At 35.3% G+C, this 144,179-nt stretch overlaps 3 protein-coding genes across 6 annotated transcripts; 1 reads left to right on the forward strand and 2 right to left on the reverse strand.

Moving 5' to 3' along the window:
* Positions 1-41,814: 41,814 nt before the first annotated feature.
* On the forward strand, positions 41,815-43,479 carry LOC110645218 (3-ketoacyl-CoA synthase 15-like). Its single transcript, XM_021798290.2, has 3 exons — positions 41,815-42,207; positions 42,270-42,854; positions 42,928-43,479. The coding sequence occupies exons 1-3, from the start codon at positions 41,815-41,817 to the stop codon at positions 43,477-43,479; spliced, it is 1,530 nt and encodes a 509-aa protein (XP_021653982.2).
* A 65-nt stretch (positions 43,480-43,544) lies between these two features.
* Positions 43,545-48,071, reverse strand: LOC110645203 (glucan endo-1,3-beta-glucosidase 6). 2 transcript variants are annotated; one of them, XM_021798280.2, is made up of 3 exons: positions 46,982-48,071; positions 43,823-44,964; positions 43,545-43,680 (listed from the first exon to the last, which is right to left on the reverse strand). In XM_021798280.2, the coding sequence occupies exons 1-2, from the start codon at positions 47,311-47,313 to the stop codon at positions 43,848-43,850; spliced, it is 1,449 nt and encodes a 482-aa protein (XP_021653972.1). In that variant the 5' UTR covers positions 47,314-48,071; the 3' UTR covers positions 43,545-43,680; positions 43,823-43,847. The 2 variants fall into 2 exon arrangements, with proteins under 2 accessions (XP_021653972.1, XP_021653964.1); XM_021798272.2 differs by lacking the exon at positions 43,545-43,680 and having other exon boundaries at positions 43,721-44,964; positions 46,982-48,070.
* Positions 48,072-62,396: 14,325 nt separating this feature from the next.
* Positions 62,397-92,625, reverse strand: LOC110645189 (uncharacterized). 3 transcript variants are annotated; one of them, XM_058138703.1, is made up of 25 exons: positions 92,466-92,625; positions 91,994-92,117; positions 91,845-91,907; positions 90,720-90,821; positions 90,425-90,593; positions 90,154-90,252; positions 89,280-89,429; positions 84,171-84,210; positions 83,858-83,915; positions 83,667-83,749; positions 82,364-82,462; positions 82,122-82,240; positions 81,912-82,030; positions 80,459-80,529; positions 76,573-76,678; positions 76,224-76,363; positions 75,262-75,420; positions 75,079-75,182; positions 70,699-70,874; positions 67,129-67,318; positions 66,554-66,653; positions 65,543-65,711; positions 64,813-64,895; positions 64,643-64,719; positions 62,397-62,853 (listed from the first exon to the last, which is right to left on the reverse strand). In XM_058138703.1, exons 1-25 carry the CDS (start codon positions 92,523-92,525, stop codon positions 62,682-62,684), a joined length of 2,832 nt encoding a protein of 943 aa, XP_057994686.1. In that variant the 5' UTR covers positions 92,526-92,625; the 3' UTR covers positions 62,397-62,681. The 3 variants fall into 3 exon arrangements, with proteins under 3 accessions (XP_057994686.1, XP_057994685.1, XP_057994687.1); XM_058138702.1 differs by having other exon boundaries at positions 75,262-75,423; XM_058138704.1 differs by lacking the exon at positions 91,994-92,117 and having other exon boundaries at positions 75,262-75,423; positions 91,845-91,931; positions 92,466-92,580.
* Between the last annotated feature and the right edge of the window lie 51,554 nt (positions 92,626-144,179).

Consider the following 144,179-nt stretch of genomic DNA (forward strand, 5'->3'; position numbering starts at 1 on the left):
CTGCACTAGAACAGGATGTGCCAAATGAGGTGTCGGCACAAGATGAGGTACCTACCCCAAGGAGGCGAGGCAGGATACCTAGAGCTGCTCAAGTAGAAGAGCAGCAGCCACTAGTTCAGGAATAATCTTTTATGCCCCATGGTCCTCTGGATCCAATGGCAGCTACCTTAGCCAATTTGCAGAGGACCATCGATATGATGGCACCATATATGGTCCACCCTCCACAACAGTAGCAGTCCACCATATTGAGAGCAGAACCTTACAAACAAATAATTAATTTCAAGAAGTTGGTGCCTGGTATCTATGATGTAACTGATGATGCCTGCCAATTTTTAGACTCGTGTAGATAGGCAGATGGAACTACAATTAACTGATAGGAGGTTAATTGAATGCATGCAACATGAATTGGGACCCGTGCCTAGACAGTAGATGACTGATTATGTGCTTCCTCGCATTGAAGGACTATCTTAGGCTCAGTTTGTGGAACTGTTCATCAATAGATTTGTACTAGAAAGCTTTAGAGACCAAAAGTAGTGGCCCTTTGAGGCCTTAAGGCAGAATGGCAGATCCATAGATGAGTATAAATTAGAATTTTTGGAACTGAGTAAGTATGCCCCTACAGCCGTGGCTATAGAGAGCATGAAGGTAAAAATGTTCTTAAAGGGGCTAGATATAAAGTATGCAAACCTGGTCATGTTGTCTTATTAGTCTTTTGATGTAGTGGTGGATAGAGCTAGACAAATTGAAATTAGTTACATAGGAGATGAAGTATAACAAAGAAAAATAGAGCTAAAGGGTCGTCTGGTATGCCACATATGAGCAGCATGGGTGGCAGCTAGAGTCACCACAGTGGAAAGGCCAGGGCAATAAGAAGGCAGGTCTAAAACATAAAGCTAGAGGATTCAGGTTGGGGTATGGCTCCAGTAGTGGTCAGAGTTCAAGATACAGCAGCTCAGGTTCTGGTTCGAGGTCTTTTTTCGCTCCATGCACACAATGTGGCAGAAGTCACTCAGGGCCTTATTTGGTAAGCTCTAGTGGATGCTTCAAATGTGGCCAATAGGGTCACTTTGTCAGGAAATGTCTCATGTTCAGCGAACGGATGATGGGTTCCCAAGGTTCTGTGGATAACATGCCTCATCAGATGCATCTTGGCACATCCAACAAGGCAAGCAGTTAGTACAGTGGGCAACAAGGCCGTGGACAAGGAGGACGTGGATTTGGATGAAGATCAGGAGGCAGGAGTCAGTATCAGGGTTTCACAGTTCAAGGTAGAGGACAAGCTTAGGTTTTCACCCTAACACACCAAGATGCCCATGCTTCAAATGCAGTTGTGGCAGGTATTCTTTCAGTCTATTCTTTTGAGGCATAAGTTTTAATAGATCCAGGTGCTACACACTCGTTTGTTTCCCCTGTATTTGCCCTGAGGTTGGGTACAAATCCTACAGCATTAGAGTGTCCTTGTCTGTAGCTACCCCTCTTAGTGATAATATTGACGTAGACATGGTTTTTTTGGGTAGCCCTGTGATTGTAGATGGGAAGATCCTCCCAACAGATTTGGTTCCTCTACCAGTGATGGACTTTGATGAAATCCTAGGGATGGATTAGTTGTCAACTCATTATGCCACCCTAGATTGCAGAAATAAAAAGGTGTATTTCCACATACCGGGAGTAGAAGAGTTCAGTTTTGATGGTAATAGAAGTGTGGCTTTGTACATTCTTGTGTTAGTCATTAGTGCTAAGAAGATGTTGAGGCACTGATGCTAAGGTTATTTAGCACTAGTAAAGGACACATCTGCTGAAGGTATAAGCATGGAAGATGTTACTGTTATCTGAGAGTTCTTGGATTTTTTTCCTGAGGAGCTTCTAGGGTTGCTCCTAGAAAGGTAAATAGAATTCTGCATAGATATATGAACCCCATTTCTATGCCACCTTACGGGATGGCATCAACAGAATTGAAAGAGCTAAAGGAGCAGCTACAGGAGCTTTTAGACAAGGGTTTCATATGTCCAAGCACCTCACCTTGGGGTGCTCTTGTTCTGTTTGTGAGGAAGAAGGATGGATCCCTAAGATTGTGCATCGATTACAGGCAGTTGAATAAGGTGACCATTAAGAATAAATATCCACTTCCTCGGATTGATAACCTATTTAACTAGCTACAAGGAGCGAGGTATTTCTCTAAAATAGACCTTATATCAGGTTATCATCAATTGAGAAACCGGAATGAGGATGTGCCAAAGACAGCGTTCAAGATAAGATATGGTCATTATGAGTTCTTGATGATGTCTTTTGGACTCACTAATGCACCAGCAGCCTTCATGGACTTGATGAACACAGGCAGTTACTGGACTGATTTGTCATTATTGTCGACACCATATTTTGGCCGATTCCCGAAATCAATAAACTTTGAAGCCGATCCCCAACGCATAGTCTCCCTTTGCCAGTCACCCACATTTCCGATCTCTCCTCAAAAGGAATCTAATCAATACTAAGTCCCCATATCATTTAAAGCCTTACCGATCTCTCAAACCAATTGTCAAGTCCCCTGATCAGTCAATTATATTTTCGATCTTTCTTGTCAAACGAGATTGAACCAACATTAGGCCTTCGTGCCACCAGTCTTATTGCCGATCTCTCATTTAAAAGTTTGGGAATAATAAAGCTAAGGTTTCGATCCGTTTTAATGATGATCCCGATCTTAAGTGTTCAAGTCAAATTTCCAATTTTAATCAAGTCCAGTTTAGCGTTGGTTCTCAGCCGATCTCATGCTTATTGTGTTTTCTGACCTATTACACTTAGATTAATAATCACTTTTAGTTGTTGTTTTAATATGCTCAGGCAATCAAGTGCTTATGCAATTTAGAGACTTTCCGATCACATCCAATCATTGAACAAAAGGGGAACTTTCATTTCATTTCAAGTTTATACAAGTCATTCGGCTGGAGGATCACCCCTAGCCTGATCTACATTTTGTTCGCTTCCTCTCTCACCCTCAGCCTCCTCCTTACTATCCTCACCTTCGTCCTGGGGAGCCAGATCTACCATCCAAGAGAAGTCCTCCTCGGGATATCGCTTCCTGAGCTCGGCTAAGAGATCCCTATGAGCGTTCACATAAGCGCCGGCCTCCCTTGTCACCGCCTCTTCTTCTTTTGCTTTGAGCTCCTCAGTGAGGTGAGCAACTTCACCGGCTCAGAGCGCCCGAACTTCTTCAAGGACATGAGCTCGCTCGGCCAAAACTTGAGCTTGCTCGGCCAGCTTATCCTCGTAGAACTTCATTCGCCCCTCAATTTCAGATATGTAGTCCTGAGCGGATGAAAGTTGGGATCGGAGGGAAGCCACTTCGTGACCCATCTTCTCCACCTCCTTACTCAGACGGTGAGCCTTCTCCCGGACTATGTGCTGGTTCACCAAACTCTCCACATTCAGGCTCATTGTCCGGGTCAGGATGTCATCAGATTGTTTGGGGATAACCTATCCCGATCCTCTTGAAGGCAGATCGAGGCCCCCAAGACCTTGGCCAAGCCTGAATTTTCCCAAACAGTCCGGTTCTTCTCCAGCGAGTGGATCAGAACTTGAGCGCCGTGGGAAAGGGTCCTCACAGGAGGTTAGGAAGGGCCCCCTTCCGCACTCGAAGCAACTGGAGGAGGTGGAGGCGGCTCTTCTTGGCGAGGAGGAGACCGGACCACTTCTATGTCAGGGATCGGCTATCCCGAGGGTTGAGACGAGCCTCCTTGTATTTCCCCAGCATCATGCCTGGGCGTCTGAAGCAGCTCGGAACGCTTCATCTCCCGCACTTTCCGGGAGACCTCCCTCTTCCGCTTTCGGCTCTCCTTGGAAGCCTCACCGCTCGTCATACCTGCACAAAGAAAAGGTCAGTGAGATCGCTAAGGCCCAAAGATCAGAGATATAGAAAATACCGAGGCCGAGGTCAGAGAGCTGAAGCCCGCGATCTTCGCCAGTGATCAACTCCATTGTCCAGTATGCAGTTCGGCTGTCACTGCATCCAAACAAGAGAACTTCTCTCTGGCTGCCTGATCTTTCAGTTCCATCGCCATCAGGCCTTCTTCCCTATTCAGGGTGATGCGCTTCAGAAGTAAGGGGCCCTGGTGCAGCTAGCTACGAGGGAAACCCTCAAAGCCGTTCGGAATTTTGCTCCTCAGAATGAAGAAGCGATTCTTCCAATTCTTCAGGGAGGAAGGCAGATCGGTAAAAAGCCCACAATGTGGCTTCGCCTGAAAGAACCAATACTCGTCGTCCTTTCGACGAGTTAGCTTATGTAGTTCGGCGAACACCTTAGCTGTAGGACGGAGTCCTTTGGCTTGGCAAAGGCCTCTGAAGGATACTAGGATCCGCCATGAGTTCGGGTGAACTTGGGCTATGCACACTTGGTAAAATTTTAGAACCTCCTTGAAGAAGTCATCGAGGGGGAACTGCAGCCCGGCCTTTAATTGCTCTTCGTATACCATGATCATGTCGTTCTCCTCGAAGAAGTGATCGGCACAAAGATCGCCATGACACTTAATCAGCTCGTATGAATCAGGCTGGATGTTGTATTCCTAGCTGAACGACTGCAGGTCGGTTTCTTAAAGGATTGATGGCAGCTCGTCCATGGGAAGATTTTCTTTCCCTGAAGAATGTACATGCCTTGATGGTGCTGCTTGCCCCCGAGCTGGAGCAGAGACCCTAGGAGGTTCAGGTCGCACGCTTGGTCCGACCACCTCCACTTCATCAGACGACCACGAGATATGAACGGAAGGGGGGCTTGCCGCTCTCTGACTCTCAGCGCTGCTCATTTTCAAAGGAAATAGAGAATTTAAACTTAAAGGAGGATCAAAACCCTTACCGAAGCTTGATCGGTGTTGGAAGAACTTGAAAAATTGAGAGAATTTTGGAATCGCTCGCGGGATGCTGAAAATGACATAAGAGAGCAACTGGCTGACCCATCCCCTATTTATATCCATCTGAGCATTTAATGCTCACAGTGTTCCAGGCGGTGCATCGGTTAGCGGGATTCGCCAGCTTTTTCTGACACGTCTCACGAATATTCTAGAAATTCCATAATAAAAGAAATCAGCTAGTTACAGATCGGTGAATTAAGGCGGATCGGTTAAGGGTTGTTCAGTTAGGAACCGGATCGGATAAACACATCAGAGATCGGAAAATAGTCAACGCAATAATAATAAAAATGATAGTTGTCAAAATAAAATTTTATTTTCGAAAAGGTCGGATTACATCATTTGGGCGATCTCTAAAGATCAGATTACATTAAAAGTCGAATTACATCATTTGGGCGATCTCTAGAGATCGGATTACATTGAAGGTTTGATTACATCGTAGGGGCGATCTCTTGAGATCGGCAGTACATCCCATCTAATAAAGACCTATGTCAAAGCCTAGTCTCGTGGCTGAATTAAAAGATGTGAACAGATGTACAGCTCAGATGGGGGGATTATGACTCTCATGAAGATGAGAGAGGTCGTCATCAATGTAATCGCTCGGAACCGAGCCATTTTCGGGACACCCAATGTGGTGAGAAGCCAAATGAACTTCAAGGGGTAGTCACCAATGTTAAGGGGAATATTAGCAGTCTTCTCGCCCGAAATCAGTTCGCCGATTATATCGGTCGAACGATTCGAGATCGATACGATCGAAGTCCTCGATCCAGGTAGGAAAATTAGTCCGGTTCTCTCACTATCATCAAATGAGGTAATTTCCCGATCACCGAGATTGTAAATTTTCAGTCGGGGAATAAAAAGAACAATCGAAAAAAGATCAAAAGCCACTATCATGGCCGGGACTATTGCCGGAGCAGTTAAAACAGGAAATGTGAGAAGGAAGAGGAGAAAATCAAATGCGGAGGGCTTTCCCGTTGAAGGTATATATATAGGGAAAATCTGAGCATTTATTGCGAGCAGAAAACGAAGCAGATGCCTCGGAAATCGAAGGAGAAGATCGGAGTTGGAGAGGTCGGAAGAGGGGAGCCCGGCATGAGAGATTGGAAAATGATCGTGTCAGAAAGATCGGAAGGGAGGGGAGGTCGAAAAACAAAGGGAATAAGATAACTTCCGCTAACTGTCGTCATAATCAGAGCCGAGGTAGTTAAAGCGTTGCAGACGAAATCTCCACCGCACGCCCCAAAATCGCCCGCATTACTGACATATACCAGAGTATGTCATGGCAGTACAATACATCCCAATCTCCACCGTTGATCTTACTTGTAAGCACGAGCCTGGAGCCCTTGGATCAAAGAAGAAGATGACAAGACCAGCGCCTTTCACTCCCAGCCCTCGGATCGCCCTTGACAAGGAAATTTTGGACCGTTAGATTAGAAGAGAGAAAGGACAAATATTCTGAAAGGGATCTCAGCCGTTCGTTCTGATTCTCTTTAATTTTCGAGCCTCAGATCATGTCCTTTAAAATCCTAACCTTCCATCTCCCTCAAAATAAATCCTGACCCTTCACGGGGAGCACTCAGTTCCTATAAATACCTGCATGAAAACTGTTCAAGGAGGACGAAGAAAAAGTGGTGACTGTAGCGGAAGGACTCTGAAACTTAATTCAGTTCGTTACTCTGCTATTTTTAAGCTTTCATAAGAAAAACTTCAGAAACCAGTTTTCTGAAGTATTTTCTTGCAAAGGGATTTTTGAATACTGAAACTCTCCATTTTCAGTTCGTTCATTATCCTGTGACACTCTCACTTTCAGTTCTTTGTTATCTTTGTTTCCACTCCCGTTGCCCAAGCTCAACTTCATTCAAACTCGGTTATTATTTTAACCTGACTGCATTTTAGAGAAGAACCCTTCATTTCAAGGCGAACCTTAGCCCTCAGGCTATCAGCCCGCAGTCCTATTATGTTTTGTGATTCCGTAGTTAGTTCCATAGATTCGGCTCCCTACAGGTGAGTGCTCATATCGCTACTTTATCAAGTGCTCGTTCTTATTTTACGTATTTCCTTTGTTTTTTTTATGTTTGTAATTTTCACCAAGTTTATATTGCGTTAAAAAATGCGAAGAAGGTTATTCTCGAGTTTACTTCTTTGTTAATCAGTCCATTCTTTTTGTTAATCTTTGTTACTTCTAAATGCAAGTGTTCTAGTCCCGAATAGCGTATAAGTAGTTGGATAAAATGTAGGTAACTGTATCTTAAGAGTTTCTTTAAAATAATAAAAGGTCTAAATAATAAGTCAAGAAAATAGTAAAGTTGAATCACTAGACTAACACAGAAGACAATTGGGTAAGATGTCATAAGGCAGAATAAAACCAAATCTCAGATAAGCAAATGGAACAGATCAGGTATCGCCTGTCAAAAGGTGCTGGTAAGACAACCACATAGGAGGTCGGTAAAATTCAGTCTGGTATCTCCTGTCTAGTCACGAGGTACCAATGAGTTAAAAGAAGCCTTATTTAGATCCCCGGCATCTTTGAATGCCAGAACCCTTAGCCTTAGGCTTTCACGATATGTAAGATTTCAAGAGGTCGAAAAAGTCCTTACTCGACTCCCATTCAAGTAAAAGAGATCGGAGGAGAGTTCTTATCCGATTCTCAAGCCTAAAAATTTTAAAAGAGATCGGAGGAGAGTTCTTATCCGATTCTCAACCAAAATTTTAACAGTTATTTAAAAGAGATCGGAGGAGAGTTCTTATCTGATTTTCAACCAAAATTTTAACAAATATTTAAAACAGATCGGAGGAGAGTTCTTATCCGATTCTCAACCAAAATTTTAACAGTTATTTAAAAGAGATTGAAGGAGAGTTCTTATCCGATTCTCAACTAAAATTTTAACAAATATTTAAAAGAGATCGGAGGAGAGTTCTTATCCGATTCTCAACCAAAACTATAACAGTTATTTAAAAGAGATCGGAGAAGAGTTCTTATCCGATTCTCAATCCAAAATTTTAACAAATATTTAAAAGAGATCGGAGGAGAGTTCTTATCCGATTCTCAATCCAAAATTTTAACAAATATTTAAAAGAGATCGGAGGAGAGTTCTTATCCGATTCTCAATCTAAAATTTTAACAAATATTTAAAAAAGATCGGAGGAGAGTTCTTATCCAATTCTCAATCCAAAATTTTAATAAATATTTAAAAGAGATCAGATGAGAGTTCTTATCCGATCTCCAATCGTAATTTTAATCTAAAAAGAGATCGGAGGAGAGTTCTTATCTGATTCTCAAATCAAATTCTAACAAATATGCAAAATAACCCCTTAAACAAAACTGATACGCAACAGTAACTCACTAAGGGTTGTCTCATTTACTTATGTATCTGGGTAATCCGAATTAGTAAAAAATAAAATATTCCTTTTTATCAAAAGGATTAACATTTCTATTCGAACTCCTCTAACTATCGATTCTAATTTATAGAGAACGTAAGGTTAAATCTGCTCACCCTTATTGAGGGACGAGGTGGGGTGCCTAACACCTTTCCTACCCGTTTATGGACCCCGAACCTAGAATCTCTCTATTCGAAGTGGTTTTATTTTAATTTGCATTTCACAAATGGTTTTCTTTAATTTCCCTCAAAATTAAAGTGGCGACTCCTCATTCTTTCCCACTTCGGTGAGGGTTTGTCCAGGCGACCGCAAATCACCTTGAGACAGCTTAGCGACTCCACTGGGGACGAATTGTTGATTTTCCTTCAACCCCGGCCCAGAGGTCCAAAAGCAGATTTAATTTTATGTTCCTATAAACTAGAATTATATTTAGATAGGTTCAATTTACGAAATTCGAAAACCATAGTCTATTGATGTTTGTTATTTTCGCTAACCGCTCTGTTTATTTTTGTTTTATACCCTACAGCATTCTTCGTCTAAAAAGGAAAAATAAAAAACTCCCCCTATATTGGGAAGAGGTAAAGGTGTCCCTTCGCACACTGAACACTCACATAATGTCCTCACACACTTCAGCCCTATACTCGGGCTTCCTTACCCTTTTAGGAAAGTAGGAGGGAGTCATGTAGCGGTACCCGTGGGTTTTACCCCATCAGTATCCGTGAAGGCTTCTGCTCAAATTGAAACTCGCTCTATTCACTGTGATACCCGTGGAACTTTCCCGACAGTATCATGGGGGATAGAATGGGGCTCTACTGTTTACAGTAGGGGCAATTTGGGAACCTGTGGCTTTTAGAAGATTAGACCTTAAGTTAAATTATCATGATAGCTGGAAGCCGTAGCAAGCTACCTTATAAGATAGAACTATCCAATTAGGTAGCACCTAGCCGGTACTAGGAATCTCCTTATTTTAGGACAAAAGGGGCATACTTACTCTTACCCTATTCTGCTTGTGTTTTATTTAGTTTTTATTTTTGAGGGTAATCTTGAATCATACTGTTAAGAAAACCTACACACTTTCCTACTTTGATAAATGTGTAGGTGGTACTCTGCCAACAGTATAATTCAAGGTTACCTGAATTTATCCTGCTAACAAGTTTTTCCTGCAGGCATCACCAAAATAAGGGCTGTAAAAGGATAAGCATCATTTTTTACATGGCATCCTCGAGTCAGTCGGTAGAAGTTCTTAAATCAGAACAGAATGCTAAACCATGGCCCGAACCGCCTCATAGTTCAGTGCCCCTACAAAGTGATACTAGCTCATTACCTCTATTGGACCTGAGCAAAATTGAGGTCAGAATGAACAGTCTCGAGGGTCTGGCCAATGGTTGGAAGTCATTTCCCGATCAGGTCAAAGCACAATTTGAGAAGAGATATGGGAGGATTGCAACCTTGATACGAGTCAAAGTTCAAGTCCCAGCATTAAAGGCCATGCTGTCAGTTTGGAATCCTAAGTATGGGGTGTTCTCTTTCAACGATATCGATACTGCTCCCACTATGGAAGAATATCAGGCATTGCTAGAAATTCCTTATGCAGCACAGAATCGGATTTACTTACACCTCGAGCATAGGCAGACCTGGAAACGATTCGCACATATGCTGGGGATTCCACCAGAAGAAGCAAAGGCTAGGGAAACTGTGAAAGGGAACACGCATGGATGGTATTGGACTTATCTCAAGAAGTGGTTGGATCAATGCATCCAAAATGAGTAGTGGGATCAAGCTTCATTGATGCTCGCTTTAGCAATCTACGGCCTGATCTTGTTCCCTGGGCCTTCCGGAATCATAACCTGCGGTGTTGTGGAAATGTTCTGGGTAGTAGAGAAACAGAAGGTCAATCCAGTACCGGCAATTCTTACCGATACTTTCTTAACCCTTACTTACTACAAACAATAAGGCAAGGGATCCATTAAATGCTGTTCTCAATTGTTGCACCTCTGGATCATCAGTCATATGTGTCCTGTGGAGACGAAGGGATTAACTTGGTACCTTGACCAGCCTCTCATCAAGAAGATGACCAGATTAGTAATCGGCCCAAAGGATGAGCCGCAGTGGCAAGAACGGATTTTGAGCTTCAACAGCCATGACTACTGTTGGAGGAAATTGTGGACGTCGGGTCAATCCATTTTGGTCAGCACGGGGCGCAATCAATCAGTATCCCTAATTGGAGTGACTGGGTACACAAGTTACACTCCAGCATTAGTAATGAGGCAGTTCGGCTCAACCTAGTCCGGAATCAACATTGAAGAATACCACCGAGGTCATTTCTACCATGAGCTCAAGGAGGAGGAAGGATTGAAAATAGCTCGCAGATCCTGGGAAAACATCACTATGATGGAAAGGTCGCCTAAAGGTCCAATTGCCACGGGCGATTATCTTAAATGGAGCGCTAGCAGGGATCAAGGACACTTAACTGCAGATTCGACCAAATTCGAAGGCAGCAACCCTCGTCAAAACGTCCTTTCAAAAGAAGCTAGTGATCATTTGGCCGATTCCCTACAAAAGGCAAACACCGAAAACTCAAAACTGCAAGAACAAATAAAACAGTTGGAGGACCAATAGCAGATCCTCAAAAGAAAAGTAAGAAGGCTCAGGGAAGAGGTAAGGACCAAAAAGATGGGGTCCGAAGAGCAAGAGACACGATGGGAAAAGGAAAAAAGCTCTCTCCAAGCTGTAATAAAAGAAGTAGAAGTACAGAATAGCAAGCTTCAGGAGAAAATGAAATACCAGGAGATACTCATGGAATAGTATAAGCAAGAAAGCAAAAAGAATAAGCTTGAACTGAAGGAACAGGCACTGCTTATCAACGATATTCTGAAGGAATGTGCTAAAGAAAGAAAGGAAAAAGAAAGACAAGCCGCTCTCTATCAAGAGCTGAAAGAGAATGTTGACTAGCTGGAGAGAATGATAGCACGGGGGAAGCAAGAACTCCTACCTGAATCTGAGTATGCCCTGAAAATGTTCGACCCCGCCAGACAAGAAGAAAGGCTCTATGAATATCTCAGGAAATGTCATTACATTATAAAGAACCTCCTTGAGCCTAGGCCAATGTAAAAGAATGTTGTACATGAATTATTCAGTTAATGGAATAACTTTTGGGCCATTGTTTAACAAGTTGTGAATGAATAGTATAACTCCCGTAGGAACCCCCTCGCTAGGGTTATGCGAAAAATTGGATATGCCATATGGACAGGTATCATAGATGCGCATTCAATCCAGTCATTCACAGTCAGACTATCGAACGATGCCATGATAAAATTGATGCAATCATTCTTCCACAGATTTTATTTTGGCTCCAAAATGCCACTGTATCCTTTGTCCGAACCAGGACCTTTAATTTTTTTTACGAAATCCAAAATTCATTAAAACTTTTTTACTCCCTACAGAAAATCAACATTGCTTCAAACAAAGCAAGCCTGACCAGACACGCAGTTCAACCTAAATGAGTGTACTTAACAAGATCACGAACAAAGAAGATAATGGAAGACCAGGAACAAGTCCAGAACCTACAAGGACAGATTTCCGAATTGAAAGACCAAGTCTCGGAGCTCATGAGACTAATGAGGGAAATGTTCCATAATAAGCCTGCTTCAGACCCTAACTTACCACTACCTCCCCCACCTCTTACAACGGTTGATTCTCACCATGTTTCAACCTCTTTCATCTTCCAGCCATCGATCCCGGATCCGATAATCACTGTTAATCTGGTCCCACTGAATAATGAACCACCTTTCTCCTATTATCCAGCTGTCTCGAATGTCGAACCATACCCTTCAGTCCTGATCCCTCCAATTCACCCCGCCCCTCATTTCCCAACTGGGGGAGTATCTCTTGCAGTGGGAGGAGAAAATAAAACGAGAGAAAATGAGAAGCTATCCGCTCTAGAAGAGAGATTGAGAGCTATAGAGGGGCTGAACATGTATGGTTCAGTCGATGTGGCGTCACTTAGATTGGTTCCTGATGTGGTGGTGCCGCCCAAGTTCAAAATCCCGGACTTCGACAAGTACACCGGGAACTCAGACCCCCACATTCACCTGGCCACCTACATTGCTAAAATGTTCGCCCTAACAGAAGACGACAGACTTCTAGTTCACTTCTTCCATGAGAGCCTTTCCGGGGCAGCCCTGAGATGGTGCATTCAGTTGGACAGGAGCAAACTGTACTCCTGGAAAGATTTGGCAGATGCTTTCTTGAAGCAGTATAAATTTAACTGCGATGTGGCCCCCACAAGGAGAGACCTCAAAAACCTAGTACAGAGAGACAGGGAAAGCTTCAAGGAATATGCCCAAAGATAGAGGGAGAAGGCTGCAGAAGTTTATCCTCTAGTGACTGACAATGAACTATGCTCCTTGTTCATTGAGACGTTGAAGGCTCTTTATTTCAATCTGATGATTGGAAATACCGCCAACAGCTTCTTGGATATTATCCAAGCTGGTGAGAGGATAAAAGCTAATTTAAGAATGGGACGATTGCAGGAGTTGATTGAGAATCCTGCGAAAAAAACTATCGGTTTTGGCAAAAAGAAGGAGGGTGATGTGCATTCCATCACCCGGCAGAACAATCACTCCCCACTTCCTCAAAGCAACTACCGGCCATATCATTTCCCTCATGGCCAAAGCATTGCAAACATTCCACCCCCTTTCCCAAATTATCCTCACCCACGCCTACAGTATCCACCAGCTACAAATTACCAGCCCAAACCTCCTCCACAACCCGCTCAACCCAGACCACCCCAAAATAACCCGAGACCACCAAGAAATCCTAATCCACCTCTACCCCTCCCACTCAGTGAAATATACCGATACCTTGTTGGTATAAACCAAATAGTCCCAATTCCCCTTGACCCAATCCAGCCGCCATACCCCAGGTGGTATGATGCCACTGCCAGGTGTGAGTATCATGGAGGGGCACAAAGGCATTCAACCGATAACTGCGGGGCACTCAGGGGAAGGGTGCACGCCCTAATCAGGAATGGGTGGTTGAAGATTGAAGGGAATGGTTCTCTCCCCAATGTTACCTCAAACCCATTGCCCAATCATGGTGCGGGCAATAGTGCAAATATGATAGAATTGGAAGGAGAAGGGTCGACCTTAGAGGTGGATCAACTAATTCCTCACTTTGGGGAGATTTTCACCATGGCAGTAAGGGAAGGTTACCTCCACCCTCAAATAACAGAACCTGAATATAGGACGGGATGCCCCTATCATGGTAAGGCAGCTAACCACGAGCTACAAGATTATGAGGAGTTTAAGCAAGAGGTTCAGAACTTACTGTCCCTCAAAGTTCTGAGATGCCAGGCAAAGTCAAAGATGGAGGGCAGAGTAAATACAGCCCAACTCGGCCAAAACACCTCTACCTCTAACCACAGAATCACTTTCTCACCCCCAGTATCATCCCCACTAGTAACAATCATCCGAACCCCGCCTCAGCTCCCTGTCACAAACACCCATGCCATACCTTGGAATTATAACTTCCAAGTTTTCACTCAAGGAGTGTCAAGCAGTACATCTGCTCCTAATCTTGCTTCACCTTCAGCACCTCTAAAACCGTGCTTCACTCCTCATGAGCATTTCAAAATGACTTATGCCGGACCTACCAGCAGTACTACTCCCCAAGCTAATCCTTAGCCCGTCGCTGCCACAAAATCCTCCCCACCTGAGTAAGAAGTCGAGTTTATAACTCGAAGTGGGAGATGTTATGGGAATGAAGAGAAAGAAAAGAAGAAAGGGAAAGTAAAAATGGGAGAGTCACAGAAGAGTACAGAAGAGGAGGCTGAGAAAACGGAGGAAGTAGAACCTATCGAACCAAGAGAGGAAGAGGAGCAGCTGCTTCAAATAATAAAGCAAAGTGAGTATGATGTGGTAGAATAGTTGAGAAAGACACCTGCTCGAATTTCACTGTTGTCGCTAATTCTGAGCTCTGAGGTGCACCGTCAAGCCTTGCAGAAAATTCTGGATCAGGCCTTTGTGAACCCCGACATCACATCGGGGCAGTTCGAGAAGATAGTGGGATAAATCTAGGCGTCCAGTTTTGTCACTTTCTCAGAGGAAGAGATAGACCCTGCAGGCTTAACGCACACTAAAGCTCTGCATGTGACGGTGAAATGTAAAGGTTGTATAATGGCCAAGGTCCTTATTGATAATGGATCCGCGCTCAATGTACTGCCTAATGCCACTTTGGCTAGGCTACCGGTTGACCATTCCAATATACGTCAGAGTGCTATGGTGGTAAGAGCCTTTGACGGTACAAGAAGAGAAGTGCTGGGAGACATTGACTTGCCCCTCCAAATTAGCGCATGCACCTTCAACGTCACATTCCAAGTGATGAACATTGAACCTGCCTACACTATGTTGCTGGGGAGGCCTTGGATCCATTCAGCGAATGCTGTTCCTTCGACTTTGCACCAGAAGATAAAGTACATTATAGACGGCAAAATCATCACTGTGAGAGGGGAAGAAGCCTTATTGGTCACTAAGCCACAATCACTTCCTTATGTGGAAGCTGTTGAGGAGTCGTTGGAAAGCTCCTTCCAGGCCCTCGAATTACAAGAAACCATCTCAAGAAATGAAGGGGCTATGGCTATGGTAGCCAAGGTGATGTTGAGGAATGGGTATGAAGAGGGCAAAGGGTTAGGCGCCGCATTGCAAGGGATTGTCGAACCTATACCGGCTATCCAGAAGGTAAGCCGTTATGGTTTGGGTTATGAGGAGGACACCCTCATGGATGGGCGATTCTGGATAAGAAATAGACTTCGGGATCAAAGATTTGATCAGAAAACCAGGAAAATAAAGGTGGTCCCGAGAATCACGGAGGTCTTCACTAAACCGGTCATTGAAAATCCAGCTGATATTGAAGAATCACCCGATGAACCATCCATCATGTCATCCATCTTGATTCCTTGTATGAGGCTCTAGTCTCGCCGATAGCTGAAGGGCAAGAACTGGACAACTGGACAGCAGAGGACATCCCTGTACTTAATTTCGAGTAAAGTACTTTTGGTTATCCACACTTGATCATTTTGTCCATGGTGACAAGTGTAATATTGTAAATGGACCCTTTTCTTATGTCATAAATGTTAATGAATTAATAGCGCATTTTATATCCAATTCTTTTTTTCCTTTCCTTTTGAATTCCATCCTTATAATATATTCCATTTTCGTTCATTCAGGACCATTCATCAATTAACACCTAATAATTCAATAGACTCAGAAATTCCTCTGGTTAATTTTGAAATCCCCATAACTGCCATTACTTCAAGTGATTCTGAGGTGGAACTCACAGAAGAAAGAGATGAACCTTCCCTAGTGCCTTGTGGGGACGAAACGCACACCGTAAACTTAAACATAAAAGAAGTGAAAAGGGAACTTAAGGTTGTGGAGAGTGAAGAATTAGAAGATATGATCAGTTTGCTCAAGGAATTCCTAGACGTATTTTCTTGGAGCTATGATGATATGATTGGTTTGGACCCTCATATAGTGACACATAAAATTCCCCTAGTTCTGGGGACAATCCCGGTAAAGCAAAAATTAAGAAGAATTAATCCTGACACATTGCTCAAAGTTAGGGATAAGGTCAAGAAACAGTATGATGCTGGGTTTCTGGAAGTAGTTAAATATCCCCAATGGATAGCTAACGTTGTCCAAGTAATGAAGAAGGATGGGAGAGTCAGGGTGTGCGTTGATTACAGGGATCTTAATAAAGCAAGCTTGAAAGATGATTTCCCTCTCCCTCACATTGATGCGTTAGTAGACAATGTTGCGGGATTGGGCAGTGTTCGTGTATCGATGGGGCATTGGGATACAATCAAATCCCAATGGATGAGGAAGACAAGGAGAAAACTGCCTTTATCACTCAATGGGGGCTATTTTATTATCGGGTCATGCCTTTCGGGTTAAAGAATGTTGGCGCCACCTACCAACACGCTATGGTCACATTATTCCACGATATGATGCATAAAGAAGTGGAGGTGTACGTGGATGATATGATCATCAAGTCCAGGGGAGAAGAGAGCCATGTGCAGGTGATGAGGAAAGTATTCGAGAGACTCAGAAAATATCAGTTGAAACTAAACCCTGCCAAATGCATATTCGGAGCTAGATCTGGGAAATTGTTGGGATTCATAGTGAGCGAGAAGGGAATAGAAGTTGATCCGGACAAAGTTCAAGCCATTCAAGAGATGCCATCCCCAAAAACAGAAAGGGAGGTGCGCAGTTTCTTGGGGAAGTTAAACTACATATCAAGGTTTATTTCCAATCTCACCGCTAAAGCTGAGCCTATTTTTAGATTACTTCGAAAGAACAACACCACTCAATGGGATTCAGTTTGTCAAGAGGCTTTCGAGAAAATCAAGCAGTACCTGTCCAACCCACCAGTATTGGTTCCGCCGGTGGCAGGAAGGCCGCTAATTCTATATATTGCAGTCCAACAAAGCTTAATGGGATGTGTTTTGGGGCAACATGATGATACCTGCCGAAAGGAGAGGGCTATTTATTACCTGAGCAAAAAGTTCAATGATTGTGAGTCAAGGTACTCTTTCCTAGAGAAAACTTGCTGTGCGTTAGCCTGGATAGCAAATCGCCTCAAACACTACATGTTGAATCACAAGACATGGCTCATTTCCAGGATGGATCCTATTAAGTATGTATTTAAAAGCCCATTCGTGCCAGGAAGGATAGCCAAATGGCAGGTCATACTCTCCCAGTATGACATTGTCTATATGAACCAGAAAGCAGTGAAAGGTAGCGTGATCGCTGACCTCTTAGCAGAAAACCCTATCCAGGATTATGAAGCTCTGGATTTTGAGTTCCCCGATGAGCATATTAATGAAGTAGACTGCGGAGAAGAAGAGCCAGTTGATGTATGGGAAATGTATTTCGACGGAGCTGTTAATTTGTCTGGTAGTGGAATCAGAGCTGTATTGGTATCCCCGGATGGAAAATACTTCCCGATAGCTATCAAGTTGAGATTTGACTACACCAACAACATCGCAGAATACGAAGCTTGTGTGATGGGTTTACAGGCTGCCATTGAAATGAAAGTCAAGAAGTTGGAATTATATGAAGACTCAGCCCTGATCATTTATCAAGTCAAGGGAGAATGGCAAACTAAGGATCCGAAACTAATACCATATCAGAAGTACTTACTGGAGCTGATTAAGAAGTTCGAGGAAATCTCTTTCACTCACCTTAGTCGAAACAAGAATCAATTTGCAGATGCCTTAGCCACCCTGGCTATTATGGCTCAAATAGAAGAAGGGCAGACGACTCAGGTATTAAAGATTAAAGCAAGGAGTGAGCCGGCATACTGCTTCATGATCGAAGAAGAACCTGATGGTAAACCTTGGTATCATGACATCTTGCTTTACATCAGAACCAGAGAATTCCCTTCAGGGGCAAGCAAAAATGAAAAGAGGATGATTCAGAGATTAGCATTGGGATACTTCCCCAGTGGAGAAACTCTATACAAAAGGAGCTCCAACGGCGAATTGTTGAGATGTGTGGATGCAAAAGAGGCGAAGAGAATCCTTTTCGAGACTCATGAGGGAAACTGTGCAACCCATGCCAATGGGCATATGATGGCTAAGCAAATCATGGGAGGGGATATTTTTGGACTACCATGGAAAAGGATTGCGTCGAGTATTTCCGAAAGTGCCATAAGTGTCAAATCTACGCAGATCCGATAAATGTTCCGCCTCACCAATAGTTCAACCTCATTTCACCATGGCCTTTCGCAATGTGGGGCATCGATGTGATTGGTCCCATCAACCCTAAAGCGTCCAATGGGTATAGATTTATCCTGGTGGCTATCGATTATTTTTCTAAATGGGTCGAAGCGACATCATATGCTCACATTACACAGAACACATTTCTCAAATTCCTCAGAAATAATATCATCTGCCGGCACGGCCTCCCTAATAAAATCATCACTGACAACACCAAGAATTTGAATGGTCCAAAGATTCAGAAATTATGTGATTAATACAAAATCTGACATCTCAATTCCTCACCATACCGTCCCCAGATGAATGGAGCAGTGGAAGCTGCAAACAAAAATCTCAAGAGAATAATCCAAAAAATGACAGTCACCTATAAGGATTGGCATGATATGCTTCCCTACGCCCTTCACGCATACCGGACTTCTGTAAGGACATCAACTGGGGCAACCCTATACTCACTGGTTTACGGGATGGAAGCTATACTACCTATTGAGGTAGAAATTCCTTCTCCAAGAATTCTGAAAAAATCAGGGATTGATGAGTCGGAATGGATCCAGTCAAAGTTGGACCAATTAAATCTGCTAGATGAAAAGAGGCTAGCGGCGGCATGTTAAGGGCAATTATACCAAAGAAGAATGGCCAGGGCATTTAACAAAGGTATTCGCCCACGTGAATTTCAATCAGGGGATCTAGTCCTGAAGAAAGTGCTTCCGGATTAAAATGATCCCCGGGGTAAATGGTCACCAACCTACGAGGGACCCTATGTGGTTAAAAAAGCATTTTCTGGTGGGGCATTGATCTTAACCCACATGGACGGCGAAGAATTTCCAAGACCTGTGAATGCCGACACCATCAAAAGATACTACGCCTAAAAAAAAAAAAAAAAGATGGGGCAGGGGTGAAAACCCGAAAGGGCACTCCTAGCAAAATGTGCGAAAGAAGGCGAAAACCCTGGAAGGGCGCTTTCTGCAAAATGAGTGAGAGATGAAAACCCGAAAGGGCGTCCTGAAAGAGCGAGCTAAAAAAACAAAAAAAAAATTCTAGGGGTGAAAACCCGGAAGGGCATCCCAAGAACCAAAAGGGAGAAATAAGGAAGGGGACATGAAACCAAGGATGGAAATAAACCGTCATGGCATGAGGCTCCAGAGTACTTGAAATAATGGCAGTTAAGAGATTTCAAAGCTAACTACAAGGAATGTGTGAGATCTATCCTTGTACCCTTTTTTTTTTTAAACTGTACCTTTGTTTCTTAAAACCATAACAAAGTCGTACTTTCTTCACGTTTGTCTCTTTGCTTTTATTGTTCCCGTATACTCACTCTTTAATATTGTCCTTCTTCAATCTATTTTCTCTGCGCTATTAATCAGTTAAGATTTTGCCATAAGATTAGGATTTGAAAATTGATAACCTCACGTACTATGCTATGAGATTTGCAGGAAATGGCCTAAAAAAAAAAAAAAAAACTAGAGGTGAAAACCTGGAAGGGCGCTTCTAGTCAAGTGGGCAAAAGGAAAGTGAAAACCCGCAAGAGCGCTTTTCGTAAAATAAGAAGAAAGTCAAGAACAGAAAAGGGGCATCCGAAGAAATAAGATCGTAGGTCAAGTCTTGTAACTCATCTTCCATTAATCATTGGCCTTCGGGATCCTGTTAAGTACACTTCATCGTGGAAGAACTTCTCGTGTCGAAATTAGACTTGCTTTGTAAGTTGATTTTAATTTTCCTGCATTTTAAATTTCCTGTTAATCAACCTCTGATTCATTGATCCAAGTTGATTTTAATTTTCCTGCATTTAAATTTCCTGTTAATCAACCTCTGGTTCCTTGATCCAAGTTGATTTAAATTTTCCTGCATTTTAAATTTCTTGTTAATCAACCTCTGGTTCCTTGATCTAAGTTGATTTTAACTTTCCTGCATTTAAATTTCCTGTTAATCAACCTCTGGCTCCTTGATCCAAGTTGATTTTAATTTTCCTGCATTTTAAATTTCCTGTTAATCAACCTCTGGTTCCTTGATCCAAGTTGATTTTAATTTTCCTGCATTTTAAATTTCTTGTTAATCAACCTCTGGTTCCTTGATCCAAGTTGATTTTAATTTTCCTGCATTTAAATTTCCTGTTAATCAACCTCTGGTTCCTTGATCCAAGTTGATTTTAATTTTCTTGCATTTTAAATTTCCTGTTAATCAACCTCTGGTTCCTTGATCCAAGTTGATTTTAATTTTCCTGCATTTTAAATTTCTTGTTAATCAACCTCTGGTTCCTTGATCTAAGTTGATTTTAATTTTCCTACATTTAAATTTCCTATTAATTAACCTCTGGTTCCTTGATCCAAGTTGATTTTAATTTTCCTGCATTTAAATTTCTTGTTAATCAACCTCTGGTTCCTTGATCTAAGTTGATTTTAATTTTCCTGCATTTAAATTTCCTGTTAATCAACCTCTGGTTCCTTGATCTAAGTTGATTTTTAATTTTCCTGCATTTTAAATTTCCTGTTAATCAACCTCTGGTTCCTCGATCTAAGTTGATTTTAATTTTTCGGCATTTAAATTTCATGTTAATCAACCTCTGGTTCTTCGATCTAAGTTGATTTTAATTTTCCTGCATTTAAATTTCTTGTTAATCAACCTCTGATTCCTTGATCTAAGTTGATTTTAATTTTCCTGCATTTAAATTTCCTATTAATCAACCTCTGGTTCCTTGATCTAAGTTGATTTTTAATTTTCCTGTATTTAAATTTCCTGTTAATCAACCTCTGGTTCCTTGATCTAAGTTGATTTTTAATTTTCCTGCATTTTAAATTTCTTGTCAATCAACATCTAGTTCCTTGATCTAAGTTGATTTTAATTTTCCTGCATTTTAAATTTCCTGTCAATCAACCTCTGGTTCCTTGATCTAAGTTGATTTTAATTTTCCTACATTTTAAATTTCTTGTTAATCAACCTCTGGTTCCTTGATTTAAGTTGATTTTAATTTTTCTGCATTTTAAATTTCTTGTTAATCAACCTCTGGTTCCTTGATCCAAGTTGATTTTAATTTTCCTGCAATTAAATTTCCTGTTAATCAACCTCTGGTTCCTTGATCCAAGTTGATTTTAATTTTCCTGCATTTAAATTTCCTGTTAATCAAACTCTGGTTCCTTGATCCAAGTTGATTTTAATTTTCATGCATTTTAAACTTCTTGTTAATCAACCTCTGGTTCCCTGATCTAAGATGATTTTAATTTTCGTGCATTTTAAAATTTCCTTGACCCAAGTTGACTTTGATTTTTCAGCATTTAAATTCCTGTTACCGACCTCAACATTTCAATGCCCAATCATCCAAAATATGGGTCTGAATCTTTACATAATCCCTACACGGAAAATTCCTTCCAGTAGGAATTATGTAAAGAGGGGCAGCTGTCGACACCATATTTTGGCCGATCCCCGAAATCAATAAACTTTGAACCCGATCCCCAACACATAGTCTCCCTTTGCCAGTCACCCACATTTCCGATCTCTCCTTAAAAGGAATCTAATCAATACTAAGTCCCCATATCATTTAAAGCCTTACCGATCTCTCAAACCAATTGTCAAGTCCCCTGATCAGTCAATTATATTTTTGATCTTTCTTGTCAAACGAGATTGAACCAACATTAGGCCTTCGTGCCACCAGTCTTATTGCCGATCTCTCATTTAAAAGTTTGGGAATAATAAAGTTAAGGTTTCGATCCGTTTTAATGATGATCCCGATCTTAAGTGTTCAAGTCAAATTTCCAATTTTAATCAAGTCCCATTTAGCGTTGGTTCTCAGCCGATCTCATGCTTATTGTGTTTTCCGACCTCTTACACTTAGATTAATAATCACTTTTAGTTGTTGTTTTAATATGCTCAGGCAATCAAGTGCTTATGCAATTTAGAGACTTTCCGATCACATCCAATCATTGAACAAAAGGGGAACTTTCATTTCATTTCAAGTTTATACAAGTCATTCGTCTGGAGGATCACCCCCAGCCTGATCTACATTTTGTTCACTTCCTCTCTCGCCCTCAGCCTCCTCCTCACTATCCTCACCTTCGTCCTGGGGAGCCAGATCTACCATCCAAGAGAAGTCCTCCTCAGGATATCGCTTCCTGAGCTCGGCTAAGAGATCCCTATGAGCGTTCACATAAGCGCCGGCCTCCCTTGTCACCGCCTCTTCTTCTTTTGCTTTGAGCTCCTCAGTGAGGTGAGCAACTTCACTGGCTCGGAGCGCCTGAACTTCTTCAAGGACATGAGCTCGCTCAGCCAGAACTTGAGCTTGCTCGGCCAACTTATCCTCGTAGAACTTCATTCGCCCCTCAATTTCAGATATGTAGTTCTGAGCGGATGAAAGTTGAGATCGGAGGGAAGCCACTTCGTGACCCATCTTCTCCACCTCCTTACTCAGACGGTGAGCCTTCTCTCGGACTATGTGCTGGTTCACCAAACTCTCTACGTTCAGGCTCATTGTCCGGGTCAGGATGTCATCAAGATTGTTCGGGGATAACCTATCCCGATCCTCATGAAGGCAGATCGAGGCCCCCAAGACCTTGGCCAAGCCCGGATTTTCCCGAATAGTCCAGTTCTTCTCCAGCGAGTGGATCAGAACTTGAGCGCCGCGGGAAAGGGTCCTCACAGGAGGTTGGGAAGGGCCCCCTTCCGCACTCGAAGCAACTGGAGGAGGTGGAGGCAGCTCTTCTTGGCGAGGAGGAGACCGGACCACTTCTATGTCGGGGATTGGCTGTCCCGAGAGTTGAGACGAGCCTCCTTGTATTTCCCCAGCATCATGCCTGGGCGTCTGAAGCAGCTCAGAATGCTTCATCTCCCGCACTTTCCGGGAGACCTCCCTCTTCCGCTTTCAGCTCTCCTTGGAAGCCTCACCGCTCGTCATACCTGCACAAAGAAAAGGTCAGTGAGATAGCTAAGGCCCAAAGATCAGAGATATAGAAAATACCGAGGTCGAGGTCAGAGAGCTGAAGCCCGCGATCTTCGCCAGTGATCAACTCCATTGTCCAGTGATGCAGTTCGGCTGTCACTGCATCCAAACAAGAGAACTTCTCTCTGGCCGCCTGATCTTTCAGCTCCATCACCATTAGGCCTTCTTCCCTATTCAGGGTGATGCGCTTTGGAAGTAAGGGGCCCTGGTGCAGCCAGCTGCGAGGGAAACCCTCAAAGCCATTCAGAATTTTGCTCCTCAGAATGAAGAAGCGATTCTTCCAATTCTTCAGGGAGGAGGGCAGATCGGTAAAAAGCCCACAATGTGGCTTCGCCTGAAAGAACCAATACTCATCGTCCTTTCGACGAGTTAGCCTATATATTTCGGCGAACACCTTAGCTATAGGACAGAGTCCTTTGGCTCGGTAAAGGCCTCTGAAGGCTACTAGGATCCGCCATGAGTTCGGATGAACTTGGGCTATGCACACTTGGTGAAATTTTAGAACCTCCCTGAAGAAGTCATCGAGGGGAAACCGCAGCCCGGCCTTTAATTGCTCTTCGTATACCATGATCATGTTGTTCTCCTCGAAGAAGTGATCGGCATGAAGATCGCCGTGACACTTAATCAGCTCGTATGAATCAGGCCGGATGTTGTATTCCTGGCTGAACGACTGTAGGTCGGTTTCTTGAAGGATTGATGGCAGCTCGTCCATGGGAAGATTTTCTCTCCCTGAAGAATGTACATGCCTTGATGGTGCTGCTTGCCCCCGAGCTGGAATAGAGACCCTAGGAGGTTCAGGTCGCACGCTTGGTCCGACCACCTCCACTTCATCAGACGACCACGAGATCTGAACGGAAGGGGGGCTTGCTGCTCTCTGACCCTCGGCGCCGCTCATTTTCAAAGGAAATAGAGAATTTAAACTAAAAGGAGGATCAAAACCCTTATCGGAGCTTGATCGGTGTCGGAAGAACTTGAAAAATCGAGAGAATTTTGGAATCGCTCGCGGGATGCTGAAAATGACATAAGAGAGCAACTGGCTGACCCATCCCCTATTTATACCCGTCTGAGCATTTAATGCTCACAGTGTTTCAGGCGGTGCATCGGTTAGCGGGATTCGCCAGCTTTTTCTAACACGTCTCACGAATATTCCAGAAATTCCATAATAAAAGAGATTGGCTAGTTACAGATCGGTGAATTAAGGGGGATCGGTTAAGGGTTGTTCAGTTAGGAACCGGATCAGATAAACACATCAGAGATCGAAAAACAGTCAACGCAATAATAATAAAAATGATAGTTTTCAAAATAAAATTTTATTTATGAAAAGGTCGGATTACATCATTTCGGCGATCTCTTAAGATCGAATTACATTAAAAGTCGAATTACATCATTTGGGCGATCTCTAGAGATCGGATTACATGGAAGGTTTGATTACATCGTAGGGGCGATCTCTGGAGATCGGCAGTACATCTCATCTAATAAAGACCTATGTCAAAGCCTAGTCTCGTGGCTGAATCAAAAGATGTGGACAGATGTACAGCTCAGATGGGGGGATTATGACTCTCATGAAGATGAGAGAGGTCGTCATCAATGTCATCGCTCGGAACCGAGCCGCTGTCGGGACACCCAATGTGGTGAGAAGCCAAATGAACTTCAAGGGGCAGTCACCAATGTTAAGGGGAATATTAGCAGTCTTCTCGCCCGAAATCAGATCGCCGATTATATCGGTCGAACAATTTGAGATCGACACGATCGAAGTCCTCGATCCAGGTCAGCAAATTAGTCCGGTTCTCTCACTATCATCAAATGAGGTAATTTCCCGATCACCGGGATCGTAATTTTTCAGTCGGGGAATAAAAAGAACAATCGAAAAAAGATCAAAAGCCACTATCACGGCCGGGACTATTGCCGGAGCAGTTAGAACAGGAAATGTGAGAAGGAAGAGGAGAAAATCAAATGCTGAGGGCTTTCTCGTTGAAGGTATATATATAGGGAAAATCTGAGCATTTATTGCGAGTAGAAAATGAAGCAGATGCCTCGAAAATCGAAGGAATAAATGCTTTGACTGAACCAGACCAGATGAAGGAGAAGATCGAAGTTGGAGAGATCGGAAGAGGGGAGCCCGACATGAGAGATCGGAAAAGGATCGTGTCAGAAAGATCAGAAGGGAGGGGAGGTCGGAAAACAAAGGGAATAAGAAAACTTCCGCTAACTGTCGTCATAATCAGAGCCGAGGTAGTTAAAGCATTGCGATTTAAATCTCCACCGCACGCCTGAATCGCCAGACATCGACATGTACCAGAGTATGTCATGGCAGTACAGTCCCAATCTCCACCGTTGATCTTACTTGTAAGGACGAGCCTGGAGCCCTTGGATCAAAGAAGAAGACGACAAGATCAGCGCCTTTCACTCCCAGCCCTCGGATCGCCCTTGACAAGGAAATTTTGGGCCGTCAGATTAGAAGAGAGAAAGGACAAATATTCTGAAAGGGATCTCAGCCGTTCATTCTGATTCTCTTTAATTCCCGAGCCTCAGATCATGTCCTTTAAAATCCTAACCTTCCATCTCCCTCAAAATAAATCCTGACCCTTCACGGGAAGCACCCGGTTCCTATAAATACCTGCATGAAAACTGTTCAAGGAGGATGAAGAAAAAGGTGGTGACTATAGCGAAAGGACTCTGAAACTTAATTCAGTTCGTTACTCTGCTATTTTTAAGCTTTCATAAGAAAAACTTCAGAAACCAGTTTTCTGAAGTATTTCTTGCAAAGGGATTTTTAAATACTGAAACTCTCCATTTTCAGTTCGTTCATTATCCTGTGACACTCTCACTTTCAGTTCTTTGTTATCTTTGTTTCCACTCCCGTTGCCCAAGCTCAACTTCATTCAAACTCGGTTATTATTTTGACTTGACTGCATTTTAGAGAAGCACCCTTCATTTCAAGGCGAACCTTAGCCCTCAGGCTATCAGCCCGCAGTCCTATTATGTTTTGTGATTCCATAGTTAGTTCAATAGATTCAGCTCCCTACAGGTGAGTGCTCATATCGCTGCTTTATCAAGTGCTCGTTCTTATTTTATGTATTTCCTTTGTTTTTTTTATGTTTGTAATTTTCACCAAGTTTATATTGCGTTAAAAAACGCGAAGAAGGTTATTCTCGAGTTTACTTCTTTGTTAATCAGTCCATTCTTTTTGTTAATCTTTGTTACTTCTAAATGCAAGTGTTCTAGTCCCGTGTAGCGTATAAGTAGTTGGATAAAATGTAGGTAACTGTATCTTAAGAGTTTCTTTAAAATAATAGAAGGTCTGAATAATAAGTCAAGAAAATAGTAAAGTTGAATCACTAGACTAACACAGAAGACGATTGGGTAAGATGTCATAAGGCGGAATAAAACCAAATCTCAGATAAGCAAATGGAACAGATCGGGTATCGCCTGTCAAAAGGTGCTGGTAAGGCGACCACATAGGAGGTCGGTAAAATTCAGTCTGGTATCCCCTGTCTAGTCACGAGGTACCAATGAGTTAAAAGAAGCCTTATTCAGATCCCCGGCATCTTTGAATGCCAGAACCCTTAGCCTTAGGCTTTCACGATATGTAAGATTTCAAGAGGTCGGAAAAGTCCTTACCCGACTCCCATTCAAGTAAAAGAGATCGGAGGAGAGTTCTTATCCGATTCTCAAGCCTAAAAATTTTAAAAGAGATCGGAGGAGAGTTCTTATCCGATTTTCAACCAAAATTTTAACAAATATTTAAAAGAGATCGGAGGAGAGTACTTATCCGATTCTCAACCAAAATTTTAACAGTTATTTAAAAGAGATCGGAGGAGAGTTCTTATCCAATTCTCAACCAAAATTTTAACAGTTATTTAAAAGAGATCGGAGGAGAGTTCTTATCTGATTCTCAACCCAAAATTTTAACAAATATTTAAAAGAGATCGGAGGAGAGTTCTTATCCGATTCTCAATCCAAAATTTTAACAAATATTTAAAAGAGATCGGAGGAGAGTTCTTATCCGATTCTCAATCTAAAATTTTAACAAATATTTAAAAGAGATCGGAGGAGAGTTCTTATCCGATTCTCAATCCAAAATTTTAATAAATATTTAAAAGAGATCGGAGGAGAGTTCTTATCCGATCTCCAATCGTAATTTTAATCTAAAAAGAGATCGGAGGAGAGTTCTTATCCGATTCTCAAGTCAAATTCTAACAAATATGCAAAATAACCCCTTAAACAAAACTGATACGCAACAGTAACTCACTAAGGGTTATCTCATTTACTTATGTATCTGGGTAATCCGAATTAGTGAAAAATCAAATATTCCTTTTTATCAAAAGGATTAACATTTCCATTCGAACCCCTCTAACTATCGATTCTAATTTATAGAGAACGTAAGGTTAAATCTGCTCACCCTCATTGAGGGACGAGGTGGGGTGCCTAACACCTTCCCCACCCGTTTACGGACCCCGAACCTAGAATCTCTGTACTCGAAGTGGTTTTGTTTTAATTTGCATTTCACAAATGGTTTTCTTTAATTTCCCTCAAAATTAAAGTGGCGACTCCTCATTCTTTCCCACTTTGGTGAGGGTTCGTCCATGCGACCGCAAATCACCTTGCGACAATTATATTAATAGATGACATTTTGGTATATTCACAGACCGAGGAAGAACACGTGTGGCACTTAAGGATGGTGTTACAGACTTTGAGGGAGCACCAGCTATATGTAAAATTTTCAAAATGCAAATTTTAGCTGGAAAGCATCTCATTCTTGGGACATGTGGTTTCTAGTGAAGGTATTCAAGTGGATGCCAAGAAAGTTAAGGCATTAACTGATTGGCTTAGGCCTATAACAGTCAATGAAGTGCGGAGTTTTCTAGGTCTGGCAGGTTATTCCAGACGTTTTGTGTAGAATTTCTCCAGGATATTAGCTCCGTTAACTAAGTTAACTCAGAAGAATGTCCCATTCATCTGGATCGATAAGTGTGAGGACGGTTTCCAGAAGCTTAAGGAGTGTTTAACTACAACCCCTGTGTTGACATTACTGATAAGTGGTGAAGGGTATATTGTGTACTGTGATGCCTCCAGAGTTGGTTTGGGGTGTGATTTAATGCAACATGGGAAAGTGGTGGCTTATGCTTCAAGACAGCTAAAGAGGCACGAACAGAACTGTCCCACCAATGATTTGAAAATGGCGACTGTAGTCTTTGCATTAAAGATCTGGAGACACTACCTGTATGGAGAAGTGTGTGAGATATACACTGACTACAAGAGCTTTCCAGCAAAGGGATTTAAATTTGAGGCAAAGGAGATGGATGGAACTTTTAAAGGATTATGATTGCACCATCCAATACCATCCTGGAAAGGCGAATGTGGTGGTAGATGCCCTGAGCAGGAAATCTTCTGGCAGCTTGCCCACATATCTAGTGAAAGTAGGCCATTAATTCAGAACTTGCATGGGTTGATGGATCGGGGACTAATCTTGGATATATCTGATGAGGGTGCACTATTGGCACATTTCAGAGTGAGGCCCAACCTGCGGGACAAAATTAGAGTTTCCCAATACAGAGACTCGCAACTAATGAGAATTGTAGAAAGTGTACAGCAAGGAGAGGATTATGAATTTGGGTTTGGTGCAGATAGTGCTCTTATGCAAGGCTCTAGGATATGTGTGCTAGATGTGGATAACCTTAGAGTTGAAATCATGTAAGAGGCACACTGCACACTCTATAATGTCCATCCGTGCTCCACCAAGATGTACCATAATGTGAAGGATAGGTGTTGGTGGAATGGCATAAAGAGAGATATAACAGACTTTGTGTCTAAGTGCTTAACTTGTTAAAAGGTGAAATTTCAACACTAGAGGCCGTCAAGGAAGCTGCAAGAGCTCCCTATTCCAGAATGAAAGTGGGAAATCATCACAATGGATTTCATAACTGGGTTGCCTCACACCACACGTGGATATGATTCAATATGGGTGATAGTGGATCGTTTGACCAAGTCAGCTCATTTCTTACCTGTGTGAACCACCTACTCTATTGCCCAGTATGCCAAGCTGTATATTAATGAGATAGTCAGATTACATGGAGTTCTTATTTCCATAATATCTGACAGAGGACCCCAGTTCACTTCTCGATTTTGGAGAAAGCTGCAGGAGGCACTTGGCACACAGTTAAACTTTAGTACTACCTTCCACCCTTAGACAGATGGACAATCCGAAAGGACAATTCAAACCTTGAAAGACATGTTTCGTATGTGTGTCTTAAATTTTGGAGGTCAATGGAATGACCAGCTACCTTTAATGGAATTTGCCTACAATAACAACTATCATTCCAGTATCGGGATGGCACCCTATGAGGCATTGTATGGCAGAAGGTGTAGATCTCCGTTGTGCTAGACAGAAGTGGGTGAGATGAAGGTGCATGACCTATATCTGGTGCAGTACACTTCAGAGATGGTTCCTAGGGTCAAGGAACATTTGAAAACTGCCTTTAGTAGGTAAAAGAGTTATGCAGATCCTAGGCGAAGGGATGTGGAGTTTGTAGTGGGTGATTTTGTATTCCTAAAGGTCTCTCCAATGAAGGGAGTTATGAGATTCGGGAAGAAGGGCAAGCTAGCACCCCAATAAATAGGGCCTTTCAAGATTATTGATAGAGTTGGAACAGTGGCCTATCGGTTGGAGTTACCAGCTAATCTTTCTCATGTTCACCCTGTGTTTCACATTTCTATGCTCAGGAAATACATACCTGATCCTACCCATGTGCCGCAATTGGATATAGTGGAGTTGAATGAAGACTTGACTTTCGAGGAGCAGCCAGTAGCCATAGTGGACTGCCAGGTGAGACAGCTAAGGTCAAAATAAATTTCTATGGTTAAGGTTTTATGGAGGAGCCAATCAGTAGAAGAATGCACCTGGGAGTCAAAACGAGACATGCGTAGCAAGTACCCTTATCTGTTCAATGTATAATTCTTTTATTCTACCTTGTGTAAAATTCGAGAATAAATTTTCTGTAAAGGGGGAAGAATGTAACACCCCTAATTTTTAAAATACTTATTTTATGTGTGAATATTAATATTTTATTTTATTAAAATTTTGGAAATTTATTTGAAATTTTTCAAATTTTAGAAATCGGATTTGATTTTTCAAAGTTAATAAATTTTGTTAATTTTTACAAATTAATTTAAAGATCATGTAGCAAAACTAAAAATATATTTGGACTCTAAAAATTTTTTTGAGTTCTCTTAAATTTTTTTTGAAATTTTTGGGCCTCGTTTTTAGTCCCAGGACAGAGTAAAAATTCAATTTCGGGTATTCTGAATTGGATTGATCGAATCGAATCGGAATGGGTCAGACAGATCGAATCGGACCTGCCCTCTCTTTTTCTCCTCCTTCCCGCATCGCGCTTGCACTTCCTCCCTCTCTCTCGCGATTTCTCTCTCTTCTCTCCTCCTCACTGCCCGTCGCTGCCACCCAGTCCTCCCCCACACGCCAGCTCACCACCTCCACCCTTCCCCATCGCCGTTAGCCTTAGGCTTTCACGATATGTAAGATTTCAAGAGGTCGGAAAAGTCCTTACCCGACTCCCATTCAAGTAAAAGAGATCGGAGGAGAGTTCTTATCCGATTCTCAAGCCTAAAAATTTTAAAAGAGATCGGAGGAGAGTTCTTATCCGATTTTCAACCAAAATTTTAACAAATATTTAAAAGAGATCGGAGGAGAGTACTTATCCGATTCTCAACCAAAATTTTAACAGTTATTTAAAAGAGATCGGAGGAGAGTTCTTATCCAATTCTCAACCAAAATTTTAACAGTTATTTAAAAGAGATCGGAGGAGAGTTCTTATCTGATTCTCAACCCAAAATTTTAACAAATATTTAAAAGAGATCGGAGGAGAGTTCTTATCCGATTCTCAATCCAAAATTTTAACAAATATTTAAAAGAGATCGGAGGAGAGTTCTTATCCGATTCTCAATCTAAAATTTTAACAAATATTTAAAAGAGATCGGAGGAGAGTTCTTATCTGATTCTCAATCCAAAATTTTAATAAATATTTAAAAGAGATCGGAGGAGAGTTCTTATCCGATCTCCAATCGTAATTTTAATCTAAAAAGAGATCGGAGGAGAGTTCTTATCCGATTCTCAAGTCAAATTCTAACAAATATGCAAAATAACCCCTTAAACAAAACTGATACGCAACAGTAACTCACTAAGGGTTATCTCATTTACTTATGTATCTGGGTAATCCGAATTAGTGAAAAATCAAATATTCCTTTTTATCAAAAGGATTAACATTTCCATTCGAAACCCTCTAACTATCGATTCTAATTTATAGAGAACGTAAGGTTAAATCTGCTCACCCTCATTGAGGGACGAGGTGGGGTGCCTAACACCTTCCCCACCCGTTTACGGACCCCGAACCTAGAATCTCTCAGATCAAGTGGTTGTGTTTTAATTTGCATTTCACAAATGGTTTTCTTTAATTTCCCTCAAAATTAAAGTGGCGACTCCTCATTCTTTCCCACTTTGGTGAGGGTTCGTCCATGCGACCGCAAATCACCTTGCGACAATTATATTAATAGATGACATTTTGGTATATTCACAGACCGAGGAAGAACACGTGTGGCACTTAAGGATGGTGTTACAGACTTTGAGGGAGCACCAGCTATATGTAAAATTTTCAAAATGCAAATTTTAGCTGGAAAGCATCTCATTCTTGGGACATGTGGTTTCTAGTGAAGGTATTCAAGTGGATGCCAAGAAAGTTAAGGCATTAACTGATTGGCTTAGGCCTATAACAGTCAATGAAGTGCGGAGTTTTCTAGGTCTGGCAGGTTATTCCAGACGTTTTGTGTAGAATTTCTCCAGGATATTAGCTCCGTTAACTAAGTTAACTCAGAAGAATGTCCCATTCATCTGGATCGATAAGTGTGAGGACGGTTTCCAGAAGCTTAAGGAGTGTTTAACTACAACCCCTGTGTTGACATTACTGATAAGTGGTGAAGGGTATATTGTGTACTGTGATGCCTCCAGAGTTGGTTTGGGGTGTGATTTAATGCAACATGGGAAAGTGGTGGCTTATGCTTCAAGACAGCTAAAGAGGCACGAACAGAACTGTCCCACCAATGATTTGAAAATGGCGACTGTAGTCTTTGCATTAAAGATCTGGAGACACTACCTGTATGGAGAAGTGTGTGAGATATACACTGACTACAAGAGCTTTCCAGCAAAGGGATTTAAATTTGAGGCAAAGGAGATGGATGGAACTTTTAAAGGATTATGATTGCACCATCCAATACCATCCTGGAAAGGCGAATGTGGTGGTAGATGCCCTGAGCAGGAAATCTTCTGGCAGCTTGCCCACATATCTAGTGAAAGTAGGCCATTAATTCAGAACTTGCATGGGTTGATGGATCGGGGACTAATCTTGGATATATCTGATGAGGGTGCACTATTGGCACATTTCAGAGTGAGGCCCAACCTGCGGGACAAAATTAGAGTTTCCCAATACAGAGACTCGCAACTAATGAGAATTGTAGAAAGTGTACAGCAAGGAGAGGATTATGAATTTGGGTTTGGTGCAGATAGTGCTCTTATGCAAGGCTCTAGGATATGTGTGCTAGATGTGGATAACCTTAGAGTTGAAATCATGTAAGAGGCACACTGCACACTCTATAATGTCCATCCAGGCTCCACCAAGATGTACCATAATGTGAAGGATAGGTGTTGGTGGAATGGCATAAAGAGAGATATAACAGACTTTGTGTCTAAGTGCTTAACTTGTTAAAAGGTGAAATTTCAACACTAGAGGCCGTCAAGGAAGCTGCAAGAGCTCCCTATTCCAGAATGAAAGTGGGAAATCATCACAATGGATTTCATAACTGGGTTGCCTCACACCACACGTGGATATGATTCAATATGGGTGATAGTGGATCGTTTGACCAAGTCAGCTCATTTCTTACCTGTGTGAACCACCTACTCTATTGCCCAGTATGCCAAGCTGTATATTAATGAGATAGTCAGATTACATGGAGTTCTTATTTCCATAATATCTGACAGAGGACCCCAGTTCACTTCTCGATTTTGGAGAAAGCTGCAGGAGGCACTTGGCACACAGTTAAACTTTAGTACTACCTTCCACCCTTAGACAGATGGACAATCCGAAAGGACAATTCAAACCTTGAAAGACATGTTTCGTATGTGTGTCTTAAATTTTGGAGGTCAATGGAATGACCAGCTACCTTTAATGGAATTTGCCTACAATAACAACTATCATTCCAGTATCGGGATGGCACCCTATGAGGCATTGTATGGCAGAAGGTGTAGATCTCCGTTGTGCTAGACAGAAGTGGGTGAGATGAAGGTGCATGACCTATATCTGGTGCAGTACACTTCAGAGATGGTTCCTAGGGTCAAGGAACATTTGAAAACTGCCTTTAGTAGGTAAAAGAGTTATGCAGATCCTAGGCGAAGGGATGTGGAGTTTGTAGTGGGTGATTTTGTATTCCTAAAGGTCTCTCCAATGAAGGGAGTTATGAGATTCGGGAAGAAGGGCAAGCTAGCACCCCAATAAATAGGGCCTTTCAAGATTATTGATAGAGTTGGAACAGTGGCCTATCGGTTGGAGTTACCAGCTAATCTTTCTCATGTTCACCCTGTGTTTCACATTTCTATGCTCAGGAAATACATACCTGATCCTACCCATGTGCCGCAATTGGATATAGTGGAGTTGAATGAAGACTTGACTTTCGAGGAGCAGCCAGTAGCCATAGTGGACTGCCAGGTGAGACAGCTAAGGTCAAAATAAATTTCTATGGTTAAGGTTTTATGGAGGAGCCAATCAAGAGAAGAATGCACTGGAGTCAAACGAGACATGCGTAGCAAGTACCCTTTATCTGCTCAATGTATAATTCTTTTATTCTACCTTGTGTAAAATTCGAGAATAAATTTTCTGTAAAGGGGGAAGAATGTAACACCCCTAATTTTTAAAATACTTATTTTATGTGTGAATATTAATATTTTATTTTATTAAAATTTTGGAAATTTATTTGAAATTTTTCAAATTTTAGAAATCGGATTTGATTTTTCAAAGTTAATAAATTTTGTTAATTTTTACAAATTAATTTAAAGATCATGTAGCAAAACTAAAAATATATTTGGACTCTAAAAATTTTTTTGAGTTCTCTTAAATTTTTTTTGAAATTTTTGGGCCTCGTTTTTAGTCCCAGGACAGAGTAAAAATTCAATTTCGGGTATTCTGAATTGGATTGATCGAATCGAATCGGAATGGGTCAGACAGATCGAATCGGACCTGCCCTCTCTTTTTCTCCTCCTTCCCGCATCGCGCTTGCACTTCCTCCCTCTCTCTCGCGATTTCTCTCTCTTCTCTCCTCCTCACTGCCCGTCGCTGCCACCCAGTCCTCCCCCACACGCCAGCTCACCACCTCCACCCTTCCCCATCGCCGGTAGCCCTCCAGATCACTGGAAAAGTTGTCCTTTTCTCCCTTACACGGGCAGCGCAACACCTAACCTTTTCAGCCAAAATTCGGCTGAACCAGCTACCAATCGACCAGATATTGTCCCAAACAACCTCTACACATTGAGAGCTTTCCATAGACACCAATATCACCCATTTTCATCTGGTATTTTGTCCAATTTTTTTTCGGAAAGTTTTAGCCTATTTTGACTTTTGGGCTAAATTTCTTGCAAATCGAAAACCCCATGTAAAATCCGAGAATACCGGCGTGTTCTACAAGATGAGAGCTTTGCGTGGATATAAATTTCAAAATTTTTTGATACCAAAATTTTGGTGGATCCTGCGAACTTCGTAGTATTTTTCTGAGCTTCAATTGAGCTTAATTAATTCCGTAAATAATTTTTTTTCTAACTCCTAGTATTGTGGGCTTTGCGTAGGTACTCTTGTTTTGCGAAAATTCAATAGTTACTTAGATCTGCAATTTCAGGCCGGGCAGATGGGCTGCCGAAAATACTTCAGAACTGGATCGAGATTATAAGCTACCCCACCATTTTTAGACACTCCGGACGCATTCTAAGTGCCAAAATTGGCATAGGTAAATCTGAAACCTAAGTTTTCTTAATTATCGAGTGTCTGAATCGGATTAAAAATCTAGAAAATATTCGTGGTAGGTTAGAAAATTATAATTTCTTTTGCATTAGCTTAGTAATATTGCTAAGGACCACGGAGAAAATTTTAGAATTTTTAAAACTTATTTAAGTGGTTTTTGCTAAAAGGTTGGTTCCAAGGACTAAATTATAATTTTTCTAGATTATGAGTTTTGATTGATTTGGAGGGCCCAGGAGGGGCCATATGTTATTGATGTGTTGTGATTGTGAGAAATTGAGAATTTAAAGTGTTATTTAAACTTTTTTGCAGGATGGGTAGGTCTTAGGTATAGGGGAAACTCTGCCCAATTTTTGGCAAAACCTTAAAACTGCCTTTTGATTTTCTACAACTTTGTTTGAAGTTGTTTATTTATAAATTTTGGTATATTATTTAGGTGAGCCGAGATAGCCTTCTTTCTCTGCCCAGCTGCCGCAGTAACCTTTAAAGTGTTGTGCGTAGATATTTATTTTATTTACAATTTCAATATTATTATATTTCTGGCATGCTCATACATCACTTATACTTATATTTATGTAGTTCAATATTAGGCATGCCCTGCTTTGCATTTATACTTGATGATATTACTTTGGTTGCTGTGTTTTGATAATTTGGAGCTGTGTATGTGAGTGGTTGTGTACGTGCTGTGTATGGATATAGGTAGGACGGGCAAATCGGCTTGAGCTAGTCTCACTTGGGGCCCGGTCCTTTTTGAGGAAGCCAGGGTGAGTACGGCTTTGAGTTGATCTCGTTGACCCCTGCATATGGATTATTAAGCGAAAGTCCGACTCGAGTTGATCTCGCTGGCAGGCCTTGGATTAAGAGAGCTGGGTAGAGGGAAAACTCCCCATATATGTATGTGAGTATGGATTTGGCACGGGTGCATGAATGCTCCAGATTATCTTTGATGTGACTTAATATGATTTGTATGACTTGTATGATGATGATACATTTCATTCCCAAGAATGCATTAGAATCAGACAGTTATAGAGATTGTATGTAAAATAATATTTACTCTCTGAGTCGAACGCTCACTCCTATTTACTATTTTTCAGGTTACATGAGAGCTTTTTCTTTGTGTTTAACCTGCTTTCATCTCCGCAGGTTCCCTCGCTAAAATTTTATGTTTTGTACTGTTAAATATAAATTCTAGTCTTCCGCATGTGTAGAAACATATCATTTAGTTTGGGACTGTAATATTTATTAATATTTGAGATTGTAACTTATTAAACTTTATGTATGTGAAATTGGATTGTTGGATGCCTATGATGGATGAGGGAGTTAAGCTCCATTGATTTTATTTGGATTGTGAATGATTGATGGCTGAACTTAGCTTCCCAAATGTATTTTTATTGATATTACAGGTCGGGTGGGTTAATAACTCCTCGTTGAATAGTCCATTTTATGGTCGAATCTGTCCAGTTGATTACTTGAAATTGGGCTCGATATGGGCTTATTGATGGGTTGGAGTTTATTTAGGCTTACTACGAGTTTCGAGGGTCTTATGCTGATCCAAGTCCTAGTGCCGGTCCGGTCCATAATTTGGGTCGTGACAAAAATTATACACATTAATAAAAAAAAATTATTTTCTAAAGATTATAATATTTATATTTTTTAAAAAAAACCTTATTTTTTAGAAAATAGGAGAGAAATTGCATAAATGAGAAAATTATTAATTTAAAAAACTTAAATAAGGGAGAAAATTATTATATATATATATATATATATATATATATATATATTACTTTATTCTTCCATCTAAAAATAGAAATTAGAGATAATATACTTTACTAATATGGATAGCTACTTTAAATTGGATTCAATTTTATTTATTTATAAAAATTTTAATTAATACTATTTGAATTGAAGGATTTGACCTATGAATTTAGATTTGGAATAAATATATTATTTAGATAGTCTAAATGACGATAAATTTGAATTCAGTCCAAACCTTCATGTATTCATAACAATTTAAAAACTAAAGATTTAAAATAATTATTTTTACCTTATTATTTCAAATTCATCCTAATAAAATCAAATTTACCAACTCTATATCATGTCACAATTTATGTGCACTTCCATTAAAATTCTTTTTGTCAAAGAAAACATTTTTAAATTTTAAATTTGAAATTTTAAAATAAACATTTGAAATCTAAAATTTAAATTCAAATCCTAAAATCCAAACACAACCTCCTAAGTTAAATTTTATCTATTTATATTAATTATTTATATTAATTATTATTTTGGTGTATGAAAGAAAATTAAGATATGAAATCAAAATATCCATCCAAAAAAAAATATGCTCTATTTTTTTTTAAAAAAAAAAGAAAAGCTTGCTAAGTATATATATATATATATATATATATATATATAATTTGAAAAGCAAAATTATTTGAATTAAATATGTAAATATGAAATTAAAATTAAACCAATAATGATTGAATGATGGACGCTTATGAAAACCGTTGGTAATAGATACTTGATACAACTCCAATCTAAATTCTAAAATAACAATTATGTTATACTTAAAGTGATGGAAAGGGGAAAGAGGAAATGTGCAGCCATTGAAAGTGATGTGAATTTTAGAATTTTATTTATGAATTAGTATTAGAAGTTTTCCTAATTTTAGAAACTAATTTTACACATAAAAAGGTAGATACATTTCTCTTCATCATCAAATTCTTACAATAATATATTGTAATCGAGATAAATAAATTACATCAACAAGAATGTTAGTATATAAATATATTTTTACTTAAAGTTTTAAAATAAAAGACAAAATCATAATATTAACATTTATACCCTATTGTTATGAATACTTATTAAAAGAAGGAAAATTATTATTTAAGTCGATATGTTTTAACTAAACTAACTACTTAATTCTTGTATTTTAAGAAATATATTATTTAGTCATTGTCTTTTGCTTCCATTAAATTATTTAGTCCCTCCATTAATTTTTTTGTTAGTCAATAAAGTTAAACTATTATTTAGTTCATCTATTTTAACGAAACTAATTGGTTGATTCTTGTATATGAAAAATACTACTATTTAGTCCCTCTATATTAATGAAACTAATTAGTTGATTCCTACATTATGAAACATACAATATTTTAAACAATATATTCTCGGAAAAAAATTAAAAATTTTACTATGTGAAGACTAAATCTGAATTTATATTTTTTTAAAAAAATTGTTTAAGAATTTCATCCAATTTCTTAGACATCATTTTTATATTCTCTCTACTGTGAAACAAATTTCTTCAATTACTTAAAGATTTAGAGAAATTGATTAATCTTTTTGGATAGATAGCTCGTACAATTTTTTATCAAAAGATGAAAAAAATATATAGAGAATGAGGGGAAGAAAAGCATGAGTGCCGAGGAAAAGAAAAAAGGGGAAAGAGAAATAAAAAAGGGTAAAAAAGAAATAAGGGAGAGAGCAAGTATAAAAAAAATTACGGGACTAAATATTTAACAGAATCAAATTATAGGGACTAATTAATGTGTTTTTCAAAATATATAAACTAACTAATTAGTTTTACTAAAATAAATAGACTAAATAGTAATTTAATTAATATAAACTCATAGAAAAATTGACGGAAGAATTAGATAATTTAATAAAAGTAAAATACATAACTAACTAGTATATTTTTTAAAATATAAAAATTAAATAGTAAGTTTCATTAAAATGTAAGTACTAAATAATAATTTTCTAAAAAAGAATTTTAAATTGATGAGAGTGTTTGTGTTGTAATAAAATCAAACTAGAAGTTCTTTAGATAAATTTTCAGTATATTATGAATAGCATATGAATACCTTCATTAACAACAGAGTCTTCGCTTAAGTTTTCAATATCTTTTGATTAATTGGGTGTAACTCAATACTAAATTTGTTGTGCAGTATTGAAGATGCAAGAGAAAACAAGAACAAGTTTGACATGTTTGTGTTATTCGTGCTTGCCTGTGTTCACACATGCTTTTGCTCATCATCATCTTGTACAGATATGATGAATATTGTTTTTTAATAGACTGTGGATAGTAATATGTAGTTTTCAATGTTTGTCAACCATTTTCATTGCATTTGCATTAGTCTGATTTTCACTTAGACAACAATAACTAATACTATAATTATTATTTATATAATATATAACAATTTAAGTAAATTATGGTGATGAAAAAGTTCAAATTAAATGCATTAAAATAATTTTTAAAAGACTTGAATTAAGTAATAATAGTTTTTAATGAGTCATATTTATTAATTCTATATTCTTACGTCTTTTATCCAATAATTCTTGTCAGTTTTGAATTATTATAAATAAACTTTTCACATGAATATTTAATAAAATAAATCACATATTCCATTGTTATTTTATTTTTAACTTTGCATATTTTATAACTAAATTAATCTATAATAATTTATCCAATAATAGTTATAGTCTAAAAATGGCTTTCCAGAAAATAAAATTAAAGATATAATTTAAGCATTATTAAATTTGTTAATATTATTTTTCAATTAAATTCAAGAGGATGAGTTAATTTTATACTCTATAAATATATAGAAATTATAATTTATGAGAAAATTACATATATATATGACTAAATTTAATTGATTATTAATTATTATTATTATTATAATAACATTATACCATATACGAGAAATTAAAGAATATTTATTTATAAAAAAAATATTAATGATGAATATATATATCGAGTATAATCAACGTGAAACTTCACGCAAATATATATATATATATATATATATATATATATATATATATATATATATTTTTTTTTTTTTTTTTTTTTTTTCATAGATTAACCACCTCTCTTTTCTTCTCTTTTCCCACTGCCTTGGCTACCTTCAATCTTTACGGCGTGCTTGACGTCCCTTTCCATTGTCACTCCTTCCCCCACTTCTCCATCTCCCTCCATCTCCCTCCTCACTTCCTCAAATCCATCTCCCTCACTCCCTCACAGTCACAAAAAAAGCACCAAGTGTCGCTCTCCATCATGTGGTGAACAAGTTCCAATGCCTCCGATTTGCAACAACCAGCGGGCGTGATTAACAAGAAAATGAAGCTTGCAAGGGAGTCTATTGTCTACCCGTTGCATTTCACGTTCCCTTTATGGGTTTTGTATTATGAATTAGGTTTTCTTTTCTAAATTTTATACCCATTGCATATGTAATTGAGCGTTTGATCCTCTATGAACATATCTTTGGGTGGAAACAATAATTGTTGATGAAATTTGGTAGTTATTGAGATTTATTTGTTTGTTAATTAGATTTGCTTGATATTAATGTTTAAACTTTGATTTTATAAATTGAAATTTTGATTTGAGATTGAGAATTGAGAAAAGAAAATATTGAAATTTTGGCTTTATTCACTTATTCTTCGAAATTGAATTGAACTACATTAATTTGATTTGGTTCAATTCAATTTTTATTAAAATTAATTTTAGTTTGATTTTGCATTTTAAATGATTTGGTCCTTTCAGTTTGAACGGTTCGATTTGATTTTGAATGGAACGGACCCAATGAATCATCTTTTATACACACACGCCACTTCAATTACCTTTAATCTCTACGGTGTGCTTGACGTCTCTTTCCATCGTCACTCCTTCCCTCACATCTCCTTCTCCCTCACAGCCTCAAGACAACCTACCTTCTCACTTCCTTGAATCCCTCTCCCTCACCCCTCACGGTCTGGTTTTATAAGTTGAAAGATTTGGTCAATTTAATTTTAATAATTCGATTCGATTTCTAACAAAATCGACTTAATTCTCATCCTAGACTTGAAAATGTTTACAATACCATTTCAAAATAGATTAAAGATTAATGCATATATGTGACAAATAATAAAATGATAACTTTCAAAATTAAATTTTAATTTATAGAAAGACTTGAACTTTGAATCCCATATATTTTTTAGACGAAAAAGAATGCGCATCTTAACTTACATGAAATGATGGCGTTATATTGATATTAAGGTTTGTTTATTTTCATAACTTGTTTTAATAAAAGTGAATAAAAATAATTGGATTTGTTTTGATTGAATTCAAGCTTCAATTAAAATTAAATATTTTTTTGAGCCGTTAATGTTCAAATTCACTAAATTGTTAACATTCATCTAGGATTGAGCCATTAATTACACTAAAATTTTTTTTTTTCCTTTTTGTTTAAACAAAATTAAGCAAAAAAAATATTTAGTGCCTGTTTAGCATTATGGTTTAAGAGTCAAAACTATTTTTCTTTTTAAATAATCATTTTAAATATTATTGAAAAAAGTTATTTTGAAAGTACTCTTTTATTAATTTAATGTTCCAATAATTAAAACTTATTAAATTTAATTTTAAATATTTTGTGATTAATATATTTAAAAATATATATTTTTCTCTTAATAGTAATACCAAATAAGCTCTTAGTTGTATACACAGTAAATATACTCTAATTGTTGATCAATGATTATGGGGAAACACACCATTATACATATAACAGTGAATAATATTTTGGCAAATGCACGAACACATTCACCATATGCACAAGACTTGTGCTGCTACAAAACTGCTGTTGATATGCGTTCATGCGCAAAGAGCCTAGACTTCTGTTACCTCATCTCAATGATATCTATAACGTAACTCCTCCGTTAATTCTTATATATCCTCCATCTTTTTTTCATTTCTCAATTGTGCTAGCTTATATATCATCGCTTACTAATTGCCTAGCCTAGGAATTTGTAATGGCAAAGGAGCAGGACATGCTGTCCACTGAAATAGTTAAACGGGGCATCGAGGATTCCGGTCCTTATGCCGGATCTTTGAGTTTCTCGGTGAGGGTGCGGCGTGGATTGCCGGATTTTCTTAACACAGTTAACTTGAAATATGTGAAGCTGGGATACGCATATCTCCTTAGTCATGGCATGTATTTCCTTACTGCACCACTAGTTATATTCATCTTCAGCATTGTCTTGAGAGAACTCACATTGGAAGATTTCTGTCCCAAATGTGATCCTATGGATGCATTTTTCTTGTGTGGAATGCTGGGTTTGATTCTTTATATTTATATTGTTTCAACTCCAAGGTCTACTTATTTAGTTGATTTTGCCTGTTTTCGTCCGCCAAATGACCTCAAGGTAACTTGTACACACATATAATGATGAATCAACACCTAATAATTAAATTAACATTGCCACAGATTTCCAGGGAGGAATTTATTGAATTGGCAAGGAAATCTGGCAACTTCGACGATGCTGCAATCGAATTTCAGCAGCGAGCTCTCAAGAATTCTGGGATTGGAGACGGGTCTTACATTCCTAGGGTAGTTTTCCAACCTGGTCGGAGAATTACACTCGAGGACGGGCGAGAAGAGGCAGCAATGGTGATATTTGGAGCAGTCGATGACCTCCTAACCACCACGAAAATACAGACTAAGGACATTAGAATTCTAGTTGTCAATTGTGGGATCCTAAATCCTACCCCATCGCTCTCAGCAATGGTGATAAACCATTATAAGCTTAGGCATAATATAAATAGTTTCAACCTTGGAGGGATGGGTTGTGCTGCTGGAGTTATAGCTATTGATCTAGCTAAAGACCTTTTGAAAGCTTATCCTGGATCATATGCACTAGTAGTGAGCACAGAAGTGGTAAGTTATACATGGTACGCCGGCAACGATCCAGATATGCTCCTTGCCAACTCCTTCTTCAGAATGGGGGCTGCAGCCATGCTTCTGTCTAGTTTTCGTCTTGACCGGTGGCGCTCCAAGTATGAACTAAAGCAGGTATTACCTCTTTTATCTCTATTAACTTGTGATCTATTCTCAAGTTGTGAGTGATTTTTAATGACGAATGCAGCTGGTTCGAACCCACAAAGGCATGGATAGCAGAAGCTTCAAAAGCATACATCTGAAGGAAGACAAACAAGGAAAGCAAGGTCTCTCAGTAAGCAAAGATGTAATTGAAGTGGCAGGCCATGCTCTTAAGGCCAACATCACCACCGTAGGTCCTCTAGTTCTCCCTATATCAGAACAAGTCCATTTCTTCACCAACTTGCTCTTCAAGAAAAAATGCTCCAAGCCTTACATTCCTGACTATAAGCTTGCTTTTGAGCATGTATGCTTATTGGCAACTAGCAAAATGGTCCTCAACGAATTGCAGAAGAACTTGGAGCTCACCGATGAGTATATGGAGGCATCAAGAAAAACTTTGGAGCGATTTGGGAACACTTCCAGCAGTAGCGTATGGTACGAACTGGCTTACTTGGAGGCAAATGCAAGGATCAAGAGAGGCGATAGAATTTGGCAACTTGCTTTTGGTTCCGGCTTCAAGTGCAACAGTGTTGTTTGGAAGGCTCTTAGGAGTGTTGGGAAACCTGAGAGAAGCCCATGGATGCAGGAATCTGTCTAGATACTTAATTTGCTATATATGCATGAAAACATTTCCAACAATATTGGTTTCAATAGTTAAACATGCATTATAAACAAAACCCTGGTTTATAAACTCCTAAAAAAAAATGAACAGCATTACACCTTATTTATTGAAAAATCATACCTCTAAAAATTAGGAGCCTTGAAATTTATAAAATCGTTAGCAAAAACAAAGTAAGACCTGCAGACAAACGCAATGTATGAAAACATTTCTAACAATATTGGTTTCAATAGTTAAACATGCATTATAAACAAAACCCTGGTTTACAAATTCCTAAAAAAAAAATGAACTGCATTACACCTTATTTATCGAAAAATCATACCTCTAAAAATTAGGAGCCTTGAAATTTACAAAATCATTAGCAAAAACAGAGTAAGACCAGCAGCCAAACCCAATGCCTTTTGAGGGGATCCTACTGTATGTTCAGTGCCTCCGTAATACGGTTCAATCATTATCTCAAATCTGCAAGTTCCAGTTGATGGATCAGATTTGGTAATCATTGAAATGTTTTCAAACTTGCATGCACTATCAAGCTGATTCTGCCTCTGATAGTAACTGTTCAATGCATATGAAATGTTCCCCTTAACATCCAAACCTCCACAAGAAGTCCCATAACCAAGGCTGGTGCAGTCAGCAAGTCCACAAGCATAGCTCACACTAGGTGCCACATTTGGGTCATCAATATTGGCTGATGACTTCATCACACACCATTTACCCTCCAGGTAACGGACATTTTTTGCTTCAATTAAAGCTATTGAATTTGTGGTACCAAGGTTAAGGGAGTACTTGGCTTTTCCATCATATGTAAATATCCCCCAATGGCGTTCGAAGTTCCCTGGATCAATGCTCTTAGCATCCTCATCAATCAAACTAAATAAATACGCATCAATAGGTCCAGGCCTCATTGGGGTTCCTTTCCCACCCGAAATATGTGACATAAAACCTTGGTTGAATCGTTGGGCATAATTTATGTTAGCATTTCTATCTCCATCAGTAGGCCACCCAATCTCTCCAACAATTATAGGCAGGTTTCCAAATCCATTCTTTTGCAAGGAATACACAAGAGTATCATAATTAGCATCAAACATGTTGTAGTAAGATGTCCCACCATCATTCAGAGGGGTTGCATTTCCATCAAAGAAGGCATACTCCACTGGAAAGTTCGGATCAGAATATAGGCTTATGAAAGGATAGATATTCACAGTAAAGGGGGAACCACTGTCACTCAAGAACTTGACAATGGTAAGCATGAGATCATGGATATCAGCTCGAAAGTCACCACCAGATGGAACGCCAGTTGAGGTCCCATAGACATCGGCATTCAGGGGGACAGTCACCCTTACTTGGTTGCTCAGCCCAGCTTTTACAAGGGCAGATTGGACATTCTGGAGAGCTGGGAAGGTCGTTTTGAGAAAGCTGCCATTGTATGTTTGCAAGAAAGGTTCATTTCCAACTGCAACATATCTGTACAAAGATAACTTGTGTTAAGTTACACGAATAAATAATACAAAAGCTCAAGTCATATAAAAGAACTATTTTGTAGAATCCCATATATGTTTACATGCTTGTTAATCCAGCATGAGTAAGAATGATGTAGCAAAAGCGACACTTACAGTTTTTCTCACCCTTCTATAAAAGAAAAAAACAAATATATATGTATGTGCGTGTGCGTGTGTGTGTGTGTGTGCACTTTCAAGCTGTGATATATGCTCCTTATGTCTATATGGTATATACAACTAACTGCGATGACCAATTCTTTCACATGCAAGAAAAGTAATGGGTAACAGTACTGTCTGAAAGACCCATCATTTCTACCACTATGAAAACTAATACTAATAATGAATTCCAGAAAGATAGTTGAAAAGTACATAAATTTTTAACATTAACTTATGTAGAATAGAAGATGCAAGCCATGTATATTAAAAGACAGATGCCAATGAATGATCTATATTGTGCTTAACTAGGTTAAGAAACTAACTGAAAGGATCTGTGCATAGCCAAAAATTAGATGATGCAACTTGTTATTTTTATGTGGCTTGAATTTTGGATATATCTTCATGGACCCAAATTGTGCCGATCCAAAAATTTTGCGTTCCAACCCAATTGGAATAAAATGTGAGGTATGTGGTGGTTGCGGTGATTGCCCCCTACGGTATGGACCAGTCTAGATACCTAATTTGCTATACATGCATGAAAACATTTCCAACAAAATTGGTTTCAATAGTAAACATGCATAATAACCTTATGGTCTCTTTTTCCATACTGTATGATTGCATATGCCTTAGATTTACGTGCCTACTATAACCTAATAATTGCACTGGAATTTTGGAACAGTTAGAAATGCAGGCTCAGCAACAAATTTTTGTGTGAACGATTGTATGTCTGATGATGAGTGAAATGAGGTAAATGACTTGGATAATAAATCTTAATACTTTTGGCCTGTGATTTCCAGCTAAAGGAAATAAATTATGAATCAAGCTAAGGAGGAAGTTAACAGTACAAGGGTTATTTTGTGGATTTTTTAGGGAGATGAAGAATTCCACCAAGTGGCATGAGGTACAACATAAAGAATTCCCTGAGACTTTTGTTTGTGGATGAGCTGGACAGTAGATAATCTTCAGAGATGAAGGGGAAATTCCATTTTTCAGGAAGTTTCTGAAGTCAATAATTAGCCTTATCATCATAAACAAAGCTAAGCTCATAAAAAGTACTTCTTGATAATGATTAACGAATGAAAAGTTGGTAACTTAATCCATTTCAGTCACAGCAAGCAGAGTGATCATCAAATAAACGTGGAAAAGGTTCTAGTGAAATTCCATGTGGAAGTCAAGAAATATGATTCCAGTTTCACTGAAAACAGAAAATCACCAAAATCAATGCCATAAAGAAAACATGGGGAATGAAAAAAAACCAAGGTCGTATTGTCTAATCCCAAAAACAAGGTATGAGTACTTTCACAAAAGAGGGCAAAAAACATCAAATCCTCTTACAAATATGTTTAGGACAGGGAGATTCTGTTTCAAATGAAAACATAGCGCAGCCTCCACAGCAAGAATCAATTTGCTGGTGTCAAAATTATACTAAATCATATGCAAATTTCATTGAAATTCCTTCTTTTTTTTTTTTTTTGATAGAAAATGACTTTGCTTGGTTAAGCAGCAGAATATAAAGTGGGGCCATCACATAATATACACCATAATTCAAAATTAATGTTAAAAAGGCAGGCAAAATATAGACTCTAAAAATGATCACAAATTGCAGTCAAGCAATTAAACCTACTAAACTAAAAATTTCCAGAGAGTTGGAATTGACTGTTAATGATCATAATAAGTCTCAAACTACACCAATGCCTCACTTAACAAACACTAAAACTTCTCATTAATAAATAAATTAATAAAATTTATTATATGGAATAATCTGTTGTTCCCCACCTCCCCCTTATTCTTAATGAGGGATCCGAAGAAACAAGACTAAACCTGACCTGATATTGACATTATCAGCAGAGATATGCGTAGAGACGTTTTTGGAAACCCATTTCTCAGCAGCCTTCATACTGGTAGCCAGAGATAAAAGCATGTCATTTGGGATTCCCACCATGACCTCAATATTAGACTTACCAAGGGCTCTCAGTGTATCATAATCTGCATCAAAAAGCTTAACTTTTTGGATTCCATTTTCCCTCAGTAGCCTCACCATAGTTTCTGGGGGCAGTGGATGGGTTGCTTGTGTGCCCCAGTTGGCACCTATTCCACTCACTGTACTCGCTACAGAAAGTAATGATATTAATGCAACAGCCACAGAGAACCGCCTCATCTTTATTCTCTTCAAATCTGCTAGCCAGCTTCTACGCTACAGCCCACTGGAACTGACTAGAATCTCAAACCAGCACTTGTTTTGATGGGTTTTGGACCACAGATTTATGAGACAGAAACAAGCAAGTAAAAAATGGAATCCTTTTTATTTTTCTCTTTTGGTTCTAAAACCAAATTTAGAGAATTCCAAACACACCAGAGAGTAGGAATTGGGAGCACAAATGTAGCTATGAAGATAAAAAGAGGTGAAGCAAGTAACTAGAGAGGGAAGAGCTGATCCAAGAACAATAGGTAGAAAGAAACTGATTTATAAAGCAAAATTTTCACATCAGAAATTGCAAAATTTTCACAATAACATGGTTCCAGAAATTTAAAAAAAAAATAAGGGGAAAAAGGGTGACTGAGTAAAGTAAAGAAATCCCAGAAAGAAATAGTTACAGCTCAATATTAGACCAAAATCTCAGAAAAGATTCCTGAAAATAGAGGTGGAAAACAGAATAAAATATAATACATCAGAAATTTCTCATAAATTTCTTCAAGTTGTTGGGAAACAACAGATGGGTTAACTAAATGAGTAATCTGGAACTAGAGACATGCCAACAGAAAGCAGAAATACAAAAAAAAAATGAAGGGAAAGAAAGAGAGAGAAAGCGAAAGTAAGAAAGAAGCTAGGGAGCGAAGTGGCAAACTGTAGAGTGAGAAGTAAGCTGAAGAATCTATCCAACACGACACATCCTAATCCAATCCAACGAAAAAAGCCACTCTAATATGCCTAGGCCTACACACCTTAACAAGCTAACAACAAATAATGAGAACGGGGAAGAAAGAGTGCGTGGGAAATGCACATTTTTCGATAAAAATAAAATATGCAGTCTTGCATTTGGCATCTTTGTCACGGTTCTACAGAGGCAGTGCATGTTCTTTTTGGCTATGTCACGTCGTCACTTGTAACCAGATCTTCTCATATAAGTCCGTTTAACGGATCTCTTCACAATTTATGGCGGTTGAGCGTAAAAAAATGTTATATAATTCAAATGAATACAATCTTTTTAATTTTATATCCTTTTTAAAATTAAATCCTTTTTAAAATTATTTTTATAGAAAGGTATAAATTTGTTTTTAAATTTTATATTCGTAGAGTATTATAGAGTATGGTTGCTTATGTATTGTTAATGGGCTATAATATTGATGTTGGGCTTAGTAGTGCATGTATTAGTGAGACAATAAAAATTTATGTACAAAAGATTTTTTTAATGAAATGATATTTTTCTCTTCTGCTTTTCTAAATTGTTCATGGTATTAGAGCGGATAAATCCTGGGCAACGGTTACCAATTTTTCTCTATAAAACTAGTATTGAAAAGGAAGAGAAGCCTTGTTCGATTGTGAGAATGGGAGATCACCAGAACAATGGAGAGCAAACTCTCAAGGATCAACCGGAAAAGAAGATCATAGAGTTCAGAATTTTGACGATCCGTTGAATCTACAAACTCAGACCATCCAGGTATGGTACTAGTCTCTGCACCTCTGGTTGGTAGTAATTTTCGATCTTGGAGTAGAGCAATGAGGATTGCTCTTGGAGCCAAGCAAAAGTTAGGGCTTGTTGAAGGTATAGTGTAGGTTCCATACGAGGGTTCTGAGATGTATGAACAGTGGAAATGATGTGATTACATGGTCACATCATGGATATTGAATTCAATAGCTAGAGGATTGGTTGAGGCGTTTATCTACACGACCTCTTCTAGAGAGTTATGGCTAGATATTATTGAGAGATATGGGGAGAGTAACAGCCCTTTAATCTACCAGTTACAGAGGAAAATAGCTTCAATTTTGCAAGATAATAATTTTGTCTCGGTCTATTTCACTAGACTGAAGAAGCTTTGGGATGAGTTAGGGTCTGTTGATATTCTACCTTCATGTTCTTGTGGTGTTTCAAAGCTTATTGATGAAATTAACAATAGGAATAAGGTAATGCAATTCCTAATCGGGCTTAATGATGCTTTTGATCAAGTAAGGAATCAAGCGTTAATGACAGATCCTTTGCCTTCCATTAACAAGGCATACTCTACAGTTCTTAAGTTTGAATCACAGAAACAAGTATTGTCTAGTGTTTCTGAGTTTACTTACTCTTTAGCCCTCTTCAATAAATCACAACCACAATCACAAGGTGCTAGGAAGGATCAGAGGCAATATGATCCGAGGAAAGGGCATTGTAGATACTATGATATGGATGGTCATACCAGGGAAGGCTGCTTCAAGTTGATAGGGTATCCTGATTGGTTTAAGGGCAGAAATAAGGGTAATTCACTGTCTGGTAAGCAATCTAAAGGTTCATATGGAAATAGAATGGTTGTTGTAGCTGAGAGTATCTGTAATCCGGATACTCCTTTGAGAGTATCTGTAATCCGGATACTCCTCTGTAATCCAGAATTGAAGAGATTAGTACTGTGTTAAATTCTCTTCAACAAGAAATTCATAAGCTAGCAAAAGGAAAAACTGCATTGGTGGCAGGAATAGGACTAGGGCCATCTTTCATGTCACAAACAGGAAGTTCTTCTATTCAAAGTTTAACTACTTTTGTTGGTAATTTTGGTTCAGTGCGTACTTGTTGTGCTAAACTATATGTAGATAGTGAGTGGACAATAGATACTAGTGCCACAGATCATATGACACCATCTAAACACATTTTCCACACAATTCATCACCTTACACAACCACTTTTAGTACATTTAACTGATGGTACTTTCACACAAGTAACCCAAGCTGGTCTCATTTCTATACATTCCATATTACCACTTGAAGATGTTCTTTATATACCAAATTTCCAGTATAACCTGTTGTCAATTAGCAAACTTCTTAAAACCACAAATTTGAAACTCATTTTCTTTCCAACTTGTTGTTTATTTCAGGACCAACTAACTGAAGATGTTGTTGTAGTGGGAAAGGAGGAAGGAGGTCTTTACAAAATCAATAAACTGAGTTTTTCTTCTCATACTATAGAACAGGTTTTACTTATTGTTTCTCAACATTTCGCTCAATTAAGTCCCTTTGTAAATACCATGATCTCTAAGCATCAAGGTAATAAAGAGAGAATTCTTATTCCACTTCTCAGAATAAAATCAATGGTTCCAAACTTTCATTTTCTTTGTTACATTCTAGATTAGGACATGCTTCTCTTGGGAAAATGCAACATTTACAAGGATTGTCAATAGAATCTAATGATAATTTCACTTGTTTGATATGTCCTCTAGCAAAATAGTCTAGGTTGCCTTCTATTCTAGTCATATCAAAACAGAACATGCTTTTTCTCTCATTCATGTTGATATTTGGAGACCTTATCCAATAGAATCAGTTACAGGGGCCAAATATTTTGTTACAATTGTGGATGACTTTACTAGAGCAACTTGGACTTTTATGATGCATCACAAATCTCAATGTGCTACAATTTTATCCAATTTCATTAATATGGTCCGAACTCAATTTGGTGTTACTGTTAAGACTCTTCGGACAGATAATGGTGCTAAGTTTTTAAGTAAAGCTTGTGTTCAATTGATGAGTGCTAATGCTATTTTACATTAGAAATCTTATCCTTATACTCCACAATAAAATGGGGTAGTGGAGAGAAAACATAGACATTTGTTGGATATTGCTAGAGCTTTAAGACTTCAAGCAAAATTGCCAAAAAAAATTTGGTCTGAATGTGTGCTTAGTGCTACATATTTGATCAATAGATTGTCTGTTCAACAATTTCAATGGGTTAGTCCTTATGAGAGATTATATGGTAGGCCTCCTGGATATGATCACTTAAGAGTTATTGGGTGTTTGTGTTATGCAACTAATCTTTCACCTTATGAGGATAAGTTTGCAGAAAGGTCCATTAGGTCTGTATTTCTTGGTTATTCAGGGAGCCATAAGGGGTATAGATTATATAATCTTAACACTGGGGATATATTTATGAGTAGGCATGTTATTTTCTTTGAATCAATTTTCCTCTTTAAAGATACTTTGTCTTTTGAGTTAGTTTCTATCCCTATTTTTGTCTTTGATTCTCCTTCCTCTACTAATTCTCCAGTTAATTCTCCAAATATTTCCTCCCCAGTTAATGAGTCAGTCCTACAACATAATTCTATTAATTCTTCTTCACCGTCCTTTGAATCACCAACACATTCTTCCCTTAAACATGTTACTTCTGTTCCTCTTAGAAGGTCTTCTAGGAAAGTACATAAACCTAGTTGGCTTAAAGATTTTATTAATTTAGCTACATCAGCTTCCTCTTCTAGTCCACTTGCTTCTGCATCTTCAGTCATTACATCACATTCTCATTCTGGTATTGTTTTTCCTATACAGTTTACCCCTTCTTACCACACTTATATGTGTAATGTGTCTATAATTCATGAACCTTCTACATATGCTCAAGCATCAACAAATGCAAACTGGATTGAAGCTATGCAGCAAGAGTTGTTAGCTTTGGAAAAAAATAACACTTGGGAGTTGACTATGTTACATAAAGGGAAAAAGGCAATAGGATCTAAGTGGGTTTATAAGGTTAAATGTAAGCCTAATGAAGAGGTGGACAAATTTAAAGCCCGTTTGATAGTAAAAGGTTACAATCAGGTTGAGGGTTTAGATTACAAAGATAGATTCTCACCTGTTGCAAAGTTAACTATAGTGAGAATTTTTCTTGCCTTAGCAACAGCAAAGAGATGGCCAATTTTTCAATTAGATATTAATAATGCATTCTTGCATGGCTATTTAGATGAGGAAGTTTACATACTTCCTCCACAAGGCTATACAAAAGCACAACCTGGTTAAATATGTTTCTTGAAAAGGTCCTTGTATGGACTCAAACAAGCTTCAAGACAGTGGAATCTAGAATTCACAATATTTCTCAAGGGTTTGGGATTTCAACAGTCTCAACATTATTATTGTCTTTTCACTAAGCCTACTTCAACTTTCTTTTTAGCGAGCTTATATATGTTGATGATGTGATTTTGACTGGCACTTCTATTGATGAGATCACGGTTGTTAAAGAGGCCCTTCATTCTAAGTCACTATTAAGGATCTAGGCTACTTAAAGTATTTCTTGGGGTTGGAAGTGACTAGATTAGAACATGGCACTATTATCAATCAAAGAAAATTTATAGCTGATGTTCTGGTAGATGCAGGAATGTCTCATTGTAAACCTGCATTTTCCCCTTTACCAAAGGGTCTTCTTCTTTCTCCTGATACTGGTGAACCTCTTCCAAATGGTGATGTTTATAGGAGATTGACAGGGAGACTATTATATGTTAATATCACTAGACTAGACATCAGTCATGCTGTCCAGCACCTTAGTCAATTCATGACTGTTCCCCGCAAGCCTCATTGGGAAGCAGCTGATTACATCAAATTATATAGACATTTAAGGTTAACATTCATTGCATTTTGTTAGCATCTAGTCTCCTTTTATGTTTATTTTTATATATTTTCATTATTATTTTAGAAAACATATTAATCTAACTCAATTCATTGATTTTTATATTTTATCAGGTGTTTTTATGTGGTTCTAGAATCAAAGATGAGTTTGGAAGAGATCTGGAGGTCAAAACATGAAGAATACAGTGCCAAAAAGATTACACGGGCTGTGTAACTTGCCCCGTGTAACTTCCTGGATCCCGTGCAACCTTCTGGACAAAGAAAACTTGAAAAACAAGAGTGGCAGAAAGTTACACGGGGCAGGGGCGTGTAACACTACACGAGCTGTGTAAAGTACCCTGTCAGCAATTCTGATATGACTTTTCTTCGTTCCAACCATATCCGGATGGACTTCTAATGCTTCTAGGACTCTGAAATTAGAGTTTTTATACCAGATATAAATATAACAAGTTAGGAATTGAGGGGGGGAAAAGAGAATTTACATCCAAGAAGAGAATTTACATTGAGCCAATTTTTACATTCAAGGAGGCACATCAACCTCAAGGGAGGCAAGGGAGAAACAAGATCTGCAAGATTGCTAGAAGGGATTTTTAGTTGAAGTTCTAAAAGTCCAAGGCTGCAATTCTCCTTCTAGGTTCTTTCACTCTATTTTCTTCTCATATCTTCTCTTTCTCTTTTTATAATCTTGATTGTAAAACTCACCATGGGTGAGTAGACTCTTTATTATAGGGTTAGGGTGTAGCACTCTCAATTTCATTATGGATCTAGTTTGATTTTATTTAATACATGGGGTATTTTATTCTTTGATTCAATCTCTTGTAATCTTAATGCATACTATGTGTTAGTACCCACTTAGTATTGATTACAGATATTAATTGAAGGACTGAAAGGTGAAGATTAATATTAGAAAATCAGGATTTTGAACCTAGGAAATCTGACCTAGAGATAGACTAATGACCTTTGTGAAGTTCCAAAATTAATCAAATATCTTAAAGGGTTTTAATTAATTTAATCACCACGAAAGTAGGGTTTATGTTAATTAAAATACACCTTGAGTGCCTTGAGAGAGGACTTAAGATAACTTAGGATTAATTTCCATCAAAGTAATAATCTCCCATTTATTCAATGAATCACATTGATTCTATAATTGATTGAAGTTAGTGAATCCCTAGCTCTAGAATGCCTTTGTCCATTAGTATTTTAGTTTAGTTAATTATTTAGATTTTATTTCTTTTAATTTAGATCTAATCATTATTTCTTTACAATTCGATCGTCTAGATGATTAATATCACTATAGTTTGGTACTCAATACGATCCTCGTGAGAACGATACTCTACTCATCACTTTATTACTTGTTAGCAATTCGTGCACTTGCGGTGGTTGAAAAACCAACAAACAAGTTTTTGGCACCATTGCCGGGGACCGGTGCTTGATATTGAACGATTAGTGATTTGATTACTCTAGACATTCTTATTTCCTGTTTAATTTTATTTTTACTTATTTTTCTTGTGAGGTAAATTGAGATGTTTCATCAAAAAGTCTTCATAAGTTTTATTCAACAACAAAATGAACCTTTTCACGATGCTTGGAGAAGATTTAATGAATTGGTAGAGCAATTTGCCAATCATAATATTTCAAATTATGAACTCACTCTCAATTTCTATAATGGTTTGGATGAAGCAACAAGGAATTGGGTAGATTATGAAGCTTGGGCTACTGGTGATCATGTTCTTCAAAGAGACCATGAGGATGCCAGTCACTTGTTGAATGACATGGCAGATTTTGATTACCATTGGTCTTGGAATCCTTCACTGCAGGGTTGGAGTCATCAATATTCCCCATACATTTATTAGCCTAACATTTCACACCAACCATTTGAGCTACAATTAAAGAAGAGAGTGGGACTTGAAGAGGCGATAGCTCTATTAGAAAATTTTGACAAACTAATGGTGAACAATGAGCTATCACTTTATGAAGAGGAATTAAATGAACAAAGTTGAGAGAATGAAGAGGCTTCATGGGAATTTGAACCTATAGAAGAAGTTGAGCCTCAAGAACAAAATTCCTTTGAAGATGACTTACCAGTAGAATTCCTATAAGAGCAGGAGTCACTTAAAGAACAAGTGGAACATAGAGCTAAAGGAAACAACTCCTTTATAGTTGGGGGATCATTGGATGAGTGTTTCCATGAAGACAAATCAGAGATGAAGGTGGTGGATAAAGAAATAGATAAGATAATCAATCTGAGTTCATTAATGATGCTTACACAAACACCACCAGAAGACCCTTTTCTATCATGGACACCTCCTACACCATCATACATCCCCTATGAGCTAAAATAGTCCTCTTCCCAAGCATATAACTCTAAACCATGTGTTGTTCTTGCTATGCGCAATCTTATTCCAAATCTTGCCAATCTTGAGGGTACCACAAATCAAGACCCATATGTGGTGTTAAATGACAACTGCTATAGGCGAAAATCGCTTTTTGATCAGCAAGTCCAAAAGAGGTCAAGCTAATGACCTTAAATTAGTGCTTCTTGGGAGGTAACCCAAGTTTTAAATTTAATCTTTGCATTTGTCTATTTCTTTTGTTTTATCACCCTCCCAAAATTGATTTCGATGCTTGTTCACTTTGTAGGTTCAAGAAGCACTTGAAAGGAGCAATGGAGATCAAACTCACAAATCTTCAAGGGAAGGCACGCTTCAAGGGGGACTATTCTATATGCATTAGCCTTTCTTTGTTATTATATTTATGATGTTGCTCTTGACCTGATTGTGCTATCTTGATGACATTGAGGAAAATGTCAAATTTGAGTTTGGGGTGCATTTCATGCATTGCATTCATAAATTGCATTTCATCACCTTATTATATCTATATTATATTTGTGTGTCAAAAATCCAGAAAATTTTTACAAATTTTGAAAATTCTACTTTTTCAAAAAGCTTTTAACTTAGAATTATAACTAAAACCTTGATGAGCTAATGATTGGACTCTCTAGAAAAGAGAAATGAATGTAACTAAATGGGCAAAAAGGTTTCAACATGTTGTTTATGAAGAATTTAATCACCTAAGTGGAGTTAAACTAGTTAAACCCCTTCATAGCCATTAATCTGTCACATTGAACATGCAAAATTAGGAGAAAATTTTTGAAATACAAGCAAACCTAAAAATGCCTCACCAGCTCTAGAACATGTCTCTTGGACTTATCAAGGCGAAATCCTAGCATATGCTTGATGAAGAAATGATTAAGGCATTCCATTCTTAATTAAAATATATATCCCTTGTAGCCAATTTGATACCTATATTATTTACCTAACCCCTAGCCTAAACACCTATTCTACCCTTTTGAGGAAGCTAAATGCATAAGTAAAAAGTATATTAAGTGCAACAAAAAAAAAAATAGAGAGAGGATGTAGAACTCAAAAAAGAGTGCAAGTGTGCAGTTGAAATCAAAGAAAAATTTGCCTTTCTAACCCAGCAAAAGCAATGAGTTTGGGGGAGAGGATCAAAGGGACATAAATAAAAAAAAAAAAAAAGAAGAAAAAAAGAAGAAGAAGAAGTCCTAAGATAAGTATCATGAAAGTATGCTTGGCACTATAAAAAACCAAAAGCCCTTCCTCTCCATACAAAATTAGTAGAATAAACTTAGTATACTTGATATTTTATGCATACATACTATCCTCATATTTGCATTCCCTAAAAACCTTTCATTGGCAACTCAGTCATTATCCCTTTAACCCCATTACAACCCTTTTAAAGACCTTTTGATCTTTTGAAAAGTGTATGCTACATTAGTGGAGATAGAAAATTGAGATATGCCTATGGAGTTGGAATTGACTCACTTCAACACAATTATCCATAATAGATGCAAATTTGGAGGAGTAAGTGTTCCTCAAGTCTATCCTGATAAAATAGGTTATTTGTGACTTATTAATGGCCTTGTATATATGAATAATTTGTTGAAACACCATGAAGGTGGTGAGGTTCTAGCGAGCAACTGTTGAGGTCCCTATACCTTGAAAGTGGGAATTGGTATGAAGGTTGAAGAGTGTCCAATAATGTGCAAGTTAAGTTTTTTTTTGTTATATTTCTAAGTACCCCAATGAGTTTTTATAAAGTTTTATTTTGCTTGAGGACAAGCAAAGGTTTGAGTTTGGGAGTATTTGATTACATCAAATTATATAGACATTTAAGGTTAACATTCATTGCATTTTGTTAGCATCTAGTCTCCCTTTATGTTTATTTTTATATGTTTTTTATTATTATTTTAGAAAACATGTTAATCTAACTCAATTCATTGATTTTTATATTTTAACAGGTGTTTTTATGTGGTTCTAAAATCAAAGATGAGTTTGGAAGAGATCTGGAGGTCAAAACGTGAAAAATACAGTGCCAAAAACATTGCACGGGCCGTGTAACTTGTCCCGTGTAACTTCCTGGAACCTGCGCAACCTTCTGGACAAAGAAAACTTGAAAAACAAAAGTGGCAGAAAGTTACACGGGGCAGAGGCATGTAACACTACACGGGTCGTGTAAAGTACCCTGTCAGCAATTCTGATGCGACTTTTCTTCGTTCCAACCAGATCCGGATGGACTTCTAATGCTTTTAGGACTCTGAAATTAGGGTTTTTACACCAGATATAAATATAACAAGTCAGGAATTGAGGGAGGGAGAAGAGAATTTACATCCGAGAAGAGAATTTACATTGAGCCAATTTTTACATTCAAGGAGGAACATCAACCTCAAGGGAGGCAAGGGAGAAACAAGTTCTGCAAGATTGCTAGAATGGATTTTCAGCTGAAGTTCCAAAAGTCTAAGGCTATAATTTTCCTTCTGGGTTCTTTCACTCTATTTTCTTCTCATGTCTTCTCTTTATCTTTTTATAATCTTGATTGTAAAACTCACCATGGGTGAGTAGGCTCTTTATTCTAGGGTTAGGGTGCAACACTCTCAATTTCATTATGGATCTGATTTGATATGGGGTATTTTATTCTTTGATTCAATCTCTTGTGATCTTAATGCATGCTATGTGTTGGTACTCACTTAGTATTGATTACAGATATTAATTGAAGGACTGAAAGGTAAAGATTAATATTAGAAAATTGAGATTTTGAATCTAGGAAATCTGACCTAGAGATAGGCTAATGACATTTGTGGAATTTCAAAATTAATCAAAGATCTTAAAGGGTTTTAATTAATTTAATCACCACAAAAGTAGGGTTTATGTTAATTAAAATACACCTTGAGTGCCTTGAGAGATGACTTAAGATAACTTAGGATTAATTTTCATCAAAGTAATAATCTCCCATTTATTGAATGAATCAGATTGATTCTATAATTGATTGAATTGTGAATCCCTAGCTCTATAATGCCTTTGTCCATTAGTATTTTAGTTTAGTTAATTATTTAGATTTTATTTCTTTTAATTTAGATCTAATCATTATTTCTCTACAAAGATTGTCTAGATAATTAATATCACTATAGTTTGGTACTCAACACGGTCCTCGTAGAAAAGATACTCTACTCATCACTTTATTACTTATTAGCGATCCGTGCACCTGCAGTGGTTAAAAAACCAGCAAACAGCAGCCATGCATGTTCTTAGATATTTGAGGTCTTCTCCTTCACAAGGGCTATATTTTCCAATAGAGAATGATTTCAAGCCCCCTTCATACTGCGATGCAGATTAGGCTTCTTGTTCCTTTTCTAGAAAATCGTTAATAGGTTTTTGTATTTTCTTGGGCCATTCTCTGGTTTCTTGGAAGACTAAGAAGCAGTTTACAATTTCTAAATCTTCTGCTGAAACAGAATATATGGCTATGGCCTTTACAGTTTGTGAGTTACTTTAAGTGACTTGTCGCTTAAAAGATTTGCAGGTTCCTGTTCATTTCCTAGTAAGTCTTAAGTGTGATAACAAGGCAGCTTTACACATTGCTGCTAATCCTGTTTTCCATGAAAGAACAAAGCACATTGACATTGATTGCCATATTGTAAGGGATTAGCTACAAAAAAGCTTCATATCTCCTTCTCATGTTTCTTCTCAATTGCAGCTAGCAGACATTTTAACTAAGCCATTGTCCACTAATCTTCATTAGCAATTTATATCCAAGTTGAATATGGTTTCCCTACCAGATCCCACTTGAGGGGGAGATGTAGAGTATAGTTGCTGATGTATTGTTAATGGGCTGTAACATTGATGTTGGGCTTAGTAGTGCATGTATTAGTGAGACTATAAAAACTTCTGTAAAGAGGATTTTTTTAGTGAAGTGATAATTTTTCTTCTGCTTTCCTAAATTGTACAATATTTAATATATATATATATATATATATATATATATATATAATTAAAAAAATAATTACATTAATTTCAATTAATAAAAATATTTTTTTAATATAACATTTTATTTAAAAATAAATATAAAATATAATTTTCTTTTAAATATAATGCATAATCAAAAAATTAAAAATAATAAACATTACTTTTAAAATTTTAATATTAATTTTATTACTTTAAAATGAACATAAAAATATTATAATTTTAAATAAAAAAATCGATATTCTAGTTAAAATCAAAATCAAAACTAAAATTTGAACCGTAGGAATAACTAGAATCAAATATTTGCTTGCTTATCTTAAATAAGCTGTTTAAATTTATTAGATTTGTACACAATTCAAAATTTTATTTATTTCAAGTCAAAACATACACTTTTGCAACATGTAAAACAAACATATATTAGGTAATGAATTCATATATAAAATACCATATATCCTATATTTACGAAAAGAAAATAAATAAATAAATAAAATAAAAATTTACAAGGTTTTTAATTAATTATTTAAACAGAAACACCAACATTCAATTAACATTAGATGTAAAAATCAGAGGATTGATTTAAACTTTTTTAACCTAATTAATAAATTATATAATTATACTAAAATACACAACACTTTCACTGTTCCTAAGGGTGAACAGTGAAAGTGTTGATTTGTTCCCTACTTATTTTGTTTTTCCCTTACATATATATGGCTCCTTATAACAATGTGTGTGATAGTTTTTTTTTTTTTTTTTTTTTCTGCTTTTACATGTGGGTTTTTAGGATAGTGAGTGTGAATGAGTGTTATGTAATAAGAATAGTAAAATCACCCTTTTATCCTTTTATTGTAATTATTTAAGTGACAAGTTTCTAGCATTTTCCTTTTTCTCTCATCCTCTACCAACTTCTTCCACCAAGCCTCCCTCCATTAAAAACCTGTGCTGGAACTCAAGATACTCTTCCTTCCTTTTTTTTTTTTTTAATTTCTTTATTTGTGCATGCTTTTGCTATTTTCTTATTGAAAATAAAATTATGCAAAAGAGAGTTTTTGTTTTTTCTTAGTTTCTATATATTTTTAAGAGTATACTATTTTATTGACATATTATTTTGGAAGCTCCATGACTTTTGAGAAATAAAGGAAGATACATGATTTTTTTTCATAATGAATATTTAATATTACAACACAAAAATTTAGGTATCAAATTATTAATTCATTTTATTGAGGTAATTTTTTAATTATATATAATTGATGAAAAGAATTATATTAATCTCATTGAATTATCATATAATATGAAGAAGATATATTATATAATATATTTATAGTCAATGATAATGATTATTAGAAATTGAAAAATTAAATGTATCATTTTGGATTATTATTATTAGTATTATTACTCTTTCTTCCTTTTTTTTATCTCTTTATTTGTGCATTCTTTTACTATTTCTTATTGAAAATGAAATTGTGCAAAAGAAATTTTTTTTTTTTTTTTTGGGTTTCTATATCTTTAAGAGTATGTTGTTTTATTGAAAAATTCTTTTGGAAGCTCCATGACTTTTGGGAGATAAAGGAAGATAAAATATTTTTTTTAATAATGATTGTTCAATATTACAGCACAATTATTTAAATATTAAAATATTAATTTATTTATAGAGGCAATTTTTTTAATTATGTATAATTGATGAAAAGAAATATATTAATCTCATTGAATTACACTAGAAAAAATGATTATATAATATGAAGAAGGTATATTATATAATATATTTATAGCTAATAATTATATTTAAAATTGACTAGGCAGCACTTATACTGTGTTGTTTTGCCTTTTTTAGATGTACATATTACATTTTGAGGATTCTTTTTCTTTTGAGTTTGGATATTTACTGCAGTTTAAGAAATTAAGTATTACAGTGACTGCTGAACCCCACCCTCTCTCTACTGGAATTTCTTCTTTTACCTTTCACATCTTTTTTTTTTTTTCTCTATTTACAAAACTCTCTCTTTTTCTCTCTATTTTGCATGTGTTAATTTAATTTGCTTTTTATTTCAAATTTAAAATTATTAATTCAATTTACTTTTAATAAGTTATCTTGACTCTAAAAATATAAATATGAAGTAAATAAAAATTTCATGTATCATAAAATTTTAATCTATAATATACTAAATTAATTTACATATATTTTTAAGAAAAATGAATATTTACATGTCTCATTTCAACTTTTATTTAAATTTTAATTGTTTTAAATTATTTAATTATCATACATATACATTATTATTATACACCAAACCTATTACCATAAAAATAGTATTAGGCTTTTCTTAAATGGGTTAATTAATTTACTTTTTTTTAAAACTATATTATTATTATTGTCTTCTTTTGTAACTGGATTCTATAATTAATTTTTTCAATTATCAAATTATATTTTATTTGATATATTATGATAAGTATATAATATTTATAAGCAAATAATAAATATTATATTATCAATATTAATTAATCTTAAACTAAACTATACGTATATAACTGATATGTAATATAATGAAGAATTAAAACTTTATTTTAATTAAACTTACTAAATAATTTTTATAATTATTGATATATAATAGCCTTATTTAGAAAATGCAAGTTTAATATTTTATATTTTTATAAATTAAAATTGGATTTTTTTTAGTGCAAACTTTTTTTTTTTAATGAGTACAGCAAATGGCAACACAAAAGGAAATGATTAACGGTAAAAGTGATACGTTACATCACTGAAAGAGTTTATATGTATTATTTTTAATTAATTTTTATTTATCAACAATGAAGGGAGAAAGAAGTTCCTAATAACACAATCCAAAATTTACCGGATGTTCTTAAATTCAACGAAATTAATCACCCTCATTACATTAATTTAAGAGGAGTTTTTTTAACTTTCTCCTTTTTACCATCATTAATTAGTTATGCATATCATTTTGTTTGTATATAAAAAAATAATGTCTTTCTTTACGTGCAAATTTCATCTTTTATTATGTACACCTGTTTAGAACAATTTATTATTATGGAATTCATATATAATTATAGGACAATTAAAAAGCTTATTTTAAAACAGATTTAATTTTCTTAATAAAGATATTTCAAACTTTTAACAATAAAACTTATTTAATTGACTTCTTATATATTTTTGTTGCGTTCAAATAAAAACAATAAATAATCCCTCTGTCAAAATCATCTATATAAATCATTTTTCATCATTCAATTATGTTTAAAAATAAAAATAAAACACCAATAATTAACTGCTTTCCAAACATTAAAATTACTCAGCTTTTTTTTTTTTAAAAAAAAAAAAAAAGAAAAGAAAAATAAGCACCTTAGTTTATGCCTGGTTCTTTACCTCCACTAAAATGCTGCAGTGATACATATAAGCTGCAAAAATTTCAGGTTGCTACATCATCAATAAAGATACAATTCAATTGCAGGTTACAGTTTGCAAATGTTAGAAATTTTCCAAGTTGGATCAACTAGTAACGGGCTGCACTTTTCTATTCTCATTTCTATTTTCTCTGCCTCAAGCATCAAAGTAAATGTGTATACATGTACAAGGAAACACAAACTTTGCATTGCACCTTTCACATCCATAAACTCTGCTCAGAATTATTCTCAATTAATTTTGGGCTTTGGTCGCCCTGGCTTCAAGACGATGTAAAGAACACCGAGAACAGTTAAGAATGCAGGAATTGTAGTCATATCAAACACTACATGCACTTTTCTCTCTCTTGTGCAGTGAATTGGGTGGAGAAGAGCTATAGTTGCATTCACTTGATCAGCAAACCTGAAAAAGAGACAAGACTCCAAACTTAGACAATATCAATAGCTTAATTCCCAGCTCACCATACTAAAATAAACGGAGGCATATCAAAACAATATAATAGCATCTACTATCACAATCATTGAATCTAGAACAATTTCATCTACCTTTACATCCAAAACAAAAGCTTAGAAGGGAAAGGGAACAAAGAATAAATATAAGCAGTGAACTACTAGAAACTGTGTCCAGAAAGCATTATTGATTAGCAGCTAACACAAAATCATAAGCAGTCCTCATGAACAGCAAGAGACTAATGGACTTCTTAACTGGCTCCATTGGCATTTGATGATGAAAAACCTGCAAACTGAAGCTTGTAGCTGCAGCTTGATGGCGATTATAATTATAGAGGTTATTCTTGTAATTTTTAGTTTGAATATAAAAAAAGTGGCTTTTAAGCAGTCGTTCTTGGTGGAGGTGAGTAGATTTTGGTTTTAACAGAAAAACCGAACCAAACAAATCTAATTTATTTTTTTTTGGTTAGGCTTTTTGGTTTATCGGTGAGGTTTCAATTTTTATTTTTAAAAATTTTCAGTTTTTCGGTTCAGTTAATTCAGTATAAAACCAAATTAGCTAAAACGATTAATTATGCTATGTTGTTTATCACAATATAAAACCCATCCCTCCCTCCAATCTTCTCTGCCCATCCTCCTTCAGTCCTCTCTGCTCGAGGCTCCACCCCTCCCTAGCTACCTCTCTGCCTCTCAAGTCGTCTCGAGTCACAACTCCTCCAGCCTTTTTTTTTTCCCCCATTTTACTCTCTCTATGCAGTCGTCAATCACCAAAAACCGTGACCCTCCCTGTCCTTGCACCCATGGCTCAAGCACATCTCTTATCTTAGGGCTCACTCCATTAACATCGTGAAACATGAAGTGGGATCTAGGCAGAGGCATAGTCATGTATATCAGAAGAGAGATTGATTTTGGTTTTCATTGAGGGATTTGATTGGTCGTGTTGGCTTTAGGGTTGTGTAATTTAGCTGCTGTGTGGGATTGATTTTGGTTTTTGAGACACAGTTGCATTAAATGTGCTATTTTGCACATTGACGATAATATTTTGCATTGTTTTCTTTACTTTCTTTTTCTCAAACTTCTATCTAGCACTTAGCAGTGAAAAATATCACTTTCATTTTGCATCATTTTCTTTTTGCGTTATTGGCTTACCTACTCAGTAACTTAGTCACCTTCTGGGCCAGCTTGATTTTGAAGAAAGCAAAGTTTGGAACGGCATCGCTTGAGCTTGGGCATTCTATTCTATACCGAACAGATCTGATTCAATCTGGTTTGATTAGGTTCTTCTACTATTTTGGTTCTCTTTTCATTTTATAGACACTTGGATTTTGGTTTTTACTGTTCAGTTCGGTTCGCAACTGATTGCACGCCCCTAGTTCTTAGTGCAAAATTGCAAGTTGCTATTTGTGGATGCAGGCAAAATATCAAACGACAAACTTCCATGTACTTCTCTTTTTCTATGTTTGTTATACTAACCTTTGTGTGTGTTATATGGTCTATTTTTCAACAACCTTGACTATAAGCCACCAAATTTGTTTGACTTCCTCTAATAAGGAATTTAGTTCAACCGTCTTGAAAATTTTACCTCCCAAAAATTTCACTAGATTACTAAACCCCCACTAGAGGGAAGTGCGTCATAAGACCATACTAAAACAAGAAAAATGACGGGGTGAATGCAAAAAATAAAAATAAAAATCAGAAATTATGTCCGATGAACATAATGAATGATATCATAAATGCCTAACCCTTTGGAAGCATCCTCTAACGTATAAAGAAGCCTCATGGCATCCACATAACGCAATTCTCCAGCAATGGTTGAGATCTGAAAAGACAATAAATACAAATTAAACAGGTTCTACAAATACTTCTCAGGAACTGAAAATAATATAAAATACAATAGAAAAGGGGTACTCACTCTTCTCCACAGGCTAACCACATAATTATACTTGTTCACAAGCTCTTGCTCTTTGGATTGAAAGAGCCTGAAGGTCTTCTCAGCTGGTATTGGTTAAGGTTTTCCAATAGCAGTCATAAATGCAGGAGCTGATATAGAATTAGATGCAATTCTTCATTAAAAAAAAAAAAAAAAAAATTCAATTAATCATCATAATTTTGACAATCTTCCAGAATACCATAGTAATATACACATAGGAACGTGGGAATTTGTTCTATTTGAACAATAGGCAAGCAGATAAATGATGATCGAGTTATGGATAGCAAATTCCCAGATAACACATGTATTTATGGTAAAATAGCTAGTCCTATTACTACTAAAATTAAGAATCCTTAAACAAGAAAACCCTAATCAAACGCTATTAGGAATCTCAAAACACCTAAAAATTCCTAAATGATAAAATACTGAACCTAATAGAACTCCATAAATATTCCTAAATAATAGAAATCTTCTATTATTAATTTTATGTGGAATATAATTTCCAGATAGCATCTTCCAATACTGCATCATTGTGTAATCCCTAGTATGCTAATTTTACTAACATTCATATGGAACTTTTACTTCATACTAGTTCCAAGAGAAATTGTAGTACAATAGGGACCAATGAATGCCCAAACAATAACATGCTGAATTGTAGTACAATAAGTCTGAACTTCAAATGTTCTGCTACAAAACCATAAGACAAGGATACATGTACGCTCCATTAGTAGACGATGAGTGGCAGAATTGACCAGTTGTATCGACTCTTCAAGAGTCGTGATTATATAACTCCGACCAATTGTATCTGACTGAAACTGTGATATGTGCCAGCCCTGGGAAGTTATGGAAAAAGGATTGCATCCGACAGACCATATCCAGTCCTGTCAAATTGCAACGCAGTATCATATAATTAACTTTAAAGGCATTAAAGATGCAAACTCATTTAGTGCAACTCATCAGAATTCGAAGAAATTACAAAGCACATAAGAGAGTACGTGTGTGCAGGTCAATTGACTCTGCATGTGAGCAGCTGTTCTTTTTTTTTCTTTTTTTTTTTTTGGGGAGTGATTTTACACACACACACACACATGTAAGAGAGATGCACAACCATGCCTCTCACCAAAAGCACATACAACTTCAAATTTCTAAAATAAATCCTCCATTTTCTAGTTCACAAAAAGAGTATCTGCAGACAAATATATACACAAAACATCAAAGATGCATATAAAAACTCATTAAACACAATGTTCATAGTTAGTTCTAATAAATTAACAAGAATACTTTAGTAAGTAGGATATAATGACTTCAAGACAAGAAGAAAACTCCAGATTAATTTGCAAATACTTGTATATATTTTAATACATATAACTTAAATAATTTTTACATATATCTGGCATGTCTAAGTATTTATTACAACTATTACAGTTATAAAAAATTAGGCTGCTAAAATATAAGGAAAATCAATGTAATTTGAACATTAACATCCAGAGTTAAAACATTTTTTTTCTATGTTGCTAGGCAACAGGAATCAAGCCTCAATAATCAAATATAATCACAAAAGATTTTGAAGGACAAAAAGATAGAAACCTCAGGCAAAATGTTATCAATAAAATTGAATCATGAATCATTAGTACATTTCTTTGACAAGTCACTACAATATGATTAAAATGTCAGAAAACAGATCTGCTAATCAAGTAAAATAAGCATTTTTACGCGCTAATACCTCAATTGCAGTTTCATGGGCATGGCTATAGGCAATATGAAGGGGAAGTAAACCAGCCAGATGTTCAGAAACAGCAGCCATTGAAGCTTTTATGGGCCTCCTGAATAAGGGGGGAAATGAGGAATGCAACAATTAAATTTGTTAGATTCAGTTTCAAATATAAAAAATACACCATTATCCCATGTGTAGTACAATAGAAATTTCTTTATTATATTTTTGCTTGCTTTCCCAGTAAAGGATTATTTCATGACTCATTTTTCATTTGTCACTTCAAATTAAAATTAAATTAGAAAAGTGCATCGCCCAAGTACACCGCAAGTATACAAGAGTGAAGAGTTTCACATTTTTAAAGAAACTACAATCATATGAAAGAAAATGAGAATTAAACAGCACTTAGAACCTAAGGACGCAAACAAATTGTTTAAAGACAGGGAACAAGCATCTGGATAAGTAAACTGCTCCAAATCTGGTTCCTCGAGTAGGTTTTTTTTTTTTTTTAATCTCTAGATAACTAGTAAATCAAAATAGGTGCCTTCAAAATACATAAATAACTTGAAATTAAAGTTGACCCTGACCTCAAGTCCCACAAAAGTGACTGCCCATTGCATTGCAAATAGCTTTCCCAGGATGGCGGCTCTGACTGGACAACAATAACCATGTCTGAAAGAGCCTTTGCTTGATAATGCTTGTCAACCAATAATGGCTCTCCATGAATGAACCAGAAGATAGGAACTTCAAGTGTAGACCTGGTATGGGCATGTGCTCCTGCATAATTTCAAGGGATGAAAACCTTTCACTTGAATAATGAGAATATAAAAAAATAAAATAAAATAAAAATTACAGGTCACGTATTGAAACTCTGATGCAAGCTTACAATAAAAAGAACAAAAAATGTGAGTGCCGTAAAATAAAAGTTCAAACAAAATCCAAAATGTTAAAATTAGTAAATAATAAAAGCATCAGCAAGCACAGAAACAAATTGCACCCCAAAGGATTTTTTTTTCTTTTTCTTTTTTTTTTTGGGGGGAGGGGGGAGCATTTTAAAAGATCAAATGTCATCGAAAATCTTGATAGAAACAGAGATCATTTTAACAATTCTCTCCCTGAAAAACTCTCATTCTCTCGCTCTCCAAGAAATGAAAAAACCAATAAAAGGATTATAGCTAAGGCCTTTTCTCTTATATATACAAGCATTTATACCTCTTCAGCCTGCAACTAATCTTCAATCATTTTAGCAGCTATCAACAAGACAGACTCCTATTAAAGAGTGAGCGACTTCCAACAAAAATTTAGCCAACATCAAAAAGGTCTTGCATTGATTTGGCTGCATTCATGCGCAAGTAACATTTCTTGACCATTATCTACTCATTCTTAAGATTGCAATTGATGGTTCTCACATATTGCTTGCCATTTCTGAAAGATAAACTCATAATTTTAAATTTCCATAGAGAGTTTAATCTAACTTGTGAGGATGAGCAGCGTGTTAATAATATGATTAAAACAAGATCATTGAAATGGAGAAGTGTGATAGGGAGTTAAGTACTAAGATCCCAGAAATCATGAGGGCCAAAGTTTTACAAGATTGAAATTTGACAAGCTATTGTGTACAATAGTCTGGATGCTGAAGAAAAAACAAATGTATAAAATTACCCTCACAGAATCTTGTATCCCAGTTCCTTCCCCACCCCATGCTAGCTAGTTTTGTTGAATTTCAATTGAGAGCATGTTTTAGGGAAACCTGATTTACTTTGGGCAGAGATGGGGTGGGGCAGGAACTACCAATAATCACATTGGAACCTTTTTTTGTTAACTACAAGTAGCTCTGAAACACAATTTTTGTTTGGGCAACCCAATCACTATTTCAGCCCAAAAAAACATAAGGCTTGCCATCCTTCCTCAAGCTAGATACAACCAACTTGGCAATATATGTAATGATAAGCAAAAGTCTCCTGCCTTAGACAATCAAGCTTTTCTCAAGCCCTCCAGAGAAATTGATTGATCAAAATTCAACCTCATAGATTTCAGTGAACCATCACTCAACCATTTTTTTTCTGTTCTTTCAGTTGTCCTAATTGCAAACCTAGGTGTGCCAGCTTTTTCTTTTATCAAAACTCGTTCCATAGCTTTAAAAACCAACAAGATCTATGACACTTAAGACATAAAAAGATCACAGCCTTGGAGCGCAAGTCATAAAAGTCGGTTTTCCTTCTCTCCTTCCAGCACAAAATGATTTTTTTTTCAATAGCTACAAAATTGACTGCTACTGCCTTCCATCAGGATGAATGGAAAAAGAGAGAGAGAGAGAGAGAGAGAGAGAGAGAGAGAGAGAGAGACATGGTCAGAACCAACTGTATTGGCTAGAGACTTCAGAACTGCCAATTCACATACCAAAAAATTCGGCTACTTTGCCAAAAAGGAACAAAAATAAAAAATGAAATGGGTTCTAAGAAAGTACAATGAAAATCGGCTAGACTAATTGAGAACGATTTTAACGGTTTGTTCTCAGCGAGAATCCAAATAAAAACAAAGAGATCTTTCTGAGATATCAGTGGAACTGTATCAGTGGTTCAGCAACAGCCATCTAGCCTTAGCTGCTTTAGAGATAGTTCAGTAGCTTTGGACTTCAAAAGCATCTTTTTTCCATCAACATTCCTTTTTCACAACTTGCTTTTTCAACAAAATCTTAACTAAATATAAATACTACAGAACTAATTCACTAGAAACAAAGTCTTGCAAAGAAAATATCTCCCACGTGATATCCAGGGTAGGGTTTCAAATAACAGGCTGTTGCATCCTGTATTGCCCAAGATGCAACAAAAAAAATGGACTGGAAGAGAGAGAGAGAGAGAGAGAGAGAGAGAGGAGGGGTGGACAAACATAGGACTGGGAAACTGGCCACTTTGTTTTTAACCCTAGTCTAATGGGCTGGCACATTTTTTTCAAAACTTAAAGGCCACATATGGTTCAATAAAATGCAATTCTCAGAGCAAGGTTCCAGTTTCTAGCTTAGTAAACAAGAGTGTCAAAATTTTTACAATATTTTTAATTAAAGAACTTAGTAGACATCAATTTCATTTCCATAAGTGTACCAAACATGCTCTAAGAGTCTAGTGTTCTTTCTTTCAAGTTTTTATTGGTATATCAGTATATCACTGATAAGTGATAACCATTAATTTATATAATAAGGGCCATAAGTTAAACATCAAATTAGTCCAAAGCTTATTCCTTTTAACCTTTCATTTGAACCATTAATCCCTATTTGTCTCTCTTTTATGTTATTTATATTTATTTCTTTCATAGGTAGAATGAAGAGAATCAAATGCCCAGTATGGAAGTGTGATAAGTTAATAGTGAAAGGACTGAAAAAGGGAAGGCGGAGGCTTAAGATGACGTCAAGGGAAATAGTATCACAAGATTTACAAGTCTTGGATATTAAGGTAGACATGGTGTCTAACAGAGCTTAATAGCAAAAAACAGTCCATAAAGCCAACCTGAACCTAATTAGTTGCGGGGGCCTTCGGTCCCCCGTCGCCCCGAAAGGTCGGGGAAGCAGGCTGGGCCTCGCCCTGCCGGCTCTCCGCGGCCCTAACAACCAACCCCGGCGCGAGAAGCGCCAAGGATTAATTAACCCCAAATTTTTGGGATAAAGGCTTAGTTGAGTTGAGTTGAGTTGAGTTGTCATTGCTTTTGTTATTTCTTTCATAGGAAGGGGATTCTAGCCATTTACATAAAATAATGATTTTTATACAAAATAATTTATTTTAATTTCTTAAATTTGAAGTTTTAATTTCTATATATATATATATATATATATATATATATATATATATATATATATATATATATATATATATATATGTCAATTATAATCAGAAAATCATAATTTCCTCTCAACAAATAGTTGTTTTAGACATTAAAAGCAGTGAAATGCTGTATATTAAGTTAAATACATACTAAATTGTCAATTTGAGTAATTTTTCTGATTTCTAACTATTCATATAGTCTAATACGATCAGATACCATGGCACTGCAACCAATACTGTTATTTTAAACCCTGATGATATTTCAAGAAATAATTATCACATAAATATTTTTCAACAATTTGTAAATAAAAATAAGGTTAGAAAAGTAAGGTGGTAGATGACCTTTGAGAGAACCATGTTCATTCAACCTCTGCAATTGATACTGAAGAATAGAAGAATCAAGATAGGACCGAATGGTCTTTCTATATGTTCCATTAACAAGTAAAAGTGGAACAGCTGCTGCACGCCGTGCAACTGAAAATGCCATTGCCAAGGCAGGATCTTCTGAAAGTGATAATCTACATACAGCTTCAAACAATATATAAGTTGAAAGGAAGGACCGATTTCTTACTGTTTACACAAGAAGCTAAACATATGGTAATCATCCAAAGAGCATTGTTATGGAAATTCACATTCAAATGCTTGAATTTCCATAACAAGCATCAATACCAAAAGAAAAAGAATCTCAATTTGTTTTGGAGACAATACCTCATCCATGGAAAATAATGCAAGGAAAACTTTTTTAAGAACATCTCATTTTCTGTTATTTAATTGTAACACTGAAATTAGTTGAATTTTTTTTTTTTTTTTGGCATATGTAGAACATTGGAAAATATTAGGATGGTTTAGATATGAACAACAATGCTTAATTTCAAGAAAAATATTGCAATATTGCAAGTAAACTGAAAAATAAATTTTGATGCTTCGTAATAAAAATTTTTTACCTAAATGTGATAATAATGAGGCATATGAACAGTACAAGATAGCAAAGAAAGAGGCAAAAAAGGCAGTTAGTCAGGCAAGAGCACAGGCCTTTGAAAAGTTATATGAGAAACTTGGAACTAAAGAAGGGGAGAAAGATATTTATAGATTAGTAAGGAGGAGAGAAAGGATATGTCAAGATCTCAATCAAGTTAGGCGCATTAAGGATAAAGAAGGAAAAGTGTTAGTGAAAGATGAGGACATTAAAGAAAGATGGAGAAATTATTTTAATGATTCTTTAATAATAGTCAAAATGGTAATAGCGTGAATATGGATTATAGAACAATAGAAAAGAATGTGAATTATACTAGAAGGATTAGATCTTTAGAAGTAAAGGAAGCACTTAAGAGAATGAAAGTGGGTAAAGCCTGTGGATCCGATGAAATACCAATTGAAGTGTGGAAGTATTTGGGAGATATGGAAGTGGCATGGTTAACTAAATTACTTAATAAGATTCTAAACTCAAAGAAAATGCCTGATGAATGGAGGAAGAGTATTTTAGTACCTATTTTTAAAAATAAGGGAGACATACAGAGTTGCTCAAACTATAGGGGAATTAAACTCATGAGCCATACTATGAAGTTGTGAGAGAGAGTTGTGGAGCATCGACTACGTCATGATACTTCTATCTCTCTCAATCAATTTGGTTTCATGCCCGGTCGTTCAACTATGGAAGCGATCTTTCTCATTAGAAGCTTAATGGAGAAATATAGAGATGTGAAAAAAGATCTACACATGGTTTTTATTGATTTGGAGAAGGCTTATGATAGTGTTCTAAAAGAGGTCCTATGGAATGTATTAGAACAAAAGAGGGTATCTGTTAGATACATACAAGTATTGAAAGATATGTATGAAGGAGCAACTACTATTGTGCGCACAGTGGGAGGGGACACAAGAGATTTTCCGACCTCAATTGGATTACACCAAGGATCAGCCATAAGCCCTTACCTTTTTACATTAGTTTTAGATGAACTGACAAAACATATACAAGAGAGTATTCCTTGGTGCATGATGTTTGCGGATGATATTGTTCTGATAGATGAGAAACGAGAAGGAGTCAATAGAAAGCTAGAACTTTGAAGAAGTACTCTAGAGTCAAAGGGTTTTAAGTTAAATAGAACGAAGACAGAATACATGCATTGCAAGTTCAGCAAAGGCCAAACTGGTGATAGGGAAGGAGTTAGTTTGAATGGAATGGTACTGTCCCAAAGTAATCACTTTAAATATCTAGGCTTGGTCCTTCAAGTAGATGGGGGATGTGAGGAAGATATTAGTCATAGGATTAAAGCCGGATGATTGAAGTGGAGACGTGCCACGGGAGTTTTATGTGATCATAAGATTCCCAATAAATTGAAAGAAAATTTTACCGTACAGCCATACGACCGGCTATGTTATATGGTAGTGAGTGTTGGGCACTGAAAGAGTCGTATGCATCTAAGATAAGAGTTACAAAGATGAGAATGTTAAGTTGGATGAGTGGCCATACTAGACTAGATAAAGTCCGTAATGAGAGTATTAGAGAAATAGTAGGAGTTGTGCCAATTGAAGATAAGTTGAGAGAAGGGAGATTGAGGTGGTTTGGTCATGTGAAGCGTAGACATACGGAGGCTCCAGTTAGACAAGTATAACGCATTAGGTTAGATGATAAAAAGAAAAAAAGGGGTAGACCTAAATTGACTTGGAGGAGAGTAGTACAACATGACCTAGAAGCATTAAATATTTTTGAGGATTTAACCCAAAATCGTTCAGAGTGGAGAAAGCGAATCCATATAGCCGACCCCAAATTTTTGGGATAAAGACTTAGTTGAGTTGAGTTGGTAATAAAAAATTTTTAAATGGAAATTTAAAAATATAAATTTCCAAATTTGAAAAATTCATACCAACCTTTGGAAACCTAAATTTCCTTTTATTGTGAAGAGACACATATCAAGGGAAAACATGTATGTTTTCATTCTTTAGCACTTTGTTGCTACATTCAAATACCAGTAACAACATTCTTTTTTTTTTTTAAGTTACTCTCATTTTCTTTCACATATAAAAGGTTCTTGCATCAACTTTTGAATGCAGGACTAGTTGGCTTCGAATAAATAATTTTCCATTTAGTTGCTGTGATCAAATCCTAGTAGATTTTTTTTAATAAAGCATATATTTACAAATTTGTAAATTAAAATATTAGAACTTTTTAAAAATAAAAAATAATATGAGATAAAAATAATACTAAAATAATACTATCCTTCATATTTATATTTTTTATAACAATGAGCTTATAAAGAAACAAAATTTTTGGTAATTTTAAAATTTTAAACTAAATAATCTTATTATAATAGCTGTCATGGTAAGTTTTTAATGTTAAAAATTATATTGAATAATTAATTATATTATGTTTAATTAAAATGTTAAATTATTTACATGTTTACATTTTCTAATTTAAAAAAAATAAAATAAAGTTATAAAGCGAAAACGCAATAGGAAGATTGAAAATTTGGACTAATGATCATGTTTTCTAGTTTACAATTGGAAAATGAAAAAAAAAATTAGAAAATATAGAGGAAAACTGGAAAATGAAGACAGAAAATGTTTTCCGCAACTGCAAAAGCCTTAATTTTCTTTCAATATTTAACCCTGAAAAAGTTTTAATCCACAAAAAATTTACATTTTTTATATTTAGATTTGATTATGAGAGAAAATTAATTAAAACAATCAGAAATGCAGATGTGCTTCTGTTGTTCCCTTGCAGATTAACCCTGTAATAAATTTGTACGTTCAGAAATAAATAATTATATAAACTAAAATCCATCTGCATGGCAATATTCCCTAAACAAAGACATGTGGATGAGCCATATATATATAATATTTTATACATGCTTCAATAATTAATAAAAATATTTCAAATTACTAAAATTGCAAATCAAACTTCACGCTTCAAAACCTTAAAATGTCAATCATTAACTTCGTAAACCATCGCAATTGAAAATCTCACAACTTTCTCAAATTCTCACTTATTTCTCCGTGAAATCTTTAAAATGAGAAATCTAAAAGACAATCTTATCAAGCAGAAAATTTTAATATTTTCAAATTTCAAAGAAAATAATAATGGATGCATTAATTATTTTTAAATAAAAATTCTAATAATTGGTATGAATTTCATTTAATTTTTTTTTAAGAAAAAAATCAACCTTCTATCTAAAATTTCTCTACAAGAATTTTCACACATTATTAGACTATTTTATATAAATCATGAACCAAATTAAAATTTATTCTGTGAATGGTTCAAACCTTGAAACAACTTAGTCAAACAAAAAAATGTGTTACAAACAAATTCTAAAAGAAAACAGTGAGTGTGTGCATTGAAATCCAAACTAAAAAGCTAGGATTGATATTGTAATGTCTTGAAATATGCAATGAATTTGCAAGAAGTTCAAAGTTTCAAGTGATGAATGTAATTGGATTAATTGTTTAATAAAAAAATAAATTTACCATTAAAAAAAAAAAAGAAAAAAGAGTAAAAGCATGATATGTCTGCAATATGCAGAAATGTTGCTTGTGACTTCCTATTTTTAAAACAGGGACTAATTTTCCTTTAAAATGGCTCAATTTTACCTCTGATTAGAAAAACATTTTCTGTTGACTAATTTTTCTAAGCTTCCCAAATTCTGGAAAATGCAGAAATTGTTTTCTAGGAAATATTTTTTCAAGTGTAGCCTAATTCTTAAGACAAAAACAATAATGCAGAATACATACAGGGTCTGGCTGAACATAGCCTTTTGGGAAGGCAACAACAAGGAGGAAAGCCCATCCATGAGAGCCTTGAGATCCACAGGTAGTTGTTTAACAGTCCTAACTTTCTGCACAAATAAATTGAGAGTAAAAACAAATTTCAAAATCCAGAAAAGCTCCTTTAAAAGTATATAATATACACCATACCTCCTGTGTAATGAAAAACAACTGAAAGGATATCTTCTCATAATAGTGGAAAGCACCGTCAGCAATTGAAGGTGATATTATGTGCCTCATGGAACCCCACAGTGTAGCGCCTAAATGAGCCAGAAAAGTATCCCGTGCAACCGTGTAGTTCTGAAACTCCTGCTAGGAAACAGTAAAATGTAACAAAGATCATACTTTCTAATTCAAAGGTATAATCATAACTTGATCTTTATGTAATCATAATAAAATTGGATGACACAAAAAAAATCCTAGCAATAAATTTTCTATCCATCCAATAAATCCACATAATTATTTGTCAGAGTCTTTCTCAAAATAAGAAGGAGAGGAAGAAAGTGGCTATCTATTGTTGCGTGTGTGTGTGTGTGTGTGTGTGTGTGTGTGTGTGTGTGTGTGTACTTGCTCCTCTTTGGTGTTCATGGTTATAGTAAAAAGGTTTTTGGTAAAACCTAATAGGTCTTGGACCAAAACAATACAAAAAGAATGAACACAAAGAAATTAGGGCAATTTTAGTAAAAAAGAAAAGTGATGCAGTATTGGAAGAAGACTAAACTTAGGAATTATATTCATTATAGAATTAAAAAGTTAAAAAGAGTTATATTATTTAGGAATTCTATTGGGTTTATTATTATTTTTCAAATTTTATTTGGTTTAGTATTCCTAATTAGTTTGAATTAGGATCAGTTGATAAACGATTAAAACGATTTTTGGCACCATATACCCATGTTTGAAAAAAAAATGGCCTTATGTTTCTCGAATAAAAAAATTTTATGAAGTCGGTTTTCTACTTTCAAATGTCAAAACTAAATATGCCATAACAATCCCCATGGAAAGCCTAGGTTGCTTACTTCATAAGTATCACTTTTCATTAATGGATTTTTTTTGCTTTCTACAAGTCAAAAAAGATACATTAATAATCTTCATAGAAAGACCAGGTGGCATACCTCATAAGTGTCGCTGAAAAGATTCCAACTCTCCATTCTTTTTAATGCCTCTATAGCCTTCCTTTTATGACTCTCGTCATATTCCTCACCTTCAAATGATTGGAGCTCATTTTTCAAATCCTGCATTCTCTCATCAAGCTCTGAGATCATAAACATTGGAATTAGCTTTAGAGATCTATTCGCTAACCCAGAGTTCATGTTAGATATAAATTTATTAAAAAGATTTTTAAAGAATACATCCATTGGATCTACGAGGTGTTAACTGTTAAGTGAAGAACATTTAACTACTTTGAAGCTGCAAAAAATGAACTAAACAAAGAGCCCTTGCAATGCAAATAGAGAAGATTACCTTCACAAAGAGCTAGCTTCACTTTCCTTCCCTTGCAGTGCTTGAATGCAAAAAGCTCATAAATATCAATCTCCGCCAAAAGGATATCAATGGCTTGATGATCTTTCTGCAATATTAAAAAGCATAATTCAATAAAATCCTTAGAAAGCCCAAGTGATATAGCTAAAACAACCAGAACCACAACAAAAATAACCATTAACTCATGCTTCAGTTTTGACACAAACAGAACAAGACAGTGGAAAAAGCAACTGAAAGGCATATAGGTGGATTCATCCCTATAATAAAATATTATATCCGTAATTGCACAACCTTAGATAATTTCAACACTGTTTCAGTTAAAAATCTACTGTGCCCTTGAAAATCCATTTTGCACCATGCATACTGGACTAAAGAAGCAGGCAGACAATAATGAATCTTCCAGGCACTCAATGCATAGAAAGGCAACAAACCTCAACTAGCTGCCATATCTGAATACAGCCAATATTAAAGATCATTGGCTCAATCTCATGGAAATTCTCTTCTCTTGCTAGCTGTGAGTTTGATTGGAAATGAATTGTGGATCTATTAAGGGTATAAATTTGTGCATAGATATTTGTACCTTTTATCTCTCCCACTATTTTATGGATTGCATGGACTGGAACACATAGAAGAGCCTTCAAGAAAGAAGACTTGCCTCTCTATTCTTAAGCATAGGTGGTTTACAACTTTTGTCTAATTGGACAACACTTTATGGAACATATTGATCTGGTCTTGCAATGATCATCTTTCTTGTACTAGGTTGACAACACTTTGGTGTTATTTTATTATTATCTTTTGTTTAGAAAAAAATAATAATAATAATAATAAATAAGCATACAATAAAAGGATGATGGGCCACTAATTGTTATCAAATGGCTAGGTTGCATCTTAAATCAAACAACTTTCAGACAAAGAAAGAGATCTCTCATGCAGAATCACCAGTCTTACCACTGATTGATCCACACGTCGCACAGAATACAGATAGCAAATCAACAGATTTGGTGGCCAAGCAACAGTCAAGGTCAATCTGATATAAATCAGCAACTCTGATAATCCGACTCTTCATTTTGTCTTGCTATATCCGCGTCAACACAACATGACACGGGACACAACAAGGGATATGTGTCTTAACACATATTCATGCAATCGGACACTCAAGTGACAGAGCTCTCTCAAGATGAAAAGCATATTGAAATAAAGGATAGATAAAAAACAAGTTCAAAAGAGAATGTAACTTTGAATTAAGGGATAGGTACAAAACAAGTTAAAAAAAATATTGAATATTTCAAGAATCCAATGGTTGCGGATCACAATTTTAATTGTGGCTGGCCATTTTTGGATATTTGGCTCATGAAACATATTTGAGTACCCATGTCTAAATTTAGATCCATATCCCTGTATTTTCTATTTAGAAAGTTCACAAGTTTGACACCCATATATGTACCCATTTCCGACATCCATACACGAGTCCAGGTAACATAGGTCAGCAAGAATGAAAAAGCATTATTTTCTGATCTAGGAATGGTTAATTCAACTCAATTTGGAAAATATGCAAGTCCAACGCCAACCCCTATACTCATTCTCGCACTTGATACTCATATCAGAGTCCAGGATATACAATTTAGTATGTGCAGATTATCATTATAATGACAACATAGCCATGAAGAGATAGGGAGGGGAAACTTTAATTCAAATCCTGCCTGGGGTCACTTGAACTCAAATCTGGCTTTGCCAGATGAAAATAAGGAGTTACAGCTAACTGCAGATTAATATTTTACAGCTAATAAAAAATGATTTAATTGTATTGGCAATAAATTTTATAATTTAATATTATCTTTTTATTTTATTCCTATATCTTACAATTAAGTTTGGTTGGCTGATACTTTATCAACATTTTAGTAAGGATGGATAGCCTTGTTCAAGCATTTCTACAAGAAACTAAATATTTAATCTTAAAGCAGAATAACTAAATGATTTAAAATGACAATAATATGTGTAATTTCATAATTCTAGGTCAATTGCATATTTTATAGCACTTTAGAATCAATATATTTATCGGGATTTTATCTATGCATATGGTTCATTTTCAGTCTCCTTAAACTTATATCAGTGAAATTGTCATCAATTCTATGACATTTATAAATTTCCTACACTTTGGGAACAGTTAAATTTAACAGTATCTTTTCTGTTCATTTCTTATATAGTCTAAGTCATTTACGACTTTTCTGTACTTTGGAAATAAATTAATTTTCAGTATCTTTTCTGTGTATTAATTTCATTCTCTGGCTTTCTAAACTCATATTAGAGTCTTTGAAATCATATCAGTATATTTTATGTCATATCAGTATATTTCATGTCATATCAGTATATTTCATGTCATATCAGTATATTTCATGTCATACCTGTATATTTGTGCCCAAGTAACCTATAACAAACTATAATGCTGGATACACAGGAGTATACAGGTTAGACAGCCATATGTCTACCCTATATACATCTGTCAGGCACGAGGCCAACTTAAATATAAATTCAATCAAAGTTCAAATATATATGGCTTACTCATCCCTATTTATTTTGCAGAAGTATTATAGTTACACTGTAATTAGAATTTAAGTTTTTGAACTCATATTTTAAAAGTTCAATAATTTTTTATATTTAAACCTGATATTTGTACATATCATAAGTATGATAGAGGGCTTCTAATCTAATTTTTATTAATTATCACAGTTATTTAATGATTATTAAATTAACTTCTTGAATTTATATTTTCTTTCTGCTAATCAAATTACTTCTCAGCAATTAATACCATTGTATTAGACGAATATAGGGCATTTATCTAATTTTTCCATAAGGACATATTTACATGTTAAATATCACTAAATATCAGATGCAACACAGGTGATGAAAATGCCAGTTTGATAAAACGAAACTTAAAAGGCTTAGATTCGCCAGTCTTAATAATGAAATCATTTTATTAATCACATCAACATTGTGTTAGTGCTTGGCATTGGCAACCATGATCGTCCGCCAAACCAATGATGAATGACCCTCTCAAAAGGCCTTCTTCAATATTGTGACTATTTCTTTTCAGGCACAGCTCATCTTCAATAAACAAAAGTTTGTGCTTGAGAAAATAGTGAGCTTAAATGGCCTTCAAGAAATAGAAGGTGCCAAAAGCAAGGATAACATGGAGAGTATCAGGTGTTTATCTAGTAAATAATCTAGGTTATCAAGCACACATCTATGAGAGCGATTACGTATCATTGCATTTTGCATCCCAAAAATAGGAACAATGATAATTTGCCACTCAAACCTTAAAATTTTTGAAAAATTTAGTCCTACACTTTTAATTTAGTAATCAAGTTGGCAAAATGGTGCGATTAAGACCTTACTATCAGCCCCTGTCAACATTGACACTACAAAATACCAATTAACAATCATTGTTCTCCTATATAAGATGAAGTGTGGCTCCTCGGATCAACCAGAGTGGTATAAACAAAAATAAAATTAGGAATCTATTTTTACCATTTAAAAGAAAACAATTTCGAATCTGTTGAAACTGGTATCTTGCAGTCCAAAATCAGTGACTTTGGTCCACATATCGAAATTTTATAGGAAGGCTGATAGAAGGATTTGTATTACACCATTTTGCAACTTTTACATAGTCGATTCTAAAATTAAACATTTGGAGATTACTAGTGAGGGGCAAATTTATACTTAAATCTTAATCCCTCGTAAATAGGTAAAAATTATTTGCATAGACTCCAATACCTCAATGATCACATCATTTAAGGCTTCTATTTAACAAAAGGGAACTAAATGAAGGTGAAATAATCAAACACTTATTATTTTGCCATCTGAAACGTACATCACCAAATACTGCAAACTTTTCCTGAATTGCATCTTGCAACCGATCTTCAGCTTCATCTTCTGAAATTTCTGGATGCCACAAAGAAAGAGATGTGTTGGCAAAGATGGCATTTCAGAAAAAAGACTGAACAATTCATTATTCAACAAGAAAATGGACCTCTAATGTACATAAATACAAAGCACAGTCATTTATAAACCAATGGAAGTGTCTATGAAAATAGTTAGTGAAGGAGTCAATAAGGCAGCTATAAGTCATAATAAAAACAACTTCACGGCTTGTTAGTAGAATCGCACAAGAATAGATGCAAGGTGGAAGATACTGGTGTAAGAATCAAAAATTTTATGTCATTCTTTAGCCTAGATTTTCTGCCATTATGTAGCCTAGAGTTGATTATGAAAATCATGTAATCTTGATGTAATCTCTACCTGATTTTGTGCTTATTTCCTCTTCAGTTAGGATTCAGTTGTATCCCTATTTATACTCCTTTGTGAACATTAGAATGTAGATATACAATTATTATTTCTTCAATTGGAGAAACTAAGTCCCAAAAAGGCATTCATTTTATTATACAGGAAGATAATAATTTCACCTCAAATGAAAAATGAAAAGACCCTCCCACAACTGTGTAGTTTCTCATGAGTGCCAAAATGTGAGTAGATTCTCATGATCATTACTTTCATTCAGTCAAAAAATTTGGAAATCGAAAGTGCTGCTCAAGGAAAGAGCTTTTGCATAGTCTGCAGTTTCAACTAAAGGTGAATTCTAATGACTTATTGCAGAAAAGGAAGCCCAATAAGACTTCATCTCTTGATTGTTATGTTATATATTGCAAGCACAGTGGGACATCTTCACTTGTTTTTACACTTAAAGGCGAATTTGAATATACAAACTGCCCTTTTGGTCTTTTTGAGGAATTTGGCTGTGACCAAATTCTTTAAAGATTTTTGTCAGTCAAGTGGAGTGGGTTTGGTGGTAGAAAGGAATAGAATAGTAAAATTCTTCTTTTTTGCAGTATTATGGAGCATTTAGATGGAAACCAAAAACTCACGTTTCAATAATCAGAGGTTGAAGTCTAATCTGCTGTGGAGCAAAGCAGTTTTCTTGGTTTCTCTACAGCCTTGTACTTCAGGGGCTTTTACAAGAGAATCTTTAGGTATTATCCAGTTCAATTGGAAGGCATAGCCTTTTTATTCTAGTTTTGATGTTACTTGTTGCTTCATGATTGTTTAGAATCAGGGGATACTTTATCCTGTACTTTGTAAAACTTTGTTCATCCCCTCTATTCCCAAAAGGAAAAAAAAAAAAAAAAAAAAGAGAGAGAAAAAAGAGTAGATTCTAACCTTAGATACCCTTCAAATTAAATGGTGGAACAATGCCTTCATGACCAATGAAATAACACACATGAATTCCAAAAACAAAAGATAGATAAAAAAATAACTATCAGTAATACCTGCAACTGCACCAATGGTTTTGGTAACATTAGGCAAACTATGGTCTGTGCGCACACCTTCTCCACCAACAGCAGGGCCCCAAGAGAAAGGGCCAGCGGTTAAATCAATGAATGCCCACCTGACAGAGATAATGTTAGTATTTATGCCCCCATTACACGTGTGAGAGAGAGAGAGAGAGAGAGAATATAAAAGAGAGGAGAGATTTGCACCTGTCCCTTCCAATCCATGTATCTGTAAGACATTCTGCATGAAAACCACTAAAGTCCCCTGATTTTAACTCCTTTTCAAGAATAAGTTTCATATCTTCATTTTTCTTCCCTTTCAATAACTAGACATGAATAACAGATACCATGAACATAGTTAAAAATCATCATTGACCTTCATATCATTATTCTTCTTTCACTTTTCATTTTGCATCAAAGTGATAGGGGAAAGAACGACAGAAAGATACCTGTAGAACTTTATTCTGAATGATATCCGAAGTGTCATTTCCTTGGTATAACTTCTCAACATTATTGAGCGCATTCAACCAGATATTATACCATTCCACCTGATATTATCTAAAAATTTATTGCTCAATACTGACATGTTTCCTTACAACGCTAAAATACTCATTTAGTTACACATATCTAGCCCACATATGACACATGGACACCCACAGAAATACTAATACACAGTTGTAATATGTGCAATCAGAAGTCTGAGTCTCAAACGCAAGAAGCAACCACCAAGATATTCGTTTTACTGGAGTGGAAAGTAGGACAACAAAATGCTTATAATTAATTACAAAATTTGATTACAACACCCACATCACAAACTCTCTGTTACCTGGTAAATTTCTTCAGCTGGGTGGTAAGATCCTATCAGTTTGCCCAGCCAAACAAGTAAAAGACAAGGGACTTTTTAAGCTTGACATTCACTGAAATCCATGAAGAATGCTTCCAATAAAATTAATTACTACTACTTCAACAAAGAATCATTGGCATCCACCACTTCAGAAGGTCCATTTCAACTGTTCACAAATAGATATTGACTAATGAAGTGTTCGTTTCTACCCTTTTGAGTCTTGACTTATTAGGTTCACTATCATAACCAATAAATGATTGAACCAGCAGAAATAAATGGATTTACAAAATTTGGGTCCTATGGAGTCATAAGGACTGGAACTAAACCAAATTTAACCCAATCTTATACATGTCCAAAAGTTCTCAAAGTATGGAAAACAAATTTTATTAAAAATAAATAAATAAAAATCTTACCACTGGTCTGAATAGCACAATTGAAAGTATTATCATTTTAAATTAGTGAGATATGATTGCTCATCAGACATCTAGTGAAGTTCTCCAAAACTTCAAATGCATCCATTCTATATGTCATTTGAACTTGATTTATTTCCATAAATACATATGCCTTTACATGAAATTCCTAATCTAAATGAGCTCATAATTGAACTAAGAGCTTTCATTGCCCAGACCAATAGATTACAAGCAAAGCCAATACCTCAGTTGTGCAGAGGAATCATAACAACCAACAGCACTCAAATTATAAACTCTCAAAACATAAATCTTCATATATCAACATGCTATTTTCCTATCACTAAGAAAATCAACCTTTCTTCTGTTCTTACTTAATCAATCTTATCTTCCATTGGATTCAGAAAATTAAAGATAAAAAGTAGCTACATTAGTACATTTTATGCAGACACATCTCATATGATACACCAGTTAAGGAATTTAAGCTGAAAGAATACTAACTGTATCAGTGTCTTCAGTTACTGTCCAGGCAAATTTTGCCATTGGATGCTTTTCATACAGAGGTCTCTTAATCTTCTCAAGTTCTGCAAATTGTTTTCATAATGTTTACTTCAGAAAAGAACAATATAATTGAATAAAATTCATAAATTTCAAAAAAGAAACAAAATGGCATATATTAGAGCACTTCATACCAAGGACACTTTCAGGAATGCTTCCTGACTGAAGAATTTTTGTTTGCAAACTCTTGTTCTGAAGAATCCATCAAGAAAACTAAATAGTCAATCTTGAAGCTGGCTCTATATGTATTATAATGGTGCCAAATGAAATAATAAAAATAACAAAAAAAAAATAAACATCTTGCAAGTGATTCATTAAACTAGCAAATTTACCAAGCCTGCTAAATGAAGCCAACCTTGCAATAAACCATGTGGACATTATAAATTATGTCATTCTTGAAGAATAGTAATAGGTATATAGCAGAAATGAACAAAGCAAAAGGAATACCTCCTTCAGAAAAGTTATTTCAGACTCTGATAAACCGCTCCTGCCATTTCAAAATAAAATGGTTCAATGTAACATAAATTTATGCTACAATGACAATGGATGAGGGGTATGATGAAAAATATAAACTGTGACAACTTGTCATTCAAAGCCACAAGAAATATTGAACTATGTTCTCTCTCTCTCTCCCTCTCTCTCTCTCTCTATAAAACCCAGTTGATTGTATATATGATATGGTCCAAAATAATATGAACCTCAAGATGCCTGCACATGTCATCTTTCTCCGACCTGAAATGGGAATAAAGATGTCTCATACTCTCATTTGAGAGCTTCCACCCTAACCATCAACCTCAATAACACTGAGGAATAAAATTTTAACTCTCCTAAGATAAAGACTCCAGTCCAGAAATAGACCAAACAAGATGGCGTCTAAAAGATTCACCTACTTATGACATGGCAAAGTCCTTAAGAAATCCCAATAGCATAGTTGTTCAACCACTTGTCACTTCAGAGTACAAAAAGAATGAAAGATATTCCCACCTGATAACATGTGACAGTCAGCTGTCATCCTAAATTCTCGAATGTACTCTATTGCATGAAGTTACATGTAAATACACCAAGAACATACAAGAACCAAGAGTTCTCTCACACGCCATAGAGGGCAAACTTAACCATTGGAGACCCCTCCAATGGTAACTTTTTGTTTATCTAACAGGAATTTCAACGTAGCCATGCCTACAGAGTTTCAAGTTTCAACTCCCAAAAAAGATGCTCTAAGAGAAAGGGAACAAAATCTACTTCTCTGATGTGTTGTTAGTTGTTACACAGGCTCCACAAGGCAAGATCCAAGGGCCTGAGTAAATTTAGACATATCAAAAGGTTACGCATGACAGGATCTAATTGATATATATCTAAGCCAGTTGCTTTTATGCCACATCATGATCATGGATGTTTTAATATTCCATGCATTAATAAAATAAAACCATATTAATGGAAATAGCACCAAAAATGTCTTACATCCTCAAAAGCATAATAACTATATTTATTAACCTACTACTACCCTCTTACATCTGACATAAACATTAGCCAACAATTTATAAACACTCCCATAACACTAATAGACTTTTATCTCTAATATCCCTAACTCCACCAAAGAAGGCATATGACAAAATCCTAAGAGAGGTTTGATAGTGGGTGGGTTCCATGATATAAAAGAGTATATATTAGGTGAATATTGCTTGCATTCAGGAGACTAAATGGGTAGGAGAGAAAAGCAAGGAAGTGGGTAATTCAGGGTAGAAACTGTGATTTACCGAAAAGGAGAGGAACAAGAACGGAGTAGGCATAATCATAGCCAAGATATTGAAAGATGCTGTAATAGCTGTGAAAATAGTAGGAGATAGAATTTCACTAGTAAAGCTAGTACTAGAAGGAGAAACAATAAATTTAGTTAGTGTTTAGGCCCCACAAATAGGACTAGATAATGAAAGTAAACAAAGATTTTGGAAAGATATGGATGATCTAATGCAAAGCATACCGAATGAAGAGAATGTTTTCATCGGTGGAGATTTAAATGGACATGTAGGAAGTGATAGGCAAGGTTATGAGAATGTCCATGGAGATTTTGATTTTAGCAGCCGAAATGAAGAGGGAAAAAGTATCCTGGATTTTGCTATGGCATACGATCTAATACTAGCAAATACCTACTTTATAAAAAGAGAGTCACATTTAGTGACTTTTAAAAGTGGGCAACATAGAAGCCAAATTGACTTCCTCTTAACCAAGAAGACAAATAGAGCTCTATGCAAGGACTACAAGGTCATTCCAGGAGAGGCTTTAACAAGTCAACATCGGTTAGTGGTCTTGCATGTAAAGTTTAGGAACAATTCAAGTAAGGTTAGAAGAAATAGTATAGCTCGAACAAAGTAGTAGGAGTTCAAATGAGTAAAGCAAGTGAAGTTCAAAAATGAGCTTCTCAAGTCCGAAGCATGGAGCTGGATGTGGAGGCCAATAATATGTGGATACAAATGGCATCAAAGATTAGAGAAGTAGCTAGAAAAGTACTTGGAGAGTCTAGAGGACAAGGACCACCCTCAAAAAAGAGATGGTAATGAAATGAGGAAGTACAAAAGGCAGTGAAGAAAAAGAAGGTATAGTATGAGAAATTACCTAAGTGTGATAATAATGAGGCATATGAACAGTACAAGATAGCAAAGAAAGAGGCAAAAAAGGCAGTTAGTCAAATAAGAGCGCAGGCCTTTAAAAAGTTATATGAGAAACTTGGAACTAAAGAAGGGGAGAAAGATATTTATAGATTAGCAAAGAGGAGAGAAGAAATGTCAAGATCTCAATCAAGTTAGGTGCATTAAAGATAAAGAAGGGAAAGTGTTGGTGAAAGATGAGGACATTAAAGAAAGATGAAGAAATTATTTTAATGATCTCTTTAACAATAGTCAAAGTGATAATAGCGTGAATATAGACTACAGAGAATTAGAAAAGAATGTGAATTATACTAGAAGAATTAGATCTTTAGAAATAAAGGAAGCACTTAAGAGAATGAAAGTGAGTAAAGCCTGTGGACCCGATGGAATACCAATTGAAGTGTGAAAGTGTTTGAGAGATATAGGAGTGGCATGATTAACTAAATTATTTAATAAGATTCTAAACTCAAAGAAAATGCCTGATGAATGAAGGAGTATTTTAGTACCCATTTTTAAAAAATAAGGGAGACATACAGAGTTTCTCAAACTATAGGAAAATTAAACTCATTAGCCATACTATGAAATTGTGGGAGAGAGTTGTGGAACATCAACTACGTCATGACACTTCTATCTCTCCCAATCAATTGGGCTTCATACCCGGTCGTTCAACTATGAAAGCGATCCTTCTCATTAGAAGCTTGATGGAGAAATATATAGATATGAAGAAAGATCTACAAATGTTTTTTATCGATTTGGAGAAGGCTTATGATAGTGTTCCAAGAAATATCTTATGGAGAGTGTTAGAACAAAAGAGGGTATCTATTAGGTACATACAAGCATTGAAAGATATGTATGAAGGAGCAACTATTATTGTGCGTACAGTGAGAGGGGACACAATAGATTTTCCTATTTCAATTGGATTACACCAAGGTTCAGCCGTAAGCCCTTATCTTTTTCCATTAGTTTTAGATGAATTGACGAAATATATACAAGAGAGGATCCCTTGGTACATGATGTTTGCAGATGATATAGTTCTGATAGATGAGACGCGAGAATAAGTCAATAGAAAGCTAGAACTTTGGAGAAGTACTCTAGAATCAAAGGGTTTTAAGTTAAATAGAACGAAGACAGAATACATGCATTGCAAATTCAATGAAGGCCGAACTAGTGATAGGGAAGGAGTTAGTTTGGATGGAGTGGTACTGCCCCAAAGTAATCACTTTAAATATCTCAGCTCAATCCTTCAAGTAGATGGAGGATGTGAGGAGGATGTTAGTCATAGGATTAAAGCCAGATGGTTGAAGTGGAGAAGTGCCACGGGAGTTTTATGTGATCGCAAGATTCCCAATAAGTTGAAAGGAAAATTTTACCGTACAGCCATACGACCGGTCATGTTATATGGTAATGAGTGTTGAGCACTAAAGAGTCGTATGTGTCTAAGATAAGAGTTGCGGAGATGAGAATGTTAAGGTGGATGAGTAGTCATACTAGACTAGATAAAATCCGTAATGAGAGTATTAGAGAAAAAGTAAGAGCGGTGCCAATTGAGGATAAGTTGAGAGAAGGGGGATTGAGGTAGTTTGGTCATGTGAAGCGTAGACATATGGAGGCTCCAGTTAGACAAGTAGAGCACATTAGGTTAGGGGATAGAAAGAAAAGAAAAGGTAGACTTAAACTGACTTAGAAGAGAGTAGTACAACATGATCTAGAAGCATTACACATTTCCGAGGATTTAACCCAAAATCGTTTAGAATTGAGAAAGAGAATCCATATAGTCGATCCCAAATTCTTGGGAAAATCGTTTAGAATGGAGAAAGAGAATCCATGTAGCCAACCCCAAATTCTTGGGATTAGGCTTAGTTGAGTTGAGTATACATTAAGTACTTAAAGGAATTGAATGATATATGGAAAGGGACATGCACTAGCGTTCAAATGTTCAAGGATAAGACACAAGATTTTTTCACCAAGGAATAGCCTTAAGTCCTTATCATTATGCTTTGTTCATGGATGAGTTCACAACTTCACATAGCACATCTGAGAGGGTATTTCCTTTGCTAATGATATAAATTTAATAGATAACCCAATTTTGGGTTAAGAAGAAGCCACAGGTATGGCAAGCACCACATAGTCTTAAGGTTTCAAGTTAAGTAAAAATAAATCAAAGTATATAAACTGCAACTTCAGCAGTAGAAAGGAAAACTAACGAAGAATGATTGGCCTAGATGACATAAAATCCCAGCAAGGAAAACATTTAAGATACTTAGGCTGTATTATACAAAGGATTGGTAGATATGGAGAGGGTGCTAACCATATGTTCAAAGAAAAAGGGCGAAGTGGACAAGTCAATAATAGTTTTATGTGGTCAAAAAATACAAGCTAAGTTGAAAGGGAATTTTTACAAGACTGCAATTGGACCAATTATGGCATGTGTTAGTGAGTGTTGGACAATGAAGAAACATGTACACAATATTATCAAGGCAAAAATGAGGCTGCTAAGATGGATGTGCAGAACTATGAGAGTGGATTAGATAGGGAATCAATGCATTAATAGGAAGGTGGAAATGGAACCCATTGAGGAAAACTTAAGAGAAGGGAAATTGAGATGGTTTGAACAAGTCATCATAGACCAGTAAATGCAACAGTACTGAAAGTTGTATATTCAAGTCGTGGGACAAAAGAAAGTGAGTAGATGCATGGGAAATAGTGAAAAAGGATATAGTGGTCCTAGATCTTTCAAAAAATATAAAACTAAACCAAGTGGAACAGAGAGAGAGGATCCATGTAGCTGAGTTCAGTGTCTCTAATCTCCCTCTTGCTAGAGATTACACATGCACTTAAATTGGGTATAAGTTCTCCAATATCTAGCTTTTATTCATTGGTAAAGGGAAAAATGATTAAAAGAAATACACACCGGTATCCATATTTTGCTCTCTTCAAGTCATACTTGGGATTCAAAATGAAAATATTATATGCATTTTCAAGTTGTAGATATTCTACAAGGCTAGCAAAAAGAACATCCATCATATCCACATCCACTTGCCAAAGGACATCCCCATCATCACTGTCAACAACAAAACCAAACGTTACCAAATTAAGCAAGAGAGATAAACAATAGATCATATGTGAACAATGTAAAACAGAATATTCAATTATTAAAACATAATGACTTTGTCAGGAAGATACTCAATAAAAGGAATGTATTTGTAGCGAATATGATACTTGAGTACAAAAATTAAGATTCACATTAATCACGACAAATTGTCTGATGGAGTCATTTATCTTTTTTCACTAGGATTTCAATAATCAATATACAACAAAATCTAAAAAAGAAATCAAAACCAGAATCCATAGAGGTGCATCTGCATGACCTTTATTTACATGTTCCACAAACAGTTAAATCCATCAAGCAAGCAAATTAGACCATCATAATAAATCAGCTCACTCTCATCAAATAACAACATTATTGGTATTTCATATAAAAACTTTTGATCTTCAGATAATAACATTTTCTTCACTTAAAAATTTATATATAAAAAAAAACCCTCTCACTATCTGGTTCTTCTCAAATTACTGTTGATCAACTTAGTCTTGTATGACAGCAATTTTACTATGATTTTCCACAACCAAGCAAACATAGGTAATGCGTGTGTACAAGGTAAAAAGGCAAAAAGAATCCATGCTGCCTTTGGATGCACAGGAAAGGGAGTTGCAGCATTTGGGGGTGGAGAGAGAGAGAGAGAGAGAGAGAGAGAGAGAGAGAGAGAGCTTGGGACTGTTGATTTCACCTTTTAGCAGACACATCATCCTTGCGAGCCAAAATATTGATGGCACGCTCAAAGATAGAAGTAACCTTTTCACCCATTTGAATAGCATGAACTGAAAAACTGCAAAACCAAAGTTATTATCATGGCATAAACAAAAAATAATGATTATCCAGAGGAGTTAAAACCCATATCTTTAAAAGAAATAAAAATAAAAGGAAAACCATTACAACCATTTTAAAAATTAAGAAATAATAATAAAGGAAAACAAATATGTACTATGGAGAAACATTACTTGTAATTAATGTGACTGATAATGGGAAGATTGTGGCGTTGTTCTTTATCTACACTAATCTTGTAAAATGGGGTGAGAACTTCTCCAATTTGTGGAACTCGTGTATGTTCAAAGATATGGTCAATTTTCATGAACCAGCGCTCAAGTTCTTCTGGATGAAGCTTGAATTCTGAAAAATGGATAAGCAGAAGCCATCACACTATCCATCAAATTATTAAAATAACTAATAAAAAAAGTAAAGCAAGGCAGAAAAATAAACCAATGAAAATTGATGATAGGTAACAAAGAGACTGACCTTGGTTCCCCTTTCCTTCAAATCCTATGAAAATGAAATTCACAGGAACAGGGAGATACATAGAATCCACTTCCTGAAGCTTTAGATAATTTGCAATATTACCTAAAACACAAAATAAGAAAAAGATTAAATTACCTTTCTTTCTCAAGCTATAATATCACAACCACGAAAAGGTAACAAAGGCTTGGTTAACTTTTATCCAACAAACAAAAAACCTACTTTTATCAAGAGAAATTATTTCCATCAATATCCAGTTTTAATTTCCAACCATCAAAGTTAATTTGTATCATATTTTCTCAATTACATTATCATCTACGGACATAATGAAAATCCATTTCTTAACTACATGACATCATAATGAGCAAAGAATGCAAATGATCAATCAGCATCAAAGTTCTGCAGAAGAATTGAAGCAATTCATTACACACACACACACACACACACACACACACACACACACATACACGCACACACACACATACACGCACACACACACACACACACACACACATATACACACACACACACATAAGGATAGGGGAAGAAGGTGAAGGCGGACTAAATGTTAATCAGGAGACATCACGAAATAAAGATTTAAAATATTCTATTTTCAATCAACTGACATCACTTCATCTAAATAAATGACAAAATTTGTTAAATGATTTTAAAGAACCACTTTGCCCTTCTGAAGATATATGCTTTTTCTTCCCTCCAATTAATATGAAGTGTGGCAAGTTCTAGAGAAGGTTCCCAATCTCACTAGAAAACACCTGAATTAGAGTCTCAGGTAAAAACCCTACTAGAGTTTACCCTTAAACCCAAAGGAAAAAGCTGTTCTTGGTTTTATTCCACCAAGAAGCTAAACAATATGGCAATTCTTTAGGCTAGAACAAAGGTTTCAATAATGTAAGAACTAAGAATCAAAATCAGAAGTTCACAAAGCTCTCTTGCTAGAAAAAAAAAAATGTGAATATTTTTATGCAACATTCAAGGGAAAGATAAAAAAAATAGATTAAATTGATAATTTGTGATTCAAAAGCAACTTGAAGGAATGTACATGGGAAAATTTATCAATAAAGGTTATAAATAAGTTTATGAAAAAGCTGATAAGACACGGGGAATTACCTGACTTAGTGTAATTGAGAGCTCCCATTTTTCCAGGGCTTGAAGATTCCAGATCATCAAAATCTGCTCCAGCAAAACAAATCCGTTCTTCAGGTGATTCCAGTGAAAGGAACATGTAAAACCAGTAACAAAAAGGATATTTAACATACCTTCACGTATAACAGCCTCACTCCAAAACCTACTCTTCGCTTTGAGATTAAATAAAGAAAATACAGATGACCCGCCTGTTTTACGAGTTCCATAGGGAGACCCATATGACCCAGTAACAGCAAACTAATACACAATACAGCAGAAATCAGTATAGCATGTTTCAACAATTATAAGCATTTTGCCGACCCATATGACCCAGAAGAAAAAAATAATCCCTTCTCTAGTTTATTCGTCGTTCTTATGTTCGTATGAAATGAAGAAACCTATGAAATGTAAATAATCTGGGAGCAGATTGAGCTCTTAACAAACAACGAAGCTACCAAAAGAAACATCTAAATCCAAATTAATCCCAAAACTTCAAAAAAAAATCTGAAAAACGTATCAGAAAACCCTAATTAAACCACGTGTACCCCAAAGAAATCAAATCATCCAAAAAACAATTAAACCAGTGAATTGATAAAGCTTTCTCACCAGCAAAAAAGCACAGACTAAGACGATACAGTTACATGTAACAGATCGCTGATCGCCCATCTCTCTCTTGTGAGCAGAGTCCTCGCACTTCACTGTTTCAATTCCCCAGCACAGACAATTAGGTTATGACAACTTAATTTTATTTTTTCCGTTAAAAAAAAATTGAATACTTAAAAGTCACCTTAATCTCTGCGTGATTAAAAGCGTGTTTGCTTAAATTGTGAAAATAGAAACTTAAAAGTAATTAAAATTTTAAGAAAAATAGTAAAAAATTCACAACATTTCCTATTTTTTATAATTTTACCTCATACCTTGTTTATTAATTTCACCCTAATCCATAAACCATGATTTAATTGTATCTTACCATCTAATTCAACTATTAAAGTTAATAGCAAAGCCATGTCACCCATCCTAATCAGTCCTTATTTTTCCTAATTAGTCCAATCTCTAAAAATAAACACTAATCCTTGGTGCTACTTATTCGATTGGCACTTGCTCAACTGGTATTCACTCCAAATTCATTCACCCAATAGGTGATCCACCCATTGCCCATTAGCTAAGATAAGACATTCAGACACATAATCATAAAACAAGAGATCTCCCTCTCCCAGGACAGGATTCTGAAATACTCGTGTGACGAGTTAAAGTCCTAGTCCGAAGAAGACTCTTAGACCAATAAGATTCTATCAATACATAGTCCAAAATATCAAGAGATTAATTCCTATCACAATGTAACACTCCTAATTCCAATGGAAGTCTAACTGATGCATATATATATATATGGGAGTTGACAGGTACACAAGAACTAACCCTTTATTCTCTTAACTCTTCTCTCATTCTTTAATTGCCAACACTGACTTAAGCATCAGAGCATTAGTTAACTAACCCACCCAATGCTTTCTTGTTTTGTAGATCCATACTAGTGGAGATTGCAATGACAATATTATTAGCACCATCTGATCTTAATGCATCATCTACCCAAACTTTCCATTCTTCTTTATTATATGCTTTTTCTGGTTCAACGAGAGTTAATTCTACCACAAAATTTGCTAATGCCTTAGCCTTTAAATTATGCCTTATGTTATACCGAATGTCATAAGAGCCAAAGTAGACTGTCCATTCTGTTACTCTTCCACTTGTGTCTGTGCGATGCAAGATCTTTCTCAATGGATAATTGCTTCAAACTTCAACTGTATGTGCCCAAAAGTAAGGCCTTAGTTTCTTTGCAGCAATTAGGACAACAAAAGCAAGCTTCTATAGGGTAGGGTAATTTAATTCTCCCTCTTTTAGTACTTAGCTTGTGTAATAAATTGGGAATTGTTCTCCCTCTTATTTCCTGGCCAAAACAGAACTAATAGTTTCATTAGTAATTGAAAGATACAAGTATAGAGTTTCACTTGGCCGAGGTGTGTCTAGGAGTGGTGGTTGTGTGATGAATTTCTTTAACTCATCGAATGCTAATTGACAATCTTCTCCCCTCCTAAATTGTTTTTTGCTTTCAAGGCTTTGTAAAAGGGAAGGAATCTTTTGGCTAAGCATGACATGAAATGACCCAATGTAGTGATCTGCTCATTTAGTTTATGCACTTCTTTAATGTTTTTGGGTGGCTGCATGTCCATAATGGCTTTTATCTTTTCGAGATTGGCCTCTATTCCCCTTTTTGACACATTTAGTCATAGAAATTTTCTAGCTTTTATCCCAAGTATACATTTTTCTGGGTTTAGCTTCATTCCAACCTTGTCTAGGATATCAAATATCGCTGCTATGTCTTTGGTATAGTCTTCCACCCTTATACTTTTGATCATCATGCCATCCACATATACCTCTACCACATTGCCAATCAAGTCTTTGAAAATTGTGTTTAACTAAATGTTAGTAAGTTGCACCTGCGTTTTTTAGCCCAAATGGTATCTTTATAATAATAGACTCCATCATCTGTACTGAATGTGATTTTTTCTGCATCGCCAGGCTCCACTAAAATCTGATGGTAACCAGAAATAACATCAACATGTAAATATACTGCATGTATAGCTGTGTCATCTACTAATCGGTCAATGGTGGACAAGGGGCAATGGTCTTTTAGGCATGCCTTTGTTGAGGTTAGTGAACTCTACACACATCCTCCACTTGCTATTAGTTTTTTTAACAAGAACAACAATGCCAACCTAAGTTAGGTATTGGACTTTAAAAATTAAACCAACATCTTTTAGCTATTTGACTTCTTTTGCCATTGCCTTTTTGCCTATTAGGGGCAAATTTTCTCTTCTTTTACTATACTGGTTTAGTAGTAGCATCAACATTTAATTTATGGGTCATGACTACTAGATTAACACCCTTTACATCTTTTGGTGTCTAGGCAAAAGTTTGAATTCTCTGAGTTAAAGTTTAAATCACATCTTCTTTGGCTTGCTCTTCTAAGGCTGTCCCTAACATGATTTTCTTTCCCTCTTCCAATTTCACCATTGATATGGTGTTAGATAGTTTGGGAGATACTTTTTCCGGTTGCTCTAATAACTCAATAGGTAGGGTCATCTAAGCAGCCAACTTCGTCAACTATTTATAACACTCCTAGGTTGACTTTTGGCTCTCTCTGCAAATGGTTATACCTTTGGTGGCAGGCAATTTTAGGCATAGCACTCCCATGTTGATTGTTATGCCATAGTTGCTTAATATTGCTCTACCGAGGATGGCATTATAAGAAAAAGGGATGTTTACCATTGCAAATTCAGCAGATAATTACCTCTTGAGCTTTTCGTCCTCTAAGACTATTGTGAGGTTAGCTGTCCCTACCACTGGTATTGACTTATCTCCCAATTGAATAATATATAAGGAACCTTAGATTGATTTTTTTACTTGGAGGCCCAACTTTTCATACATCTCCAAGGTGAGGAGGTTAACTGAACTTCCAGTGTCTACCAAGACTCTTCACATTTCATATTTGTTGAATCTAGCTTTGATTACTGAAGGATCAAAATGTGGGTGAGTAACTTTGTCACTTTGGGACCAAAGGAAATGGGAGACTGGCACAATTATTCAACAACCATAATTTTTATTAACCCATCAAGAGCTTGGTCTCTTTTTTTCTCCCCCTTAATTGTGAGAGGACCATTAGCAATCACATTTATTACTCCAATAGGGTCTTTATCGTCAGACTTATTCCTCCCTTCCTTTTGATCTTGCTATCTTTTGGACTTCCTTATGGTCGCCCCTCCTATCCTTAAGGCTAAAGTCTCGATCGCCCTTCCTTACGACACACTTAAGTGTTCCATCCTTGACCTTCCTTTCAATTTCATCTTTTAGTTATCTACATTCATCCGTGGTATGCCCATAGTCATCATAAAACCTGCAAAACTTGATTTGGTCTCTTAATTTGGAAAATATGGGGTCTAAGTTTCTAGGCTATCTTACTGATTCTCCATTCTTCTGGATCCATATCAGTATTCTAGATCGAGACTCATTCAAGGGGGTATTGTTTCTAAACCTATCCCTTCCCTTATCAATTTAGTGTGTCGACTTTCTGAGGTTTTCCTCTTTTTTTCAACTGAACCTTTGCCCTTATCAAGCTTTTCAATCTACCTTTCTCCCTACCTTTCATCATCCAGATGGATGTATTTTTAAGCCTTCTCCATCAGCTGATAATGCATCCATGTAGGGTTTTTTTTTATTAAGGAATCGATGAACTTGACATTAGTGGAACCATTTTTCAGGGCTTCATAGGTTGTTTCATGGTTTAGCTATTTCACCTAAATGGCTTTAGAATTTAATCTATTTATGTAGCTCTAAATGCTCTCTTCCTCTTTCTACCAAATGTTTTGTAGATTGAAAGAGAGTTTTTTAGGTAAGATGCAAGTAATAAATTTCTATTTAAAGTCACTTGCTAGTTGATTAAAGTTCTGGATGAAATTTGTTGGGAGGTGTTGATACCACTTTTATGCTATATCATTTAGGGTTAATGGGAGGACCTGGCAAAGGATGAAATTACTAACATTTTGGAGGTGCATGGTGGTTCGAAAGTTAGTAAGGTGACTATGAGGACTAGTCTTTTCATCATATTTGTCCAAACTCGAGAGTTTGAATTTTGCGGGGAATGGTTCAACTAGGATCTCTTTCATCAGAGGGAAATAGTCTCTTACCCCAAAGTCACCTTCCTAGACAGTCTCTTTCTATACTTTTTTAACAATTTGGACCAACCTCCAATCAAGACCTTTCTTGGCTGAATTGACTTTTGGTTCCTACTTATCCCTCCTTTTGAATTAAACATTGGTCCTTCATTAACTCGAACAGCTGCATTATTTTTAAAGGCCCTAAAATTGTCTGGTTGCATGGCCTAGTTTTTTAAGCCCAAGTTTTTAGCTTCCAATTCTTTGATTCATAGCAATATATGTTCTAGTGTAAGTTGCATAAGGGCATTGTTTGCAACTGTGGCACCATTAGTGGAACTATTGCCCGTGGGTGGTGTTTCAGTAATTGGTGGTTAAACTGGTGGATCTAAGGCTAAGGTTTGGTAGAGATGATAGCAATCACCAGAAAATCAATTAGTGGCTTCCCACTGATGGAGCCAATGATGTTGTCACAAGAATCTCCATTGGTATGGATCTATAAAATAAGAGAGCACCAGGTGAGTTAGTTAACCACCACTTTAATGCATAGGTCAGTGTTGGGAATTAGAGAATGAGTCAACTCCTATATATATAAGCATCAATTAGACTCCCATTGGGATTAGGAGTGTTACATTGTGATAGGGATTAATCTCTGGATATCTCAAACTATGTATTGATAGAATCCTTGTTGGTTTAGGAGTCTTATTCGGATTAGGACTCTAAATCGTCATACGAGTATTTCAAAATCCTATCTTGGGAGAGGGAGATTTTTTGTTAATGATTATGTGTTCAAGCACCCTATCTTAGCTGATGGGCGATGGGTGGATCACCCATTGCATAAACGTATTTGGGGCGAACGCCATTCTAGCAAGTAGCATTATTAGTCCCCCCCCCCCCAACTTGTTTGAATCTTTAGGTTCAGTTATTTTGAAAATTTTAAATGAGTGATTGTGATAGTGCCACCTAATCCTGAAAGGTGAATTATCTTGGAATAAGGGGTGGGCAAAAGGGTTGGTCACCCAACTAGGGTGAACAAGTCAAGTAAAGCGGCACCAAGAAAAGTGAATGACAATAGTTTGAGATGCATTAGCCTCATCAAATGTTTGCCCTACGCCCACTGGGAAGGGGGCTCAGACAGGAAAGTGCCTCTCTTATCCTTCCTTTATGTGAAACCCAGGCAGCTAACGCTCTTTTTTCTTCTTCTCTTACTATGGCCATACCTATGTAAAGAAGGGATAATTAGTATATCTACTAGTTGCACAAGGCTAGTTTAGAGAAATACCCTATTGCTTGGACTCTCGAGGCTCTTCCATAATTGTCGCATTCCCAGCCATCAGACCAACGAAAGGAATCCCCTTCTCCACTCGCCCTGGTAGTTGTTTGTCTCCCCAGTAATCTAGGGGGCCATAGGAAAAGTGCCTTTCTAAGCCAAACTATTCAGTTCGGCAATCACAATTTGCTTATGCTTAAATAGGCTAATCTCCCCTTTCCTTGACTTCACATTTAACAACCTAAAGAAGGGAAAATTCCCCTAGCTAACTTCCATGCGCTGTCCTAAAAGGAAAAGCTTGTTCTTCCATCTCTTCACAAATAAAGGAAGTAGTCGAAATTGTGACCTAGGCAATCTAATAACTAGAAAAAGCTAGTGAAGATCCTCACCCCACATTCAATATTGCTTTGATGGCATAGCCCCCTAAACACTACAAGAGTCCTCTAACATTAGGTGATGCAGATACTGTAGAACTCCAACACTTCTGTATAAAAATAGTCCAAAGGAAGGTAGAAGCCAATAATGTCTCCTCATAAATCACAAAGAAAATAAGCCAAACCACAGGGTCATGTGCCCTAAACTCCTTTCGCATTTGATGGGCCATGTAACTGTTCGGCACATCATACTTCTATAAGATCGAATGGATAGCGGTATTCTTCAATTTCGACTTGATCAATGCAATAGGATTGCTGTCATCTTTACTCGTTCTACCTGACTCACTCGCCCCAGCTGGGCAACTAACCTCTTTGCCTCCCATTGCAATATTGGTCTCTTACCTACCCATTTAGGAAATACTACTTTCACCTCTATCACTCGCTCACCCAAAAGTACCTGCAACCACTTTAGGATCAACACTATACTCGTCATCTAAAAGTGTGAGTGCATACACGTTGCTAAGCATCTCTTGAGAGTCTCAAGGTGATTCCACAACTTAGAGAAAGAAAGAATAATTAACTTAAAACAATATTGGTGAAGAAATGACATGAGATTTTGGCGAAATCCAAGCATCATCAATAAACCAGCTAAGAGCTCTCAAACTTGAAGCTAAGGAGAAAATAAAAATGAGAAGGAACGACCATCTTAAGCTTATATAGGAAGACATTTAATTACCTCGATCATCGAAAAGGCACATAGGGAAGCCCAAGTGACCAGAACATTAGGTTGCTTAAAATTTGAATGGCTCTTTTGATAACATGATGAATCACCTCTTAAAATAAGGTGGCACCATTACAGCCATTTATTTTAAAAGCTAAAATAACCTGAACCTAAAGATTCGGATAGTGTGGGGGGACTAATGATGCTACTAGCTAAATCGCACTCACCTAAGTGGCATTAGCCATAAATACATTTGCCCAATAGGCAATCCACTAATCGCCCATCAATCGAAATAGGGCACTCGAACACATAATCATAAAATGGGAGATCTCCCTCTCCCAAGATAGATTCTAAAATACTTGCATAATGAGTTAGAGTCCTAATCTAAAGAAGACTCCAAGACCAACAAGGATTATATCAACACATAGTCCGGGATATCTAGAGATTAATCCCTATTACAATGCAACACTCCTAATTTCAATGGGAGTCTAACTAATACCTATATATATAGGAGTTGATAGGTACATAAGGACCAACCCTTTATTCTCTTTTCTCTCATTTTCTAATTCCTAACACTGACTTAAGTATCAGAGCGGTGGCTAACTAATCCACTTAATTCTCTCTTATTTTGCAAATTCATACAAGTGGAAATTCCTATAACAACATCAATCCTAATAAACCCCAATTTTATAAATCCTTAAATTATATAAAAAAAAGTTAGTTTGCAATATCCCAAAATTGATTTTTACCGCTTCTTCTTCTTCTTCTTCTTCCTTTTATTCTTACTCTTAACTCATACCCATCCCAAAGATGTCAACCATACACATAGCCAAGAAGAGAACTCTAAATTTATAGTGTTGTGCAGATATGGTGTAAGAGCAGTAATGTAACCTTGTGGACTGTGGGTATTCATAAACGTAAATTCCATTGATGTGGAGTGGTGGAGTTAAAATAATGTGTAATGGCTTGTAATTCTGTGTTGACTTTTGGAAAATTTTTGAACTTTTGTGTTAAATGGTTGCTTATTACTTGTATTATTCCACTGTAAAGGAATGACTACTCCTTCATCCAGTGGTATGATCCACTATGCACAGGTCATGAGACGGATGTTATGTTGTTCTTAGTTAGGCAGAGAAATATACTAAAAGATAAAGTGAAGAGTTTGGAAGAGATGAGTAATGCAATGTCTCGAAACATGAGTAAGCTTGAGCAGAAAATTATAGAAAGTGACAGTGAAATTTGAGTTGTGTGATAGGGTCAGAGAATTGAACAAAACCAATAAGAAGTTGAAGATGGAGATTGTTGGAAGAGAGTTATGGAAGCAAAGAATGAAATTAAAATGTGTAGTTGCTACTGTAATATTGGGAATTCTATTTGTTATCCTACAATTATGCAATAGAAAAGGTTATGGAAATCATGTATTAAGGTTGACATGATATTGTGAGAGGCTACTGCAACAGTATGCCTGTTAAAATTATATGTCAAATGATGTAATGTTAATGAATGGAAATATTTTGATCAAATTTGGTCTATGTTGATTTACAATATAAATATTGAATTATTTACAAACCAATATGGAGATATACAGATATCTAAGTTACCAATATCAAAAAATGCAAAAAGGGGAGATTTTAGTAACTTGCAATAACCAACATGCTCATATACATAAACGAATCAATTAAATAGAACAAAAGGAAAATTAAGCCATTTTATCACAAACCGTTTCATTACTAATCAAACATAAAAATGTCCCTCATCCTTAATAGTATAATGGCTGCTAATAAAACCAAAAAGAACCCAAAATATATCTGTTTACATTAAACTAGCATAATGCCAAAATACACAAAACCAACTGTAACACCCCCTTTACCCTATCTATAATGAAACCTAGTAAAGTGATGTCACATTTGGTGCACGGAGCACCTATCTCTGTCTATTAATTATTATCCTTCATTTACTTGAAATGTAATTACAAAAACATATCTGTTTATGTTGATGGAGAAATTATAAGAGTTTCTCCTAAATTTTAACTATTCACCTGTTAAAATATTTTTCAAAACCTGTGAAATCCTTAATTACTATATCATTGCTATCATACAATAATCACTAAATTCCATCAACATCAATTTCATCATCCAAGATTGCTTAAACACAAGAGGCATCTTTAATTTACAATTATATTAACCAACTCATGTGGCTAAATTTAATTTACATACTTATAATCTCCAAAATGAAATTTACATAATGTTATTTACAATATAACTGTACACACGCATATGAATAAAAATGTACACTTTATCTACTATACTTACGTGAGGAAACAAATCTCCTCGCTAAGCTAAATAGCTTAGTGGTGCACTCTTAATTTAAAACAAAATAATTTTCTTTATGCACACTAACACATAATATACTCATCATATTCATACAAGAGTATTTAAAAAGTTTTAAAACAAATATATAACATCGTGACATAAAAATAAGTCAATAAATCCATACTTATTAACCACACCATTTAATGAGGTTAAATGCACTTTATCATATCTTATTTGAAATTATTATCTCTATGATCACAATTGGAGACTTTACTCCAGTACTCATAGTAACCTATGACAGACGGTATATAGATTGGATAATAGGACTCGTGACACTGACCACTCGGTGCTTTTGGTCGATTTAGCACATGCTTACATTTTTGGTAACGATCACTTAGTGGCTCTGACCAGTATAATACTAATTTTCATTCTTGGTACTGACCACTCGATGGCTCTGACTGAAGGAGCGGAACCATGGTAATCGGTGCATTGGAGCATTGAATTTCAAAATTTTTCTTCTAGAGTTTCATGCATCATGCTACATCTCTTATGTGCCTAATCAATTTCAATGCTCAATTGCATATTAAAACACTTTTAATATGTATTAGGATCTTCATTTGCCATTTAAGATTGTGAATTAACAAATTAATTCAATTAAACACTAATTTGAAAGAAGAATTTAGGCACTAACCTCTTTGATGCACTATGGATGCAATTGACACATTTAGGAAGCTCCTAGGACCCCAAGTGTTGTCTCTCTAGCTTGTCCACACCAAGATCACCAATGGCAGCCCCTAATTTTGCTTCTCAAGCCTTGCCAACTAATTATAATTTGGGTTTTACTTTTAGAGAGGTTATATGTGTGTATAGGACACTAGAAACAATTCTTAGCAATTTTAATTCAAAGAAACTAAGGGATTTTTCTTTGAATCAAGTGAGAAAAGAAGAAAGGAGATAGAGAGAGCCTTTGTGCCATCACACATGAGACACAAGAGAGAGTGTTTTGTTTCTTCTTTTCTTTTCCTTTTATAATTAGGTCAAATAATCATTTAAACCCTTTGCCACATGTCACCATCACATTGCATCTTATTTTTAATTGACTTAATCTCATTAAGCCAAGTGTTAAAGTTAGATTTAATCTTGACTTTGATCATTTTGCATGATAAGAAGACAAATGACAAATTTATATGGTGCCATGTGTCATCATCTCATGGTGCCACATATCACCATGTGAAATGACCAAATTACCCTTATATTGTAATTTTGAGTTCTCAGCCCAAAATCATTATTTCTCCTCTTCTAATCAATTTATAGCAAATATAAATTAACTAATTAATCTCTATTAATTAATTTCTCACAATTAAATTCATATTTAAACACTTTAAATATAAATTTAACTTATACTATACATTCAATAACCTAGATTTGGTTTCAAGCCATACTAGAGACTTTGCAATCTCATTGCAAACCAAACCTATTTAACTAATCAATTAAACTCTTTAATTAATTAATTAAATCACATTTTACTTAGTGATTAACTTGTATATGTGTGTGACTCACTGAGCTCATCACTAATTGGCAATGAGATATGATATTAGCTCTTTATATCATTAGAACTCTTTCTTACCATAAATGATTTCTCTAAATAATTTTAGGCATCTCATAGACCATGGTTGATACCTAGCATAGCGTGCCATGGCCACCCAATTAGTAACAAAGAATACCTTAAATGAACCTTTAATCATATGTTACCATACACTAGAATCTCTCCGTTACAAAATCTCAATTCGAGCTGGAGTCATAGTTAATGTCAAATCCCATTTGCTATGAACATTATGTTCTCTTTTAATTTCAGTTCTTAATTAATTAGATTTTCTTGTCAGAAACTCTTTTCTGACTAAATCTGTCTGTCCTAGCCAGGAACTTAAAACATCAAGAATAATTAAATAAACATAGAATTTTATCCCTATTTATTTTGGGCAACAGATTCTATCTTGATCAACACCTATCTCCATATATAACTAGTAGGAGCCAACACATGCCCATATACCCATACACAGTACAAGTATGAAAGTAGTATAACCACCTATATACAAGATAACTGTATTATCTCAAGTCTAAAAATTATATACATTGATATGATATATGACAATGCATTGACAGAGTAAACTCCTTGTGCTTGTCATATGCGTTACTGGTTCGGCCTACTTATCATGTATAAGTGCTTATCATGTTTGTTATGTAGCATGAGACTCACTACTCTATCTTATTTATATCTCATATAAATACCTTGGGAACAAATATGATTACAATCTTTCTGAATAAGTCATGTCATTTATGAAGTATCCTTAACTGTGAACCAATTTATGATACTTTGTGCTAGAAATACTGTCACTCATATTCTTAACAACTTAAGAAGAGAATTTCTAACAAAATATCAATGGATATTTTCTATTACACATAAATATATTTTGTAAACGGAAAAAGTGAAATTGCCTTTTATTAATAAAATAAGCGCAAGATATATACAAAATGATATACTCTAGGGCATACTACTAATAATCTTTCACTAGCACTAGAGCCATTCATTACAATATCTTAGACCCATCTTCTCAGGATGACGGTCTAACTGAGCTTGTGACATAGGCTTTGTTAATGGATCAGCTGGATTTTTAGCTGAAGCTATTTTCTGCATGGCTATATCGCCCCGCCCAACTATTTCTCTAATAATGTGGTAGTGCCTTTCTATGTGTTTGGATTTCTGGTGGGATCGGGGTTCCTTGGCCTATATGACCGCTCCATTATTGTCACAGTAGAGAGGAACTGCTGACTCAATGGAAGGAACTACTGCAAGTTCTGTCATGAACTTTTTTATCCAAACAGCCTCTTTTACAGCATGTGATGCAGCAATATACTCGGCCTCTGTAGTGGAATCAGCAATCGTACTATGTTTGGAACTCTTCCAACTGACTGCACCTCCATTACAAATGAACACAAACCTAGAGATAGACTTTCTATCATCGATATCTTGATTGAAAATCATAATCAGTATAACCATTCAATTGCAAGTCACCACCTCCATAAATCAAGAATAAATCCTTAGTTCTTCTCAAGTACTTAAGGATATTCTTGATAGCTATCTAGTGTTCCAAACCTGGATTGGATTGAAACTTGCTAGTCAAACTAACAACATATGTGATATCCGGCCTAGTACACATCATTACATACATCAAACTTTTAATAGTCAAAGAATATGGAATCCTTGCCATGTTATCTCTTTCTTCAGGTGTCTTTGGAGACATTTCTTTAGAAAGGTGGATACCATGTCTCACTCGTAACAATCCTCTCTTGGAATCAAGCATGTTAAACCTCTTTAACACCTTTTCCAAGTATAAACTTTGGGATAAACCAATTATTCTTTTCGCTTTTATCTCTATAGATGCGAATTTCAAGAATATAAGTTACCTCCCCTAAGTCTTTCATGGAGAATGTATTTGACAATCATACCTTGACAGTTGTCAACATACCTATGTCATTACCTATCAATAGAATGTCATCCACATATAAGACAAGGAAAGTGACAACACTATCATTAACCTTCTTATATACACATGGTTCATCCATATTTTTTGATAAAATCAAATGACTTAATGGCTTCATCAAAATTGATGTTCCAACTCCTCGAAGCTTGTTTCAACCCATAAATGGATCACTTTAACTTGCATACCTTGGAACCATCTTGGGATTCAAAACCCCTAGGTTGTTCCATGAAAATGTTTTCATCAATGTATCCATTGAGAAAAGTTGTTTTGATATCCATTTGTCAAATCTCATAATTATAGTATGCAGCTATTGCTAATAGAATCCTAATTGATTTAAGCATGGCAATTGGCGAGAAAGTCTCCTCATAGTCGATTCCTTGCCTTTGGTGAAACCGTTTCGCTACTAGCCTTGCTTTATAGGTCTCTACCTTTCCATCAGAACCAATTTTCTTTTTGAAAACCCATTTATTCCCTATAGGTACAATACCTTCAAGTGGGTTAACAAGGTGCCAAACTTGGCTCTTATGCATGGAATCAATTTCGGATTTCATAGCTTCAATCCATTTTGAAGAATCTATATCTGATATAGCTTCTTCATAGGTAAGAGGATCATTTCCATGATCTACTTCTTCATGAGTAAACAACTCTTGTTCATCTTTATGAAGAAAACTATATCTCACTGGTGGGTGAGATATCCTGGTTGATCTGCGAGGAATTAATGTAGATATTTCATCAATAGGTGCAGGTTGACTAGATGGATCTATATCCATTTGATCTGTTGGTTGGTCAGAATTTTTCAATTCTAACTCTATTTGTCTTCCTTTGCCACCTTCTTGAATAAACTGTTGTTCAGGAAAGATGACATCTCTGCTTACCATAATCTTTTGTGATGTAGGTAAATAAAAATAATATCTAAAACTTTCTTTTGGATATCCAACAAATCGACCTTTTTCTGATATGGTTTCTAATTTATCAGTGTTCAGCTTTTTAATGTAAGCTGGACAACCCCAAATCTTAACATACTTAAGACTCGATTTTCTTTCATGCCATATCTCATAAGGTGTGGAAGAAACTGATTTTGATGGAATCCTATTCAGAATATGTAAAGCTGATTCTAATGCAAATCCTCAAAAGGAGATTGGCATATCAGTATAGCTCATCATACTACGTACCATATCTAATAGGATACGATTTCTCCTTTCAGATACACCATTCAGTTGTGGCGTTCCTGGAGGAGTTAGTTGGGAGACAATGCCATGCTCTTTCAAGTATTCATCGAATTCAGTACTTAAGTATTCACCTCCACGATCTGATCGAAGAGTCTTAATACTTTTTTCTATTTGATTTTCTACTTCACATTTAAATTCTTTGAACTTTTCGAATGATTCATGTTTGTAGTTCATCAAATACAAATACCCAAACCTTGATTTATCATTAGTAAATGTAATAAAGTAATGAAAACTGCCTCTAGCCATTTCCTTAAATGGACCAAATACATCACTATGTATCAATTCCAAAATATTTTTAGCTCTTAGCCCTTGTCCAACAAAAGGTGATCTAGTCATTTTACCTTAAAGGTAGGATTCACAAGTTGGAGTAGGTTCAGAACCCAATGAATATAAAATTCCTATTGTCTCCAGCTTTGCAATCCTATCTTCTGCAACATGACCTAATCTTAAGTGCCAAATATATTTTGAACTTGAGTTGATTTTCATCATGGCATTCCATTAATTTAGATTGCTATACTTTGGGCAGTTCCTCTTTCAGTGCCCATCCTTTTGACAGTGGAAACACCTTCCTTTGCCTTTGTCAGCTTCGGTCTTGCCCTTCTATTTGTCTATCTTTTTGGAAAGTCCAGAAATTTGAGGGTTTTTATTCTTATTGCCCTTCTTCTTTTTGGACTTTTCAGTAGAAGAAGAAGATACAATCAAAGCCACCTCTTTTCCTTTATTGCTCGGCATATTCATTTGGGCAATAACCAGCATGTTAAGCAACCCAACCAAAGTACACTCTTGGTTTGTCATATGGAAATTTATCACAAAATTCCCAAATGACTCAGGTAGAGACTGAAAGATCAAATCCGTCTGTAGTTGGAAATCCATGTGGAAGTTAAGATGTTCCAACTACTCAATAAGCCGAATCATCTTGTGGACATGATCTCCTACATTTTGTCCCTTAGACATCCTCATGCGGAATAGCTGTCTAGATATCTCATGCTTAGCATTCCTTCTGTGCTCACCGTACAACTCTTGCAGGTGAAGGAGGATCTCACTTGCATTATGCATATTTTCATGCTGCTTCTGTAACTCATTACTCATAGAAGCAAGTATGTAATATTTGGCTCTCATATCATGCTCTTTTCACTTGTTCAAATTGTCTAGTTCCTCTTGAGTGGCCTCTAGAGGTAAGGGACTAGGAACCTTTGAGTCTAAAACATATCCAATACGTTCTAGGTTCAGGACAAGTTTTAAATTTCTTAGCCAATAAGAAAGATTAGGTCCCGTCAACCTATTGTGATCAAGGATGCTCACAAGGATATTGGATGGTGGTGGTTGTTGTGTGCTCATTATTATCAGAAAATTAACTGCAAAAAATAACTAGATTAATTAGTAAATATATCAAGTAATTAACCAAAATGATTATGGTCTTTTAATCAAATTGGTCCTCCCACTAACTTTGCGAATCCTACACTTCTAAAGTATGAAATGGAAATCCTAGTTGGATGGATTTCTAGTGGGTGATTGAATTCTTATAGTCTTATTGATCATCCTCAGGCACATCCATTATTGAAATTACAATAAACTATAAGTGAGCAACTCCTTGCCCATCACATCTCATATGAGGTTCAATCATTTACTTAGCCCCTAATGCTCAAAATCTCAGGCACATCCATTATTGATTTATCTTGCATTAGTTAAGTTGATCTTATTGAGCCAGTAAATATGCAAATAATTTTAATGTCCTCAGGCACATCCATTATTGGCCATCAACTATTTACATATTTACAATATCTCATGCTTAATAATTATTCTTAAGAAAATTTTTTAAATAAATGCATCACATGCAAGTATTTAAATTTTCTTAAAATAATTGCCTCAATAGAGGGCCCATGATAAAATTACTTTAATTATACCATTTTTAACTTAATCATTTGTTTGGAAGATTTAGCGGTTGGCTTAATTACTATTATGGTCACACTTTGCACATTATCCAATTGGCATGCATATATCATATACTTGCATACATTCTCAAACATCTCATGCATACATGGATAAACAAATAATATGGTATGATCATGGACTTTCTAAGGGATTCTATTCAGAGCCACCAAGAATTGAATCAGAGCATTGCTAAGTGTATTTTATTCATTCATTTTACAAGAGTTGCTGAAGGAGTACATAATCAACACTTGATCTTGATTTTCTCCCGTTGGTCTCACCAATGCTCTTGACCTCCTCGATCTTCTTACAATCCAATTACATTATAATCCTTGGCATATCAAGGCGAATTTACAAGAATATGGACTTTAAAGTCCTCAAATAAATGAAATTACAACCCAAATTATTATAACATTTATAATACATGCCACTAAAATAAAATTAATTATTTTACAACTCAAAGAAAAATAAAAGAAATAAATCCAATTACATTGGTCTTTTATTGACCATGATCTTCCATCATGCATATTATAAGTTAATATTTAAATAAAATATATATATTAAAAAATTAAATTGAATATCACATATTCAACCAAGAAATTCATATTTGAATCTCATTCAAATAAATTTAAATTTAGAAACTTTTTCCAAATTTAATACCTTGAAAACATTTTTCAAAAATTAATTGTATGATTAAAATTCCTAATTAAACAATTTAATTAGGTATGGGCCTAATTATGGGCCTTAAAATATATAACAATTACATAAAGAGGCCATAAACCAAGTGCATACAACCAAACACTCCCTTGGGGTGTTCTTCACAACATACCGCCACCTTTCATTACCCAAACAGCTTTGAATTAATGCAAATTTGATCCAATCATGCAATTAAACATTATATTCAATCCTAATGGCAAATATAGTGGCTCTGATACCAATTGAAGGAGCAGAAGCATTGTAATTGGTGCATTGGAGCATTGAATTTCAAAATTTTTCTTCTAGAGTTTCATGCATCATGCCACATCTCTTATATGTCTAATCAATTTCAATGCTCAGTTGCATATTAAAATACTTTTAATATGTATTAGGATCTTCATTTGCCATTTAAGATTGTGAATTAACAAATTAATTCAATTAAATCCTAATTTGAAAGAGGAATTTGGGCACTAATCTCTTTGATGCACTATGGATACAATTGACACCTTTAGGAAGCTCCTAAGACCCCAAGTGTTGTCCCTCTAGCTTGTCCACACCAAGATCACCAATGGTAGCCCCCAATTTTGCTTCTCAAGCCTTGCTAACTAATTATAATTTGGGGTTTTACTTTTAGAGATGTTATATGTGTGTATAGGATACTAGAAACAATTCCTAGCAATTTTAATTCAAAGAAACTAATGGATTTTTCTTTGAATCAAGTGAGAAAAGAAGAGAGGAGATGGAGAGAGCCTTTGTGCCGTCACACATGAGAGACAAGAGAGAGTGTTTTGTTTATTCTTTCTTTCCCTTTTATAATTAGGTCAAATAATCACTTAAACCCTTTGCCACATGTCACCACCACATTGTATCTTATTTTTAATTGACTTAATCTCATTAAGTCAAGTGTCAAAGCTAGATTTAATCTTGACTTTGATCATTTTGCATGATAGGAAGACAAATGGTAAGTTTATATGGTGCCATGTGTCACCATCTCATGGTGCCACATGTCACCATGTGAAATGACCAAATTACCCTTTATATTGTAATTTTGAGTTCTCAACCCAAAATCATTATTTCTCCTCTTCTAATCAATTTATATCAAATATAAATTAACTAATTAATCTCTATTAATTAATTTCTCATAATTAAATTCATATTTAAACACTTTAAATATAAATTTAACTTATACTATACATCTAATAACCTAGATTTGGTTTCAAGCCATGCTAGGGACTTTGCAATCTTATTGCAAACCAAACCTATTTAATTAATCAATTAAATCACATTTTCCTTAGTGATTAACTTGTGTATCTATGTGACTCACTAAGCTCATCACTAATTGGCAATGAGATATGATATTAACTCTTAATATCATCAGAACTATTTCTTACCATAAATGATTTCTCTAAATAATTTTAGGCATCTCATAGACCATGGTTAACACCTAGCATAGCGTGCAATGGCCACCCAATCAGTAACAAGAAATACCTTAAATGAACCTTTAATCATATGTTACCATGCACTAGAATCTCTCTGTTACAAAATCCCAATTCGAGTTGGAGTCATGGTTAATGTCAAACCCCATTTGTTATGAACATTATGTTCTCTTTTAATTTCAGTTATTGATTAATTAGATTTTCTTATCAGAAACTCTTTTTTAACTAAATCTGTCTATCCTGGCTAGGAACTTGAAACATCAAGAACAATGAAATGAACATAGGATTTTATCCCTATTTACTTAGTGTAACAGATTCCATCTTGATCAATACCTATCTCTATATATAACTAGTAGTAGCCAACACATGCTTATATACCCATACACAGTACAAGTATGAAAGCAGTATCAAACTCAAACCACCTATATACAAGATAACTGTGTTATCTCAAGTCGCACTGATATGATATATGACAATGCATTGATAAGAGTAAACTCCATGTGCTTGTCATATGCGTCACTGGTTCAGCCTACTTCATGTTTGTTATGTAGCATGAGACTCACCACTCTATCTTATTTATATCTCATATAAATATCTTGGGAACAAACATGATTACAATATTTTTGGATAAGTCATGTCCTTTGTGAAGTATCCTCGATTGTGAACCAATTTATGATACTTTGTGCTAGAAATACTGTCACTATATTCTTAACAGCTTAATAATAGAATTTCTAACAAAATATCATTGAACTTTTTCTATTACACATAAATATATTATGTAAACAGAAAAGAGAAATTAACTTTTATTAATAAACTATGCACAAGATACATACAAAATGATATGCTCTAGGGCATACTACTAACACTGATTAGTATAACACTGACTTTCATTCTTGGTACTGATCACTCGATAGCTTTGACCTGTAGTATACTCACCTATCCAATCCTATACTCATTGTCTAGGCTTAATTGGCTCAACTTTCAAAATTAATATATATTCAGTATTCTTTGTTCACATAAATGTCAAGATATGTGGGCCAACGTACTCATACCATTTCCATATTTGTATAGCCCTTGCATTTAAGAATACTAAATACATATGCAATTTGCAATAATGATTGACATGGCACAATCTTGTAATTTTCTGAATGTATACAATGTTTCCGACAGAAATTGGGCCGAGTAAATGCAAGAATTAGCTTATGCTTTCTTCATAAGATTTTTAAATTTATGTCTTAAATTTCATTTGGTTTTTGAATTACTTGATTCTAATTTATAGATCACAAGTTATGACCAAATAAGCAGAATCTGATCATATCTACCTTTTCCTTTCAGAATACAGAGCAGCTTCTAGACAGGTTTTGAAACTCAATTTCAGTCAAGTTTCAGTCATAATTTATCAAATTGGTCTTCATGAAAGTTGTTCTTCTGTGTCTTAGCTTTTGAACAAAGTAAATTTCACCTCATTTGGAATTTTATATAGTGAGTTATGTCTAAATAAATAGGACATGTTCAGATGCATTAATTTACTTATTACTGGACAAGTTTTGAGCAGTTTTTGAAGTCTAGATTTGAAAAAGTTGTAGTCAGAATTTGTCATTTTGTTCTTCATGAAAGTTATTTCTTTATGTTTTAGCTTTTCAACAAATGAATAATCACCTTATTTGAAGTTTCCTAGAGTGAGTTATACTCATTTTACTTTGGACTATTCAGGGTGCCCTACTCCTAAGTTCTAGGTTTTGTGACTCGATTTCCAGTAATTATTCAAGGTATTTACACACAGTATTAAAGTAACTTGTCTTCATGAAAGTTTTAGCATTATATCTTAACTTTAATTTGCTATAAGTTTCAGGTCATTTGAAATTATAGAACTCAAGATATTGACTTAAAAGTCTAGTCTAGTCAAATTTGGCCAGATTGCTTAACATGCCCATTCACAATGCATACTTCAACATAACCCAAGCAACATAATTCCAAATGGGCCCTACATCATTTATATACACTAAACATCATGTTTCTAACTATAAAATAAACATTTACATTCAATTTAGCTAAAATCCCTAATTGACATGGAAACCCTAAGTAATAACTTAAGAAGGAAATTAAGATATTAAGAGTGCACATTCAACAAATTAAGCTTTTAATCCTTGCTTGGCTATTCGATATCACCTCTAATTAACTTTGTGGGTCTTCCCTTGTTCCTTGCTAGCTTGGACCGAATTTCCTTCTTGAAGAAATTCAAGAAATTCTCATAACATATCACTTTTATGCCATAAGTATAATATGATAACATAAACTCATGCTTGCTAAACTCAAGTTTTCTCTTACCTTGAGTTTTTCTCTAACTTGGTTACTTGATAACTTTCCTCAATCCTTGAAATTTCTTGCTTAAAAATGGTGCTCTCACTAAATTGAAGCTGTAGGCTATTTGAAGTATGGGAGGTTAAGAAATTAGTGAGAGTTTATGCTTGAGAGGAAGAAAAATGGTGAAAAAGAAATGAGATGAGGTTCGACCATGGAGAAAAAGAAGATGAAGATGATGATTTTTATTGTCTTCTACCAACAGATAAGATATTTATAGTATTTTAATTCCCTAATGGAAAACTTGTAAATATTGGGAATGACAATCTTGTAAATATGTTGAAATTCCTAATTATTAAGTTTGACTTTTAATTTAATTTTGCTTAATTATCCTAATCATAATTAATTTAGATAATTCAATTTCACATACTTAATTAATTTCATTTTTTTTGTCAATATTTGACTTTTAAATTTAATTGACCAATCTTGCTCTTACCGGGTTTCTGTTCATCTTTTCCATAATGCCTGATAAGTCCCTAACTCCATTTTTCACTTTGGTTTTTTATCTGCTTATTTGAACTTATTTCTTTTCATTTCTTTGAATTATTAATTCATAATAATACTTCAATTAAGCCTTGATTAAGAATCTTACAAGGTTCTACATGAATTGGAGTAGCAACCAGACCCATAGTCACTTCCTAGTGGTGTTTACCCATTGCCTGGACTTGTGCACATTTAACTGATTTATACTCCACTTCTTTTATTTTTTCTTTAACCTTACTTGATCTTTATTAATTTAAATTATGACTCCTTACTTAAATTTAAGGATAGTTCCTGACATCCCAGCTGTCCGGATAAATGTTAGTTACCGAAACAGTAGAATGTACGGAACTACCTAAAGTGGGGGCGTTACTCCAATAATAAGTCTACTTCACCCAAAATATGTACATTTACATCCAAAAACTAAAAAGTAATGCCCTTACACCCATATATCACTTATACCCATGTCCCATGTACAACATCAATTGTGTTGACTTGCATTCACTTATCGAGTTAGAATTGATTTATAACCGCTATAAAACTAGCCTTCAGGAGTAGTAGGTACCTCATCTCTAATTGTATCACCATATCTTACACTCTGTAGACCAATAGCACCACTTGAAGTCCCACATCATCTGCCACCTCTTGACCCTCTACCTCTCTTGGACCCAATACCACATCTTGCACTGCCACGTCTATATGCATGACCTGAAGATCTAGCTTCTGTGACCTTTTTCATGGTAGATGTAAAAGACATCTATATGAATGAATAAATGTTAAACTCAACATTAATGTTGTAATGATTGGGCTCCAACCACTAGAGGAATTGTCGCTTTGGCCATAGGCTTCACGGTTTTATCCCAAAGGTGGAATGGAGAACTTCCCAAGAGGTCACCCATCCTAGGATTTCTCTCAAGCGAGCACGCTTAACCTTGGAGTTCTTCCAACTCTCCAGGCCATTCCACCAAAAGGCGCCTCTAGTGATTAGTTCTCTTATTTTATATATCATTACTTTTTGAACCCAAGACCATCTCTGTGCTTTGCCAATGTGGGATAAAATTGTTTGATTGACTATCATCCTGGGAAGGCTAATGTAGTTGCTGATGCTTTAAGCAGAAAATCCATCACAGCTTTGAGATCATTGAATGCCCGTCTATCCTTGACTCGAGATGGAGCTATTTTGGCTGAGTTGCAAGTGAAGCCAAACCTGCTACAGCAGATTTTAGATGGGCAGTAGGTAGATGAGAAGCTAAAGGCTATTATGAGCAAAATCCTAGAAGGGAAAGAAACTGACTATGCAGTGAAAACAGATGGGTGTCTGTACTATAAAGGAAGATTATGTGTACTAGATGATAGGGAATTGAAGGCCAGTATCCTGAAAGAGGCGCCTTTTGGTGGAATGGCCTGGAGAGTTAGAAGAACTCCAGGGTTAAGCGTGCTCGCTTGAGAGAAATCCTAGGATGAGTGACCTCCTGGGAAGTTCTCCATTCCACCTTTGGGAAAAAACCGTGAGGCCTATGGCCAAAGCGAATAATTCCTCTAATGGTTGGAGCCCAATCATTACAAATGTTGATTTAAATCATAAAAAAAGTTAATTGTTAACACCATGCATACCTTGAAATATATATTACTAGTTGCTTCAAATACTTTTACCCCATAACCTTGTCTCACTTGACTGCCAAAAAATAACTATATATTACCTACATTTGTTAACCAAAATTACTCTAAAGTATAAGAGACTTCATTATAAAAACAAACTTGCTTTCTCTCTTTAGTCATTTTTCTGCATTGTCAGTATTACTTCCATTATTTTGAGTTATTGACTTCATCCTTTTTAAACCTATAGGAAGTGTTCTTAGTGTTGCTCTAGAATTGTCTTGCTTTGGAGGCCTACCTCTTTTCCTCTATACTCATAATGTAATTTTTATAAGTAACTAAAGTTGACTTGTGATAAATTACATAAAAATGACATGTGTAGATTAATAGGTGTTGATACCTTTGGTTTAAGGCTCTCAAGTGCCTCAACAGTTAAAGATGCCACATTTGTATACTCCTTTTTTTATGTTCATAAGTATTACAGTTTGTATATTTCATTTTCATACCTGTCCTTAGCAATATTGCGGTTTCACCTTTCTTCTTCTCTTTTAATTCATGTGCATCCTTCTTCCTCACTTTCTTTGCCTCATTGGCATCTTCTATATTGGTGGACGCATAATGGGCCAGCCCTCTACCACTAGCCACATTTTGGGTCCATTTAAAGGTCTTAAGGCATTTTTGTATATTCTAACATAAGTTTCTTTTTAATAAAATGGATGAATATGTTTCACAGGGTCTTATCTCATGTAATTTATACATGCACAAGCTTGTTGACAAGGGATGCCTATTAAATCCCACTGTTTACAAGTACAATTTTTTCCACCCAAATCTAATACAAATCTATCATCCTTAATTGATGCCTCAAAAGTATTACCTACAACAGGTTTTAAGATACAATCTTTAACCAAAAACTTTTTATGTTCAAGCTGTTTCCATATCCTAAGATAGATAACATCTTCCTTTTTCCTTATATTCTTTAAATTATTATGCATTCTCTCAATCAACATACCCCTAATCATCTCAAGCATATCAATCAATGACAAAGATCTAGCATCAATAATGTATGCATTAAAACACCTACACATGTTATTTTCAACTATATTTGACTTTGTAACTGTGCCAACATATGCCTTGCAAAAAAAATCTTGGTTCTTTTACTACAAAATCTTCAAATGCAGTTCTAGACTCATCCTTCATATCATCAATTTTCTTCTTGAACTCGGCTTCATAAGTGCAATAAGCTAGATTCCAAAAACATTTTCTGAATTTCTTTCATACGTGTACCTTCTTCTAGTTAGCCCATATATGTCTGGCACAATTTCTATGCTCAGTATAAGGGGCCAATTTACTAGTCGTATTAATTAATCATTGCATTATGATAATATTTAACACTAGGTTATTAGATAAAAAAAAAATACACATTTTTACCAAAGTTAAAAGAAAATTAGATAACGTACCTTTTGTTGATCACTAATTAATGCCCATCCATATCCATTAACAATATGTAATTCTTCAAACAAAATTTTAAAGAGCCACATCCAGCTATATTCCTTTTCCCCTTTAACTACTGCCCATGCTATGAAAAACATTTGATTGTTCCCATCCTTGCCAATAGCAATTAAAAGTACATACCTTTCAAAGTCTTTAAAAAGGTGCCATCAAATCCCAAAATAGCTCTGTAAACCCCCTCCCCCCACCCCAAAAAACCTTTTTTCCAAAGTACTAGATCCAATGTAAAACCTCTTAAAAATCGATCTCATGGTGATTGGATCATTATCGGGCATGAAGTTTAGCTTGCCTTCTCTATCTGTCTTCATTAATTTAGCCTTGTATGACCTCAATTGTCCAAAGTGCTCAACAAGTGATCCCTTTAAAATATTTAAAGCCTTCCATTTCCCTTTATAACACTATTGCAAAGAAACAATAAGGGAATATTTTTCCTTTAAAGTGCTTTGCATATCCTTTACATTTAAATTAGGCTTTAATATGATTTTGTTTATAAATTCTTTCAATCCAGTCTGATGTAGCTTTCCTATTGCTAAGAGATCTATAACATGAATGTTCACTGACATAACTTTTTATAAAAAATGTTGCCTTATCTTGCATTAGATTGCTGTAAATTCTCCATTTACAATCATCTTGACACTTAGTATCAACTTTCCTTTTTCACTCTTTAAAAACTTCACATTAAATCCATTAGCAATTGCATATTTCTGAATGGTAGCCTTACATTGCCTACTATCTACAAATCTCATTCCAATTTGAAATGTTAGGTTGATGTGATCACAATCAGGGTTATACTTTTAGTAGCATGTCTTAGAGCTATGCCTTTGTGTTATGTATTGTAAACCCAATTCCCTTAAATGGCATTAATGTTTAATTTAATCTAAAATGTTTATGTTTATGTTTAATTTGAATAAGCACATTAGCTTTTGGTTGGAAGTTCCATTCTTAAATAGTTATGAATATGAGCAAAGAAACTATTTGGCACAAGTGCGACAAATAATAGTTCACAGTCAAGGATATTTTATTGGAAATTATCTATCCAACTAGACTGTCACCTCTATTTGTTTCTATGGATTAGTATGTGATACTAATAAAAATGGTATAGTAAGTCTTATGCCATTTGATATTATGATGTCAGGACAAATATAGTTGTCACTTATAAGATGCCGAACCAGTAGCGCATAAATGACATATACATGGAGTTTACTCTTGTCAATATGCTGTCATCTAGATCATAATAATGCATATAGTTGATGTGTCTTGATGAGGGGAGAAATAACTCAATTGAATTAAATTAAAAGGGTATTCAAATTAAGAGACATAAAACTAGTAAACTAAACTGAAACAAATAGGAAATAAATAAAAATAAGCAAGAACACTTAAAACACAAGGATTGAATTTTGTCAGATTGTAACTCTTTTTGGTATTTTCTGGTTTTAACTTGGCACAAAGTAAAAAAAAAGGATAAAGAAAATATTTTTGTGGTTTTGATATTTATGAACTAAAAGTAAGAACAAAACAAGAAAGATAAAAGAATAAATAGAATAGAGAAATTCTTTAATAAGTTCAGAATGCCACAAAGAACTCAATCTTCAAAGGTAGACGCCATACAAGGAACCTTGTGATAAAGTCCAGTAATTCACCACAATCACAACTAAATTGATAAGAATTGAAATTTGATAGCACTTATTTTAAGCTTTTTTCTTCATTCTCTGAAGTGTCTAAAATCTCTTCATTGTGTTTGAAGCATTACATATGTGAGCCTATTTATAGGCAAAGATAAGAAACTAAAGAAGAAAATTATTAAGAACCTAATTAAGAAATAAAGAAATACAGATCTAGAATAAATCCTAAAAGAAATAGGAAAAGAAAAGTAAAAGATTCCTAATTGATAAAGTCCCAGCCAAGATCTTCCAAGATAGTTATAATCTCCCAAGATTGTATTCTGAGTTGACAAATCAAATTCGTCTATATTATTGTTGGCCATAATATTTGATGAACTTGGAGAATATTTTATAGTCAAATATGCCAAATTGACTCCTAACCCATATAGGAATATAAAAGGCATAAAAAAAAATACTAAAATCTCCTTAATATGGGCTTTCAAAAGTGAATAAATAATAGCATATTATGGACCTATGAATTTTGAAGAATAAAGGCCTACCACAAGGCAAACCAATACATGCCCCATTTGTGTACCCCATTTGGGCCTAATTTTCTTAACTCCAAATAGGCTTTCTTTTTTGCTTTCACTAAGCCCATGCAACCATAATAAAAGAGTTTTTGTTCTTTCCACCTTACATGCTTGTGATGGAAATGTTCTATGGTTCTAAAATTAATGAAAATTCTTAACCCCCTTGTAGGCACATCATATGCCACTTCTTAAAAAGGATTTATCCTCAAATCCTCGCTAAGGATGATATGAACAAGATTTGAAAGGTCCACTCTTCTTAATTCTCAGTTCATCATTTGTTTGGACACGACATGATCTCTTTAGGGTAGAGGAACAAGAATGTCAAACACTTTTGGTACTTTGACTTGCACTTCTTCGAACCTGCAATTTGACAAAGACAATGGAATGTCATTGGGAATGGTTAGTAGTAAAGGCTTTAAATCTTCATGTTGATCCTCAATCATCTTGTACTATGGAATCCAAGGAAAGTAATTCTCCCTCATTAGCATACAGAATAATTTCTTCCATGAGGTCATTTTGCACCTTCTCTATCAAGAGTACTTCATGTTTGTCCTCAATTTCTTCTTGAATAAGTTGCAAGCTTATCTCCTCTTTTAGGTTGGAATTTGATGATGTAGAAACTGATTTGGTATCATGCACACATTGCCATTCTGCTTCATATGTAGGTTGAATTAATTCATTCAAAGAATCAAACTATTCAAATTCAACTAATCTTGCAATATCATACCTCAAACCTATAAGAAATCTCACAATTGTTTATTGTTGAGGCTCTTGACAATTATAGCATCCAACAAACTTCATCAAATATTCTTGTACTGACTTGTTACTTTGTTTCAAGATGAAAAGCCTAGTCATTCTCTCTAAAGCTTGAACGATGTTATGAAGTTGTGATAACACATCTTCATAACCTATTGCAAACATTTTTTTTTCAGCATATATATATATATATATATATATATATATATATATATATATATATATATATATATATATAAAGCACTCAATTTACACACTCCCTCACGTGTTTACACTCTCAATAACACAAAGTGCTACCATCTAAGCTCTGATACCAAATTGATGTGCCTTGGTGAGGGGAGAAATAACTCAATTGAATTAAATAAAAAGGGAATTCAAATTAAGAGAAATAAAACAAGTAAATTAAACTAAAACAAATAGGAAATAAATAAAATAAGCAAGAACACTCAAAACACAAGGATTGATTTCTGTCAGATTGTAACTCTTTTTGGTATTTTCTATTTTTAACTTGCAATAAAGTAAAAAGAAAGGATAAAGAAAATATTTTTGTGGTTTTGATGTTTATGAACTGAAACTAAGAACAAAACAAAAAAGATAAAAGGATGAATAGAAGAGAGAAATTCTTTGATAAGAACCCAATCTTCAAAAGTAAATGCCATACAAGAAACCTTGTGATAAGTCACGTAATTTGCCACAATCACAACTAGATTGATAAGAATTGAAATTTGATAGCACTTATTTTAAGCTTTTCTCTTCATTCTCTGAAGTGTCTGAAATCTCTTCATTGTGTTTGAAGTATTACATATGTGAGCCTATTTAGAGGCAAAGATAAGAAACTAAAGAAAAAAATTACAAAGAACCTAATTAGAAAATAAAGAAATACAGATATGAAATAAATCCCAAAAGAAATAGGAAAAGAAAAGTAAAAGATTTCTAATTAATAAAGTCCCAGTCAAGATCTTCCAAAATAGTAATAATCTCCTAATATTGTATTTTGAGTTGACAAATCAAATTCATCCATATTATTGCTGGTCATAATCTTTGAAGATCTTGGAGAATATTTGATAGTCAAATATGCCAAATTGACTCCTAACCCATATAGGAACATAAAAGGTATCAAAAACACTAAAATCTCCTTAAAATGTTCTTTTAAAAGTGAATAAATAATAACATATTATGGACCTATAAATTTTGAAGAATAAAGGCCCATCACAAGGTCACCCAATGCATGCCCCATTTGGGCCTAATTTTCTTAACTCTAAATGGGCTTAATTTTTTTGCTTTCACTAAGCCCATGCAACCATAATGAAAGAGTTTCTGTTCTTTTTTTAGAACTTTGAAGCATGTCCATTACAAGCATATGTAATGCATATGTAATGCTTCAAACAGAATGAAGAGATTTCAGACACTTCAGAGAATGAAGAGAAAAATTTAGCATAAGTGCTATCAAATTTCAATTCCTTTCAATCTAGCATGATTGTGGCGAATTACTTGGCTTATTGTAAGTTCCTTGTGTGGCGTTTACCTTTGAAGATTTGGTTCTTTGCGGCGTTCTGAACTTATTAAAGAATTTCTCTCTTCTACTTATCATTTTATCTTTCTTGTTTTGTTTTTAGTTTTAGTTCATAAATATTAAAACTATAAAAATTTTTTCTTTTATCCTTTTTTTTTTTACTTTGTTGTAAGTTAAATTAGAAAATACTAAAAAGAGTTATAATAAGACATAATTCAATCCTTGTGTTTCAAGTGTTCTTGCTTGATTTTTACTTATTTCTTATTTGTTTAATGTTAGTTTCCTTGTTTTCTTTCTCTTAATTCGAATTCCCTTTTTATTCAATTCGATTGAGTTATTTCTTCCCTCACCATGGCACATCAATAGTCCTTTGACTTGAGATGATATGGTTATCTTATATATAGGTGATTTGAGCTTTATACCACTTACATACTTGTATATGGGTATATGTGCATGTGTTAGCTCCTACTAGTTATATATATAGATAGGTATTCAGTCAAGATGTGATCTATTAACCTAACTAAATAGGGATAAAGTACTATACTTCTACATTGTTCTTGATAAACAAAGTTCTTGACCAAGACAAATAAACTTAATCAGAAAAAGGTTTCTAATGAATAGTCTTATTAATCAAGAATTAGAATTTAGATGAGGATATATGATCCAAAGCAATTGGGGTTTGACATGTACTATGGCCCCAGATAGGATCGAGACTTTATAACGAAGAGACATTAGTGCATAGTATGTACGATCAAGGTTTTAAGTAAGGAATGAATTTAATTCATCACCATAACACATAAATGATGAGAACCCTAATAGACTTGCCAAGGAATCCCTAAATATTTGAATCAATTCCCCATAACCCTCACAATTAAATTTTTCTACTTGAAATCTCTTAACCCAAATTTTAAAAACAATGGATTCAAGACCTAATACCAACCTGTGGTAGAGAACCATGAATATCAATGTATTAATTCTTGTAAGTTAATTAGACTTGTCGAGAAAAGAAGTTCAATATGGAACAATAGAAGAGAATACTCTCTCAATAATATATTGATTAATATCTTAATGTTGTGTTTACAGCCCTAAAATATTTTATTTATATGTGTCTCTTAATACAAAGCTAAAATGACCTAAAACCTTAGGAACATTGAAAGTCATATATATAATAGCACTAAAAAATAACCAAACAACAAGTCTCACGGCTTATGGTGAGCTTCCCATGGCTTGTGGTGCACTTAATCACCTCTCATGGCTATGTGTGCTTTCATCACTCATCCCACACTCTCCCATACACCTCATATGCCTCTTTGGTGCGTCTCATGGTTGACCATGTGCCCAAGGGACTTTCAATGGCTAGCCATGCGCCTTATGGCCTCTAAAACCCTTCCAAATGCATCTCACAAGAAACCATGTGCCCTAAGGTACTTCCTAAGGCCTATAAAACCCTTTCAAATGCATCTCACAAGAAGCCATGCACCTCAAGATAATACCATGGTTGCTTGTGTGCCTTTTAGACCTCTTCCCATGGCTAAATGTGAGCTTTTCATGGCCAAGTGTTAGATATTCTATTCCTTTTTCAAATAAAAATGTTTTTGCCTCTAACTCATGGTTGAAGGTGAGAATCTTATAGTTAAGCGTGAGATGTTCTGTCCCCTTTGGAAAATAAAAATAGTTTGGCTCTTTATTACCATTTATTGGAGAAATTATTAGCATTGAATATCACAAACTCCATCCATGCACATTTACACTAAAATGACCCATTTAAGCTCCTTAAGCATGCCAAACTTATGAATTCCAACCTGGCACACTTGAACTAAGATGACCCATTTGAGTTCCTTGAGCATGCCAAGTTTATCAATCTCATGTCTCTTGCCAGCATATGGTTGAATGAACCCTTCAAAAAATTCCTTGAAATTTGGTGCTCTCATGATTACATCAACTATGCTAGGTGTCAATCGTGATTTATGAGAACCAAGGGTGGAAAGGGAATTTTATTCTAGGTATGGAAGTAGTTCTATTGATATTAAAGAGTTAATTAATTAATTAAATTATTGAATTTAGTTTTGCAATAAGATTGTAAAAGTCCCTAGTATAACTTGAAACAAGATTTAAAGAATTGGATAAAAAGGAAGAGAAGCAATGCTGACCAAAAGTTGTATACAATGTGACATGAGGCGTGTTGCTACCCAGTGTCGTTCAGCATGGGGCATGTCACAACCCAGTGCAAAGCGACAGGGGGAATGCTAAACTAAGTCAAAAGTTGCATAGGGCATGTTGTTGAGAGAAAGAAGGTGTGAGTGAGTTTTTATTGTCTCTTGACATGTGATGACATGAGATGACATAAAGTGGTGTAAGTGGGAGATAAAGAATGAAGTTATATGACAAGTTTCCTCCTTGTCTCCAAAGTGGAGAATATCCTCCACCCACTTAATCACTTTAGGGATTAGAAATCCCTAAATGTTAGGATTTCTCCACACTTTAGGGATTTCCATATCCTTAAAGTATAAAAGTAAGAAATCCACATGCAAAGAGTAGTTCTTTAGAGAATTCCTTCTTTATCTTCTCCAAACTCTCTCAATCTCTATTATTGTTAGCCTTAAGCTTTCTTCCTTAAGCTAATTCAAGAGAAATTTGAAGTTTCTACTCTTAAATTAGAGATTAAAGAAATTGTTTCTTCAATTATCTAAGGTAAAACCAAGAGAACCAAAAACCCTTTTGTGTCGTTCAGTTGACAAAAAAGAGAGCACTTTAAGGGAATTATGGTTCAAGAGTTAGATCATCTTAATTACTAAGTTCATGCTGATGGACTAGAGGGACTATGTTTGAAGGCCTAGCTACCCAGATTAGGTGATTGAATGTGATTAGTGCCTCTTGGGCAAGTAATCCTAAACTTAGTTTAGGTGTTTCCTTTTAGTTGTCTAAATTGCAAAATGAGCTTGAAGACTTATTATGATTACAAGAGCTATAACCCTGATGTTTTGATAATAGCTTACATGAAATTGGATATGGCATGAGTTGCATCTGACATAAGCTAAATCAAAATTTTAAAATTTTTGCTGCGTAAGTCTCAACTTTAATTGGTATCAGAGGCACCCCATTTTGCACTTAGGAGCTTTAATTTTCTAGTTTATTGGTTGAATTTATAGGAAATTTTGTTGTTCAATTGTTGAATGATGATTTTTCTTTGGGATTTTGTTGTGAAAATGGTTCTTAGTGTGTTTAAAGTGTAAGAGTTGCATGAGAAATTTTCATGACATTGGGCATGCCACACTTAATGTTGAATTTTTGTACATGCAGAAAATTTCATGAGATATGGCATTGGGCATGTTACACCCAATGCTAAAAATCTCTATACCTAACACTGGGCATGTCATACCCAGTTTTGAATTTAAAAGTTATTAAGTTATGCATGTAGACCTGACATGGGGTTTGTTGAAACATGCCTTGGGCCACACTACCTTGTGACATGTTGAACTGATATGCGACATGCTGAACTAATATGCGGATGCTGAAATATGCCTTGAGTGACACTGGCTTGTGACATGGGGCATGTTGAACCAACATTGGGCATGCTGAACCTTATGCAAGAGTTGCATGGGGTTGTGCAAATGTTGCACTAGGCACTTTCGATTCAATATAGGACTGCATAAATGTTGTACCAAGATATGTAAGAGTTATATAAGGCAAAGGATGGATCATTTTTGTTTTGAAATCGCAAATTAAAAAGTTTAATTGCATATTCAACCAAAGATACCTCTAATTGGAATATAATTCCAAATTATTATTTTAAATATATGATATTTAAAATGTTTTTCCTTTCAAATATTGAATATATGCTTATATATGATGGATGATCATGGACTTTAGGAGACCAATGTACTTTCTTGCTCCTTTTATTCTTTTATGGGAATGTAATAATTAATTTTATTATATACGACGGGTTATATAATTTTCTTATGGTTGAATGTTCATTTATTTGGGCCTGTGAGCTCTTCTCATTGTAACTTTCGCCTTGGTAAGCCAAGGATAAATTTTGTAATTGGCATTAGTAGAATCTATAAGAAGAAAGGAGGCCAATCATTAATGGGATTAGTGGGAGCATAAGACTTTAAGTGTTGAATGCCTTTTTCTTGTATGTACAAATATATGGATGTCAACCTAGAAAAACCCTTAATTCTAATCCTTGTGGCTAAGATTAGAGTCCTATATAATAGTCCATGATTATGCTCTTTACATTGTGGATAACTGTATGTTTATGAAATGTATGTTTATCAAATGTGCATATGATATACATGAAAATGACTAATGTGTAAATTGAGATTTAATAGTAATTAAGTCGACCAAGAAATCTTTCAAAAAAATGATTAAGTGAAAAATGGTGCAATTTATGAAATTGTATCATGCCTCTCTACTAAGGCAATCATTTAAGAAGTTTTAAATATTTGCATTATCGGCTATGGACAAATAAGGATGATGTTCATGGTTTAAGAGATCTTCTTGAAGTGATTGTTAAGCATAAGTGTTTGCTGGTTTTTTAACCCCGCAAGTGCACGGATCGCAAACAAGTAATAAAGTAATGAGTAGAGTATCGTCCCATGAGGAATTTAACTAGTAAGTACCAGACTACACAACAATTTTGGCTGTCTAGGCTATCGAATAAAATGGGGGGTAAAATTTTTCTATTTTGAATACTGGGAATAAAAAGGATAATAAATTTAAAATGGAATAATCTATTTTGAAATAATTTTAGAATTAAGATTTCACACTTTAACCTTATTATAGATGTAATCTTGTCCATTCATTGGATTGAGAATCGTTTGCCTTGATGAAAATTAATTCTAAAGTATCCTAGGATCTCTCTCAAGGCACTTAAGGTGTGTCTCAATTAGAGCTAAACCCTACTTTCGTAGGTGATCGGTTCTAATAAAAACCCTTTAAAACCTATGATTAATTATGAAACTCCATAGAGGTTATCAACCTATCTTTAGGTCAGATTTCCTAGGTTCAAAATCTTGATTTTCTAATATTAATCTTCACATTTCAGTTCTTCAATTAATATCTACAATCAATACTAAGTGGGTACTAACACATAGCACACATTAAGATTGCAAAAAATTAAATCAAAGAACAAATCTCAAATCCAATAAATAAAACTCAATATTTGTCTATAATAATGATTACGAGTGTTACTCTCCTAATTCCAAAATATGGTAATTACTCACTCATGGTGAGTTCAACAAACATAATAAAAACAAAATAAAAGAACAATAAAAGTCCACTTAAAGAAATAGAACAAAAGAATAGAAAGGAATCTGTAGCTTTGATCTTGTGAGACTTGAGCTGAAGGCTCCTCCTTAATACTGATACACTATTCTTCTAGGCGGCTACGAGAAAATGACGAAGGTGTTATTGTCTGGCTCTCCATCCCCTTTCTCTTTCTGCTTTCTACTGCTTCTATTTATATTCAGTGCCTGGAGTTAAGTTTTCAGAGTCTTAGAAGCATTAGAAGTCTCTTTTCTCTGTCAAAAACTAGAGCTAGAGCCAAATCAGGAATATGGCTGTCAGTTGATACATGGCCCGTGTGTCACTACACGGCCCAGGGTTACTGGAGCTTTGAAGACTGAATCTTGTATTGGCACAGAAGATTACACGGGGCATTGCTGGTTACGTGGGTCCAAGTACACAACCCATGTTCTTTTGCTTTATAGAGAGTTCCTTAATCCTAGCCAGGCAGAGACTTACACGAGTGTCCATGGTTTACACGGGTCTATGTATATGGCCCATATATTGCGTTTCTTCCTTGGCTCTTTTAGTTTTCCCTTGGCAGTAGGTTACACGGGTCTGTGGCTTTGATTACATGTCTCGTGTAAAGTGTATCAGCAGCACTTCTCTTTCCTTTGGTCTTTCTAAGCTCCCTTCTACACTCTTATACCTTGGAACTTTATCAAAACACCTAAAATGATGCAACAAACATGGAATTTAGAGTTTGACAATGAAATTTATAAAAGTTAATGAAATTAATGATTATGCATGAGATTACTTATCTAAATGCTGTGAAATAATATACAAATGTGCTTAAAAACATCTATATAATACAAGTGTATCAAATACCCCCAAACTCAAACTTTTGCTTGTCCTCAAGCAAATCAAAACCTTGTTTTAGAACACATTTTAGGGGATAACTTAGGAATACAACCAACAATTCGATATACACATAATTGAACTCCTCCAATCCTTCATACCAATTATCCTCTTTCAAGGCATAAGGGTTCCAATAGCTGCCTACTTAGAACTTCACCCCCCTTCATAGTGTTTCAACTAGTTATTCCTTTATGCAAGGCTATTAATAAGTCATAAATAACCTGCTTTATCAGAATAGATTTGAGAAACATTTACTCTTCCAAATTTTCCTATATTATGGATAATTGTGATGAAGTGCTCAATTCTAGCTCCATAGGCACATCTCAATTCTCTATATTCACTAATGTAGCACACACTTTCAAAAGATCAAAAGGTCTTTAGAGAGGTTGTATTGGGGTTAAGGGGTGATGATTTGGCTACCAATGAAGGGTCTTAAGGAATGGAAATATGAGGGTAGCTTTTATGCGCAAAGTTCTAAGTATACTAATTTTATTCTGCTAATTTTGTATGGGAAAAGGGGGTTCTTTATAGTGCTAAGCATAGCTCTCTCTCTCTTTTTTTTTTTTTTTTTTTGTATCTCTCCTTTCCCCTAAGCTTTTATTGGGTTGCAAAGGCATGATTTTCCTTGATGCACACTCGCACTCTTTTTGGTTTTTCACACCCTCTTCCTGTGTCTTCTTTTACACTTGATATACCTATCCTTTACGCACTAGACTTCCTCAAAAAGGGTAAGATGAGTGTTTAGGCTAGGGGCTAGGTGAATTTTTGTGGGTAAAAAAGGAAATTTATACAGGTAAAGTATAGGCTCAAATTGGCTACAAGGGATATATATATATATATATATATATATATATATATATTTTTTTTTTGACTAGGGTTATTGAGGCTTAATAAGGCTGTGTCAAAGAACGCCTTAATCATCTCTTTATCAAGTATATGCTAGGATTTCGCCTCGATAGGTCCAAGAGACATGTTTTAGAGCTGGTGAGGCATTTTTAAGTTTGTGTGCATTTTAAAAAATTTCTCCTAACTTTACAAGTTTAATGTGACAAATTAATAGTTATGAAGGGGTTTAACTAGTCTAACTCCACTAAGGTGGATAGGCTTTTCACAGACAACATATTAAAGTCCTTTTTACCTATCTAAATGTGTTCATTCCTCAATCCCATGGAGTCCAATTGTTAGCTTACTAGTAATTGTGGTTATAATTCTAAGTTTCACAAGTTCAAGGTTCAAAATTTTCAAAATTTTATGGAATTTTGATACACAAGTATAATATGGATATAATTAAGCAATGTAATAATATGCAATGCATGAAATACATATGTACCCCCAAACTCAAATCTGATATTGTCCTCAATATCAATACAATATACAAAATTAAAAGGTAGCACAAAAATTATAAAAAAGCATATTATGTATTAAGGATTGAAAGTTTGGACAAAAAGCAAGTAAAAGAAACCTATGAGTGCAGTTTAGGATTAAGGTATATGAATTTTTAAATTAAAGAACCTATCCTATAGTCCTAACTCTAAAAAGTCTCTGATGATGATGATGGTCCCTCTTCATCAAGCCTCTCAATAATTATGTCCAGCTTGTTGTAGGCTTCCTAGAGGCTGTCTTCGAGCGCTTGCATTCTGTTGTTAAGTGTAGTCTCCATACACCGAAGGTATGCAATAATGGGGTCCATCGGTGGTGGCGTGTAGGGAGGCACTCAAGCGGGAGACTTGTGATGGAGTGGCTCTTGGGCTTCCCCTTAGGCCTGTGAAGGTTCACCGTCGTCTTCTCATGCTTCTTCCCTCCTAGGGGTGACATTTCCTTCGACATCGATCAGGTAGCAGGTGTTGCCGACCTTCTTATATATCCCCATGGATATGCAGATGGTCTGGTCAATCTTAGAGGTGCCCGAGATGGAGCGTCGCCTGTGATGTCCTAGAACAAATCCGAAGTGGAGTGCGATGGCTATGATGAGGCCCCTGAGCATTATATGCCCTATCAGTTGGTGAGATAAGTGGCGAAGTTGGTTGCACAAGAAGAATCCCGTGCTACAATGCTACCCGATGACCATATACCAAAGGAAGAAGAGCTCATTAACGTTCACCATGCTTAAGTTGTCACTGCATCCCATGATGGTGTGGGCGGCTAACTGGTGTATGTACCACAAAGCAGGGCTGATGATACCCATAGATTTTGACTTGCTGGAGTTGTAAACCTCCGTGTTCGGGGCTATAGAATGCCAGAAGTCAATGCTGTTGTAGACCATCTAGTTTTACGAGATCTCCTGGTGCCTAGTGCTGTCAAATCCAAAGATGGTACTGAACTCGTCCATGTTCATTACTTGATCGACACCAAGGAGCTGAAACTCAATACTGCCCTATCCTCCCTGTTAGTGGGCCATAAGGTGGCCTTGAAACTCCCAAGGAACTCCAGTGTGGTGTCCTGGTAGGCAAGGAATTGGAGTTGGGTGAATCTGGTCCACCCAATGCTATCAATGAGCCCATTGATTTCGTCTTGCAGCCCTATTTGCGCCAGCAGCCCAAAGTCCATATACTTCATGGAGATTATTCTTTGATTGTTAAGTCGGACACATAGATATTTGTGGGCATTATCACGAAATCCCCAAGCGATGGAGAATTTCGGTTGTGCTGGCTGTTGAGGTTATGGTGGTTGAGGTTGTGGGGCGATTTGTGGTGGAGGTGGTGGAGATGAGGTTGGCTTTGTTCTTGGGCGCTGAGGTGATAGCTAAGGATGTGAGGGTGAGGAGGTGCCTCCTTGCCTTGAGGAGGAGCCCATTTTTCTTGTTGGTCTCTTAGCTGGTGCCATTGGTGACTTTGGGAGAGGGAAAAACTTGGGTTTGGTGAGGGGAGAGGAGATTTGAGAGGTTTCTAAAAGTTAGGAGGTGTGGAGAGGAAGAGTTTTGGAATGGGAGGCGATTTAAGGGTAAGAGTTGAATTTAAAGGATCATTGTGACCCTTCGTTTTGTGCATTTTGTGCCCCAAGTATCGCGTCTGCGATGGGATACACGGATCGTATATCACTACATGGGTCCCGACCTACAGGCCCGTGTAACTTTCTATCCGAAATTTCTCATTTCTGCTAATTTACAAGGCCTGTGTAATTCTATTCGTGGACCCGTGTAACTTCCTGTCCCAAAAGTTACCTAGCTAAATAGTTACACGGCCTGTGTAAATTACCTCGAGGACCCGTGTAATCTTCTGTCTCACTTAATTTCAAAAACTTTTCTCTCCCTCTATGATGTATGGTGTGTGTAGCTCTACACGGGGCGAACCCATGTAAGTTTTTGTAGCCTATGCAGTCATAGTTCCGAGCTCCAGAATGTTACACGAGGCATGTAAAGTTCTTACACTGTCTGTTTAATCTTCTGGCTTTTCATTTTTCTATTTTATATGCTTGATTCATGCTAGAGTATTCCTATTTATATAAATTAGATGAATGCAAGTATTAACAGCATAGTTACTTCTCTGGTTTTGTTCAATTTTCTCTTGTATGGATTTGACTTGAAAATTCCTCTCCTCTCTTGCCTTCAGTTCCTTGCTTTTCCAAAATTGAGATTTGGGGTTCCCACGAAATAAAATACGAACAAATATAAAACAAAAATTAAAATAAGAAAAAAAGTAAAGTAAATTTGAAAATTTTGGATGGTCTCTCAAAAAGTGCTTGTTTATATTCTTTAGCTGGACTTTGCTTTTGTTATTCACGGTCTGTCTGGAGGGTTGTCGAAGGTGCAATTGGCTCCCTTCTCTATGGGTTCTCCTTAAAAGTAAGGCTTCAGCCTCTGCCCATTGCCTTTGAATGCACCTGAGGTTTCACTCCATACTTCTAACTATTTAGTGCTTTTCCGAGGCTTGCTTTTAGGCTATTCTTTTTTTAGATTTTCTACCTTGAAAATTTGATCCAATGGTAGGGTGGATTAGCTGTCAAGGATTTTGCACAAACTGTAATTTCTGTATTCTCATTCTCTGCTGTGTGGCTGTGCATGATGTATGCTTCAAGAGGATCTTCAGGGTGTGCTTTATGGAATTCCTCTTCAATTTGCTTGTCAATTATATCAACCTTGAAGCATTTGTTAGGTTTAAGTTTGTGCTTCATTGCGCTGAACAAGTTGAACTCCACTTCTTCATCTCCTACCTTGAGAGTTAACTACCCGTTCTTAACGTCTATGACAGCTCCGGCAGTTGCTAAGAAAGGTCTTCCCAGGATGATAAGAATTTGGACATCCTCTTCCATTTCCAGTACAATAAAATCAATTGGGATAAGGAACTTTCCCACCTTAATAGCGATGTTTTCTAGGATGCCCACAGGGTATTTTATAGATCAATCAGCCAGTTGCAATGAAATTGTTGTAGGTTTAAGCTTCCCTACATCCAGCTTCTTACATATCAACAGAGGCATTAGACTTACACTTGCACCTAGATCACAGAGGGCTTTGTCTATATTCATGTTACCGATAAGACAAGGTATGGAGAAGCTTCCTGGATCCTTGAGTTTTGGTGGCAGCTTGTTTTGCAATATGGCACTGCATTCCTCTTTAAGAGCAACAGTCTCATAATCTTTTAGCTTTCTTTTCTTTGATAAAATGTCTTTAATGAACTTGGCATAAGATGGCAATTGAGAGAGTGCTTCTGTAAAAGGAATATTTATATAGAGTTTCTCAAAAACTTCTAGAAACTTTCTAAATTGCATGTCCAATTTGGCTTTCTGGAATCTCTGAGGAAAAAGTAGAGGAGGTTGATATAGTTCTAGTAACTTCTTTTTCTTCCTTGCTTCCTCTTCTTGATCCTCTTTAGCTTCTTCCTTTTTCTCCTCTGTTTAGTTTTCAAATTTATAAGAGGTTCTCTCAGTTGGTTCTTCCTCTGACTGTTCTAGAACTCTTCCACTCCTCAATGTATTGCCTTAAAGTGCTCCCTTGGGTTCATCTTCGATTGACTAGGTAGCTTACCAGCAGTCTTACTTGAAGAACCTGCTTGCTGAGCAATTTGATTTTTAGGCATCTTATTTTTGGTGGCATGTTGGTCCATTCTGGAAGCTAGCTGTTTGATCATTTCATTCTGCTGTTGCTGGGCTACTAAGAAGCCTTCCATCATGGATTCCATAGTCGACTTTGGTTCAGGCTATTGGCTTTAAGGAGTTAGTGGTGGCTGTGTAGGGTTTTGTCCTCTGTTCTGAAATCCAGGGGGTGCTGGTGTTTTGTGCCCTTACTGTTTGTTCATTGGCTGATTCTGCGAATTTGACCATGAGAAATTTGGGTGGTTCCTCCATCCAGGGTTGTAAGTATTTGAGTATGGATTGTTGAGTTGCCTCTGATTGAAGTTCCCTCTGTTATTCACATAGTTCATCTGTTCTGTGGAAAGTTTATTGAAGTTGTTACATTCTGAAGTCATATATCCTTCTCCATAGCTATCATAGTGTTGGTTGTTCATCCCTATAGCATTGGCTTGCATTCTATCAAGCCTTTTTGTGAGCTCGTCAAATTGAGTATTCATCATGCTTAGGGCATCCACTTCCAAGATCCCTGCTGTTCTCCTTGTATTTCCCCTTTTATTTGACCACTCATAGTTATGATATGCGACCCTCTCCAGAAGTTCAAGTGCTTGGTCCATTGTTTTCTCCATTAGGTCACCTTCTGCAGCTGAATCTACAGTGGTCCTTGTAGAGGGCAGTAGCCCATTATAGAAGTTCTGAACCAGGAGCTAATCCTCTTTGCCATGGTGTGGACATTCTCTCTGTAAGTCTTTATATCTCTCTCTTGCATCATAGAGTGATTCACCTTCCTTTTGCCTAAAGGTGTTGAGTTTAACTCTTAACCTTACAGTCTTTGCAGGTGGGAAATATCTTGCTAGAAAAGCTTCTGAGAGGTCTTCCCAAGTGGTAAATGTTCCAGCTTATTGAGAAAGTAACCACTTCCTTACTCTATCTCGAAGGGAGAATGGGAATGCTCTGAGTCTTATAGCGTGATCAGAGACTCCATTCATCTTGAATGTGTCACATAGGGCAAGAAAGCACTGGAGGTGGTAATATGGATCTTCTATTGATGAACCCCCAAACTGGGTCTGTTGGATCATCTGGAGCCATGCCGATTTTAATTCAAAATTGTTGGCATTTACTGTGGGTTTTGTAACACTAGGTTGGAATCCTTGTATAGATGGAGCTCCGTAGTCCTTCAAGAGTCTTGGCCTGTTGTTGTTGTTGTCGGCCATGATTGGAGTTTCTGGATCTCCTTGATCTTGTTCTTGGCGTTTCTTTTCTCTCCTGATGGCTCCTAGGGTCCTATCTATCTCTGGATCCAAATCAAAAACTTTTTGCTCTGGCTTTGTTCTAGTCATGGACCAAACCAATCACCAGAGAGAGAATAAAAGAATAAAATGAATTAAACAAAATTAAATAGTAAATGAAAATGCCTAAATCAGTTAAATTACTTATCGCCTAATATTTCTAAAATTAAGTTCTCTGGCAATGGCGCCAAAAACTTATTTACTGGTTTTTCAACCCTGCAAGTGCACGGATCGCAAATAAGTAATAAAGTAGTGAGTAGAGTATCGTTCCACGAGGAATTTAACTAGTAAGTACCAGACTATATAGCAATTTTGGCTGTCTAGGTTATCGAATAAAATGGGAGAGTGAAATTTGTCTATTTTGAATACTGAGAATAAAAAGGGTAATAAATTTAAAATGAAATAATCTATTTTGAAATAATTCTAGAATTAATATTTCACACATTAACCTTATTATGGATGTAATGTTGTCTATTCATTGGATTCAGAATCGTTTATTAATCCTAAAATATCCTAAGTCCTCTCTCAAGGCACCTAAGGTGTGTCTCAATTAGAGCTAAACCCTACTTTCGTAGATGATTGGTTCTAATAAAAACCCTTTAAAACCTATGATTAATTATGGAACTCCACAAAGGTTATCAGCTTATCTCTAGGTCAGATTTCCTAGGTTCAAAATCTTGATTTTCTAATATTAATCTTCACCTTTCAGTTCTTCAATTAATATCTATAATCAATACTAAGTGGGTACTAACATATAGCACGCATTAAGATTGTAAGAAATTAAATCAAAGAACAAATCTCAAATTCAATAAATAAAACTCAATATTTGTCAATAATAATGATTACAAGCGTTACTCTCCTAATTCCAGAATATGAAAATTACTCACTCGTGATGAGTGCAGTAAATATAATAAAAATAAATAAAAGAACAATAAAAGTCCGCTTAAAGAAATAGAATAAAAGAACCGAAGAGAATGTGCAGCTTTGATCTTATGGAACTTCAGCTGAAGGTTCCTCTTTGATACTAATACACTACTCTTTAGGCGGCTATGAGAAAATGATGAAGGTGTTATTGTCCGGCTTTCTATCCCCCTCTCTCTTTCTGCTTTATGCTCCTTCTATTTATATTCAGTGCCTAAGGTTAGGTTTTTAGAGTCCTAGAAGTATTAGAAGTCTATTCTCTCTGTCAAAAACTGGAGTTGGATCCAAATCAGGAATCTGGCTGTTAGCTGATACACGGCCTATGTGTCACTACACAGCCCAAAATCGTGTAACTTACTGGAGCTTTGAAGACTGCATCTTATATTGGCACAGAAGATTACACGGGGCATTGCTGGTTACACGGGTCCAAGTACATGACCTGTGTTCTTTTGCTTTACAGAGGCCTGGCAGAGACTTACATAGGTCTCCATGGTTTACACTGGTCTGTGTACATGGCCCGTGTATTGCGTTTCTTCCTTTTCTCTTTTAGTTTTCCCTTGGCAGTAGGTTACATGGGTTTGTGGCTTTGATTACACGACCCATGTAAAGTGTATCAGCGGCACTTCTCTTTCCTTTGGTCTTTCTAAGCTCCCTTCTGTACTCCTATGCCTTAAAACTTTATCCAAACACTTGAAATGATGCAGAAAACATGGAATTTAGAGTTTGACAATGGAATTGACAAAAGTTGGTGAAATTATTGATTATGCATGAGATTACTTATCTAAATGTTGTGAAATAATATACAAATGTGCTTAAAAACATCTATATAATACAAGTGTATCAATAAGATGTTATGAGCATGCAAATACTTTAATGGCCAAGAATGGATGTACTTGAGGTCATTAAGGTTCAAATTTGCATGTTTGTTGACTTAGTGGGTATAACTTATCTAGTGCAAGATAGGCCAAAAATGGATGTACCTGAGAGTTTGAGCATTATGAGCCAAATAATTGATTGAGCCTCACATGAGACATGATGGGCAAGGAATTACTCATTTGTAGATTGTTATGAATCCAAAAATAGATATGGTTGAGTATAATTGATAGTGTGACACCCCTTATTCGATCTACATTGTAGCCGAGCAAGATGTGCCACATTCGGTGTCGGAGTACCCTATCTTGTCTTGTCTTATACCGTATTAATTTAAATCCCATGTATTTGTATTATCCCATATGTTGACTTTTTTTATCACATCTTATTTTCGTGGAGACCTGCATGAGTCTCCTCTGTTATATTAGAGTATGGCGGGTTCCAATATTTACCTATTAAAAATCTCATATCATGACTCATATTATCCATCTCATTCTTTTCCATATCATATCATATCATCATGACTCATATTATCTACTCATTCTTTTCCAATATTTACATGTTATATTAGAACCTTGAATTTCAAAAATTATTTCTAAGGTTATATGCACCATACCAAGTGTCTTATGATCCTAATCAATTTCCAATGCCCAATTGCATATCAAACACATTTTAGCATACATTAAAATTTCATTTGCCATTAAAGATTGTGAATTAATATTTAATTCAATTAAACCCTAACTAAAAGAGGGATTTTTAGGTACTAAGCTCTTGATGCACAATTGAAGCCTCTTAAGATGTTTTTAGGACTCCAAATGTCGTCCCTCTAGTTTGTCCACCATAATTACAGACCAATGATGCAATGGCAGCCCCTAGATTGGCTTCTCAAGCCTTGTCTGCCAATTTTGAGATGGGGTTTATGCTTTGTGAAGGTTGTATGAATGTATTGGGTGTTAGAAACACTTTCTAATAATTTTAATTCAAGAGGAAATCATAGTTTTTCCCTTGAATCAATTGAGAAATTGAAGAGGAGAGGGAGAGACAAAGTTGCCGTCCAACTTGAGAGAAAAGGGAGAGGAGTGTGTTTTTTCTTTATAACTTTTCTTTATATACTTAGGTCAAACCCTAACTTACTCCCTTGCCACATGTCATCACAAGATCCCATCTTGTTATTATTTGATTTAATCTTATGAAGCTAGGTGTCAAGCTCCATTTAAATCATGACATGTGTTCTTCCATCATAGGAAGACAAGTGGTAAGATCATATGGTGCCATGTGTCACCATCTCATGATGCCACATTTCACCATGTGAAAAGACCAATTTGCCCTTACTTTTTAATTTGAGTTCTCAACCCAAAATTATAATTTGTCCTCTTTAAATCAATTTATATCAAATATAAATAAATTAATTAATTAATCTCTATTAATTAATTTCTCATAATTAAATTCATATTTAATTAAATTAAATATAAATTTAATTTATACTATACATCCAATAACCTAGATTTGGTTTCAAGTCATGCTAGGGACTTTGCAATCTTATTGCAAATCAAACCTCTTTAATTAATTAATTAAACTCTTTAATTAATTAATTAAATCATATTTTAAATGGTGATTAGCTGTGTAGATGTGTGACTTACTAGGCCCATTACTTATAGGCAATGAGAAATGATATTAACTCTTAATTTCATTAGAACTCTTTCTTACCATAAATAATTTCTCTAAATCATTTCAGACATCTCATAGACCATGGTTGATACCTAGCATAGTATGCCATGGCCACCCAATCAGTAATAAGGAATACCTTAAATGAACCTTTAATCATATGTTACCATACACTAGAATCTCTCCGTTATAAAATCCCAATTCGAGCTGGAGTCATGGTTAATGTCAAACCCCATTTGCTATGAACATTATGTTCTCTTTTAATTTCAGTTTTTGATTAATTAGATATTCTTATCAGAAACTTTTTTCTGACTAAATTTATCTGTCCTTGCCAGAAACTTGAAACATCAAGAACAATTAAATAAACGTAGGATTTTAACCCTAGTTAATTAGGGTAACGGATTCCATCTTGATCAACACTTATCTCCATATATAATTAGTAGGAGCCAACACATGCCCATATACCCATACACAGTACAAGCATGAAAGCAGTATCAAACTTAAACCACTTATATACAAGATAACTGTGTTATCTCAGGTCTAAAGATTATATGCACTAATATGATATATGACAATGCATTGACAATAGTAAACTCCATGTGCTTGTCATAAACATCACTGGTTCGGCCTACTTATCATGTATAAGTGCCTATCATGTTTGTTATGTAGCATGAGATTCACCATTCCATCTTATTTATATCTCATATAAATACCTTGGGAACAAACATGATTATAATCTTTCTGGATGATTCATGTCCTTTGTGAAGTATCCTCGATTGTGAACCAATTTATGATACTTTGTGCTAGAAATAATGTCACTCATATTATTAACAACTTAAGAATAGAATTTCTAACAAAACATCAATGGGCCTTTTCTATTACACATAAATATATTATGTAAATGGAAAAGTGAAATTGTCTTTTATTAATAAGATATGTACAAGATACATATAAAATGATATGCTCTAGGGCATACTACTAACATGTTTACATTTGAAAAATGCAAACTTGAAATCTTTGAAGAGTTCAAAGAGTTCAGACTTAAAGTAGAGAAATATATGAGAAAAGGCATTGAAGTTTTTGATTTGATCAAGATTGAGACTACTCAAGTACTGAATTTGATGAGTTCCTATTGGAATAAGATATTGTATCTCAATTGAATTCTTTTAGAACACCATAGTTGTATGGAGTGCCTAAAATGAGGAATTGTACTATGTTGGACAGTACAAAATGTGATGAATTAATAGAATTTTAAATAGCTTCAAATCTTCAAAGTAGATTATGATCTATATTAGTTTCCACCACATCGTATAGAATATGCTGTGGTTAGACACTATGTCTTAAGTTTGTTAAGATTTGAGTTGTTAAAAAGGAAATTTGATAAAGGATAAATTTATTGGGTATTGTAAAGTTGTTTAGGATATTATTTCATCTTCCTGCTAAACAAAGAGTTGTTATAAATAGAGTCTTTTTCTTAAGAAAAGAGTTTTTACAAGAAAATGATAAAGAAAAGAAGATGAAATTAAATAAAGAGTAATCAAACAACAAATTAAATGGATGCAAATCCTTTTAGTAATGAGCTTATACCTATTACTAATGTCACCATAATAATACCTCAAAGTTAATTTCTATGTCTCATCTTTTAAAAAGATATAGAATTTTACATGAGAATGTACAAAAGTTGTTCATTTGTGTAGAGATTAGTTATATAGAAGATCATACAATTAATGAAGAAATTACATTGGATATAGATTATTAATGTTAAAAGCCATAAGATCCAAAATGGATTTAATCATTATGAACCATTTTATGTTCTTGTAAACCTTCCTATGGATATGGTACCTAGTGGGAGCTAAAAGATTTTTCAAGAAATAGATGAGTTCTAATGGATATGCAAAGACCTATAAGGAAAAGCTAATTGTGAAAGTAGTTTATTTTAAAAGAAAGGGGTTGACTATAAGGAAACCTCCTTACCTAAAGCTATGCTTGAACTTATTTAGATTTTAATGGCAATACAATTACACTTATGATTGTGAGTTTTGACAACTAGTTGTAAAAAATATATTCCGTAATAGAAACATAGAGGAAGATATAATATTGGAAAAGTTTCAAAGTGTATAAGCTTAAGAGATCCATTCATGGTTTTAAGCAAAACTTCAAAGGGTTCTGATTGTACAAGAAGGTTTGTGAGAGTAACCTCTTTTCTCACCTTTTATATGATGACATTTCATTAATAGGAAAAGACAATTAGCATATTAGTGACCTTAAAGTTTAGTTGTATAAATCTTTCTCCTTAAATTAACTCAGGATGGAAACATATGTTCTTGTTTTTGCATCTATAGAGATAAAGCAAATAAGAATGATAGGATTCTTCCATAAGTCAGTAATTGGAAAAGATGTTGAAAGGGCTCAACATGGTTAATTTCATTGAAGGATTGTTGCCTATGAGGCATAATATCTAACTTTCTTAAGGAAAATCTTCTAAGACTCCTAAAGAGAGAAGTTGAGTATGCTAGGTTATGTACAATGCAGGGTATTACTTATGCTATTAGTAACAAATGCCAATCACACTTAAGTTTGGAACCGTGGGTATTTGTCAAGATTATTCTTGAATATTTTGGAAGCATTTAGGATATTAATCTTGATAAAAAAGAGAAAGTAATTTACAACTGCTAGAGTTTATAGCTTCTGACTTTCAGTCAAATGGTAAGGATAAAATGTCTATCTAAAGTTTTGTGTCTATTTGTGGTGGTTGAGTAGTCGAAAAGGAAAGTTCCATAAAGGAAAAGTTTATGGATTCTACTATTATAGCTAAATGTTTTGTGACATAGAATGTTGCAAATAGGTTGTTAGGATTTAGAAGTTCCTAATGGAATTTAAAATAGTCCCTTTGATTGTGTCATCAGTCTCTTTCAACTGTGACAATAATAATGTCCAACAAAGGGATGTCTCACTTGAAATCTGAATAATAAGAAAAAACTAAATTATTTAATTAAAAACCTAGTTGGAAGTAGCACAGAGGATAGCATCAGCTGGTAACCTGGCTGATCCTTTCACTTGAGCAATATATTAATAATAGTCATCTTTGAAAGATGAGTACTATATAATGTAGTTACTGACTCTAGTTCAAGTGAGAGATTATTAGTAGTATGCCCTAAAGCAATGCCCTTGTATTGTGTATTGTAAACCTAATTCCTTTAAATGGCAATAATGTTTAATTTAATAAAAAATGTTTATGTTTAATTTGAACAAGCCCATTAGCTTCTCGTTAGAAGTTTCATTCTCAAATATTTGAGAATATGAGCGATGAAATTGTCCATCATAAGTCCTATAAATAATAGTTTATAGTTGATGATATTTTATTAGATATGATCTATTCGGCTAGACTATCACTTCTATTTGTTTTTACGGAGCAGTATGTGATACTAATAATAATGGAATGGTAGGTCATGCCATTTGACATAATGATGTCAGGATAAATATAGTAGGCACTTATAAAATAAGTAGGGTAAACCAATGGCACATAGATAACATATACATGGAGTTTACTTTTGTCAATGTGTTGTCATCTAGATCATAATGGTGCATATGTAGGTGGTTTGAGTTTATATTGCTTTCATACTTGTAAAATGTATGGGTATATGAGCATATGTTGGCTTTGACTAATTGTATACGGAGATAGGTATTTAGTCAAGATGGGATATGTTAGCCTAAGTAAATAGGGATAAAGTACTATGTTATATAAATTGTTCTTGATAAGCAAAGTTCCTGGCCAGGAAAAATAAACTTAGTTAGAATTGGATATTTGATGGATAGTCTTATTAATAAAAAATTAGAAATTAGATAAGGACATATGATCCAAAACAATTGGGGTTTGACATGTAATGTGGCCCTAGCTAGGATTGGGACTTTATAATGGAGAGACATTACTGCATGATATGTATGATCAAGGTTCTAAGTAAGGGATGAATTTAATTCATTACTAATTGGGTAGTCATGACACACTATACTAGGTTTTAATCATAATTTTTTAGAACTAAGGTTGAAAAGGGAATTTCACTCTAGGTATGGAAGGAGTTACATTGATATTAAAGAGTTAATATCATTCTCATTTCTAATTAGTTATGAACCTAAGAAGTCGCACATAATAAAACTTAAGTGATAAAGACATGACTAATTTAATGGATTGATTAAATGGTTTAATTAATAAATTAAATTGATAAATTTAGTTTTGCAATAAGATTGCAAAAGTCTTATTCAAGGAATTAGGTAAAAAGGAAGAGAAGTAATGCTGACCAAAAGTTACATGGGGTGTGTTGCTACCTAGTATCGTTTAGCATGAGGCATGTCGTAGCCCAGTGCAAGGCAACATGGGGCATGCCAAACTAAGGCAAAAATTGTATGGGGCATGTTGTTGAGAGAAAGAAGGTGTGAATGGGCTTTTATTGTCTCTTGACATGTGATGACATGAGGTGATGTAAGTGGGAGGCAAAGAATGAACTTGTATCACAAATGCCATCCTTATTTCCAAAGTGAAGAATATTCTCCATCCACTTATTCACTGTAGGGATTGGAAATACCTAAATGTTAGGTATTTGTCCCCACTTAAGGGATTTTTATATCCCTAAAATGTAAAAGTAAGAAAGCCACATACAAAGAGTAGTTCTTTAGAGAATTCCTTCTTCATCTTCTCCATACTCTCTCAACCTCCATTATTGTTAACCTTAAACTTTCTTCCTCAAGCTACTTCAAGAGAAATTTGAAGTTGTCACTCTTAAATTAGTGATTGAAGAAATTATTTGTTTGATTACCCAAGATAAATCTAAGAGAACAAAAAACCCCTTTGTGCCATTTTATCGACAAAAGAAAGAGCACTTCAAGGGAATTACGATTTAAGGGTTGGATCATCTTGATTACTGAGTTCATATGGTGCGAAATGAGGGTCTAAGTTTAGAGGGCTAGTTACCCGGATTAGGTGATTGAATGTGATCAGTACCTCTTGGGTAAGTTTAGGTGTTTCTTTTTAGTTTCCTAAATTGCAAAATGAGCTTGAAGACTTACTATGGTTACAAGAGTTATAACCTTGATGTTTTGATATTACCTGCATGAAATTGGATATGGCATGAGATGCATGTGACTAAGGTTAGATCAAAATTTTAAAATTTCTATTGTGCAAGTCTCACTTTCACATATGCATAGTCCCTTCTCTTTTCACAACTCTTATGCATAATTTATTCATCATCACTAGGAGGAGGAATATTCATCATCTAACTCTTCAGGTAGATCATTCCCAATAGCCATTTCATCATCTATTGAATCATTTTTAGGAGGAATCTCAGGTACAACATTATTAGGCTACACATTACTGCCATTACTAAGATCCACCTTCTTCTTTTTTCCTTTCATTGCAATCTCAAATTCACTATTATCAGTTACATAATCTTCAAATGCTCTGTCATCATTGTCACTATCAACTACAACCTCATTTACAACCTTATAATCTTGATCTATACTACTACCTCCATGAATTTTTTCATCAATTCCTCTAATTTATACATTATGAAACCCTGTATTCACACTATCATCATCAGCTAGAACTTGAAAATTTTGACTAACAGCATCATCATCCTTTAGTTTAAACTTTGGTGAATAATTTATCAATCCATTATTTTCATCAACTAGTTGGTACCATTATTTTCTTTAGCCTCCACTATATGAACCTCACTATCCTCATCCCATTTTAACATCTCCAATAAATCATTATCATTAAATATCCTAACATACCTAATTCCATCATTCTTATCCATCCTAGCTAAAAAGTAAGCCGGTTTTGTTTATCTCTATATAACCAATTTTTTTTAGAGCATCCTCGATATCAAAATACCTAACTATGTCGGATTAACATTACACAATTCAGATGTATCACCTCCTTCATACACAACACTTCCATCCCCTTCCCTTAATTCCCCACCATGGTGCAAAACTATCGTAAGATACACCATTGCTGGTGATGCATATAACAAAAGAATCAAGAAATAAAACAACTAAAAAAAGGCAAAATTAATAGAAGGTATCACCATGCAATAACCAAATAAAGAACAATTTGCATACTATGCATACAATAACCAAATAAAGGATGACTTGAATATAGCTTTAAGAAAAATAAATTACCTCTACATTGTAAGTGACAATAAGTTAAGTGGTATGGCCTTCTTTTTTGCTTTGGCGATGCGTTGATTAGGGTCCACAAACAAATGAATGCCACCTTTCTTAACCCAACAAATTTGAATAGAATATGTAATATAATGCTAGACAAGGAGATAGAGGGACCATGAACTTTTTTCTGTTTGTTCTTTGTCACTTATAGGATTCCCATTTCTCAAGCTTCCATAAATTAAGGATTAATAGGGTTTATTTTAAACTAGCGTGATAATTTAGGATTAGGGCTCATTAAGAAAAATAAAGGCTAATTAGAATGGTTGACATAGCTTTGTTGTTAACTTTAATAGTTGAATTAGATGGTAAGGTACAATTAAATCATGGTCCATAGGTTAGGATGAAATTGATAAAAAAAAAAGTATGAGGTAGAATTGTAAAAAATGTGAAACTTTGGGATTTTTTGGCTATTTTCCCAAAATTTCAAGTAGTTTCTTGTTAAGTTAAAGTGTTTATAAGTGACGTATAAACAATTGATGTATTTTATAAAAAATAGCTTATAAGTATATTTATTATTAAAATGACTAAAATTTATTAAATAAGATATATGGTAAAATTTTGAAAATTACAGATGATACGATAAAACATTTGGTCAAATTAGCTTATAAGTATAGGGTTTATAATCATTAAAATGAAAATTTGATTTTCCCGGCTTATTTTTTTTTTTAGTTTATAAGCTTAGTTTTGAAGCTCAAAAAATATTATAAATAAACAGATAAATTTATTTATAAAGCTTATAAAATAAGATAAACACCATCTAAATCTAAAAATAGAATTTGAATTTTTTTTTTATCAATTACATGAAAAATTTAAAAATACTTGAATTTAATTATTTAATTAAAAAATTTTTAAAAGAAATGAATTCATGTTAAAAGTAGCATGCTTTACAATAATTCAATTTATCCAATGAATTTTTTTTACTAAATACTCCAAACAATTAAAGTTATATTTATTTCTTTGCAAAAAAGAGAAAAAATAAATTGTAATGTCTCATGCGATGCTATGGTTATAATTTTATTTATTATCAAACTTCATACAATATTATTAATAAATAAAATTTATATATTTTTTAAACAAAATAATTATTTATAAATTATTATAAAAGTTCTTTATTATTTCCATTTCCCACATACGCAAAATATATCCATATATAGTTTAATAAAAAAAATTATAGTCTTATGATTTTAAAATTAAAACTTAAATTGAGCAATTAGGAATAATTTTTTTGAAAAAATAATTGTCTTAATTTTTCGTATTCATTATAATTGTAGTGTATTTTTTATATTTTTTAGATACAATATAAAGTTATTAAGATAAATGTAAATGTTTAACGGTTAAGAAAAAAATAAAATGAGATAAAATTTTGGCCAAATACATAACTGCATTTAGAACTTTACCAAAAAAGTCTCATGGCACCCCGAAATTTTAAAACATATCATTACACACCTAAGCTTAACAAAACTAGAATTAAAATGTATGAAAATTGTGAAAAATGAATTGTGTTAAGCTTGCAATATGATTATAGAGAATAGTCTAGTGAATATATATAAGCATAACAAAATAAATGTTCTAGTAACTAAACCTAACCAG

The sequence above is a fragment of the Hevea brasiliensis genome, chromosome 16 (genome assembly GCF_030052815.1).
Source record: "Hevea brasiliensis isolate MT/VB/25A 57/8 chromosome 16, ASM3005281v1, whole genome shotgun sequence".
Classification (NCBI taxonomy): Eukaryota; Viridiplantae; Streptophyta; class Magnoliopsida; order Malpighiales; family Euphorbiaceae; genus Hevea; species Hevea brasiliensis.

Excerpts from the sequence above, each read along its gene's own strand:
- LOC110645218 (XM_021798290.2), top strand. The coding sequence starts at position 41,815 with ATGGCAAAGGAGCAGGACATGCTGTCCACTGAAATAGTTAAACGGGGC. Across the intron at positions 42,208-42,269 it reads GTCCGCCAAATGACCTCAAG|ATTTCCAGGGAGGAATTTAT; the intron begins GTAACTTGTACA and ends ACATTGCCACAG. Across the intron at positions 42,855-42,927 it reads CCAAGTATGAACTAAAGCAG|CTGGTTCGAACCCACAAAGG; the intron begins GTATTACCTCTT and ends TGACGAATGCAG.
- LOC110645203 (XM_021798280.2), bottom strand. The coding sequence starts at position 47,313 with ATGAGGCGGTTCTCTGTGGCTGTTGCATTAATATCATTACTTTCTGTA. Across the intron at positions 44,965-46,981 it reads GCTGATAATGTCAATATCAG|ATATGTTGCAGTTGGAAATG; the intron begins GTCAGGTTTAGT and ends ATCTTTGTACAG.
- LOC110645189 (XM_058138702.1), bottom strand. The coding sequence starts at position 92,525 with ATGGGCGATCAGCGATCTGTTACATGTAACTGTATCGTCTTAGTCTGT. Across the intron at positions 90,594-90,719 it reads TGAAGGAAAGGGGAACCAAG|AATTCAAGCTTCATCCAGAA; the intron begins GTCAGTCTCTTT and ends TCCATTTTTCAG. Across the intron at positions 84,211-89,279 it reads AGAGCAAAATATGGATACCG|GAGCGGTTTATCAGAGTCTG; the intron begins GTGTGTATTTCT and ends TTGAAATGGCAG.